Source organism: Mercurialis annua, linkage group LG1-X, assembly GCF_937616625.2.
Source record: "Mercurialis annua linkage group LG1-X, ddMerAnnu1.2, whole genome shotgun sequence".
Classification (NCBI taxonomy): domain Eukaryota; kingdom Viridiplantae; phylum Streptophyta; class Magnoliopsida; order Malpighiales; family Euphorbiaceae; genus Mercurialis; species Mercurialis annua.
This window is the reverse complement of record NC_065570.1, coordinates 62,065,862-62,180,077: the sequence shown is the minus strand read 5'-3', so window position 1 is coordinate 62,180,077 and position 114,216 is coordinate 62,065,862. Positions and strand designations below refer to the sequence as shown.

At 34.1% G+C, this 114,216-nt stretch overlaps 24 protein-coding genes across 36 annotated transcripts; 18 read left to right on the top strand and 6 right to left on the bottom strand.

The window, feature by feature from the left end:
- The first annotated feature begins 1,683 nt into the window (after positions 1 to 1,683).
- On the top strand, positions 1,684 to 5,881 carry LOC126665633 (rho GTPase-activating protein 5). The gene is made up of 5 exons (XM_050358478.2): positions 1,684 to 2,244; positions 3,112 to 3,232; positions 3,423 to 3,542; positions 4,352 to 4,582; positions 5,097 to 5,881. The coding sequence occupies exons 1-5, from the start codon at positions 1,841 to 1,843 to the stop codon at positions 5,691 to 5,693; spliced, it is 1,473 nt and encodes a 490-aa protein (XP_050214435.1). The 5' UTR covers positions 1,684 to 1,840; the 3' UTR covers positions 5,694 to 5,881.
- Positions 5,882 to 6,467: 586 nt separating this feature from the next.
- Positions 6,468 to 7,882, top strand: LOC126665635 (protein FAF-like, chloroplastic). Its single transcript, XM_050358480.2, has one exon. It carries the CDS (start codon positions 6,595 to 6,597, stop codon positions 7,381 to 7,383), a length of 789 nt encoding a protein of 262 aa, XP_050214437.1. The 5' UTR covers positions 6,468 to 6,594; the 3' UTR covers positions 7,384 to 7,882.
- Positions 7,883 to 9,111: 1,229 nt separating this feature from the next.
- LOC126665634 (N-carbamoylputrescine amidase) lies at positions 9,112 to 12,890 on the bottom strand. The gene is made up of 9 exons (XM_050358479.2): positions 12,643 to 12,890; positions 12,404 to 12,452; positions 11,773 to 11,864; positions 11,350 to 11,501; positions 11,222 to 11,268; positions 11,088 to 11,121; positions 10,699 to 10,865; positions 9,613 to 9,709; positions 9,112 to 9,504 (listed from the first exon to the last, which is right to left on the bottom strand). The coding sequence occupies exons 1-9, from the start codon at positions 12,732 to 12,734 to the stop codon at positions 9,329 to 9,331; spliced, it is 906 nt and encodes a 301-aa protein (XP_050214436.1). The 5' UTR covers positions 12,735 to 12,890; the 3' UTR covers positions 9,112 to 9,328.
- Positions 12,891 to 12,980: 90 nt separating this feature from the next.
- LOC126665637 (uncharacterized) lies at positions 12,981 to 13,693 on the bottom strand. Its single transcript, XM_050358481.1, has one exon. The coding sequence runs from the start codon at positions 13,608 to 13,610 to the stop codon at positions 13,047 to 13,049; it is 564 nt and encodes a 187-aa protein (XP_050214438.1). The 5' UTR covers positions 13,611 to 13,693; the 3' UTR covers positions 12,981 to 13,046.
- Positions 13,694 to 14,650: 957 nt separating this feature from the next.
- LOC126657350 (probable calcium-binding protein CML48) lies at positions 14,651 to 19,817 on the top strand. Of its 5 annotated transcripts, XM_050352024.2 has the most exons (6): positions 16,335 to 16,577; positions 17,289 to 18,510; positions 18,836 to 18,882; positions 19,039 to 19,214; positions 19,316 to 19,334; positions 19,543 to 19,817. In XM_050352024.2, the coding sequence occupies exons 2-6, from the start codon at positions 18,084 to 18,086 to the stop codon at positions 19,651 to 19,653; spliced, it is 780 nt and encodes a 259-aa protein (XP_050207981.1). In that variant the 5' UTR covers positions 16,335 to 16,577; positions 17,289 to 18,083; the 3' UTR covers positions 19,654 to 19,817. The 5 variants fall into 5 exon arrangements, 1 of the variants encoding a protein (XP_050207981.1); XR_008789900.1 differs by lacking the exons at positions 18,836 to 18,882; positions 19,039 to 19,214; positions 19,316 to 19,334; positions 19,543 to 19,817 and having other exon boundaries at positions 14,651 to 16,355; positions 16,461 to 16,577; positions 17,289 to 17,785; XR_008789899.1 differs by lacking the exons at positions 18,836 to 18,882; positions 19,039 to 19,214; positions 19,316 to 19,334; positions 19,543 to 19,817 and having other exon boundaries at positions 14,651 to 16,355; positions 16,451 to 16,577; positions 17,289 to 17,785.
- Positions 19,818 to 23,431: 3,614 nt separating this feature from the next.
- Positions 23,432 to 25,234, top strand: LOC126664955 (peroxidase 60). The gene is made up of 4 exons (XM_050357591.1): positions 23,432 to 23,681; positions 23,766 to 23,945; positions 24,320 to 24,479; positions 24,698 to 25,234. The coding sequence occupies exons 1-4, from the start codon at positions 23,460 to 23,462 to the stop codon at positions 25,111 to 25,113; spliced, it is 978 nt and encodes a 325-aa protein (XP_050213548.1). The 5' UTR covers positions 23,432 to 23,459; the 3' UTR covers positions 25,114 to 25,234.
- A 432-nt stretch (positions 25,235 to 25,666) lies between these two features.
- Positions 25,667 to 26,478, top strand: LOC126666093 (germin-like protein 9-3). Its single transcript, XM_050359054.2, has one exon. The coding sequence runs from the start codon at positions 25,757 to 25,759 to the stop codon at positions 26,375 to 26,377; it is 621 nt and encodes a 206-aa protein (XP_050215011.1). The 5' UTR covers positions 25,667 to 25,756; the 3' UTR covers positions 26,378 to 26,478.
- A 368-nt stretch (positions 26,479 to 26,846) lies between these two features.
- LOC126666092 (40S ribosomal protein S14-3-like) lies at positions 26,847 to 28,715 on the bottom strand. The gene is made up of 6 exons (XM_050359053.2): positions 28,550 to 28,715; positions 27,989 to 28,108; positions 27,840 to 27,885; positions 27,438 to 27,523; positions 27,192 to 27,321; positions 26,847 to 27,106 (listed from the first exon to the last, which is right to left on the bottom strand). Exons 1-6 carry the CDS (start codon positions 28,550 to 28,552, stop codon positions 27,039 to 27,041), a joined length of 453 nt encoding a protein of 150 aa, XP_050215010.1. The 5' UTR covers positions 28,553 to 28,715; the 3' UTR covers positions 26,847 to 27,038.
- Positions 28,716 to 32,466: 3,751 nt separating this feature from the next.
- On the top strand, positions 32,467 to 35,227 carry LOC126664217 (protein S40-7). Of its 6 annotated transcripts, XR_007637380.2 has the most exons (3): positions 32,467 to 33,310; positions 34,315 to 34,389; positions 34,821 to 35,227. XR_007637380.2 is itself a non-coding variant. In XM_050356497.2 (2 exons), exons 1-2 carry the CDS (start codon positions 32,600 to 32,602, stop codon positions 34,857 to 34,859), a joined length of 726 nt encoding a protein of 241 aa, XP_050212454.1. In that variant the 5' UTR covers positions 32,467 to 32,599; the 3' UTR covers positions 34,860 to 35,227. The 6 variants fall into 6 exon arrangements, 5 of the variants coding, with proteins under 5 accessions (XP_050212454.1, XP_050212453.1, XP_050212451.1 ...); XM_050356497.2 differs by lacking the exon at positions 34,315 to 34,389 and having other exon boundaries at positions 34,845 to 35,227; XM_050356496.2 differs by lacking the exon at positions 34,315 to 34,389 and having other exon boundaries at positions 34,842 to 35,227.
- Positions 35,228 to 37,550: 2,323 nt separating this feature from the next.
- On the top strand, positions 37,551 to 40,010 carry LOC126664216 (uncharacterized). The gene is made up of 4 exons (XM_050356493.2): positions 37,551 to 37,829; positions 38,533 to 38,863; positions 38,951 to 39,370; positions 39,473 to 40,010. Exons 1-4 carry the CDS (start codon positions 37,566 to 37,568, stop codon positions 39,649 to 39,651), a joined length of 1,194 nt encoding a protein of 397 aa, XP_050212450.2. The 5' UTR covers positions 37,551 to 37,565; the 3' UTR covers positions 39,652 to 40,010.
- A 4,703-nt stretch (positions 40,011 to 44,713) lies between these two features.
- LOC126664219 (uncharacterized) lies at positions 44,714 to 45,618 on the top strand. Its single transcript, XM_050356500.1, has 2 exons — positions 44,714 to 44,877; positions 45,042 to 45,618. Exons 1-2 carry the CDS (start codon positions 44,748 to 44,750, stop codon positions 45,407 to 45,409), a joined length of 498 nt encoding a protein of 165 aa, XP_050212457.1. The 5' UTR covers positions 44,714 to 44,747; the 3' UTR covers positions 45,410 to 45,618.
- A 6,700-nt stretch (positions 45,619 to 52,318) lies between these two features.
- Positions 52,319 to 53,658, top strand: LOC126677681 (NAC domain-containing protein 90). Its single transcript, XM_050372437.2, has 3 exons — positions 52,319 to 52,562; positions 52,663 to 52,955; positions 53,102 to 53,658. The coding sequence occupies exons 1-3, from the start codon at positions 52,406 to 52,408 to the stop codon at positions 53,366 to 53,368; spliced, it is 717 nt and encodes a 238-aa protein (XP_050228394.1). The 5' UTR covers positions 52,319 to 52,405; the 3' UTR covers positions 53,369 to 53,658.
- A 10,429-nt stretch (positions 53,659 to 64,087) lies between these two features.
- On the top strand, positions 64,088 to 65,160 carry LOC126676890 (transcription factor SRM1-like). Its single transcript, XM_050371216.2, has 2 exons — positions 64,088 to 64,630; positions 64,721 to 65,160. The coding sequence occupies exons 1-2, from the start codon at positions 64,284 to 64,286 to the stop codon at positions 65,010 to 65,012; spliced, it is 639 nt and encodes a 212-aa protein (XP_050227173.1). The 5' UTR covers positions 64,088 to 64,283; the 3' UTR covers positions 65,013 to 65,160.
- A 1,468-nt stretch (positions 65,161 to 66,628) lies between these two features.
- On the top strand, positions 66,629 to 69,763 carry LOC126661969 (vesicle-associated membrane protein 714). Its single transcript, XM_050355854.2, has 4 exons — positions 66,629 to 67,030; positions 67,700 to 67,890; positions 68,193 to 68,356; positions 69,253 to 69,763. The coding sequence occupies exons 1-4, from the start codon at positions 66,814 to 66,816 to the stop codon at positions 69,341 to 69,343; spliced, it is 663 nt and encodes a 220-aa protein (XP_050211811.1). The 5' UTR covers positions 66,629 to 66,813; the 3' UTR covers positions 69,344 to 69,763.
- Positions 69,764 to 69,894: 131 nt separating this feature from the next.
- LOC126661953 (capsanthin/capsorubin synthase, chromoplastic-like) lies at positions 69,895 to 71,929 on the top strand. 2 transcript variants are annotated; one of them, XM_050355844.2, is made up of 2 exons: positions 69,895 to 70,194; positions 70,586 to 71,929. In XM_050355844.2, the coding sequence occupies exon 2, from the start codon at positions 70,672 to 70,674 to the stop codon at positions 71,818 to 71,820; it is 1,149 nt and encodes a 382-aa protein (XP_050211801.1). In that variant the 5' UTR covers positions 69,895 to 70,194; positions 70,586 to 70,671; the 3' UTR covers positions 71,821 to 71,929. The 2 variants fall into 2 exon arrangements, with proteins under 2 accessions (XP_050211801.1, XP_050211795.1); XM_050355838.2 differs by having other exon boundaries at positions 69,895 to 71,929.
- A 1,342-nt stretch (positions 71,930 to 73,271) lies between these two features.
- Positions 73,272 to 77,702, top strand: LOC126672762 (mitochondrial fission protein ELM1). 2 transcript variants are annotated; one of them, XM_050366779.2, is made up of 11 exons: positions 73,272 to 73,312; positions 73,401 to 73,615; positions 73,732 to 73,955; positions 74,461 to 74,557; positions 75,575 to 75,724; positions 75,845 to 75,971; positions 76,231 to 76,343; positions 76,437 to 76,500; positions 76,604 to 76,697; positions 76,788 to 76,896; positions 77,259 to 77,702. In XM_050366779.2, the coding sequence occupies exons 2-11, from the start codon at positions 73,433 to 73,435 to the stop codon at positions 77,358 to 77,360; spliced, it is 1,263 nt and encodes a 420-aa protein (XP_050222736.1). In that variant the 5' UTR covers positions 73,272 to 73,312; positions 73,401 to 73,432; the 3' UTR covers positions 77,361 to 77,702. The 2 variants fall into 2 exon arrangements, with proteins under 2 accessions (XP_050222736.1, XP_050222693.1); XM_050366736.1 differs by having other exon boundaries at positions 73,278 to 73,615.
- A 649-nt stretch (positions 77,703 to 78,351) lies between these two features.
- On the top strand, positions 78,352 to 79,309 carry LOC126672862 (casparian strip membrane protein 3-like). The gene is made up of 3 exons (XM_050366841.2): positions 78,352 to 78,690; positions 78,767 to 78,890; positions 78,974 to 79,309. Exons 1-3 carry the CDS (start codon positions 78,401 to 78,403, stop codon positions 79,187 to 79,189), a joined length of 630 nt encoding a protein of 209 aa, XP_050222798.1. The 5' UTR covers positions 78,352 to 78,400; the 3' UTR covers positions 79,190 to 79,309.
- Positions 79,310 to 79,409: 100 nt separating this feature from the next.
- On the top strand, positions 79,410 to 84,843 carry LOC126672619 (OVARIAN TUMOR DOMAIN-containing deubiquitinating enzyme 6). The gene is made up of 10 exons (XM_050366633.2): positions 79,410 to 79,736; positions 80,365 to 80,405; positions 80,489 to 81,374; positions 81,789 to 81,950; positions 82,702 to 82,779; positions 83,402 to 83,480; positions 83,586 to 83,731; positions 83,946 to 84,011; positions 84,107 to 84,281; positions 84,468 to 84,843. Exons 3-10 carry the CDS (start codon positions 80,691 to 80,693, stop codon positions 84,686 to 84,688), a joined length of 1,611 nt encoding a protein of 536 aa, XP_050222590.1. The 5' UTR covers positions 79,410 to 79,736; positions 80,365 to 80,405; positions 80,489 to 80,690; the 3' UTR covers positions 84,689 to 84,843.
- Positions 84,844 to 86,203: 1,360 nt separating this feature from the next.
- On the top strand, positions 86,204 to 90,504 carry LOC126664699 (mRNA-decapping enzyme-like protein). The gene is made up of 8 exons (XM_050357209.2): positions 86,204 to 86,528; positions 86,601 to 86,641; positions 86,733 to 86,782; positions 87,441 to 87,585; positions 88,568 to 88,624; positions 89,133 to 89,259; positions 89,520 to 89,990; positions 90,256 to 90,504. The coding sequence occupies exons 1-8, from the start codon at positions 86,367 to 86,369 to the stop codon at positions 90,310 to 90,312; spliced, it is 1,110 nt and encodes a 369-aa protein (XP_050213166.1). The 5' UTR covers positions 86,204 to 86,366; the 3' UTR covers positions 90,313 to 90,504.
- Positions 90,505 to 92,582: 2,078 nt separating this feature from the next.
- On the bottom strand, positions 92,583 to 98,777 carry LOC126663890 (uncharacterized). Its single transcript, XM_050356456.2, has 14 exons — positions 98,399 to 98,777; positions 98,124 to 98,305; positions 97,918 to 98,021; positions 97,638 to 97,704; positions 96,374 to 96,466; positions 96,128 to 96,292; positions 95,851 to 95,991; positions 95,676 to 95,753; positions 95,068 to 95,180; positions 94,922 to 94,982; positions 94,424 to 94,591; positions 93,692 to 93,793; positions 93,095 to 93,184; positions 92,583 to 92,962 (listed from the first exon to the last, which is right to left on the bottom strand). Exons 1-14 carry the CDS (start codon positions 98,685 to 98,687, stop codon positions 92,900 to 92,902), a joined length of 1,716 nt encoding a protein of 571 aa, XP_050212413.1. The 5' UTR covers positions 98,688 to 98,777; the 3' UTR covers positions 92,583 to 92,899.
- Positions 98,778 to 99,412: 635 nt separating this feature from the next.
- Positions 99,413 to 102,901, bottom strand: LOC126653726 (uncharacterized). Of its 2 annotated transcripts, XM_050347656.2 has the most exons (9): positions 102,680 to 102,901; positions 102,420 to 102,592; positions 102,003 to 102,107; positions 101,872 to 101,928; positions 101,473 to 101,553; positions 101,012 to 101,046; positions 100,312 to 100,401; positions 100,042 to 100,201; positions 99,413 to 99,885 (listed from the first exon to the last, which is right to left on the bottom strand). In XM_050347656.2, exons 1-9 carry the CDS (start codon positions 102,798 to 102,800, stop codon positions 99,781 to 99,783), a joined length of 927 nt encoding a protein of 308 aa, XP_050203613.1. In that variant the 5' UTR covers positions 102,801 to 102,901; the 3' UTR covers positions 99,413 to 99,780. The 2 variants fall into 2 exon arrangements, with proteins under 2 accessions (XP_050203613.1, XP_050203622.1); XM_050347665.2 differs by lacking the exon at positions 99,413 to 99,885 and having other exon boundaries at positions 100,060 to 100,201; positions 100,312 to 100,406.
- Positions 102,902 to 102,985: 84 nt separating this feature from the next.
- LOC126653716 (ruvB-like protein 1) lies at positions 102,986 to 107,275 on the top strand. The gene is made up of 12 exons (XM_050347645.2): positions 102,986 to 103,149; positions 103,333 to 103,521; positions 103,679 to 103,810; positions 103,917 to 104,066; positions 104,329 to 104,484; positions 105,212 to 105,346; positions 105,701 to 105,766; positions 105,847 to 105,953; positions 106,327 to 106,426; positions 106,531 to 106,622; positions 106,762 to 106,831; positions 106,932 to 107,275. The coding sequence occupies exons 1-12, from the start codon at positions 103,060 to 103,062 to the stop codon at positions 107,019 to 107,021; spliced, it is 1,377 nt and encodes a 458-aa protein (XP_050203602.1). The 5' UTR covers positions 102,986 to 103,059; the 3' UTR covers positions 107,022 to 107,275.
- Positions 107,276 to 108,569: 1,294 nt separating this feature from the next.
- LOC126654906 (uncharacterized) lies at positions 108,570 to 111,601 on the top strand. Its single transcript, XM_050348910.2, has 10 exons — positions 108,570 to 108,803; positions 108,891 to 108,965; positions 109,051 to 109,143; positions 109,218 to 109,299; positions 109,417 to 109,473; positions 109,759 to 109,823; positions 109,909 to 110,004; positions 110,162 to 110,248; positions 110,354 to 110,434; positions 110,521 to 111,601. Exons 1-10 carry the CDS (start codon positions 108,693 to 108,695, stop codon positions 111,241 to 111,243), a joined length of 1,470 nt encoding a protein of 489 aa, XP_050204867.1. The 5' UTR covers positions 108,570 to 108,692; the 3' UTR covers positions 111,244 to 111,601.
- Positions 111,602 to 111,734: 133 nt separating this feature from the next.
- On the bottom strand, positions 111,735 to 113,132 carry LOC126654911 (putative GDP-L-fucose synthase 2). Its single transcript, XM_050348920.2, has 2 exons — positions 112,937 to 113,132; positions 111,735 to 112,851 (listed from the first exon to the last, which is right to left on the bottom strand). Exons 1-2 carry the CDS (start codon positions 112,944 to 112,946, stop codon positions 111,893 to 111,895), a joined length of 969 nt encoding a protein of 322 aa, XP_050204877.1. The 5' UTR covers positions 112,947 to 113,132; the 3' UTR covers positions 111,735 to 111,892.
- Between the last annotated feature and the right edge of the window lie 1,084 nt (positions 113,133 to 114,216).

The following is a 114,216-nucleotide window of genomic DNA, read 5'->3' as shown; positions in this document are numbered from 1 at the left end:
TCTCAGTTTTGAACCTGTTTATAAAATATAAAAAAATGATAATCAAATATGTTCATAATCGATATATAAAATATATAAATGATACATGTTTAAATATTTTTGAAATACTGACACGCGGTGACACGTGACTAACACGCTTTTCCTAACGCGAGTGTTAGACGCATTTTGACAGTTGTTTGGCACATTTATTTGAATTTTTTATTTGAATGTGCCACGTGTCTCTTATTTAGTGGTTGGGTAATAAATATAAACTTTCTACTTATTTTGTCATGATTGTTAAATTTTAACCTTTTATGTATTTGAGTAAACTCCTATTTAAATAGGAATATTTTTGTGTTTCTTCCATTAATTTTTATAACAAGCCTTTTAGACCTGTTTAGTCTCGCGAGTCTCACGAGCCTTAACAATTGATACTTGAGCTCAATTCGAAAGTTTTTTAGCCGATCTCAAGTAACTCACGAGTAGCCCAATTCGTTTACACTCCTAATTCATAACATCCACACATAGTATTTTGATCTTAATAGAAATTATCATCTTTAACAATTTAAATTAAAGGAATTATAAAATTTTATTAGAACAAAAGATCACTTTACCCCCTCAAATTGGCATAAAGTATCAAAAACGTTCAAATTGGCAAAACCGGATCATTTTTATCCCGAATTTGTCAAAACCATCTCGAAAAACCCTCTATGCTGATGTGGCACCGTAATTAGAGAGTGAGTTTTATAAATATCATAACTTATTCTAATTAATTATAATTAAACTCTAATCAATCAAAATTAAACTCTAATTAATTCAGAGACCTTATTGAACTTTTTCAAAAAAATTTATTATTTTTTGATTTCCGGCAAGGAGGAGGCTCCTTCTCACTGGAAAGAAGCGGCCATGTGGGTTCGTCTCAAGAGAAACGAGACGTGTTTGGAGTTGCCTGAGACGAACTAGTTTGCATATGGGTTCACTTCAGGTGAACCCGTTTGCATCTCAGGCGAAACCAGACGCCTAAGGCAAATCCAGATGCGTTTCTCAGGCGAGGAGGATTGAGAACGAAAAGTTTGAAAAAATAATATTTTTTTTATTAAAAATATAAAATATGGAGTTAATTTGATATATAAAATTTTAAAATTAAAAAGATTAAATTGTATTTTTTATTATTAGATATTAATTTAAAATATTAAACAAAAATTAGGACCATTTTAAATTTTTTACCATTAAAAAAACCACCCTGCAAAAGAAAACCAATATCAAAACCGGAGAGCGTATTTCATTCTCTTAGGTGGAGAGAGAGGGGGCGTACAAAATTTGGCAAATTCAGAGTAATATTATATTTTGCTAATTTGGACATTTTTGATATTTTGTGCCAAATTCAGAGGGTAAAGTGATTATTCGTTCAACTTTATTAATTCGAAATATCAAATACTTTTTTGATAAAAGATAAATGACGTACCTATGTATTTTTTTAACTAAAAATTCATAATTCAATATGTACTCAACTCCAATTACTAGAAAGATTCCATTTGTTGAAGTGGTAAAAACTAGTTATAGTATAAATATAGAATTCAGTTAGGCAGTAGCGAGTGAAATGGAGCTGTATGTGACTAATGTGTGGTAATTATGAAAGTGAAAGAAATAAAAACAGATTTGCATTAATTAATGAATTAATTAAAACATGTTTACAAACACTCTTATCATATCATTAAATTACTCTCCCAACTAATCTCCCCTTTAATCCATTTGTACCCCATTATCCCCTCCATTTATTTCCCACCAAATCACTACCTCTCTCTCTCATTTCAAGAAGAAGAATTATTAATTCTTGAATCCATCTCCACCGTTGCCAGCCATGGCCGAGGTTCTTCATTCTCCGAGCACCACTCATTCGTCTTCCAATTCTTCCTTATCCTGCGTGGCCCCTTCATCTTCTAGGCAAGAAAGCAATGTGGGGCTTCATCAGGACGACGAGGAAGATTGTGGGTTTTTGGTGGGTGACCCAGATGAGGCGGATACCGTCAAAGAAAGTGAAAATAAACGAAGGGAACAGCTCTCTTTGTTGGCTCTTCTTGTTACTATTTTTAGAAAATCTTTGGCTGCTTGTAAGACTGACCGAAGGCAGCTCTGTGCTATGGAGATCGGTTGGCCGACAAATGTCCGCCACGTTGCTCATGTTACCTTCGATAGATTTAATGGTTTCTTGGGTTTGCCGGTGGAGTTTGAGCCTGAAGTCCCTAGGCGGCCTCCTAGTGCTAGGTGCATTCTTCATTTCATTTTGCATTTCTCCGCATTCTTTATTCAATTTCTTGATTTTTTTTATGTTTGTTTGCTTTATAGAAATGCAATTCTTGATTCATTTAACCAATTATTGTGATGTTTAGATTCTATTGGCATTTTAATTCATTAGGATTGTGTATTTTGTGGGATAATCCAGTCTCTAAGGCTCTGCTTCTAGGCCTTTTCAACTGATTGATATGAATGTTCAAGGATTATAAGGTGTTATTATATCATCTTTGATGCTGTTTTTCGTTGCATATAGAGTGCCAAGAAATATTAGCATTTACAACTTCTATTTGTATCTTTGGCAATGACTTTGTTTATAAATTCAACTTCTTTTGGATGTAGTATGAATGAATAAGGCAAAAAGTTGTTGGTCATTCACAAATTAGCTCTTTGAATAAACCTTCTCTCTTTCGCTAGGTTGCATGCAGTATTTTCTTGAGTACACTGGTTTTTATCTTTCAAAATGTCATCTCATAGGTTTATTATTATATGTGTAATGAGTTTTTTGTTTATATTGGTCTCTGTTTTTCAAGAATGTTAACTGTTCTGGGAAAATTATAAATCCTGAATATGGTCTGCATGATTGCATCACTTATGAATTTGATGAGTATGTGCTACATGACAACGAATGCATATGGCCCCAGAAAGTGATTTTTATCAATATTTAAGTCTTACAGCATTAGTATTCAGATGTTGATACTTACATTTCTTTTTATTGCACTTTGCATTTTGACAATCGACAGCCAGTGCTTGTTCATAGTTACTCTAGCATTAATGTAGTCGACTTTATCTTCTTGATTGCAACTTTGGCTCTTAACACAAAGTTTTTCATAAGTGCAGTACAACAGTCTTTGGAGTATCAACAGACTCCATGCAGTTGTCATATGACTCCAGAGGGAACAGTGTGCCAACGATACTGATGCTAATGCAAAGACATCTGTATTCACAGGGAGGCTTGCAGGTAATTTATCTTGCTATTGTCTCTTTTTCCATCACTAGGCTGGCCATAAAATGTAGGGATGCAGGAAAAGAAAGGAAAAGGGTTCAGTAAAATTTGTCTATGATATAGTTATAACGATGATGAATTTAGCTATATATTGAATAGGATTGGTCACTTGGCGCACCATTGATTTGCTAATTACTGTTTTCAGGCTGAAGGGATTTTCAGAATCAATGCAGAAAATAGCCAGGAAGAGTACGTTAGGGATCAATTAAATAGAGGAGTGGTCCCAGATGGCGTTGATATACATTGCTTGGCAGGACTTATTAAGGTATACTATAGCAGCACTCCACAGTTGAATCATTTCCCTGTTAATGCATTCTGCTTGTGACATTTTCTTAGTCATTATATTTAGTTAAATAGTCATTGAACATGAGTTGAAGTGGCTTCCAAAAGACCAAAGTTCCTATAGGAGACTGTTTTTCTGCAGTTTCTTACAGGTTAAATTCTTGGTAATGGTCATTATCGACAGGAAAATACGGCTCATCATCGGAATGCTTAATAATTTAATGAAGGGTTGTGTTCGGTACACATATGTGGGTTGATATTGATTTTCCATGTGCCACATCTGTATAACTGTGTCATTACAATCAAACTGCTGAAAGTGAAAAATTGTATTAATAAATGGAAGTAAGTATATCAAAAAATCGGAATGTTAGTAGTAATGCTTAAAGATCAACCAAATTCTCGTTCTGAATTTTTTTAGCTTAGTTAAATGTAATGTGCTGGTTCCTAGTAACTTCGCAGTTCTATTTCCATGAGGAAAACGTGTGCGAGCTTGGCTCACAATATTAGTATCAACTAATGTGCGCGCTATAGAGTAAGTTGGATCATATAAGGTATTGCAAGGAAAGCAATGGGTTAAATTAAATAAGAATAGTACGAATGTTGCTCAAATTGCAACTGTAATTTTCCAAATTCATTTTTCTTGCCATCCATTTGTGATCACGGTGCCAATAAGGAGCACACTGTTTCTTAAGCACAACTTCCATTCGAAATTCATTTGTCCAAATTCATAATTCTATAATATTCTAGCGTATGAGGTTTATTTATTGACATTGAGTATGATTGCTTCTCTAGGCTTGGTTTAGAGAGCTCCCCACCGGGGTTCTGGATTCTCTATCTTCCGAGCAAGTAATGCACTGCCAAACGGAAGATGATTGTGCTGAGCTTGCGAGACACCTGCCTAATACAGAAGCTGCTTTACTGGATTGGGCCATCAACCTTATGGCTGATGTCGTACAGCTAGAACATGTGAACAAAATGAATGCACGCAACATAGCCATGGTTTTTGCGCCAAACATGACTCAGGTAAATGTAGTTAGATTACACAAATAAGACAACCCTTAAATTAAATAGTTTATAAATCTATTATAGTTCTTCAACTTTATAACATCCGAGTTATGGATGTTGCTGTTTCATTCAAATGAGTTTTCTTGCTTTCTTACGATTACTGCTGGGTTATAGACTTCTTTTCGACTGTTACAATTTATGAAGCATGGAAATGGAAATATTGAGACGATAAATGCCGAAACAGGAAACGGCGAAATAATATTTTTTACAAGAATATATTATAAATATAGAGTTCCGTAGTTTCAAAAGCGTTCTAAAAATGAAAACAAACCGCTGAAACGCGAGACTCGATAAATTTTCATGCAACATAGGTTACAATGTCATGTAAAAATAAAAAGATTAGACACACAAGAAATAACCAAATGGAAAATATAATGTATTTGCACTGCAAAACATATCCATGATCAATGAAATTTTATTGGGAACGAGGGAGTAGTATTTTGCTTATAGAAAAGTCTTTATTTTGTGGCAGATGGCAGATCCTCTGACTGCACTAATGTATGCAGTTCAAGTGATGAACTTTCTTAAGATGCTTATTTTGAGGACACTGCGAGAGAGAGAAGATACTGTATTAGATCCAGCTCCTACTTCACGTCTTGAGCCATTTGATGAGAATGATCATCAGAGCACTTCACTGTCCTGTGTGGATGACACTAAAAATGACAATGAAAAAGCAGAGCAAGCCTTCATTGCTGAAGAACCGGTTGTAGAAACTTCCTGCTCTAGCATCAAAGTTGATGGAGAAGATGGGAGTTCTCCAATTTTTGATGATGAGTTCATTGCCAAAGGATATGAGCCCTGTGAAGCTGCTGATCAAGTTGATACATCTACCAGTGAAATATATGCTGACAATGTCGATGATCTAAAGAAGGGTGTGCATGCAAGTCCGAGAAAAAGCTGTGTTGATCAATCAAGTTGTTCAAATATCCGAAAGAGTCCTGACAAGATAAGTAAGCAGCATTCACCAGTTCGGCTAGTAACACCTGTTGAGTCTGTTGAGAAGACTCGGGCAATTAGCAACTTGAGCCGTATAGATGCAAGGACAGAACTTATTGAAGCATGGCGATGAGAGGCGGGTGGACAGTCGTTGAATGATTCCGTAAGAAGGTGACCATATATATTCGATTTGGATATTGTGGGAGCATGTCTGTGAATGTTCATGTGTTTTCGAATTCTGTGTATGAAACTAACATCATTACTTGAAAACTGCAGCTAGTTTCATTAACAATGTCAATGAAATCAATTGTTCTTCAACAATATCCTTTGCTTTCTGGAAAAATTATGATCCATGAGATTCATAACATATTGTATGATTGGAAGTTGCTGAAAATCCTTGATTCATTAAACAAATGTAAGAAAAGCAGTGGACCTTCTCTCCAAATCTATCTTGGTTCTATTAATGTCATAACAACTATTCACATGCATAAAGTTAAAAGTTATACTACAACTTTTGCCACATTTCTCCATGTTCCATGATCTATGTATTAATGCATGTGTCCTTAGATATTTGTTCAGATTGAAAAAGAGTCCTATTACATAGTCTCTTGTTTAAACCTACTAAACAATTTTAGCCTGAAAATATTAGTGTCAATAGCGTATATATATATAATAAGAGGTGAAAATATTAAATATATTCTAAATTTTAACAAAATTAAATTTGTTATATAAATTATAGAAAAGATGTCCATATATTTATTTTGTCATTCATTTAAGGCCACCAATATTAAAACTTATCTATTCCACTCCAAGTGGAGAGATATCCATAGCCAACCATGAGGATAGGAAACAAAATTGTTCTCATGGAAAAAAGATAAAGATAACATTTTTGAAAAAATAAATAAAGATAAAATTATTATAACTAGCTTCCCTAATTAATAGCATCATCACCAGTTGATTGATTCAATCCATGCCAATCTCGTGCTTATTTCTCTCCTATAAACACAACACAACATAACCTCTCTATCTCAGCTATGGCTGCCTGTGGGAGCCTTCAACCTCTTTTCGACAAGCCCTTGCCGGAAACTCCTTCAACTCTTCTCGAATCCCTCTCTCCATGGAACCAAATCAATGCTATAACACCCATTCACCAATCTTCTTTTACTGAAATATTTGGCGAGCTTCATTTCAAAGAAATTTCCGACTCTTCTTCATCTTTGATTGATTTGATTCCACCAACAGAAACCCCGAATCTCGCCAGAAATGATAGTTTAGACAAAAAGGCTACGTCACTAGATTACTTATTAAGCTCGCCAAATAATTATCATCACCACCAATACTCGAGCTGTCACCGGAAAAGTGATAGCTTTTCTCCAAGAAGCTATGAGAGCTTGCAGTTATGCACAGAGGGACTTGGTTTTGAAAGTTTTGATGATGTTGAGGATTTGAAGAATGATATGGTTGAAGATCGGCAATACAATAAGGAAAAAGTAAGCATCGTAAGGCATTCATCGCCAGACGATCAAAGAGGAGAAATCAGGCGGTCCAGATTGAAGGTAGGAGCATTTCCGCCGCCAATTTCATGTATAGGGAAGAGTGGAAAACCTTGGGTTTCCTTCAAGTCTTATCGGCACGATGGCAGGTTTGTGCTTAAACAGGTAAAAGTTCCCAGTCAGGAATTTTTACATGCACATAGAGAAGATGGACGATTAAAGATGAACTTTATTCAGCCACGTGATGAAATAATCGAAGAAGGAGAAGAAGAAAACTATGCAGAAGAGGAAGAGAATGAACAAGTAAGCAAAGAAGATCAAGAGCAGTAAACATGAAGGGGTATTCTCTTAGTTAGGATTAACTTCTACTTCACCACTGTACTATGTAGCACGGAAATGGAAACATTGAAACTTGAAAATGCCAAAATAAGAATCATAGAAACTACATCAAAAAAGGCTATAGATATAAAACTTCAAAGTTTCAAAACGTGTTTTCAGAAACCGAAACATAAAAGTCGAAAAGTTTCCGTATAACCTAGCCACTGCATAAGTTTCCTCCACAATTTTCCGTAAGTCCTTATTCTTAAATAAGAAAACAATGATCCATTTATATCATCGTAGTAAGGTCTTATTTACTGCATCTCAAGTGTTCACACTTCAAGACCAATTCTGTGCGTAAACCACAGGACTGCACATTATGTAATACCAACAGTCTAACACTACACCAACAATCTAACACTACACCAACAATCTTCTAATTTTCTTTGAGCTTGCAAGCACATGTAAGTAATAAACTGTATATAAAAGCTCCATATATGTTGTACGGGAACTTGTTAGTCCTAAGCGAAACTTTCTAAAACTACAAAACTCTGGGTAATAGACACCGGGGTACACAAACTATCGGGGTACACAAACTATCACTATATTTAATTTTGGTTGCTAATTTCTTTTTTAATTTGGTTACCGAACTTTAATTTCTTTTCAATTTGGCTACCAAACTTCTTCTTTTTTCAATTTGATTACAAAGTTTGGCTGCCACGTCATCTTTTTTGGCTTAAGAAGCTGTGTTGAAATAATTTTAAAGTGTAGTAACCAAAATTTAAAAAATCAAAGTTCAGTCACCAAAATGAAATATAGCGATAATTTATGTACCCCCATTGTCTATTACCCCACAAAACTCTATACTTAGTTATAACTTTTTTGTTTCGGCATTTCTTTGTTTCAGTGTTTCCGTGTTACATATAACTCATACGACTCCGCCCAGCCCGTAACTACATATTTTTTATTAGCCTCATTAAACCGAAGCAAGCTTGGACTACCGTATAAATCTAAGTTTATATCTAAAAATCAATAATTAGAGTTCCAAGTAGTGATTCTTGGAGCAAACTTTTTCAGTATCCAAGACATGAACAGAAGAGTGTTCTAGAAAGCTATTAGACTGAAGATATTAAATGGAGAATAAATAGACTGGTGGACACATGGCAGAGCTAAGATCCCAATTCTAAAAATAGCAAAATATTTGTTTATATCCTTCTCCATACCTAAGTGGACCGTTCTTAAGCATATCTTACCGACAATTACAATCTTCTTTGCCCGAGTCCCTGACACATGGCTTTAAACTATTGGTACACAGCTATCATGCTGCATCTATGTACGTCATACTACCACAGAAAGTTGGCAAATTGAACAGCCATTAGTTAGTTGCAAAAACTATGCCACTATGCATGAACATTAATACACCCAACTCGTAAAATAAAAAAAGTTGAGAGCAAATCAGCATAACTGCCCTTTGTCTTTAACAATGGTCTGAAGAGCATAATTCTGGGATTCCAAATCAATGAAATCGTCGAGAATCAAACAGACAAGGAGGAGGACAAACTTTTGGGACCATATTATCACTTTGCAATATCATCCACACTCCACAGTTAAAATATATGTTGACAATCTTACAATTCAGAAGACCCTAATGGATAGTGGTGGACCACATGACTATAATATGTGTTAAATATGAAGCTAAATTTAAAATTGAGAAGGCCAAAAGAAAAAAAGAAGAAAAAGGAAAAAAGGCAACAAAAGATGCACAAAGTGGATTATAGACCATAAAACAGGTCTGAGGTTAAAGTTGAATACAGCCAAATGTCAGATTGACCTTCCTTCAAACATATATGAAGTTTTCTTTCCCTTGTTTTAAAGAGATAACTTATGCAGGGAAGTGGTTTAGAAAGTTCGCTATTTACCTCTAAAATAAAGTACTATTTTGATAATCAGCATAAAATCACTGGAATGGGGTACTGCCATCTAATGTCAAAAGAACCTTGTACAGATCGGGGCGTCGATCGCGGAATACCCCCCAACTGTGTCTCTTGGCTTTGATTTTATCCAGATCAAACTTAGCAATAAGAACAGCTTCCTCTTTGTCATCAGCAGCTGCAACTATTTCCCCAGTTGGTCCTGTGCATCAAATTATTCATTTTTGATGCATTCATTAGATATGTTTGTCCATTTACTCTTGAAATGCTTCATATTTGTTTCACTCAAAAAGAGGGGAAAAAGGGATACCTGCTATGAATGAGTTTCCATAAAATGTAATATTGCTATCTCCATGCTCTGTTTGGATTGTTTCTTTCCCAATGCGGTTTGAAGCAATTAGAGGCACCTGAATTTTTACAAACATACATCAATCTCCTTCCCATGTGAAATGAAAAGAAACAGAAATCCCACAAAACATATTGCAAATAGAAGATGTTTATAATCAATTGGAAGCCTCACTACCACCAGACTACTCTTCATCTAAAATATGGTGTTATGTTATGTGCCTTAGCGTATGATCTAGTCACAGGTCTAGACACGATTGAATTTGTCTTCAAATCTATTTTTAATGAATTTAATCTGACTGACTCGTCTTTGACAGAGCCCCTTTTAAAGACTTATTTTCGAGAGAATAAAAGTTATGTTTTATTATTTCATAAGGCCTATTTATAGGCTACATAAGAGAGGAAAAGATCCTAAATAAGAGACTCCTATTTAGGATAAACTACTTTAATAGAAATAATAAAATAAATAAAACACTTAACGAGGAAATATTGTTGCTGTAGAATTTTTCCTATATTGTAGCTCTAAATTTCTTCCTATAATAGTGCTGACCAATAAAAGCATCTATATCATATGGGTACTGAGTAGCTTTCTCTTTTAAAAGCTAACTTAGTTCTTCATAAGCCATAACACAAAATCCACATTTCAGTTTAAACTATGCTAAATCCTTCACTACAAGGGCTGAGATACAAATAAAAGTTAAAATTGCAAAACTTGTTAAGAAACAAAAGTTAGCATTGAGAAACTTTGAATTGTGTATTAAGCTGTAAGATCTTATGAGTTGACTTTGTATGTAGAAATGGAAAATGAAAAAGGATGCACTTGACAACAAACTTTGCCCTGAGACACAGAAAACAAAAGAAATAAAGGACCGTAGATGTATAATCATCCAAATGAGTCAAAAGGAAAGGTGCCCTAGGACTATCCAACAGTAAGCATGACTCCGTAATAGCTAGGCAAAAATAACAATCAGGATAAGAAAGCTAACCAAGACTAACATGTTGAGTACCAAAATTGAAACAGAATCACCAGTCTCCCACTATGCTTGCTTACCAGATTAGCCCCAGCATGCCCCTGCATCACTCGCGTCCAGTGATGACGAGAATCCAGCCCTGTATCTTGAGGTTCAGAACCAATAGCAGTAGGATAAAATAATAGTTCTGCACCTTGCAGAGCCATGGCTCGGGCTGTCTCCGGAAACCACTGATCCCAGCATATTGCTGACAATAGCAGAAAAAGAGAAACATTTGCTGCCTTGGTTACTAGCACATTCAAGATTACCTCGCTTTATGTAAAAATATAGAAGTACTCTAAAGTAAGTAGCTTTGCCTAAGCATAAGCATCGCCAAGAACAAAATTGAAGTGGACTAGCATATCGAACAAATATAAGGAGAAGAAAGAGAAAGCCAGGGAAATGGGGGACATAGGTACAGGCCTCTTACCAACTCCAATTTTTGCAAATTTAGTCTGGAATACCTGTATGACATTAATAAGAAACCTAGTCAATAAAAATCACTTTCAGATATCATAGGTTTGAGAAAGTACAAAATTTAGATAAAGATATACAAGAGCCAACCTTAAAGCCGGTGTCACCGGGATTAAAGTAGAACTTTTCCTGGTAACCTACAAGAAAAGGAATACTGTTATGAAGAAACTGCATATGCACAACAGGCTAAGTTCTGGAACATTCTGTTTACCGCATACCTGGACCATCTGGAATATGAGATTTCCTATAAAGCCCAAGGTCAGTCCCATCAGCATCAATTATGGCTATTGAATTGTAATGGGCATTATTTGCCTCTTCAAAGAAACTGACTGGTAAAACCACACCCAGTTCCTTGGCCAGTTTTTGCATCCTGCAACAATGTGAACTATGGATTAGAGGTGATAATTTTAACCTTTGTGCCTTTAATAGGACTTTTGCAGTTTAGCATGTTTTTTGGTGATTAATCACTGATTATAGAGATTACTCAAGCTAAAAAATGCATTCCCATCTTTAATTTTTTGTGCAGTTTTATCATCTTAGAATAAGAATTAAAGATGAGACTTTTACTCATTATTGAGGCCATTACAATTCAGATATTAGTACATTTACCAAACAAATAATAATGATACTCTGATACTTACCTCAAAACTGTGGGATGGCCCTTATAAGGCTTAGCTCGCTGAAAAAAATCCTCTCTTTGTGCTTGACAGAAGTAATATCCTTCAAAGAGTTCCTGAAAAAGAAGATCATAAAGTTTGAAAACCTAATATAACATCACAATGCACATTTCAGAACAAGATTTTCCAGAAAATTACTGTCTATGATTGCTTATAATCTACCCTTGATTTTTTTAAGACTTTACTACTATCAGCTGTATTATATGCAGCCCAATTGCAAACTTGACAGAGTAAAGAAATGTATGATTCCTCTCCCACTCAGGTTGGATACACGTCGCCAAATGTTATTGCCAATTATATCACCGAGATGGTTTTCAAAATTGTATCATTAGACAAATATTACTCATTACCAAATATGGGAAGCAGCACTATATAAACCCCTTCAGCCCTTCCTATGTAGATAAACAAAAAACAGCCGGCGGAATCCTGATATAAAATTGCGGAGGGAGGGACGAATAACAGGATTACAACACGCATACCGCATTGAGATATCCTATCAGTATTGCCTACGAACAATAAGTAACAAATGGTGCCACTAAATTCAAAAGGCAAGTGGTTTGTGTTTTAACTTTCCACCATAAACATGTATGCATACCTGAATGAGGATGATATTTGCACCTTTGGCGTGAGCATCCCTAACTAGCCTGCAAATAAAAAAAAAGGGCTGCTTGAGAGTACAAAAATCAACACTAATACCACACAAAAAACAAACAAGAACATGGACAGGTAATACAAATACCACTATTAACTTTCCCCCTTGAATTAGCAATGTCTCCAATTAATTTCAAAAACATTTATAGAGAGGAAACCTTAGAAAAGTGAAATAGGTTTTACCTTTCGGCCGTGGCTAGATTAGTAGAGACATCATCGGTGCAGGCGAATTGAAGAGCTGCGACGGTCACCTCTCTTGAATTTCCGTTCTCCATCACTCGATCGGAATCGGATTGATCACCGGTTCTGAGAGTAACGAGGTGACTGATTTAAGCAGCTGCCAAGACGAAAAGGCGTACAGAAATAGAGATTTCTGTAATTGTAATGGTCGGTGTGTAAGAAGATTGGGGACCTCTCTGCAAAAAAAAAGTTGACTGATGCTGACAATTTAAATTAATGAAAAATTATTAAATACTGTTAAAAATGTTTTACTTATTTAATTCCACAAATAAGAAGAAAAATTAGCGTCGTAATTTCCAAATTTCCATTACTGAATTTCAGAAGTACAAACAAGCACTAATCTCAACTCAACCAACAAAAAGATCAAGCTGAGAATTATTTTGTTGATCAATAACATCAAGAAAAACAGGATCAACGGTGATATGACTATCCACGTGGACCTTAAACTTATGATCCCACCACAGAACCTTAGCAGCTCCTTCAATGTCAATCTTAGCATCCAGCAACATCTCTCTCTTAGCCACATCGGCGACGAATTTAGCGGCGTGATGAGCCAGCTGGAGGCCGTCGAGGCGAGCCTGGAGGCGAAGCAACTTACAAGAGCGAGACGGCTGAGAGTCGGCGAGAACAGGAGCGGAGCCGAGGAGAGAACCGTCGTAGAAGATGGACATGGTGGTGGAGGAGTAGTGGATGGGAGTGATGTTGGGATTAGTGACGTGGACGGTTAAGAGAAGGTCGGCGTCGAGAAGAGGGAGGTTGAGCTTGAAGGAAGTGAGGTTGATTGAGATTAAATGGAAGGTTGGGTCTTTGGGCTTGGCGTTGAGGATGGCGTTTATTGCTGTGGCGGAGGCTGCTCCGATTAAAGCGGAGCTCCAGCTCCATTTTATCGCTTTCTTCTCACGATTGCTCATCGGAATATCAATTCTATAATGATAGCTTTCGCGACACTAAAAACGTTTCTTTATTTCACAATATTCAAATCTGAAAATCACATTTTGACATTTGTTTTACGTAAGATTATGATTGGATAATTGTTTCTTGGGTTATCATACTTTACACTTATTTTAAATTGGTCATCGTATTTTCATTTGTTTCAATTTATTTACTAAATTACTACTACATTTTATTTAGAGGGGTTTCAGTGGTTTTTGATCAAACTTGTACGCATGTACAATCGGTCTTTGTTTATTTATGCTGAATATAATCTTATACACACACATAATCAACTAAACACCAATTCAATATTTTGTCAACCATTTTTTTTTAATAAGATTATAACTCTGTCATTAAAATAAAACAAGTTAAAATACAATAATTAAAAAGTAAATAACACTCAATAAAGTATAGTGATGGCATAACCAATTATTGATTATGTCATGGTAAAAGAAAATTAATAAAAGTAAATTAATGATGTCTGACTTTATAAATTTTTATTTTAATGTTCACATTTTCTTTAAACTGGTATTTTAGTTTTTTAAAAAGAACTTTAAATTTATAAATGTTCAGTTGAGTTGAGTGTTTCAAAATTACTGTTTGTTTTGTTAATATTATAATGAATATAAGTAAATATGGAGCTACCTTTATCTTTTTATTATATAGTGATTGCAAACCATTAATTTATTGGCATTAAATTACAAATTTTTTGTTTGTCGTGATTTAAACTCAGTGTTTAAAATGTTGCATCGATTGTATCCTTTAAATTTTGGACATTGTGCAGTACATTTTCATTTTTTGACGACATTCCATACAAAACATCATTTCAGTACACATTTTCTAGTTTCATATTTTGTGGAAAACGACTATATGCTACACGATGCCAACAATTAAAAAATTAGAATGTACGATGCAACGTTTTAAAGGTTGTGTTTAAATCGCTATAAATGGAAAAATTCATGATTTGATATGCAAATAATTGTATCATAATACCATATTTTTGGATTTTCTTTTTTGAAAAAGTCCAGACACTTTTATGTAAATGTTTTGAAGAATTTTGTCAAGAAAGCAAGCCCTTTTCCATTCCTGTTTTCATTGCAAAGCAAATTTATCGCGCTCGATGCAGCCATCAATGGTAGCAATCAAACGCAGGCGCTGTTTGCCTTTACCAACCTCCCTTTCTCCTTTGTCTCATCGCTTCCTCAAACCCTTTTCTTCTTCAATAACCTCACAATCTGATCATCCTCGGCCAGATAACAAAAATCCCATTCCATCACCGGAAGAAACAACACTAGCAAACCAATTACACTCTCTAATCAAAGACCACCACCGTAAAAACCCTAACCTCACCATACCCAATAACACTTCTCCATCTCTTTGCCTTGACCTCACCCAGTTCTCAGCCGCCCCTTTCTCCCCTTCCACCATCCGCCTCGTCATTGAAAAATGCGCCGCAGTTCGCCACGGCATTCCTTTTCCTCAGGCCCTTTCTTTCTTCAACTGGGCCACTTCTCGGGTCGGGTTCACCCACCACCCTGACCCTTACAATGAGATGATCAATCTTGCTGGTAAAGTTAGAAATTTTGATGTCTGTTGGCAAGTTATTGATTCAATGAAAGCTAGAAATGTTGATATTAGTATCGAAACGTTTTCTATTCTTATTAGACGTTATGTTAGAGCGGGACTGAATTCCGAGGCTTTACATGCTTTTAATCGCATGGAGGATTATAATTGTTTGCCTGATAAGCTTGCTTTTTCTATTTTGATTAGCATTTTGTGTAGGAAAAGAAAAGCTAGTGAAGCTCAGTCTTTTTTTGATAGTTTAAAAGACAAGTTTGAGCCTGATGTTATTGTCTACACTAATCTGATTCGTGGGTGGTGTCGCGCTGGAAATATACCAGAGGCTGAGAGGGTCTTTAAGGAAATGAAAATGGCGGGTTGTATGCCGAATGTTTATACGTATTCTATTGTCATTGATGCTTTGTGTAGATGTGGGCAGATTAGTCGCGCGCATGATGTTTTTGCTGAGATGCTTGATGTCGGATGTGAACCAAATTCAATCACTTTTAATAATCTGATGAGGGTTCATGTTAAAGCTGGTAGAACTGAAAAGGTTTTGCAAGTCTATAATCAGATGAAGAGGATGGAATGCTCTCCTGATACCATTACTTTTAATTTTCTTATAGAGAGTCACTGCAAGGAGGGGAATCTTGAAGAAGGATTCAAGGTTCTTAACTCGATGGTTAAGAAGGGGTGTAGTCCTAATGCTGCTACTTTCAATTTATTATTTGGGTCGATTTCGAAGTTAGGAGATGTGAATGGGGCTCATAGATTGTATGCTAAGATGAAAGAGGTTAAGTGTGAGGCTAATACAGTAACATACAATATCCTAATGCGTATGTTTGTAGACAGTAAATCTGCGGATATGGTTCTGAAGTTAAAGAAGGAAATGGATGAAAATGAAGTTGAACCTAATGTGAACACTTACCGTGTTTTAATTTCAATGTATTGTGGAATGGGGCACTGGAATAATGCGCACAAGCTCTTTAAAGAGATGGTTGAAGAGAAGGGTCTAAAACCGAGTCTCCATGTTTATGAGAAAGTTCTCCAGCAGCTCAGGAATGCTGGGCAGTTAAAGAAGCATGAACAATTAGTGGCAGTTATGGTTGATAGAGGATTTGTTACTCGTCCTGTATAAGGAAAGCTACGTCTTCTGCTCCTATGTGAGTTATGTTTTAATGATACGGGATTTTAGGGCTGAAACCTTGATATATCCTCTTCATTATGTGAAAATGGTTTCTGAACTTATTTAATTTAGGGATGAATAGCTAAGTAGCTATGCAGCACATGCATTGGACTCGTAGAGATGCATTCCAGTCATTGCAATGTGTGATCACGTGTCTGATGGCCTAAACCCGGTTTGCTTAAAGTAAATTGTCAATAAGGTACACACTTCCTCTGTCTGATTTTGTAATTTTGATCAAACATGAGTTTGCATATATGTTGGATATTCTCATGCTACCTTCAGTTTCTGTATATCTGTGTTGTTATGCGAGTGAACCATCTAATTGCTTTTGAGGCATGTTAAAGTTACTTCATTTGCTTTTAGTTTTTTCAAGAATAATTGGGCAATGACATTTTTAGCATTATTTGAACTAGTTTACAATTAAAGTTCTCAATTTTTTTTGTTTACATTCCAAATTTACATGTTGTTTGGCAATCAGACATGAAATTAGGTTTGAGTCGATGATGAAATTAGTGCGCTATTTGATGTGGTCATAATACTCGTACTGGATTGAAAATTTGCTCATTTCGCTAGCAGAGAGTTCAACCCATCCTTCTATTTCCTAAACTAGGGGGAAAGCAGTAAAGCTTAGCACTTTCTTTTAGTTATGAAGAAGACCATAAAGCTGATGACGACGAGTCCCAGATGAGATGTAGGTTTTTCATCTCGTATTATGCATCGTTTTTCCGCTGGTCTTGGTTAGTTTGTTACTTGACGCTGTAATTTAGGGTGATGTTAGGTCTCCTGGCAGCTAGGGACTTGCTTCCGACTCGCCAACGTGTTGCTCTATGTAGAATTTTCTGTCTTCATAGTTATATACCATGTCTTCAGTTGCTTAATTTGCTCGATTGTATTTTATTTTGCATGCCAGGATTGATACGTTTGTGATAACTCTGGTGATATATTTCAGCTACCTGTGCCGCAAGTTTCCCGGGCTTGTGGTAGGACAGCAGTAAATAGCTCACTTTTAACACCATGGACTCGGTAGATGATTAGCTGAACAACTCGAAAGCTGTAGAGACTTCGGCTCTCTTGATGCTGGTTTTAGAGAAGGTGGAAACTGCATTAGAATTACTCAAAATTGTAAATGAATTAGGGTTTCAGTTTAGATGGTACAACTTGGATGGATTCAGAAAAACGAGTAATGTTACGTAATGAACAAGTTATCATTCTGTTTGTTAGTGTATTATCCATTATTGGCATAGACAGAGAAAGGAACCTGCAGCCCAGGCACCATAGGAAGTAACATGGCGACATCCACCGACTATATAAAACTATATCTTAAAAATATCCCATGTAATACATATCTGTTAATTAGGTAAGAATTTCCCTATATATGTTACGTACGCAAATACTTGCGTTGACCAATTCTCCATGTTTCTCACCGATATTAAAATGCTTATATCTTAACACCATTACTGCAATCAATTCATCACCGTCCATGTTATCACACCCACCAAACTATTTAATCTCAACGGTACAAAACATCTTATATTACAACAAAGTTTCAATCTTTGAAATCAAAAGAGAAAAAGCTTCAATTTTTTTACGCATATGTCCGTTTGAACCACAAAAGTAAATTCAAAAAGAGAAGCAAACTCAAGCCTTTTTAATCACTTTTTCTTGTTTTTAAAGCTTTTTTAATTTGCAGTTTTTCTTTTAAATAATGGATCCTTATACCAGAACACGGCCGTCGTCTCAACACTCATATGCTCCCTCTGCACCATCCTTACCGGAATCTTTTGACCATCAAGCCCATGTCCATAACCCTCGTCCTTCTTCTTCTTCTTCGTCTTCAAGTGAGTATAGGTGGCAACAGCATCAACAACAGCAGCAGCAATACCAGCAACAGCCGCCTCCTTCTGCATATGGGTCAGGAGGATATGGGCAGACCCATGGATACTCCGATTTCCCGGCGGGAACACACCCAGATGTTATTAGGAGCTTTCAGATGGTTGATAGAGACAGAAGTGGATTTATCGATGAGAATGAATTGCAGCAAGCTCTCTCCTCTGCTTACCACCGTTTTCATATTAGAACTATCAGGCTTCTCGTGTTTCTCTTCAAGAACCCTCGTGATTCCTTAAGAATCGGTCAGTTCTTTTTACCTGTCATTTTTTACTGCACCTCACGTTTAGTTACATAATTTCCCCTTTTACGAGTCTCAATTTTCAATTCTTGAAACTGGATTTTTAGGCTTTTAATATACAAAGAATTAAATTTGAATTAAGATTCTATATCCATGATTTTGCTATTAAGTTTGATCATTTAGCTTTGCCTAAGAGAGAGAAACAGAATAAGCTTTGAGCTTTATCTTTTAACTTAAATGGATGTGTTCAAATTGGATTTTCTACAACACTGTTGGTGTGGCATAAATGCATATAAATAATGATGTCGGCTATACTTCTTGCAATGCAGGCCCCAAAGAGTTTGCTGATTTATGGACTTGTCTTGGTCAATGGCGTGTAAGTACTCCCTTGTATTGTTTCTATTATATTGCCTTCCAGTAGAGTTTCGGAGTTTCAGAAACGACTCTACAAATGAAAACGAAATGTCGAAATCGTAAGAATTGAACAAGTTTCCGCACAACATAGGAAATTTATCTTAAATTTGTATTGCAGGGAATATTTGAGAGATATGATAAAGACAGGAGTGGCAAAATTGATTTGTTTGAACTCAGGGATGCGCTTTATGGCATCGGGTATGCAGTTCCGCCTTCTGTTCTTAAAATTCTGATATCCAAGTATGATGATGGAAGTGGAAGAAAGATTGAACTCAACTTTGACAGCTTTGTTGAGTAAGTTATCCTATCCTATAGTTTGTTTCACATGGATTTATTTTAAAGTCGTCTTAAATCTGATTATATTTCTTCTTTTTTTTCTTCTGTTGGACATGCAGATGCGGCATGATTTTGAAGGTGAGACCGTTACTTCAAACTACTCTCTTTTAGGCTTAATTCACTTGATAAAATTTGGCACTAAGGGTGCCATATGATTTTGTATGTGCATATACACTCTTACTGTCTTTGTACATAGACTCGCATACATCAAGGCGCACACGTTGCTAGTTGCTATTAGGTACTCCGATGAACGTCTTGATTAATTTCATTTTATTCATGTTTTCAGGGTTTGACTGAGAAATTTAAGCAGAAGGATTCACGTTACACTGGTACCGCAACCTTTAATTACGACGAGTTCATGTCTACTGTCATTCCATTTCTTGTATCATATGATTGATTGTGAAACTAAGCGTGCAACAATCTTTGTTTTATTGTGTTTTTGTGTTTCCTGCAAGATTTGTTGTGATTTAATTTATTTATTTTTTGGCAAGAATTTGTGTCATTTGAGCTGAATGTAAATACGAATTCAATTTTACTTTATAAGTTGGTATGTTTTTTCAATTATATAAGTTACGGAATTAAGAGCATGAATAAAGTTTGCTTCTTGAAATAATATTTTTTCATTAAAGGAATTAAACAGAGCAAACTAATTAGAATTTTGGCAGTAGAAAAATGCAACACAAGCTAAGCTGCCTATGCAAAATGTTGAAGAAAAGGAAAAAGCACAAATGGAAGTACCAAAAAGCTTGGATCGACACACTTGCGGCTGCCTCCATTAGTATTAGTACCGTTATGATTATGTTGGCGCCGATATATTGGACCACGTCCACCACCACCGGCGTAGCCTCCTCCTCCGCCGCCTCCTTTGTGACTGCGACTGCGACGCTTCCTCTTTACTGACACCAATAGCTTCGGCCCACCTGTAACTGTTAGATTCCTGGGCAACTCTGGGAAGGCTGCAATTAAACCACTAGCTTATGTTAGTTATTCCACTTTCAATTTTGCAAGTGAGCAATTAATTAATTACAGATTCCACCAATCAACCTAGCTAATTAGTTAATAAAACTTCCAGTTTTTTTAAAAGCCTTAATCATTGAAGAATGCCTCAAAGTTTCAAAATCGTCTATTTTTTAATTGTCAGTTTAAGCTGTAGCCACTTGTTTAAATCTGGGTGGAAAATTATCCAAATATTTCCTTCGTGTTTGAAATTCTCGATGGATATTTGAAGCAATATAGTATTGATTTTTTTCCGCTCTCATTTGTACAAAGTCTATAATTGAAAGTGAAAATTGAAAAATTGGGGTAATTAATTTTGACTATCACTGAACTTTCCGATTTTTTCATTTCAATAATTAAACTATTTTTTTTCTTTTCGATCATTGAACTTTCATTTTTTTTCATTTTAATATTCGAACAAAAATGTTTAGGTGGCAGCCGGAAATTGACATATGTCAACCGGCTTTTACTAGTTTTAATTTGAAAATTTATCACATATACATAATTTCACTTTGAAAATGAGTTTTTAAGTCAAATTATGCATATATGACAAGTTTTTAGGTAAAAAAAAAATTAATTCTGGTTTCTACCTAAGCATTTTTGGCCGGAAAATACTAAAATGAAAAAAATTGAAAGTTCAGTGATAAAAAAAATAGTTTAGTGATTGAAATGAAAAAAATTCGTAAGTTCAATGACCTTCATGGTCAATTACCTTGAAAAATTGACTGAAATAGACGGTTTGGACCATAAAAGAAGAGATGGAATATTTTTCGATGCTTCAGCTTTTAAAAAAACAACAATGATATTCAATTAATTAAGCTTTTGATGACGATCACTAACTTTTGCTTTGATTTTGATATGGAGATTGTAGAAGCAAAACATAATAATTAGAGTAATTTGCAAGAGTATAATGAAGGAAGGGGAGGAAAATTACGACTAGTAGTAGTAACAGAAGTAGTGGTAGAAGTTAAGGGATGACGTGCATGGAGAAGAGGGAGATGGAACAGCAATGAAAAAGCTGTGGAAGTGGAACCGCCCTACTTTCTTGAACGCCATTTTCAACTGCTTCTCTAATTTCCAAACAAGAATCTGTCTTCCCATTTATATACGGAAATTAATAAATATCGATGACTGCATTTCCTGAAAAAGGTGGCCAACACAAGAGTTCTCTCTTTAGCTGAAAAAACAAACCTTCAAATTCTAATTATAAGTTGATGGTTTATAATCTTACGTGACGAACTAAGTTCACATGAGTTTGTTTTCCGAATTTTGGAGGTTATTGTAGCTAATTAGAATGTGAATGTGAAACAATGAAAATAATTAGAAAAAGTAAGATCACAACGTAATTATATATATAGCCGTTTAAAATTTGAAACTAAAAACTTTGCCTTCCACTAAAAGTTTATCAGATTCGATTGAAAATTAATTTAAATATAGAACGCTTAAGAACTATCATCTTATGAATGAGGTCTGTAATTATATATGTAGCCATTTTAAATTTGAAGTTGACAACTTTGCCTTCCGCTAAAAATTTATCCAACTTGAATAAAGATTAATTTAAATATAAAATACTAAAAAAATATCGTCTTATAATTGAGATCCCCCATAATATTTTATCTAGTTATCTATCTGTACGCAAATAAAAAAAGGAATGGAAAACAATGAAGACTATTGTCATTTATACCTATTTGGATAGTAAATATTTGAGGGATGTGGTAATTTTAGTACTAATTGTTTTTGTTCATAGACGACTTGTGGATAGAGACTACCTAACAAATATATATTACCCGAAACATCAATATTTCTTAATTATTATCTGACTCTAAGAACGCAACTATCAGAGAGCATGTGCTTGATTTGGCCTAAGGCTATATTCAGTTCATAGAATATAGTTAATATTTACTTTGGTTTATTTCATGTTATTGTTCTTTTATAATTTTGTAGAACAAGTATTTTTTAAAAGAAATAAGAAATAGTTATTCTGTTTCTTATGAAATAGCAATTCCATCCCATAATATTATTCTAATATAGCCTAATACACAATAATTCAAAAATTCTTTTTACTTTTTTGCAAATTTAATAAATAAATAAATTTCTAATTCTTTTAGCCCAATATAAAAGTTAGTTTAAAATTTCTTTGTTTATATGTGATAACTTGCGAATCACGTGGACGGTCTTCAAATTGGAATGTCGTCGGGAGAGTACCTGAAACTCACAAACGACCGTTAGAAGCCGGAAGGAAATTCCGGCAAACCTCTCTGACGGTCAAGTTAATAACCGTTTTAGTGGGAGAAAGAAATGATAAGTGAAAAGAGTTAAGAGTTGAGAGAAAAAAAGTATTAACTTTTTTTCCTACTTTTACAAATTCTTTTATACTATGTCTTGTCCTGGGTGTGTTGCCTCTTTATCTGGACCGACAGTTCTGATGTAAATTTTTTTATCTGTGCAGGGAATGTTGGAAATGTCAGCGTACCTTCTATCAGACTCTGTCCTTATAATTAGGGCGAATCCTGCTCGGTCAGCCGAGATGATCTTCGCACTTTTGTAATTGGAGAAATCTGCTCGGTTGGCCGAGCAGGTCTTTCTTCGTTGTGCTTGTTCGGTCGGCCGAGATGATATTTTGTTCCCGGGACGTTGTCTGTTTGTTTGTTTATCGTCTTTAACAGTGTCGGTTTTGGAGGTGAGGATATCCGATTAAGTTCATTTTTGAGATTGTTCCATCTATCTTGTTATCAATGTGACATTATGCATTAAAATTAAATTTTGAAAAAGTTCTATACATGCAAAACAAAGTGAAATTTCTAAAATTATATATATTAATTTCCTTATTTCAGCAATTAAAACACTAAACATACATATTAAATTGGACGATTAGTAAAATGGTTAAAATTACAGCTAACTTTTTAAATCGGAATAAAATTTTCAAAATTAAAAGTTTGAATTATATTTTCAAAAAAGGTGAAAAGAGTTTGGATTTTTGGAAGCCTATATATATTTTTCTTTGTCAACCCAAATGAAATTTTTAATAAACATAAAATATATACTTCAATTTACAGGACATCACGTATTTTAAGCTACCAATTTATAAGAATTAAACTGGTCGTGCACACCATATCATTTCTAGCTCCTTCTTATAAATAGACATGAAAATTTCATTGTTTTCTTGCTCATCAAGTAACTACTCTCTCTAAACTAGAAGATACAATAATGATGATGAGCAGGGCAGTTCCACTAACAATAGTAGTTGCCATCTTTTTGTTGAACTTGACAGGCCAATGCCATGGTCAGCTGCAATTCGGATTCTATAAGAACAAGTGTAGCTTCGACGTTGAGTCTATTGTTCGTAACGTAGTTCAAATCAAATATTTTAACGACACAACCCTCGTCGCTGCTCTTCTTAGAATGCAGTTTCATGACTGTTTCGTTCATGTAAGTAAAGCTAATTAGCCTTTTAGCTATATTTCACTCTTGTCAATTGTGTTAATTAATGTTTGTTTTTAATGTAAATGTAAGGGATGTGATGCTTCTCTACTTCTGGATGGAGACAACAGCGAAAAAACTGCACCACCGAATCTAACTGTAAGAGGCTTTGAAGTTATTGATGCTATTAAAGCTGCTGTGGAGTTTTTCTGTCCTGGAATTGTCTCTTGTGCTGATATTATTGCTATTGCTACCAGAGAAGCTGTATTCTTGGTACGTCAACTCATTTTCCTTTTCTATCTTACCTGCAATATCGCATGGAAACAAAAATGTCGAAACAAGAAAACTGTCAAACAGAAATGACGAAATGACATATTTTAAAGAAAAAGTTATTAACTTATTAAGAGTTTTATAAGTGTTTATGAAAACAAAAACAAAACACCAAAATGCAAGAAAGGAGAAGTTTTCATGCACCATAGGTTTCATTTCCGAAAGTTTTACACTTTAAAAACTCTCATATTCGTATAAAAAGATATCGTTTTGGCTGATTTTTCGTATCAGCATTTTCCGTTTCAACGTTTTCTTTTTCGTGCTCGGTAAATTACATTATATGCCTAGTGATGAATCATGAATCATACTGTTTGTAGGCAAAAGGAGGATGGTACAATGTAGAAACAGGAAGAAGAGATGGTTTTATATCAAAAGCTGCTGACGTAGACCTGCCAGCTCCAAACATCACTGTTTCTGATTCTATTGCCGCATTTGCTAAAAGAAATCTTGATGCAACTGATATGGTTTATCTTCTAGGTACTTCAAATTCTACTCAATCATTACTTACGGAATTTTGAAAGGATTAATGACAAAATTGTGACGGGAAGTGCTGTTATAAAATTTTGTGATGGAAATTTCGTCAGGAATTTGAAAGTCATACATTGACAGTTTTTTTTTTTTTTTGGTAATATAGTTCCTCAAAAATGTCATTTTGTTCTCTGAATACTATCTTCCTGTTGCATATAATTATGTAGGTGGTCACACCGTTGGTATAGCGCACTGTTTTCTATTCCAAGATCGTCTGTACAATTACAAGAACACTAACCAACCTGATCCCAACATGGATTTAGTATTACTCAACATGTTAAGAGACAAGTGCCCACAAAATTCGGACGGATCAAACACAACGTTTCTTGATCAGAACCCTTCTAGTTCATTCATTGTAGACAGTTCTTATTACCAGCAGTTGCAGCAGAAGAAAGGGATTCTTCAAATTGATCAAGATTTGGCATCGGATCCTAACACTAAATCCACAGTGGAAAATATAGGCAATGGGAATAGTTTCTCCTTCAACTTTGGTCTAGCCATGATTAAGTTGGGAGCTGTTGATGTCCTCACGGTCGATCAAGGGGAGATCAGGAGATCATGCCGGTCTGTCAATAAACCATAGAACTAATGAATTATTACCAGTCTTTTTAGTTATGTTCATGACATTTCGTAACCTGTAATTTGTATTCCTGTATAATGTTGTACTACATTTAAGTGAATTATTTGTCTTCTTGGACCGACCAGCTGGCCGCGAACTATGTTGCACGAAAACAAATTTTTTGAAAGAGATACTCAAAACTGAAAATGGCTATAATATATGTTTTTACAAATATAAATTATAATTATAAACTTTAGAATTTTAAAGGACTTCCCAAAAATTAAAACAAAACGACAAAAATATATTACAATTCCAAAACTCTATATTTATAATTATAAAAAATATCGTGTTTCCGTATTTCATTTAAGTGCTTGTCATTTCGTCATTTTCATTTTTATAACACCTTTTTTCCTAAATTAGAATTGTAGGAACAAGAAGTTAAGGAATATTCAGACCTCACAGCTGCAACTACAACGAAGCTATACATTGTAATCGCCATCTGTAGTAATCATCCAAAGAGAACTGGCCTGCACAAAAATTGCCTTTCAATTCCTTTTCACTCTCTCTATATATTGACCTTGAGAACTAAGCATATCATCGCAAACTTACTACTGCATTGAACACTAATCATCCTGTCCTCACAACGATAAATTCTTAAGTCTTGAACATGGCCTCTACCCTTAAATTTCTGGCACTACTAGTTGTCTCATCAGCCATTGTTCAAATAGCAATGGCAGGAGATCCAGATATTCTTTCTGATTTTGTTATCCCACCAAATATGATCACACTTAATGGTACATTCTTCACGTTCAACGGTATGCGTGTCCTCAATGATGCTGCACCGCCTACAGCATTCAAGGTCTTGAAAGCAAGCATGACAGAATTCGCTGCTCTCTTTGGCCAGAGTGTTTCATATGCTGCTCTTCAGTTCCCGGCCGGTTCTCCAAACCCACCGCACACTCACCCTCGCTCTGCCGAGCTACTTTTCCTTGCCCGGGGCTCTCTCCAAGTTGGATTCGTTGACACCACCAACAAGCTTTTCACTCAAACACTTGAAGCCGGTGACTTGTTTGTATTTCCTAAGGGTCTTGTCCATTTCCAATACAATGCAGATGCACAGAACTCTGCCCTTGCAATATCTGCTTTTGGAAGCGCCAATGCTGGAACTGTTTCACTTCCTAATACCCTATTCACCACCGGCATTGATGATAACATCTTAGCTAAATCCTTCAAGACTGATGTTGCCACTATTCAGGCTCTCAAGGCAGGTCTTGCACCCAAGCCATGAAGTTAGGCTGCCTAACCTTATTACTATTTCTAATTGTTTTCAAGTATTTTGTGCCAACTGATTTTATGTCTTTGATTGAGTGTTTAATAATAATCACCCAGGAGAGCTCCTCTTGGGTAGTAATTTTTTAGTAACAACTATTTGCTCCGTTTTATGATCCTAACCACCTGACATGCATCGGAAAATGAATCTAACATAAAGCTGACAACATAATTCTATTGATTTACATTACTAACGAACGAGATTTGTCAACCAAGAAGCAATAAAATCTCCGAAAATAGATAATACCTCCAATAATTCATCAGGCTAAGAAGAAACTATAGTCCAGACATCCGCAACTTTTACACAATCAAGCTACGCCAAGTAGGGAAAAATTGGCATTCGCGATAGTATAGCATAGGACACGTCATCATAATGGATAATAAAATGTTTGAACAGTTGAAGATTCTAATATTGTGACTCAAGATAATTCAGACAAAATTCATACTAACATATCATTAGGTTTATACAAAAACTCCAGGTTGAACAAATTTAGGGCAAAACTACAAAAATATTGCAAACTTTAAAAACCATGTTCCGCCATATCTAAAAAGAGTAGTAAAGACCAGCTTATCGGTGCAACACCAGCAACAAACTGTATAGAACTTGATGAGCAAACACTTTACAGTCTTCTTCCCCTTCTACCACCCTTTCTACGAGTGCTGTCGGTCGGAATTGGTGTTACATCCTCTGACAACATACAAGAACCCATTAAACATAATTCATTAGATAAAACTTGAAATTAACAAAACTTGACTGAAAGTCGATGTCTCACCAATGCGACCAATTCTCATTCCAGAACGAGCAAGTGCCCTTAGTGCAGATTGAGCACCAGGACCAGGTGTCTTGGTTTTGTTCCCTCCTGTAGCACGAAGCTTAATATGAAGAGCAGTAATGCCAAGTTCCTGTGTATTAAAAAATTGCAACCTTATTCAATAGCGAAATATAAAACACAATAAGAAAGCACTAAAATTACATATTTCATCATAAGTTCTAAGAATCAAATAAAAAACAAACAAACCTTGCATCTCTGAGTAACATCCTGTGCAGCAAGCATGGCAGCATATGGTGAAGATTCATCCCTGTCAGCTTTAACTTTCATTCCACCTATAGTTACAAAGAACAACAATCAGGCACCTTATAATACATATGAAGGCAGCAACAAAAGGATTCATGGCGTTCAAATGAAGCAGAAGTGAGAGTTAAGTGGCATGAAATTTGATAGTGCTTTGAGTAAAGTTTACTTCAAATACTAGTTTGATCACATTACAACAAGAAACATAATCAGTTTTCCATTCAAAGAAGTTAAAGAGACTTCAAAACTATTAGTGTTGAAAACATGTGATAACAAGGCATATATGGATTCCATGAGAACAGATGATTTGTATTAAGTAGAGGAAAACGAATATGATGTGAAACATACCTGTAATGCGAACCATAGTTTCTCTTCCAGACAAATCGGTAACATGCTGCAATTACAAACAGGAAAAGCATTTATACCTAATCCATAATCGAGCATTTTATTTTAAAAGGAAAACCTTCAAATTCCGAGTAGAAAAGATGAGTAGTTACGATGAAAGTGTCATTAAAAGAAGCAAAGATGTGAGCCACCCCAAAAACGTGTTCTCCTTCTTTTATAGCAGGGCCAAGAGTGACATTTTCTTCCTTCGGCTCTCTTGTCTTCTTCTTCGACTACAACATCATCAACGGTTTAACATCTTAGTACCGGAATTCAAAAAGAAATAAAACAGAGCACAAAAAAGACATTGCAGCTGACATGAAACTGAACACCAAATAGGATCAACTTCCTAAGCGTGAGTGTGTAACTTGTAAGCATGATTTAAAACAATTCCTTTCATTATACAATATTATCAACAGATAAGTAAAGATCTCAGAAGTAATTAATCCCCTACAAATTGTTAAAAAAAAACTAGTTTAAACACTACACTAACAATCTTATAAACAGATTCCAATTCAAAATAGCAACAGATCATTAACACCAAATGAAAAGAATACGCCAATTTAACAAGTGTGAAATAATCAAATATACGAGGAGAATTTCAACAACATCGAGAATTAAATACTCTTCATCACCATTCTATTAATATTTTCAGAACAAATCAATTAGCGTACCATGGCTCAGCTGCGAGTGAAGGGATTAAAATGTACTGTGATAGAGTCGATTATTAAAACTCCAGTGGATAGCAATTGGAGAACAGCTTTACTATTTCTAACACGCGACGAATTTATATGTGAGCACTGCGGGACTAGGGTTTTACCCGAGTCGACTCGGAACAGGTGCTAAACTTGTTCAATGTAGTAGAAGGCCCTTCAATTGTGCGTGTATTTCCGGAGGGCCTTGGCTTTATGGATTTGAACCCATGATGATGCACTTTAATGGGCTTTCGCATTGTTGAGTTTGCGAATGAGTCAAAATTGGATTTGTTCATTTAACATAAATTATTGATATTCTAAAAATATTCTAAATTATAAAATATTAATATTGGACCAAGTCCTTTTTGATCTCTTCAATTTTAATCTCAAGAGCCTTAGCTTTCAATGCAATTCCTTTGATCTTCTCTTCTTGAACTTTCTTTAACTCTTTGATGCTCTTCATGTAGGTCATCTCATGGAGAAACAAATTTCCAATAAGCTCATCGGTTCTCAAAGTCCTCAAATCGTGAGACTCTTCAATAGCGGTTATTTTCAGTTGCCAATTTAGGAGAGGCAATGAACGAAGAATTTTTCCATTGATTTCACCAAGAGTATAATGCTTACCAAATTTCTTGAGATGAGTAATGACGGCAAGAAGTCTATTGTTGGTGTCGGTGACATTCTCATTTGGCTTGTTTTTGAAAGCTTCATATTCTCCAGCGAGAAGTTCAACCTTCTTGTTCTAAACTTGAACTGTTACTTCATGGCAGTTTTCAAGAATTTTCCACATGTCATGAGCGGTTAAGCAATGTTGAACCCTTCCTTACTCTTCTCTACATAAGGAGGAAAGGATTATACAAATTTCCTTCTGGTTGAGGGAATTAGCTTGAATTTGATCCCTTGTCCACTCTTTTCTTGGCCAAAGCACTACAACACCATTTTCTTACTTGGTAGGAGCAACATATCCATCAAGCACCATATTCCAAAGAAAAACACCATTCATATCAAGATAATTTTCCATCCGGAATTTCCAATTTGGATAATCCGTTCAATCAAATAAAGGACGAAGAGTATTAGTGAAATTTTTGGTAGCCATTTGAGTCGAAGAACTCGCAATTAAGTAAAAAAATGAGCAAACTAGCTCTAATACCAATTGAAATCCCAAATACTACCTTAGGGGGGTAAATAAGGTTATTTTAGAAATTAAAAATTGATTAGTGTTTGATTTAGAGTTTGAGAGGTAGAAGAAAGAGCACAAGCAATTTAGAGTGGTTCGAATCACAAATCGATTCTACTTCACTACTCAATCAAAGATTGAGATTTGTAATAAATCCACTAATGAGTGGTTTAAACTTAACACCTAACTATTAAAAAAAATGTTTTTCTAGAGCTCAACACAACTCACAAAAGTGATTTTCTAAGGCTAATCACAAACCTACTAACACTAATGATAAATCAAAATTGATTATCAACAACAAAGAAAAGCAATCGATTAATGATGCACAATTTAATAAAGAGAGAGAGAAGAGTATAATTGAATGCTTATAGTTGTTGTTAATGTAGGAGTGTCTAACCACATTAATGTAGTGGTTGTGGGGTATTTATATCTCAACAGATCTCCTCTAAGTCTTCAAGGGCAAAAATTGTCATTTTGCAAAGCTGGATCTCAAAAATCCGAAAATTTGAGTTTTCGTTAGAGACCTCCGAATTGCTCCACGATGATTTTGATAGGTGCCTATACACTAGTAAACAATATTATAACCTTTAAATTGATTGTTAAAAGTCAAAATTGAAGAGATCAAAAGGACTTGATCCAACAATTAATACTAATATAATTCTATATACTAAGAAGTTTTAAATCCAAATCTCAGAGAAAGCAAACAAAATTTCATAGAGATTTTTGAAGATTAAAAACCTAATGTAACGAGTTCAGATTGAGAACGTCATCTCTATGGCTGTAAACGAACCGTTATTTTCATAAACAATTGAACGTTCAATTTGATAAGAGTTTAATTTATATTTGAAATTATTTTTATATTTATTTATTTAACGAGCCAAACATAAGTATAATATTGTTCGAATCGTTACTTTTACGAGCAATTCGTATGTGAGCTCATTTAATTGTATCATCAATGCGCTGTGAACTTGCTCATATAAAAGCTCGATAAATTTGGTGAACTAGTTCGTATAGAAACTCAATAGAAAAATCCGCAAGCTAGCTGTTATTTGAATAAAATATAAAAATATTTATTTAATTCATTATTAGGCTAACTGATTTTAGATCAAACATTTAATGAAAATTCTTGTTATTTTTCAACTTTTGAAATATTTTATGCTATGACTCAAATTGTATTATATTGTTCAAAAAATGTTCAAAATTGAAAAAGCGTGTGAGGAGTTAATTAGTCGTTCAAATGGCTGATTATCGAAAGTCACATTATAAATCATAAATCATAAACTACTTAAGCACCACAAGGGTCTCCGAGATAAGAGAAGCCATATGAAATAGAAAACAGAGAGGTCAGATTTATGTAGTGGCTTTAATTATGGTAAATTATTAACAAAGTAAAAGAGTAATTTAGAATTTTTAACACAAATTAACTATAACTAACTAACTTCTTAAATTCTTCGTGAAAATGTAACGTTTTCTATCTTTACGGGATGGAGGGAGTAGTTATTTTGTTTTCGTGAGGCGATATGCTCGGGCTGTAAACAAACCGAGCTGCTCGCGAGCAGCTCGGCGTTCGGCTCGATAAGAACTCGGTTCGTGTTCGTTTGTATACTAAACGAACCGAGTACGAGCTTGATTTCATGTTTTTAATATAAACGAGTTGAACATGAATATAATGGTGTTCACCTCATTTACGTTCATGAACAGCTCGGTTAGTAGTTTGCGAACAAACCCGTGAACGAGCTCGAATAGGGTTCGTGAACGAGATCGTATATACTTCGCGAACAAGCTCGTTTATATACTCGATTAGGTGTTTGCGAACAAAGTCATATTTAATTTAATTTATATAATTATCTTAAATAATCTTCAAAATTACATAAAGTAAATAAAACTATGTATTTTTGACATATTCTATCAAAACTATACGTAGTTTTAATTTAAGAAAAGTTAAAAACTCATAATCCTATAAGTAAAATTTATATATTAAAATTTAAAAGTTTAAAATCAAAACCAGTAACTCTAAATTAATGTGAGCATCTCACACAAAACTCTCACTCTTTTCTTCCTTTTTAGGTATTGTTTTTAATTTATTCAACTCGTATATGTGTTCGTTAGTTTAACGGTTACACAAGTTGAGCTCGTGTTCATTAGTTTAGCCGCTAAACGAATGAGCTCACAAACGAGCTCGTTTAGTACTTGTCAAGCTCATTCGCGAACATGTCCAGGAGCTCGTTCGTTTAATGGTTAAATGAACGAACACGAGTTGAACATGAACTAAACATGAACGCTCAATTAAACATGAACCGAATATGAACACTTTGTTCGCCAAACGAGTCGAATATGAACACTCGGTTTGGCTCGATTTATTTATATCCTTACGATCCGTGAATCAGGCTATGTATGTTTTTACATAATGCATTAGTTTCAATTCAGGCCATTAGGAGTGATTTAATCACTCTTCTGAGTTTTTCATTAATGTAATTGATTTTGATTTAATTTTAATAGAATTATTTCTTTTTCAAAAGAAAAATTATCATCCCGTCATAGCTTTTCCTAAAAAGAAACCGACCAATCCCTCACTTCTCAATTTATTTTTGTTCCACGTTTATGTCATTCCCAACCAAATCCAAGCGTCAAGGTTTGCCAAATTTAAGTGGGCCTCAGTCAAACCAACGGCAGAGATCAATTTTCATATAATTCGTCTCTCTCTTAATTTTTTGGTTGGATTCTTTCACTCTCTGTCTCTCTCCAAAAAAAGTAGTAGTAGCATTCTTTTCCGTAATAGCACAAATTCCGGAAAATCATAAGAAGAACCACTACAGAAACCCACAACCCGACCCGTGCGTTTTGATTAACCAATGGATATTAACGGATCTGCTCGTTTCCGTCACCGGAAAACGCCGTCAACTGATAGATTCTTAGGCGCATATCCCCGTACGTCGCAGGAGCCGTCATCCGCTTCCGTCAACACAGCAAACGACAACTTCATTGAAGAAAACGAGCTAAACGAAGACGATATATTCTCCACCGGAGACTTCTCCGAATCATCGAATAACCACCACCACAACCAAAATCACTTCCACAACAGCCCTCCTTCCTCCACTGCATCTCCGCGGCAGCATCTCAAAACGGCGTTTTCACAGCAGGACTCGTTCGGAATCTTAGCGGCGCTACCGGAACATAAAATCAACTCTCATAGCCATCTATATCAGAAAACAGCGATTTCCTCCCCGTCTTCATCGACGTCATCGTCATCAACGACCTCCTCGTCACGTTTTATTCCTACAATTCCGAAACCTCCGCAGGAACGGTTGCCGATTTATTCGTCGTCGTTTTCCGGTAAGTTTCATACCCATCCTCAGTCGGCGCCTGTGAATGTGCCAATGATGGCGATGGCGATGAGGAGCAGGAAGCATAAGGAGTTTGATGAGATAGATGAGGACGAGGAGGAAGGTGACGGCGAGATGCTTCCGCCGCACGAGATGGTGGCTAGGCAACAGTCTCCGCTGGTAGCGTGTTCAGTGTTGGAAGGTGTTGGAAGGACGCTTAAAGGCAGGGATCTTAGACAGGTAAGGAATGCAATTTGGAGGAAAACTGGTTTTCTTGATTAACTTTGTTTTTTCAATTTTATTTATTTTCATAATCTTGAGAGCCTTTTTTTAATTTGCTCTCCCTCGTAACTACTTGTGCAAGATTGAGATAATTGAATTGGAAGTTTTGTTGGAGGGGAAAATGTGCATACATGTTTACTTCAGGCCTTCCATTCTTTCTTTAATAATCTTGTTGTGATTTGTATGCTTTTAGTCTAATTGGCCGTATTCTGAGTTTCATTTTTGTTAAAACAACTCAATAGTGACAGGAGTGATGCTATTAGATTCTAAAACTGTGAATGAGACTTTAGTCAGCTTCAACAACATGCATATGACCTACTTTGAGAATCGGTTGTGGCATTTAGGATTACGGGTTTAGTTTGGTTCTTTGTATCACCAAAATCATTGAGCAGGATGTGTTTCGTTCCTTAATCTTTATTTTAGCACATACACTTCATTCAATAAACTCAATAAATGTGTCCCTTTTCGGAAACGGAACTTTATTTTTTACATGGTAAACCTTAAAACAACACTATTTCGCCGTGCCCATGTCCAAGTGTCTCGTTTCCCTGTGTCCATTTCTGTGCCACCTAGTGTTGAAAAGTAAGCATAAAGCACAAAACTGTAATTGGTAGAAAACAATGGGAACGAGGAGGCCAGAGCAGTGGAGATGTCTTGGAAGTAGAATACTAGATAGAAATTACTATTATATTATCTGGTTTTCAAAAGAAATCGTTAAGAGTGAATCTTTAACTTATGCTCGTGTTAGTTTTGTTATATTTTTAAGTATATGAAGCAGAAAGAAAGGTGATGAATCTTCAATGGTACTTGATAGGGGTGTAATTGATTCACTGTGGAAGCACTTTCAAGCTTGATTCTGCTTTAAAGAGTGAATATTTAACTTTTGTTCCTGTTACAATTGTTTTCTTTTTAAACATATGAAGGAGAAAGAAAGTTTACGAATCTTCAGTGGTACGTGATAGGTATGTAATTGAGTCATTGTCGAAGCACTTTCAAGCTCAATTCTACTCTAAGTTCGAAACTCAACTCAAATTCGAGTAAGTCGAGTTTTATTTTAATAGTTCAAGTTCGAGCTCAATAGAACAATTAAAAATTGAGCTCGACCTGTTTATCTGTATAAAAATTTAAAAATTTAATTTTAGTAAAAAAAGTAAATGTATTCTTATAAATAAATGTATAATTTTGACGGATTTAAAATTAGTAATCAAAGTTTGATTAGGCTCACAAGCCTGCTGAATCAAGTATTTTGATATACAAATTCGAGTAGTTCAACTCCATTAACATCAAGTGGATTTTGAATATTTGTCGAGATAATTCCGAGTAGTTCGGGAGTTGGCTCGACTCGAATATATCTCTAGATATATCTAAACTTGATGCTTCTTTCTAATAGTTTTTGTATTCAGTAAGGGCTATTTCAATATTAACAACACATATTTTTCTGTTGTGTTGGCTGACCCAATTGAGCTAGCTTATTCACAAATCACGGCAGAAGATTGGAGTATGTTGATGTCATTGAATACGCTGGAAGTCCCTAGGTATGACTTCTGCTGTAACTATTTCACATAGTTATTGATTTCAAGTGGAAAACTAGCGAAATTCAAAGATAATGTTTAAGATGAGACAAGTTTGCAAAAATTTGTTGAGATGGGAAAAGATTGAAACGCCCGTCTTAGGTGTAAAAATATATACTGTAAATCATCATGATTCTTGACTATTGAATGTTTGCATTTAGTCCTCAGAAGGTGTATAGAATGTTTGTTAAGATAGGTAATTTGAAGTCTTTGACTCGGTCTTTTGGCTCCTATTGCTATGTCGTTTATTCACTGAAACTTTACCAACTGGTTGAGTACATTATGTTTCAGCGTTTCGATGGTGTCTCCAAAACTGTTTCCGAAGCCTTATATATATAGTTTATTGTTATAAAAAGTATCATTTCGTCATTTCTGTTTTAAGTATTTTAACATTTTCGTTTACGCACAACATATAGAATATGGTGTGTGATAGTCTGCTATATTGAGGCTGTATTGGAAGCATTATTTACGATCATAGGCTATATCAGTTGAACTTCCCGGGGATTGAATGCGGGAATAGCTGTTGCCTTGGAGCTGGTGACTTGTAACCGATGCAAGTCGCTGTCAGGCTACACTAAAAGGTGCACTTGTCAACTAGTATATTCTGTCAGTTTTGCTCCCTTTGTTGCACTTATCCACTTCGATAGCTATCAAGAAATGATAAATGAATGAGAGTTCCACCTCCTAATTAGGTGGCTCCTTTTGTTTTTTTATGCCAATCTCTTATCTCTTCAACTATGATACGCAAATCCAGGTTAGAGTTTGATTACGTGAGAAACAATATCATCTGCAAAGATAAAGGCAAAACAAAATATTTGCAATGTCACACTTTTATTGAACTGGTACATCCATTATGATTTCTATATTGATTTCTTATATATCTAATTTTATAGACCTTACATTTCCCGTCACTATAACTAGTAACGTTGTCAAGTCTAAGCCTAAAAAGATGGATTCAAAAATTTGTTTGGCTTAATTACTTAAAAACCACTCACCTTGAACTTTTTTTTCGTTTATACCATGACCTAGGAAAAAGTTCATTTATACCTTGACATATGTATTTATGTTTCACCTCTACCCCGAGGCACTAAATTAACCTCTTTTCATTAAGAAAAAAGTTTAAAATAGTTCTTCATTTTTAACCTAAGCTAATTAGAGATTAATTAGAAATGAATTTTTCTCTAAATGAAGGACTATTTTGAACTTTTTTTAAAATGAAAAGAGATTAATTTAGTGCCTCGGGGTAGAGGTGAAACATAAACACATACGTCAGGTAGGCCTGTGCATCGGTCGGTTTCGGTCGGTTCGGTGAACCGAACCGAAAAAACCGAAACTGAAAATAGGCTAAAATCAAAAACCGAATCGGTTCCGAAATAGACCAAAAACCGAAATTGAACCGAACCAAAAAATTCGGTTCGGTTAAAAACCGATTTTTTTAATTAATTTTTTTTTCAGTTTTTTAATATAAAAAATTAAAAAAACATTGATTAATAATGATTTTATATATGTTGTTTGTATATTTTATCTATTATAATAAATTTATTAACTTATAAATTACATATTATTAAATAATAAATACTAAAAAAGTATAAATAAACATATAAATTTTAAATTTTTCAAAAAAAAATAAAAATAATTTGTTATTCGGTTTTTCGGTCGGTTCGGTTTGTAAAAACCTAAAACCAAATTGAAAACCGAATATCAAATTTTTAGGTTGACAAAAACCAAATTAAACCGTTTAAACCAAAAAACCGAACCAATCTTGAAACTTCGGTTCGGTTCGGTTCGGTTTTTCGGTTCAATTCGGTTTTTGCACACCCCTAACGTCAGGGTATAAATGAACTTTTTCCTAGGTCATGGTATAAACGAAAAAAAAGTTCAAGGTGGGTGGTTTTTAAGTAATTAAACCAATTTGTTTTGGACAAAAATAAAAGTTCAGAGATCCAATTCAAAAACTGTTAATATACAAAAAATGAATAAAAACATTTCCAGTTGTTACACTATTCCATGCATTTTATTTTCATGACAAAAAGATTGGATTCAATCTTCACTGATAGAAGTGGATGGATCTAATTCTAGAAAAATGTGATAGTGCATGAATTTTTGTGTGTTTTGTGACTTTGTCCGAAGATAAAAGATGTATAAAATAGGCGGGTTTGCTGTTTTGTAGACTATGGAAAGACCATACTCCAAGTTTTTATGTTTATGCATTTACATTAGACAAATGCATTGATGAAGAATACTAATTCTGTTGACAAAATGGCTATATTGTGGATAATTTTTTTAACAATTAAGCGAAAATTGATTGGCATAATCCAAAAACACCAAACAAAATCATAGTTAGGGAGTAATCATCCATCAATCATTAAAAATACTCGACATATAACCATAGAAGAATATCTTTTATTAATTGCTCTCACAGTTAGGTGTATATGTTCCGCAATAGCAGATCAGATTAAGAATGTAGATATCAGATAATTGAATTAATTTGTGAATTTTATTTCAATAAATATAAAAGGGGTGTAGGGTGTGAGAGGGAAGTACCTAGAAAAGAAGCAACTGTTAAATAAGGGACAACCATATTTGGAGGTGGTGTTTGTTGCTTTAAAAGCTGCCCTACCAACACCACAACATTCAAAATAATGGCTGTAGCCTTTGCCCAACTGGATCTTGCTATTTTTAGTATAATTTACTTAGTGGACTACTATTTACCGCCCCAAATTACTACCCACCGCCCCAATTTTGACCAAACTACCCCTAATCTTTTTTCAACTCAAAAAACAAAAAAACCATCCTCTCAACTTCCTCTCAAATCAAAATTCTCTAAAATCCATTACAAAATCTCAAGCAATAATCGGAGCCGATTTATGTCGGAATTGACGAAAGATAAAAGACGGGGACCTCCGGTAAGTAATTTAATTTCGGTTTTAATTTTTTTTAATTTTTTTTTACGGGAACCGGTCATCGTCCGGCGATGGCGATGACCGGTTGCACCATCGCCGGCCGATGGCGATGGTGCAGCAGACCATCGCTGGGCGATGGCGATGGTCCAACAGACCATCGCCATCGCCCAACAATGGTCCGCCGGACCTTCGCCATCGCCAGGCGATGACGTGCACCATCGCCGGGCGATGGCCAGGACCCGCCGGATGGCCAGGCCGCAGCCGCCGTCTGAGGGCCGTAAATCGATTTAATTTTTTTTTTATATTTTTTAATTTAATAAATTAAAATTAATCGATTTAATAAATAATGAAATAACCTAATAATTAATTAAAAAAATTTAATTGAAAAATACAATTAAATTTTATTAGTTATAGGTGTAATTAAATTAAATTTTATTAGTTATAGGTGTAGTTAAATTAAATTTTAGTAGTACAATTTTAGGTTGTATAATATAATTTTTTATTTAATTAAATTTTATTATATAGATTTAATTAAATTTAATTTTGATAGTGCTATTATTTTAGATTTTAAGAAATAATCTTTAATTTTACGGACTAAATAAATTTAGGTATTTACAATTTAGAATTTTATTAATATATTTTTATTTGCTTAAGTTTAATAGTATAATTTAATGAATATTATTGTTTGTAAAATTGATAATTGCAGAAAGAAGGACCTGGTAATGGTGGCAGGGGAAAGAGTAAGCCTATTATAGCTGAAGCTGATTTTGAGGAGTCGGGACAGCGAAATGTTCGAAAGCGTGGTGTGAGTGCCTCAGTCCGACGACACAAGAAGGGGGCTCCTGCTATTGAGGGAGCTAGTGAGACGCCAGTCGATGATCAGATACAGGATGATCGGATGGAGGATGATGACATGGAAGACCACCGGATAGACGATGCTGATTTTGAGACTTCTGAGGACGAGAGTTTAGGACCAATCGTGAACATTCGACGGAGAAAGGGGAAAGATGGACGGTTTGTTGCTGAAACGTCATCAGGTAAATAAACTTTAACTATTTCATTAATTTAATAATAATAGTTAAAAGATATTAAATTTATGTTAATTGTTGTAATTGTAATTTCAGTGACGAGTAGAAGAGCCAGGACTGAAATACCTGCTTGGACTGTTAGTGATCCAGTGCCAGGTGGACCTGAGGACGGGAGTATTATTCCCAGTTTTCTTGGACATGTCGCTTATGGAATATGGACAGGGAAGGAGGAGCGAGGCACTCTGAAGTGTCAGAGTAGACATGCAGTTTGTAAGAGGCTGTCAGCATGGCATCATGACGCCTCAGACGAGGTCAAACACCTGATAGCCGAGAGTGGTTTGGGGCATCTCCCTGATATTATGTTCAGTCACTTGGATATTCCGCTCCTTTCTGCATTTGTGGAGCGATGGCAGCCTGATACTAACTCTTTTCACCTGCCATTCGGGGAGATGACCATTACACTGCATGACGTGTGGATTATTCTCCGTATTCCTGTGGATGGAAAAGTGGTTTCAGGTAAATTTTACTATATTTTTGTTTAAATTACATATTCATTTTAATAATTTATTTTGTATTCCTTAAAATAAATTAACATACATGGCTGGAATATGTTTTCAGATAAGCCCGGGAAACAGTTGTTGCTTGCCTCCTGTGTAGAGATTTTAGGGATCTCTATGGATGACTTGTTAGCTAATTCGACGAAGCATTATGAAAATGGAGGGGTTCTGATTGAGTCCATTTTTAGGAAGTGTGGACGGGGTTTGAGTGCTGAGGTTGAGGCGATAGCGTGGATGTGACTGACGCTAGGTTGCACTCTTTTTGTCGATAAGGCTGGCCACCGGGTTAAACCAGCCTGTCTTTGGGAGGTTAGGGATGGAGTCGTAGACGCGAAGGATTATTCTTGGGGTTCTGCTACACTGGCCTATTTATTTCGTCAGTTAGGAATCGCCTCCAGAGGCGACTGTCACTGTTTGTCTGGGTGTCTGACACTTCTCCAGGCTTGGATATACGAGTATTTTCCATGTTTCAGACCCAGCGAGATAGGCTGATTACAGAGATTGGCACTCCTCGAGCGTGTAGTTGGAGTGTATCCGGGACAGAGTGCACAGAGATCCGGCTTCAGTCATTGCGTGCCCGCATAGACAGTTTGACTGCCGACGAGGTACGTTGAATTTAATTGTATAGTTCAATTTTCTATATTTAGTTGAATTAAATTAACATGTTATTTTTTAATAATTTTATATATTTTGGCCATCTGTCGGCGATGGACCATTTAAAAATATTTAAAAAAAATTAAAAAAATTTAAAACGAACGTAAAATAGATAAAATACCTCGGCAAATCCGGATACGCTAGTTTCGGATGGTGGATATTCGTTTCCCGACGAATTACGAGCGTTATCCGTCATTTTAATCGAATTAGTAAATGTGGACTACTATCATTTGAGAGAACACATTTTTTTTTTGGTTCAGAATTTTTTTTTTTACAATAAGGGTAAAATGATAATTTTTGGGGCGGTGGCCAGTAATTTGGGACGGCGAATAGTAAACCCCTTTACTTATGCTCTTTTTAAGTAGGGTGGGGTGCTAAGAAAACTATTTTCTTTTTTCTTGATTACAAGCATGGACGTGAACAAGTTGGACTATTTATGAGTTACTCGAAATCAATTAATTTTCTTTTGAGATTGACTTGAAAATCTAGAGTTGAGCTCGATGAACTCGATTAATTTCAAGCCAAACTTGAAAACCAAACAAAAGAATTTTGTGAAGTTTGCATGTACGAAACAATAATTTATATTTTTTTAGTATATTAACTTTTTATATCTTTTAAATTTAGGCGGATATCATTTTAGTTGAATGAAATTTATATTTAATAATGTAGAAGACTTTAAAATGATTATAGTATATGATTAATATTTATTGTTTCTTGATTGAATTTGGGCTCACTTAAATCGAGTTCGAGTAGATTGAATGGTGTTCGAGTTTAAATTTAAGAAGTTAGTTTCATTCGAGTTCGAGTTGAGTATATAAACTTATTCAAGTTCGGTTTTTAGATTATAAAACTCGTTCGAGCTCAAAGTTGATCTTGATATAATTTGGACTAAGATGGGCTGATTTATGAATTTTTTTTCGGTGAATCTAGTTCGCCATGTCGGTTTATGAACCGTCTACTAAATCATTAGTAGATGGTGTAATCTTACGTGGTGAACTAAATTCACCAAAGATTTTTTTTCTCGTTTATGCCCCTAATCACAATTAATTGTATATTTGAGTTTCATTTATTGTAAAGAGAGAATATCATAACCTGCCAATGTACAAACATCTTAAATGTTCTCAACAAGTTTGGTCAACATCATTGCTCTAAATTCAACCAAGCGTCGAACTTTATTTATTACAAATGGTTAATTATAGTAATTGTTACTTTAAATTTGCAGTTACTTCTTACGTCCTTTGAACAACATCATTGCTATAAATGAGTATAATTGTGTTGCTATGGCAATATCTCAACCAAATTGAGGCAATACCAGTAATAATTTTATAAAGGGTATAAATTTATTCATGTCTCTTGAATTTGCATTACTTTAAAATTCTATTGATAAATTTGATGCATCATTTTTTAGTTATTATAAACCGTTGGATGTATAATACATACTTTTGATATTTTATATATGAAATCCGAGAATGACAAGTATGAGATACTATGTAAATATCACATAGGAAAATGCTGTTTAACCCACCATTTTATACTACCTTTATTGTCCCTCCTTATGTGGCAGCATTTAATTCGTCAAATCCACCTCCAAAAGTGTATATTTTAAATTCCAACTTTTAATTCATTCACTCTTTTAATGCCACATAAGGTGGGTTAAAAGGGAGAGATATATAGCATTACTCATATCATATATATGGATCACATTCCATTATGATTCAATTGATATGCATAATGAAATAAAATCATTCAATAAAAATCTATATTGATCAGTAAAATAACTAATATAGTAAAAAATAAAAGGCTTATCCCCTTAAAAACCCCTCACCTTTTATCCCCAATTCGTTTGCACCCTCACATTGCAAAACCACCAAATATACCCAAATTACGACCTTTCACTTTCAATTGCACCCTCAAACATTAAATTGATCTCTTTTCACTTGAAAAAACAGGTTTATTTTTGTTTTAAATAAAATATTAAGTCCTATTTTAATATATATGCTAAAATTTAAAGTATTGATTTGATATTTTTTAAGTGAAAAGAGGTCAATTTAATGCTTGAGGGTGCAATTGAAAGTAAAAGGTCGTAATTTGGGTATATTTGGTGGTTTTACAACGTGAGGGTGCAAACGAATTTGGGGTAAAAGGTGGGGGGATTTATGGGGATAAGCCAAAATAAAATAAAATAAACAATAAATTTATGTGATTCAATTATTGTATTTTAATTAGTAAGTTGAGATTTTAAGAGTCATACTCTATCTTTGACAAAAACAATTCATTGTATTTAAATTTATTATTGAAAAAATTTGAACCATCCATCAATTATTAAAACATAATATATATAAAGAGTACTCCAACCAGAATGTTTATCCAACACAATAGATGTATCATGTCATTTTTACGATAAATTAATGGCTTAACCCATTTAGAGGTCCTCGTACTTTACACTTTTTTTTCCATAGGTTCTTATACTTTATTTTTGTATTATTTGGTACTTCTACTTACCTATTTTCGATTTTCAGGTCCTTTTTGAGTTTTTTTCCAGTCCTTGTACCTACAATTTTGTTTTCTTCCAGTCCCTCTACTTACAATCTTTTTTTCCTCCAGTCACGCAAAAGGTCTGGAAAAAACTCAAAAAGGACCTGAAAATAAAAAATAAGTAAGTAGAGGGATCAGATAATACAAAAATGAAGTACAAGGACCTACGGAAAAAAAGTGTAAAATACAGGGACCTCTAGATGGGTTTGGTCTAAATCAATAAACATTTGCGATAGGAAATCTTTATTTATTAATTTTTTTTATCATTAAATATAAACACATGACATACGCCTCATTACTTTGTTGCACGAATGACATGGCATAACTGTTATGTTGTATAATTACTCCTCCAATATATAAATTATTTCTTGCATAAAACAAACTATGACTTTTTATATGAAATACTGTTTTTTCTCTAACATTTATTTTTTTACTACCTTTATTAAATCTTTACATTTCATATCAACTTTCTTTTGTTTTTATACTACTTCTTGAAAATTTTTACTTTCTATATTAACTCTCATTTTCCAATATATTCTTTAATCATTTTTAATTTTTTTTTCATCATTATATTGATGCACTTAATATTTATCACATATTCAATTTTTTTAATTTTTTTTAATTTTTGACTTTTTTTACTATTAATGTTTTTCATCAGTTTTAATATCAACACAAAATCAACAATATGGATTAAACTAACTAATTTAAAATTTTTAATCTTTTTTTATATTAATTTTTATTTTTTCAACATTGTTTCAATTTAAATTTTATTTTTTTTATTTTATTTCACATATAATATGATCTTTTTTGTTAATGTTAAAATCAAGTAAATATCAACACAAAATCAATACAAGACCAACATTGTAACATTATAATAATTCAACATCATTATTTTCTACTAATGCTAAAATCAATAAAATATCAACCGAAAATCAACACAATATCAACACTATAAGATTACAATAATTCAACATCATTATTTATATTCTTTCCCAATGCTAACATATCATTATCTAATATCAAGTGAATTTTATTTTTTTAAGTTTATTACGGACAATATTATTTTATTTGTCAATGTTAAAATCAAGAAAATATCAACTGATTATCAACACAATATCAACATAAAATCAAGTACGCTTTAATACTGCAACAATTCAGCAATCAACCATCATCAACAAATCGTGCCATAGAATAATAAAAACACAGAAATACAACCAAACACAGTAAAAATGCAGAAATAACAGAATTTAATTCTATTAAATCACAAAATTATTTTATGTACACGAAAAGTATTATTGCATTTTTTAAAGATAATCTTTATATATGTCTAATGGTGAAAAATCACTATTAATTAAAAGCAGTTAACAAAAAAAAAAGATCTCAAAACGAAGAAGAAAACTTCATAGGTAAGTCGTAATGATACTCCTTTCAACATAACTTTGTGTCATGGTCATGATCCAAAATGAATATCATTTTTCATTATACACAGTTTTCACCACCTTCGTGGGTGCTGCTTATGATAAGAATATGACCACTCCGTTTAGAGTAAGAACTAAGAAGATCATAAGAAATCAATTAGAATTTTAATAATAATATAGCCGTTGGACATAATGTTGTATAATACAGAAGATGAACAGAGTGTAAAAGTTTTGAAGCCCATAATACAAAATACTGTATAAATTCAAGTATAGTTCTTTAAACTTCCAATGTGGAATTTTAGCTTTTGAAATAACCCTTCAAAACAAAACAAAACACAACACATAATATTACTAATCCCATGTTGGTATTTGCCAATTTTCTCATTAGGAAAATACAGGTATTCATAAGAAATAAATGCAGTGTGTATAGTGGGTGGAGATATGATGAATACTCAATCAATCATGAAAAAGTTATCCAATAAGCATTGCTAACCTGAAAACTATTGAGTGAGTGGTTGGATAGTTCATGTGTCAGTCAGGAGAGGACTAAGAGCTACTACAATGGTAAGTTCACAGGATGTGTAAGGAAATTAATTGCAGCTTTTATTTATAAACCAACTACTGACCTTGCTATTGGGACCATTTATTTAATATGCATTACTTCTTCTTCTTTATATATCTTCCCACTCACTCTTCATTTACATACTTATCAACTTAATTTTAGCTCCCATGGCTTTCAATTCTGCTCTTCTACTCTTGCTCCTGGCTTTGTCTCTTTCAGGGCTTCACCTCTCTACTTCCCAAGTCCTCCAAGGCAAACTGTCATGCCTCGATTGCTCTGCTGATTATGATTTCTCAGGTCTGCTCTTTATTTTATTGTACGGATGTCTCAGTCCTGCGCATTTCGTTTTTAAGACCTCAATCTCTGAAACATTAAAAAAAAGTTCTGTTGTTTCTCATTTAAGTACAACATAGTTGCATGTTGATCAAGATTAAGAAGTACCTAACTACATGTTTCTGCAGGCATCAAGGTGTTGGTGAAGTGTGCTAATGTGAAGAAACTAGGCCAAGGAACAACAACAAAAGAAGGGAGTTTTGAAGTTGAGCTACCTTCAACAAGTACTCATGAAACTCCATCGAATTGCCTAGCTAAGCTTATTGGTGGTACGACCCAACTCTACTCCACAACTAAGAAGATGGTGTCAAAGATTGTGAAATCCCACGACTCAAATTCATACACAATCTCCACTCCTCTTGCTTTCTACACTGTTAGAACCAATCTGAAAGGCATTGGTGAATCCAAGACAGTTGATCTGCCTCTTCCAAAGGAGTGGGGATTGGCACCTTCCAGCTATTACGTTCCCTTTTTCCCGATAATCGGTATCCCGTGATTTCTGGCTAGTGTGAGTAGAATTATGTAAGATCATCTAGCTATATATAATTATTTTGTTTTAATGTTTCTTTCTGTCTAAACGGTACGTTGTTGCATTTAAGCTTTTCAAATACTATGTTTGTTTCTATGTGATTTGTATTAATTAAGGTTTGTAACATTTGGAAATCGCTTAATGATGCATATGTAAGAAATTACCATATTTTTCTCCGTTGGGAATTTTATTGTATAGTTTCACTACTTTTTTTTAATTAAGGTTCATTTTACTCCTCCAATTTAAAATAGGTCAAACCAAATCTTTCAAAATTAACAAATATGACCTGTTTTTGCATATAACGTTTCTTTTGTAGCCATTTTTTTTGAAACGATTCAGTTTTTTTATCATGATTAAACTTTTATGGTGACACATCATGCAAATGTTTGGTATTTTATTGAGATCAAATCTTTTTTAGTCTTATATAAATGGTTGCCATGTTGGCAAAAAAATCAATTTAATTCGAATTTGGCTCTAAAAGAAACATAATATGCAAAAATGGTTTATATCTATTAAAAGTGAAAGTTTTGGTTGTAACTGACAAAAATCGTAAATGTTTGGTATTTTTAGATAGTTTGGTTTTTAAAATAAAATATCAAAAGAGTTTAAATTTGTGATTTTAAACAAAAATACTCAGAACTATAATCAAGTTTTCATATTATGACCTCGTGTATGGAACCAAAAAATATACTGCTATCCCTTTAACTATCAAAATATCCTAACATTGTCAAGTTGTGATTTCTTTTAAGCTTAATCACAAAAAATACTAAAATTTTACGAGTTTTGTAAGTTATATTCAAATCTTTAAAAATCGGCTCATTTAATATGTTTCAGCATTATTTAAATCAAATAATTTTTTTGCCAAAAAATTTAATTATTATGTGGTTTAGCATGTGGCTTAGTTGGATGAGAAGTGTTGCCATGTCACCAATTCGGTAAATTGGTAGTGACACAGCCGGCGTATCAGGAAAAAAAATTACAGTTCGATTCAAAAAATGGTTATAACATGTATCAAATATGCTAAAAGAAGGCAAATGGGCCGATTTTTTAAGGTTTAGATATAACTGACAAAACTCTTAAAGGTTTGATATTTTTTGATAATTAAGTCTTTCTTTTAATAAATTATAAATTTAAACTCTTTTAATTTTTTATTTTACTCCCTTCGCCCCACAATGATAGGCAAATTTGCAATTTTGAGCGTCCCAAAATATAGGCAAAATTGCTACATTAATTTGAATAGTTAATTTAAAATACTTATATTATCCTTCATTAATTTCCACCACTTTGTTTATATTTTCTAAATTATCATTAATCATAACTTTATCTAATACAAATATTAATAACAAATTTGCTTTTTTAAAATTTAATTATAATCCGAATAAAATAATTAGCTTTTTCATAATATAAATTAATTAAATTTAAAACATTTAAATAACTAAATGAAGGTTATTATTGGAAGTAGGGGTGAGCATCGGTCGGTTCGGTTCGGTTAGAATTTTTTCGGTTTTTTCGGTTTTCGGTTTGGAAAATTCTCAAACCGAACCGAACCGAACTTTTAGTTTGGAGGTGAAAAAACCGAACCAAACCAAACCGAAAATTTCGGTTCGGTTAAAACCGAATTTCACTATATTTTATTTTTTAAAATTTTTTTATATTAAAATTAATTGAAATATTAAATAATTAGAGTCTAATAAACTTTCATATATGTTTAAATAACAATTATAAACTCATATATGAAACTTTTATATTAAAGTTCGGTTAATTCGTTTTTTCGGTCGGTTCGGTTTTGAAAACACTCAAACCAAACCGAACACCGAACACCAAACTTTTCCTAAAGTGGAAACCGAACCAAACCGTTTTCACCGAAAAACCGAACCAAACAACAAAGTTCGGTTCGGTTTTTCGGTTTGGTTCGGTTCTTGCTCACCCCTAATTGGAAGTTGACAAAAATTAACGAACAAAAAATCAATTCACCTCTCAACTTGGTATAAAATATCAAATAAGTCATTTTCGCGGTTCTTACAAACAGACCCAAAACTTGCAATTTCGTATCAAAACAGTCCTTCAGAGAGTGAGATTTTTAATTTTATTTAATTAAGTTGATTAATTATAATTTAATTTAATTTAACCTCCAATTATAACCTAATTAAAATCCTAATAAATTAAAAAATTTGATTTTAATTTCGACACCACCGACCTCTCATACTCTAAATAAATTTATAAATTAATAATACTGAATATCAAAAATCGTTAACAAGATAAATTCTTTTAAAATGGAACAAACAGAATTAGCGGCTTTATATGATTTTTGTCGAAAAGTGTCAAAAATAACATAAATTTGGTCATCAACAAGAGTTTTGGCCTATTTTTAATAGGACTTAGTTGTTTTAACATTTTGGTATGTTAGGGATAATGAAACTCTATTCAAAAGCATGAACAAACATGTAATTGTTTGTAGGTTAAAGTTTTTGTATATAAACACTATTAATTTTAGATTTAATATAATCGTTGATTTGATATAAGTAAAATTCTTTGCGGCTGCTCCGAAAACGTAAGCAATTTGTTAAACCTCGTTAAATTATTGTATCATTATGTGTGATTGATTTCTTATTTTCTCAATTTCGTTGATTATTTTTGTTCAAATTATATTCTACAAATCCCTTGTTTTTTGGGATTATTATTATTATCGTTTCAATCATTATGCTGCACCCGTGTGTGTAAATTTCACAACAGTTTTTGGTTCGGTTTGTACTAACATTAAACTAATTTGGTTAAATTATTTAGTTTGATTAAGTTTTTGCACATGCCTGGTGCACAAAACTAAGGAACCGCCCCGTTCTCTATAGCATGTCTTGATTAAGTATTTTATAAAACATGCATAATTTTGTGTTGTGTGGAATTTATTGGTTACAGAAGTGAATGGACTGACGGAAGTTTTGTGTTATAAAGTCAAAATTAAAGAATTTTGTAGATATGAATTAAAATTTCTGGAACCATAATAGAAAAGAGAAGAAAATTGACACCCTCCTCAACTCTCTTGTGTTTTTGATAGCAGTGAGGAAAACGTCAACGTATTTCACAATGAAACTTTCAATAATGAAGTCATTTGTGTAGGTTTAATTTCCATCTCTTTTGACACTGATGGATCTTACACTTAAAAGTCAGACCATGTGCTGTAAGTAGTCCACCATGTCTCTTCGCCATTTACATTTTCATTCCCATAGCAGATCTCCAAATCATTTTTAGTACGTGTAGATTAAATTGTGGTAGTTGCATCAATGGTGTTTCTTTTTTGTCAAAAACACACAAAGAAAAATTTGTGTTTGTTTCATATTGGAAATGAAAATGGATACCGTTTTTTTTTTCTTTGATTCAATACAATAATGTAGAAATAGAAACGAAAATCATTTCAAATTTTTAATGATTACTATCAATATGTAATATTATATGAACAACTTTAGAGTAAAAAATATAATATTAAAAAAGAATTAAAAATAATAAATGATGATTTGATTTATTAATTTTTTAATATTATTATTTAATAACAATATAAATTAAAACTATTGAGCTGTAGCTCAAATGATATAATCGCTGGACAGCAAACTGTCAAGGTCGTGAGGTCAAATCCTCTCACAAACGCTCTCTCTTCCCAATTAACAAAAAAGAAAAAAACTATATAAATATTTAATTATTAAAATATTTTATAATTAAATAGATTACTTATTCAATAAATATGTTTAATTAAAATTTAAATTAATTTGATACAAGTGCTTCCCCTCTTCAATTATTAAAAAAATAAACTATATACATTATTTATTTATTAAAATATTTTATAAGTAAACAGATTACTTATTCAATAAATATGTTTGATTAAAATTAAAATTGATTTTCATAAAGATAAAAATTTCATTCCCAAGAAAAAGGAGACTAATGGATAATTTCCTACGAAAAAGTATTTCGTAGGAATTGATAACTCTAACATCAACAGCTTATAAAAATCATAAAAAATATGATATGTTAGTTTTATCATCCAAGACTCAGTCTCGATACAATTTGTATGTATTTTGTTGGCTTAATACATCATTTGACCCTTAAACTATACACTTTTATTCTCTGAGGCTCTTAAACTAATTTGATATTTTATTGGACCTGTTAACTTTATTTTTTGTTCTATTTAACCCGTCAACTGCAACTTTTTTGCCGATCTGACCTTTTTCCTCCAACGTGGCAAAAGCGCGTGTTTTCAAACGCTTTGAAGCGCGTGAAGGATAATTAAAAAGCATAAATTGTTCTATTGAACACACGAACTACACTATTTTATTCTATTTGACTCCTGAATTTATTTTATTTTCCTATTACACCTTCAAACTTTTAATTTGTACCCATTTAACCTTCTCCAAAATATAATTATTTAATTTTTATCCATTTAATCTTCTAGAAAAATAAAATAATATTGAAATTTAGTCAAATAATTACATAATAATACTTCTTGTACATGTAAATATTTGTTTACATTTCAATAATGATAAATGAAGTTTGTCTGTTTTTAACGATATTATAAAATATATAAATTTACTATACTGTGATAATATTAAAAAAATACTAAATTTTTTGAAATAATATAATTTTTAGTGTGTTTCACGAATTTCCAATTTTAATACGCCAACTTTTAATTTTTTGCAATTTCAAACTTTCAAATCAATTCTGAATTTTTAAAATTTGTGTTAAAATTGGAAAACACGCTAAATTTCATGACTTTTAAAGCCTTAGATGATTTTTTCAAATAATATGTAAAGTATATCACTTTTTATTTTAAATTAAAAAAATATATTTAGGCTTAATATATTTTTTGACCCATAAACCTTACCCTTTTATTCCCTATAACCTCTAAACTATTTTAGTGTTCCATTGAACCTTTTAACTATTTTTTTTTATTCTATTTAACCTCATGTCAGAAAAGCCATGTCAGCAATTTTATCCACGTCATCGCGCGTGGTTTGCACATTCCGTGTGAGGGGTTAAATAGAACAAAAAAAAGAGTTAAGAGGTCCAACAGAAAACGAAATTAGTTTAGAGGTCGCAGAGAATAAAATGGTATAGTTTAGGGGTCAAATTATGTATTAAGCCTATTTTGTTTTTTTGTATTGGCAGTGCCACGTTTGTTTCATTTGATTCCCTTGGGCATCAGAAATACGTTACCCTTTTCTAATGGCCAAATTGGCCGTCATCACTAACACCATACATTACATCATAGATCAGCCACACGCACACTGTTACGTTTTATGACCATTTCAAACGATGGACATATATAATAGAACACCATCAATTTACCAATAACCAAAAAATGTTTTATATCTATGTCTTGTTGATTTATTATTCTATTTAATACGAATATAATTTATTTATTAAATATGTCAATGCAAATGCAACATGAAAACGAAACAAATTATGCAATGCCAATCTTCATAGCGCATTTAATTTAATGGGTCAATCATGAATTATATGTATAGTACCTATTTAATTTATTTAATATAAATAGATTAAATACGAATCATACCAAGACAATATACTCAACACGTTTATTAAATATAGGTCGAACATGGATAACACCACGACTATGTTTAGCATATTATTTACATAAATTTATTTAATTAAATACATGTATAACATGATTAATTAAATAAATTATATTTTTTATATAAATGATTAAATTAATTTTCAAAATCATAAAAAATGACACAAATGAAAATATATGGAATCGTATTGACAACAACACGACATGAAATTTTAAAATGGTTGAACGGTTCACATGTCAACCCGTGACACGGCACGCTTTAAGCTGTGTCATAAATGGATTGAACTATTTATAATACAAACTTATTTTATCTCAATTCGAATTCATTATTTTTTCTATTTTAGACGAATCATGCTCAAGTATCATGACCTATTTCGACTCTCCAATTAAACATATATTATAGATGTATCAAGCACTTGAAGACGGTTTATTGAACAATTAATGATTTGTATTGATAATTAACCGAAAGAGGACACCTAACAAGTTCCGGACAAGAGAAATTCTTAGATAGACTCGGTCCACCACGTCATCTATAGACTAAACCAATCACATTATGACACGTCATTAAAATAATGGTACTATCGTAATATTACTATTCAAAGTGTAAATAAGTAATAAACAAAATTACGATAGTGCCACTAATTTAATGACATGTCATAATATGATAGGTTAGTTCACAGATGACATGGTGAATTGAGTCTATCTAAAAATCTCTCTCCGGACAGGGGAGGCTATACATACAGATAAAAAATAGGCTTAATTACTTAAAAACCACCCACCTTGAACTTTTTTTTCGTTTATACCCTGACCTAGGAAAAAATTCATTTATACCCTGACGTATGTATTTATGTTTCATCTCTACCCCGAGGAACTAAATTAACCTCTTTTCATTAAGAAAAAAGTTTAAAATAGTTCTTCATTTCTAACCTAAACTAATTAGAGATTAATTAGAAATGGATTTTTCTCCAAATGAAGGACTATTTTAAACTTTTTTTTAAATAAAAAGAGGTTAATTTAGTGCCTCGGGGTAGAGGTGAAACATAAACACATACGTCAGGGTATAAATGAACTTTTTCCTAGGTCAGGGTATAAACGAAAAAAAAGTTCAAGGTGGGTGGTTTTTAAGTAATTAAGCCTAAAAAAAATAGGGGGACTGACTTGTTCAAGAGGAGTTTTGATTGGATTAAATAAAAGGACAATAAGCATTTTTCACTTTAGCACAACCGCGTGGAAGTTTCCACTTAAAGCTTAATGCTTCCCATTTTTTCTCATTTCACTCGGCTAATGTATCCCCCATTATTTTTCCCAAATAAAACGCCATACACATATAAATATATACTTCATGCAAGTGGAAATTAATAAAACACATTAACATATTAAAAACAAGAATGGGCGAGCTCCACCCTGGTTTTCGCTTCTACCCTACTGAAGAGGAGCTTGTTTCCTTCTACCTACTTAACAAGCTTGAAGGGAAGAGACCAGAACGACTACAGCAAGTTATCCCAGAAATAAACATTTGCAGCACTGAGCCATGGGATCTCCCAAGTACTACCTAAATTTTCTTTTATTTTTCTATTTCATCAAGTTTAATTATATAGTTGAAGTTGAAGTTGAATTCTACCGCTAAACAGTTAATGTGTTGCAGAGTTTGCAGGAGAACTGTGTCAAGGAGACACTGAGCAATGGTTCTTCTTTACTCCGAGACAGGAAAGAGAGGCCAGAGGAGGGAGACCCAGTCGCACTACAGCATCTGGGTACTGGAAGGCCACTGGTTCTCCTGGTTACGTATACTCATCTGACAACCGAGTGATTGGAGTTAAGAAAACCATGGTCTTCTACAAGGGTAAAGCTCCCACGGGAAGAAAAACCAAATGGAAGATGAACGAGTATAGAGCCATTGAAGGAGGAGCTGACTCATCTACTACTTCTGTTCCTAAGGTGTGTATGATTAAACCTTCTAACTTACCAGCTATATATGTTGGATTCCTGGTGGTTTTTTTCGACTGTTAAACATATACTACCACTATATTCTACTTTTAATATTTCTAACAATTATTTGTTTGTCCACCATTGCTTATGTGTAGTTGAGGCATGAATTCAGTTTGTGCCGATTCTACGTAATATCAGGGAGTTTTCGAGCATTTGATAGACGTCCGCTAGAAACTGGGGCAAAGGAGACAAAAGTGGTTGGTGATGGAGCAACAACAATATCTGCTCATGACCCTAAAATGGCGGACAACACAAGTTCATCTGAGACTTCAAACTCGGGAGGAGATCATACAGGAACTGCCAACTGGGAGATGGTTGATGGTTTTATAGACACACTGTGGGAGTTGGAGCAATTGAACTGACCTTGATTTTAAGTAAAACATGTAGATCTGCAGCCCTGCTGCACAATTCTGTATAGCTTTCTAATGTTAGGGATAGACAAGCATAAGTCTAGCTTGACTTCTCAAGTAGAGAATTCTTTTTCCTTTAATGTCAACTGGAGGAAAGGTGGGAGTAATAAGGATTATTCTATCCGATTCATAATATTTGTCGCATTTGGCCATTTTACATAGTTTAAAAAATTAATAAATATGTTTTGATTTGTATACAATTTTATTAAATTGTCCATATTAAGTACCAATAGTTTTATATTTGACTAGTTTTTTTAACTTTACTAAGTTATTTATTGTTAGGGATAAATTTAAAAAAATAGCAATAAATGTTTTCTTAAAACTTTAATCTATACTATATATAAAAGCACGGATGGGGGGGGGCAGACAAATTTACTGAATAATCCTTTTCAGTTTACTACTAAATAAATGTTTTATAGTCATTAACTAATTAGTTATTTAATTAATCACTATTATAATTAAAATCCTAACTAGAATAGGTGGTTAAATTATCTCCAATTTAATTTTTAGTATGTAAAAAATAACTAAATTGTCTCCAAATTAGTAGGAATACCTATCTTTTAGTTTGATTGAATTACAAAATTAAAATAATGTATTTGATCAATATATTAAATAAAAATTGATATAATTATACTAAACTTACTAATATATTCATTGACGAGTTACGTTACGAGTCACGTGCATAGCACGTAATACGAAATTAGTATGATAAATATTATGAACCAAAAGAAATTTTTAAATACAATAAATATTATAAAACGAAAGCAGTAATATTTAATTTAGCACAAAGTGGAATAGAATATTTGTTTAATCAGAAACAGAAGTTGAGAGATATAAATGGGAAAAGTAAGAAAGAGAGAGACACCTCCAGCCATAGAGTAATAACAGAGGGCAAGTTGTAGAAGCCACATATCAGTTTCAGCAAAGGTTGTTGACAGCTCTTGTTTGTGGTCAATTCGAAAATGTTTTACTTCAGTCCAAATCAACCTGTATTGGAAAATTCAGAAACTCAACTAATGATATACTTAGAAATGAACAAAGGATAACTTTACCTATGGACTTGGCATAAAGTAGTAAAAACGTCTAAATTAGCAAAACGATATCACTTTTATCTTGAATTTGTCAAATTTGATACAAAAACCCAGTTCGTCTCTCGCAGAGACGAACTCTCGAACCCAGATCTGGGTTCGCTGGAGGAACTGCGAACTGAGAGACGAACTCAGTTCGTCTGAGATGGATGGCGGGTGGGTTTCGGGCGGTTGTTGTTGGGTTTGGGCAGTGGTTGATGAATTTTGGGTGGTGGTTGGTAGAGGTGGAGGAAGAGCGATAGCGGCGGTGGTAGTGTAAAAAAAACCCGATAAATTTATCGTTTTTAAAATTTAAATTAAAGATTTAATCAAATTAGATTAATTAGGGTTAATTAGGATTAATTGGAGTTAATTTGGGTTAATTAGAGTAAAATTAGAATCTCACTCTCCAATTAGGGTGCCACATCAGTATAGGGGTGTTTTTGAAACGGTTTTGCCAAGTTCAGGGTAAAAGTGATCCGGTTTTGCTAATTTGAACGTTTTTTATACTTTGTGCCAAGTTCGGGGGTAAAGTGATCCTTTGTTCACTTAGAAATAAATGATAAAAGAAAATTAAAACACAAGATAGCAGCCGTTTATATGTCAAATTTAGAAAAACAAAAAGGAAATAATAGTATATCATTGTGAACAAAGTTTAATAATGCTCTTGGACTATCCTAAGACATTGTAAGGCTTGACTTGAACAAGCTTGCATTTGAAACTGGAGAAATTTTTATATAGACTCGGTCTACCATTTCATCCGTAGACCAAATCTATCATATTATGACACGTCATTGAGAATTTCTCTTGAAACTGATGCCTTTTAAAGACATTTCAAACCGACACTAGAAAATTAGAAATAAGTTATTACTTATTCCTCACATTCATATTTCAAATCCCTGTATCCAAAAGGAAGGGTGCCTGAGAGAAAGAAAAAAAAGTCATCTACCTTCATGCTTCGTGTCATATGGCTGGCTTGGAAAATTTTAGCTAAGCATGTCAACCCTTCCAGCAAATATTGCATTTCCGCAGCATAAATGGAAGGATGACTTGCTGTTCCTGCTACTGTCCATTCAATTCCGGCCCAAAATAGGCAAGAGCACCTTAAAATGATAGATGCCGAATAAAACTCAATATGTCTTAAATGAACTAAATGTGAGGGAGAGGGTGGAGTTCTAGACAAATTAAGGACATGAGAGATGCTTCAGTTTTTATGAGGATACAGCATAAGTATGCATGACTACTAATTTTAGGCTGCATTCTAACTCATGCACAATGTAACAATTAGAACTATTATTTCAAGAGGCTCCAAATATGTAGCTGCAAAATCACACAAATTCTACTTGAAACGAGGTTGAAGTAATCAAATTAGTGATGTTAATCAATTAACATTACTACCAATTTCAAGTGCTTGTCGATACCAATTCCGTTTCCCTACTAAAACCAATTTCGAGTGCAGCCACCAGTGTTTCATGCAGATCATAATTAAGCATGGGAATTCCTTATGCAAACTTAACACTGAAATTTACTTCAATGTGAAATTATCATTAATCAAGTGTTAGAATATTGTTTAACTGTTTACACCAAATAACCATGTAACCATTTCACCTGACTGTTTGACAAATGAGCCGCATGCATACATCAGATTACCATATCATTTATGGAAAAATTTCAAGTTCAACTAATACCATCACGTAATAGTGAGTCTGACCTCAGCCAATTCTCAGTATTCAATTTCAATTGCTAATAAACTTTAATCAAGTTATCGGATCATTTTATATCAACTAAGAGCTTTAATAACAAATGAAATTGAAGTTTAAGCTAAAAACTAGGGTAATTGATTTTGGAGGTCACTGTACTTTTCAAAAATTGCAAAATGGTGACCGAACTTCAAAACGTAACATTTTAGTTATACTATTTGGTTATGTTAAGATAGAAGAATTTTTGGTCACCGAAGAAAAATATTTCGAGTCGATTTTTTGTTGATTGTGTGTATATATAAAATATAAGGTATTATTTGTCATAAATAATCAAAATTACATATGTATAATTTGACCTTAAAACACTTAAAAACCTCCCAAAATCACATATTTAAAAGTTTAATAACCATTTTGTTACATTTTGAAGTTTGGTCACCATTTTGCAATTCTTGAAAAGTACAGTTACCCCTAAAATCAATTACCCCTAAAAACTAATTACATTGTTCATTTAAAGGTAATTTGAGAAAGAAATAGACATTACAACTTATCGGAGAGTTTGTCTTTTCAGGCTGCCGAGACGCCATTGGCTGGCTTCAACTTAGGCGGCTTACTCACATTGCATTTCTTTTCTCCTTTTGTTAGTACTATTTTGGTATCCAATCTAAAAGACGAACGCACATGCTCAAAGTGATAATCGCATTATTGGTGCCTGAACTTTTTGAGTTTTATTGTTCTAATATTTTAATTTTATTTGTTTTCAATGAAGCCAAGAAAGTAACCAATATTTCGTATCTGTACTGTTACAGTTATTTTTAATTAAGTTTTACATATTTTTACAGGGTGTAGTTGGTAGTTTTTCTTGAGAGATTCTTTGAATTGCTTCAGAATATATACCATGTTAATAGTTCTAAATAAAATCGGCCAAAAGAGTCATCTGATTCTTTAAATTTGTAAGCTATAAAAGGCTTATATAAATTAATTCTACAAGTTCAATGACCATAATTACTCTTTGCTATATAAGCATTTTGTTTTGATAGATTGCCTGCCGAAAAACTTTTCTTTGTCTTATTAAAAAGTGATTTGCTATACAGGAGTCGGCTAATAAATTCGGAAGGTATTTAAGTTATTGTTATTTTTATTATTTTATTTTTAAACTTTATTTTCTTAAATGACTTTTTTTTTATTAAAAGTGCTTAGGTGGTAGCCGAATTTTGCTATCTTATTTTGAAAACGTATCACATATACATAATTTCATTTTTTTAAATCCAATTATGCATAAGGCCATACATGACAAATTTTCAGATAAAAAAAAAATCGGCTGTCCCTTAAGTTTTTTTTTACTGGAAAAATCAAAATATAAAAAAAAATTGAGTTCATTAATTAAAGTTAAAATAAAATAAAATTTAATTACAGAAATAAAAATATGCAAACAATCAATGATTTGCAGGATCAATTACTCCATATACATCTGTTTTTTTTTAATTAATTGACAAGTTTTACACATTTCAACTTTAATTTTCTAATCATGTGATTGTTAAGTTATTAAGATAAGGCTAAAGGATATCGGTCCTCATCTATTTCTACAGTTTGCCATGAACTATGAGTAAAACTTATCTAAAGGTTTAAATTTTGTGAATTAATTAATCACAATGACAGCAGATCAGTAACACCATTCACCTTTTTTTTTTTTATGAAAAACACAATTCATCCTTGATAATAACACTAAAACTATTCTACCAATAAACTACAGTTCAAATGGTGTAAATGTTGCAGCAATTTATTAAGTTATTTTTTTTTTATCATAAACACTTTTCTTTCCAATGGTTAGAAAACAACCACAAATAGTATAAATGTTGCAGTAATTTGTTAGGTTGTTTTTTTTATCATAAACACTTTTCTTTCCAATGGTTAGAAAAAAAACCAAGTTAATAATCACTTCTAAATACTAATCATAAAAATATAATGTGAAAATGATGCATATTTATAACTATGATGTGACTTTACAGACAAAAAATGGAAGTTAAAAACTAATCAGAAAATTAATGTTTCCAATTTATGTGTTTTTTTCTCTCTCAAATGATTCGTGTATTAGCATCAAAAACAAACCGAGCCCAAAGAGAAATTGCAACATTGAATTACTAATTTGGAAAAATATTTTTTAAATTTAAATTTGCGTGACTTTTATTAATTCGATCAAATATTTTAATCTTTACAATTTAAATTTCAATTTGAAAGATTTTTATAATTGTTGATAGAGTGTTTTCTGATCAACGATTTAACCTGCAAAACAGGGTAGAAGCTGATCGGACGGTTGTGATCCGATTAAATCTTCGATGCTAAAGTCAGTTTAGACTTTGAGTAGCATTTCGAATATATAAATGTAGTTATGTATTTAGGCATATCTCAAACTCTTTTATGTAGTAGTTGAATGAATACTTTGTGAACCTTAAATATGAAAGTGATTTCTAATTAATAGGGTTTAACCTTAAATAGAAAAGAGGTTTCCTATTCAGGTGGAAGTTGTTCAGGAATATCTTTTTAAATAAGTTTATCTTTCTAAACTGGAGTTTGTGCCCTAATAGAAAAGATACTTCGTAGATTTGACTTTAGGGCGAATCCCTTGGTTGACGCGTGTTATCCGAGTCTTCAGGGGATTCTGCCTTATCTTCATGGTTCGGGTTTACTACTTTGTTTAAGGCGAATCTCATGGATTCAGTTACCAATTTCATTTGGCTATTAATGCTTTGGGCGAAACCTCAATACTTCTTTGGGGTGAAGCTAGTGCGACTCAACTCCACTATACTTATGTTAGGATTCGGTATTCATCATTAGCCCCCCCCCCCAAGTGAGTTAAAGTCATGGTATTTATGTCTTGATCAATTTTAGCTCCGTTTGGGCGAGTCGATTAATATTTCGGCGTGTCGTTTCGTTTGCTTGTTAAGGTTTCCATGTTCTTTCTTTTCGCCATGTTTCAATCACCACCTATCAACTTTGATAGGTTCTAGACAAGTGTCTTATATTTGTGACATGTGTCAATCCTCCATTATGCTGTTTAGGGTTTCCGTCTCCTTGCATTCTTAAGCCCCATCATTGCAATTTCTGGGAATTTGAGTATATATGGTCATTTTGTTACTTCATTGTTTTCATTTTTTTATCTCAAATTTTCTGCATTCAAAATTCTCATCTCTTCTCTTTGTTCTGCTTCGTTATTCAATATTGCTTGATTCAAGGTTGCTCCATATCTTTCATTTAATCCTGCTTATTTGATTTCCAGATACTTTTGGCATTTTAGTTGATTGCATTTTGCATCTTCTTGTATTTTTCTAGTTTTCTATTTTTCCTTTTACTGTTCTCCGTGTTTTTCATCTTTTATGAGTGTTGATTCCTACTTTTTTCCTGCTTTGATCTTTTTAAATTTAAATTTCTTTCTTCCCAGCTGTTTCCCCCCATTTATTTTAAAATGTAAGAAGAAGGTGAAAGGTCTCGAGGTGCTCGCGATGATTTGGAGCATACTCGCGGCTCTCTGTCTGCTGGGCAAATAAATGAGTTTGCTCAAAATTTTGATTTTCCTGAGTCGTTTTTAATCGTGAAACCTGCGTCTAGATTTAGGGTAAATCAAAATACCGATTCGGCTGATATAATTGTTATTTTCCATGAACACTTGCTAGCTGGTTTGCGCTTTTCTTTAGAACCCTTGTTACGTGATTTTGCAAAAATTTAGGTACCCAGTCGGATAGCTTCATCCCAATGTTGTTCGCATCATTTGCTCTTTTGTTGAGTCTTGTAGGCCTCATGGCCAAGAGCCCTCTTTGAGTATATTTCATTATTTTTATTTTTTTTCTCGACGAAAGGGCGAAGAATTTATTTTTGATGGCGGTAGACCGAATCGATCCCTTTTCTCTTCCTTCTTCACTTAAGGGTTGGACCCCTAAGTTTTTCTTGGTTCAAGATTCATGTTTTTCTTCTTTGTCCAGGAGCTTTACCCCAGGGTACATTTTTCCCTTCTTCTATTCCGGTACTGTCTGACGAAGAGAAAGATTTCGCCCAATCTCTTTTGTCAGATTGCAGAGCTGATAAGCCCAAGTATAGCGTCCTTTTAGAGCAATACTTGAATCGCCGTGATTTTTTGGCGGATCTTTCTGCTGGAGGTACTTTCTAACCTTTTCATTTTATAATTTTGTAGGATGTCTACTTCTCTCGATCATCTTTTTAAAATCTTTGCAGTTGACATGTCTGTCGATATGGGCGAGGTGACCATTGGGGTGATTACTCCTTCAACTATTGTTCCAAGCCCAAGCTCAACTGCTATTCTGAGCCTGAGTGCAGGAGGTGTCCCGGCTGGGGATTCGAAGGCTTTACTGCCTCAACGAAGGTTCCTAAGATCATTTAGGAAGAGTCGTTGGCTTCTGGCCAGAAGAAGCGTTCCTCTGAGGATCTGTCAGGTCCCTCGGCGAAGAGGTTGAAGAAAATGAAGACTTCGAAAGAAGTTGCCGCTGGCGAGGCGCCGAAATTTGTTGAGTGGACGGAGAGGCAGGATCCTCCTAGGCTTTCTAATACCAAGGTCCTTCGTGCTTGCATGGAGAATGTCTTGGTGAAGAAGGATATTGAGTCCATAGATCGTGAACATGGCGTCGATCTTGCCGAGTTCGCTTGTTTTTGCGGTTTTTCAGTTAGTTTTTCTTTGTATATTTTTACTTCCTCTTTTTTTTTTGTATATCAATTTTGACCTTTTTTTTATTATTATTTTTACAGATAGTCCAGGCAATCACTGTCCTAAAAAAGACGTCGCGGGGATACGGTAGATATATAAGCTGAAACAGTTGAGGAAGGATTGCGTAATTGATAAAATGTATAAAAATTTAAATTTTGGAAGTAAATAATGTCTATTATTATTTTTATTTTTTATTTTTTATTTTTTTAAGTATTAGAGAAAGAATCAAAAGATAAGGTAAATTAATGTGATATGGATAGAAAGTATCTTATCCAAAACAAAAATTAATAAAGTTGAGATTTATATTCTAAAGGCTTAGTTATAGCCGACTATGAATGGGTCAACCAAGTCTTCAAAAGAGAATTTTTGGACTGGAATATTTATATAAAAAATTCAAATTTTACAAACAAAATATGTAAAATGATATGTACACTGCATAATTTCATTAAAATTATGATATTAGTTTCTCAAACGCCGTAAACCCTCATGTTTTAAAGAAATTATAATTGTAGTTGAAATTTCATTATTATTCATTTGGCTAAATTTAATTTAAATTAAAAAAATAAAACAATTTTTCAAATAATTATATAGTTGCTCTTTGATTAATAAATAAAAAATTAAAAGGACAATTCAAAAACAAATTAGCAGTTCTTTGATTAATTTAACTTTACCAAACTTTAGGCTTTACCAGGGCATATGAGTAGTTTGATTTGGTCACGTTTAATAAAAAAATTCATATTGTTGTCGAACATTGCCAAATTTATCAAATTATAAACATACATGGTTGATATAAACAAAGAAATGCATGCATTAGGGGAAAAAACAGTATGAAACACATTAAGATTAGATCATCACTTTTTTTGAAAAAGATCTAATTATGCCTGACTAGCTCAAATTGCAATGCTACCAAAAAGCTAAGAAACTATTGAAACAATGAATAATTATACAACACAACCGTTCCGTCATATTATTCGTGCAACAAAACAATTACGCGTTAGTTATGTGGAAAATTAAATAATAATAAAAATAAGTAATAATTAAAAAATTTCCTATCGCAAATGCTCATCGACTTAATATAAAAATGACGTGGCGCAATAATTACATGGGATAAACACTCTGAAACAATAAAGAAAAAAACTTGGAGACCATTGTTTGCTATATATGTATAGGTCATAAGCTTGCATAGTTGGATTAATACTAAAAGATCAAATAGGGAATTTAACTTTTTTTTTTTATCTTCTATTATAATTGAGACGGAATATTATAATGCTGTTAAAATAATTTAATCTCAAAAGCTTGAGAGAATTTTGATCAACACATGTGCCACTTGAGCAAATTTTTAAAGTGAAGATGAATTCACATTATCATCACATAACACTGATAGTGACTGAGGATTTATTTAATACCATGACTGTACTAAAAAAAATTACGCATTCGTCTTTTATTAAATATTATACATAATCTCCTAAAAAAAAAATATTCTACATAGTCTAGTTTGATTAATTAAACATAAAAATGATAAATTTTAAAGAAACAGTTATAAATAAGGCCAAAAAATAGTCAATATTTTCAATACTAGTTTCGCATTACGTGCTATGCACGTGGCTCGTAACGTAACTCGTCACTGAACATATTAATAAATTTATTATAATTATATCAATGTTTTATTTATAATTGATATTAAATTAGTTAAGAATTTTTATAAAAATAAATATAATACATTCGGCTATTAAATTTTTTTCCATACTGAATTTATTGTTGTTTTGGTTTTATAATAACCATAATTAAATAATTAACTTGATTTTAGTAATAATATCTTTAAAAATAGTAAGATAAAAATTTAAATAATAATATATTGACCAAATAGGTATTTCTACTAAATTTGAGACAATTTAGTTGTCTTTTACATATTAAAAACTAAATTCGAGATAATTTAGCTATCTATTCTAATTAGGACTTTAATTACAATAGTGATCAATTAAATATCTAATTAGTTAATGACTATAAAACTTTATTTAGTAGTAAACTGAAAAGGATTGTTCAGTATATTTGCCTGTCCCCCCCCATCCGTGCTTTTATATATAGTATAGATATAGATATGTATAATTTTACCCGGAACCTAATTCTCATATAGCATCCAAATATTTTTAATTTATTCGCTCCATTATCAAAAATGTATCAGAGGTCTCATATAACGGTTGTGTCATGTTATATTTACAATAAAACAATGAGCATTTGCCATATATAAAAAATCTTTAATTATCACATATATACTTTTTATCATTAAATATTTCAACATGGCAAACATCTCATTGGTTTGTTACACGAATAACATGTAAACCGTTGTGTTTTATAATTTTTCAATAGAGATAAAACGGTGTACTTTTTATAGGTAAAAATAAAAGCATAAGAAATATTTCGCTTTGTTTGTTCTGTTTCAGAGATGTCAAAAATATATTTACGACAGGTAAAATAACAATATAAAAAGTGACTATATTTTATATTTTTAGTTGAAAATATTTCTTTTGGAATTTAAAACGTATTTTTAAAAATTAAGTGATCTTTTGAATAGTTTTATGTTTACTTAATTTTAAATGAATAAAATCATAAATTTTGCAAAATTGCTTGTTTGATAACATAAAAGAATTACAAGAATCTATAATTTTTTTTCTCAAAATAAAAAAAGAATCTATAAATTTTAATAAATTTATTATTTTTAAGACTCATCATTTAAAATTGTAATAAGTATATACAAATACTTGAAATTCATAAAATTCGTTAATTTGTCATGTATATTTTAACATTTAATTTTATTTTTATAAAATAAATTCAATGTTTAATTAGATGATGTAATTTTTAAATCTTAAATTTTATCATGAATTTAAAATTTAAAAATTCAATAAATATCATAAATTAGAAAATGGAAGTAGATTTTTGAAAACTCATAATTTTCTTCTTCTTTTTAAGTTGATTTAGATGAATGATATTTTGAATAAAATAATATTTAATTAATAAATTTTTTTTCATTTTATTTAGGTGTGATTCAGGTGAACTTGAAAAAATTTGTGAGAATTTGTATTTGAGGGTTTTTAATTTAAAAATTGTGTAAAAAGAAATAGAAATAGTTAGAGAACTTAAGTTTTGTTTTAAAAAGAAGGTAAATGTTGAAAGAGCCGACATTTGGGTGGGAAGACACGTGTAAGACACTCATCTGAAAGAAGAAGCTTCTCTCAAGAATATACTGTTACAGTAATCGTCTTTGAATTTCAGAACGTGTTCATTTCAACCCAAAGTTTCATTCATCCTCTCATATCTTCATATAAATACCTCAGCTCAACCTTATCAATAACCAAATTGATTGCTAAGTCGGTCTCTTTATCCAATTCAAAATGATAAGAAATTCTTCGTCATCCTGGTCTCGCGGAGAAGACAAGCTCTTCGAGCGAGCACTCGTCTTATTTCCCGATGAAACTCCGCGCAGATGGGAAAAGATTGCCACCCAACTCCCCGGCAAGACATGGTTTGATGTCAAGAAACACTACGATGACTTGGTTTACGATGTTGAGGAGATTGACTCAGGCCGAGTCGAGCCGCCGAGTTACGGAGATGATCAGTTTAATTCGAGTTGGGGGTCTGAGTCAGGAACGAGTCAGGTCTGGTTTGGGTCAAATAAAGGGAAAGAAAAGGAATCGTCGGAGAGAAAGAAAGGAGTTCCTTGGACTGAAGAAGAGCACAGGTAATTAATTAATTTCTTGACCTCAATTTTAATTCTTTTTTTTAAGAATTGAATCGGTCGAGTTCAATGAGTGATGATGAGTTTTTGTAGGCTGTTTCTAATTGGATTGCAAAGATATGGTAAGGGAGATTGGCGGAGTATATCAAGAAACGCAGTAGTGTCAAGAACACCAACTCAGGTGGCGAGTCACGCGCAGAAATATTTTCTTCGGTTGAACTCGGTCAAGAAGGATAAGAAGAGGCCCAGCATTCATGACATTACCAGTTCAGCTAAATCTTCAATGGGTAATTGGACCAATGAGTTTATGGACCCAACAGCAACTTATGATGATCCAGAAAGCCCACCATCTTCTGATTTTCATGCTTTTGGATTCCAAATGTAAAAATTTAGAGATTGTATAATGTGATGCCAAGTGTAATTGTCTCACTTCAGGTGAGTCATGATATAAGATACAAACAAGTGTATGATATGAGGTGTCATGCAATAGCGTATTAAAAAAGTGTAGATAGTAAAACAAGATTATCAAGTTATCTCATGTATATCATTTTTTTAATTATCTAAAGATAATATGAAATCATCATGAAAAGAAAACAATAACAATGAAAAAATCAAATGTAGCCATTTTACATTGGTTAGTGAAGACAGTTGATTCATTCTATAGTTTAAATTTTGTTACAATAATTTTTTTATTTTTTAAATTATTAGCCTTTAATTAAAGTTGTTCTTTAAATTCCATTAAATTTCAGCCATTCTAAAGCTCTTTTTGATGGCAAAAATTTATTTTCAGCCACCATCCGGAAGCTCTTTAATCTATTCATTTCTTCTTCTTTTTGTTAAAAAAGGTAATGATATTGTATAACTGGCTTTTAAAAAAGAATAATTATACAACGCAACGGTTGCGTCACGTCATTTGTGCAACAAACCAATGAGGCGTTAGCCATGTGCAAATGTTTAATGATAAAAAAATAAATAATAAATAAAGATTCCCTATCGCAAATGATTATTGGCTTGTTGTAAAAATGACGTGGCACATCTGTTGTGTGGGATAAACACTCTTTAAAAAAAATGTTGTGATTTGATATTAAGGCAATTTTCATTTTGAGTCCTTAAACTTTTTTTATATATATATAATTGGAGATATGTGGGAGAAATAGAACACACGACCTAGCAAATTGTTGTTTAACGCTTATTAATTTGAGTTATAATTCGTTGATGAGTTCTTAAATTTTTAAACAATATAACGAAAAAATTATCATTGTTCATTTTACATCTTTTTTTTAAAAAATATTGATCTAGACTCCGACAATGTACATAATTATCACAAAATGCCGCAAATATAAAAATAAAGCACATCAACGACATGTCAAACACGCTCATAGTATTTGTACATGATTTTCTCAAATTATTTGCATTGTAGGTGTGTATGTCAATGTATTTTGATGAATGTTTTGTACAATTAACCATAGTGATTTGTTTTATACCATTAAATAAAAAAAACTATAATTATAAATTAAAATAAAAGGATTTAGATGAAAAATAGATGAAGTTTAAGGATTGGATGCGACAATTATCCAAAATATTTATAATAGATAAAATTCCAAAGAATAAAAGGTCAACGCGCCCCTAAAATTATAATACAAGACCATTTAATCCAATTTTAACTTGTTTGAGCAACTAACACCAATTTTTTTTTATTTTTGGATCAAATTGTCTGATAATTGTATTTTTAATACACGTAAAATATAAATTGAAGGTGAGGGATGCGGAAAAAAATTAAAAAGTTCACTAATTATTGCGATAAAATTATCGTAAACTTATTTTTTATAATAAAAATATAAATTATGAGATAATTTGACCCAAAAATAAAGAATTTTAAGGTTAGTTGTTCAAACAAGTTTAAATCGGGCTAAATGACCCGTGTTAAAAGTTTAGTCGGCACGTTGACTCTTTGTTCAAATTCCAAATCCTATGTAGGTAGGGCGAATAATACATACACTCATCGGTCAGAATACAAAACCCCAAGAGATTAAAAAACGGCCGTGCGTGGACTCGCCGGTGGATGGTTTTCCGGCTCCACCTTCCTCTCTTAAAATAATACAAGAAAGCAACTCTCTTCTATTCCGTCTCACCTCCAAAGTAAAGCTTTCTCCCTTCCACATAGAGAGAGCCTGTTTTAAATAGGGATGGCGATCTTGTACGCGCTGGTGGCGCGAGGAACCGTAGTACTTGCGGAGTTCAGCGCCGTGACAGGTAACACAGGGGCAGTTGCTCGGCGGATCATTGAGAAGCTCCCGGCGGAAGAAGAATCTAGGCTCTGCTTTGCTCAAGATCGATTCATATTTCACATACTTAAATCCGATGGCCTCATCTTTCTGTGCATGGCCAATGACACCTTTGGCAGTAAGTATTCTCTTTCCTTGATTTTTAAATTTCTTTGAAGCCAATTGTATGCTGTGTGGCTTCCAATATAATTGATTGTTTACGATTTAGCATTTAAACTTTAATTTCAGTAAATTGAAGCTCATTTAACAAACAGTGACAGCCTTTATCTGAAATTTATCGATAACTCGAAGGTAGGATATAGCATAAGCTGATAAACCCTATGTCAAATTATTTATGATGCTGGATGACCTAAAAGTCTCATCTGTTTTAGTTGCTAGTTAGTTTAGTTTTTCGCCCAATGGAATGTGAACTCTATACCTTAGTGATAGAATCCTATTGCCCTTAATTTGCTCAAGGGCTTAATTGTGACTGATTTTCACTGGATGCGAAAGTAAATTGGGGGTATTGGCCGTGTGGCTGTGCAGTGGCAGTTGGTTATTTCCGTATTTGTATGTGTTAAAGTTGAAGTTGTAGATGTACAACTTCGTTGGTAAGCTATAAGATGTTCAGGAAAGAATGTTAACTTTGTATTCAAATGTCGAAAGCAGGATATTCAATGTGGATTACTTTGTAGACTTGATAATCACTGTTCTATTTACGGTGATTTCCAGAAGTCCGGTTCAATGAGTTCCTCATTTATTTAGCTGGCCTGTGATATGTAATGTGTCGGTTTTTACTTGTGTCCAGGGAGAATTCCATTTTCCTACTTGGAGGACATTCACATGAGGTTTATGAAAAACTATGGTAAAGTGGCCCATTATGCACCTGCTTATGCGATGAATGATGAATTTTCGAGGGCCTTGCATCAGCAGATGGAGTTTTTCTCCAGTAACCCTAGTGCTGATACTCTTAATCGTGTGAGGGGTGAAGTTGGTGAGGCAAGTGCTATAATTCTCACTGGAAATTTGCTCTATAGTTATGTTACTTAAATAACTCTATACTTTTAACATCAGTCCCGTATGATTGATGCTTAGGCTGTGTCTTTTTATCCTTTTATGGAATACTGGCTCTAAAACGTGAAAAAAGGAATACAAAATCATGGAAAAAGATGGTTTTAACAGTGTTTCCTCTAATTTTCTTATTCCTTTCCTCTCTTTTCTGTGGCGGGGAAGTGTTGTAGTTGGTAGTTCATAGTAATTTGTTTAGTTCTTGCTGTGCTTACATGCAAAGGTTTATGCAGATTCGCACAATCATGGTTGAGAACATTGAGAAAATACTTGAGAGAGGTGACCGGATTGAGCTCCTTGTTGACAAAACTGCAACAATGCAAGATAGTGCTTTTCACTTCAGGAAGCAGTCCAAGCGCCTGCGAAGAGCGCTTTGGATGAAAAACGCCAAGCTCTTGTAAGTGTTTGTGCTTTCGTAACTCTCCGTATGTCTTTTAATTTTAATTTTTCCTATGCATAAAGGGATTTTTCTTTCCCGGCTTCTGATCTAAAATGGGTGGGAAGTATTTTAGACTGTAAAACTATGTTGCAGGCCTGATATTTTATGGTAAAATGAATAGTCAAAACAACAAAGTCCCTGACTCCCTAGTATATTGGGCGTTTTAGGAGATGTGAAAATTACAAAAATAAAGATAAGTAGTCAGTCATCCAAGGCAGATAAAGCAAAATGATAGGATTTTTGGAAAGGAAAGAGATCTTTCATGGTGAAACTTGATTCAAAATTTTTAAAGGCTTACATGCAAACTTGTCCTTTATCTGAGCATATGCCAGAAACGGGCTTTTAAGAGTGGTGATTACTAAATAATTATTCTTAGCCAAGCGAAGCGAGGAAGCAAGAAATCTGTAATAAGTTTCCTTGTATAAATAATTGTTTTCTCCTTTTCTAATCCATACCTTTGAATATTTCGGAGAATTGAGATGTTAGTTAATTCAAAAGGAGATTGCTATAATGCTATTTTCTGTTGGAGCACTAGAAGTCAAACCTTCTCGATTAGCCACTAAAAATGATACTGGAGCATACAAAGGAGATCTAGTTTGCAAAATAGTTGCTTACATAAAAATTGAAAAAGCAAAGGTCTCTTACAAAATGTATCCAAGGGTTATCCAGGGTCCCACAAACCACTTCCATTTCATTGATTTGAATTTGGTACCTAAAATCAGCTTGAAAACATTAAATTTTGCGGTATCCTGGAGCACCAGTCAGGAAGCTATTATAAACTGGAAAAACTGTTAGATTGAAATTGTAATTATAATGGCTTTTTAAGCAAGCAAAAATTTGTCTTTGCATGACAGGGCCCTGTTGACATGCGTCATTGTTCTGGTTCTGTACATAATCATTGCCCTTTGTTGCGGAGGCGTCACCCTTCCTTCTTGCAGATCTTGATTGTCAGTTTAAATGGTGTTTGATTTATTCTTTTTCTGAGGAATGCTGTCACGAACGATGAATTATGCGATCCACTTGTGTGAATTATGTTAAAAGGTGAGGTATGATGAAGTCTGAAAGTTTGAGGATGACATGCGAGCTATTCCTCTCTAATGTGCCATAAACTATTCCATCCATTTCCGCACTGCTGTTGCCTGCTGATGTTTACTACTTTGAGAAGCCTGGTGCATCTCTGGTATTGTAGATCATGAAATCATACTGTAAAAAAGTACTGAATTTTCAGCGTTTTGTTATCTAGTTCTGAGGAACATTCAGCTTTTAGTTCCTTAACAAGATCATCTTGTTCAACAAATAATTTATGTCTCTTTCCATGTATACTATGATTCATTTTATAGATTTCAACGTTGTGATGTGATTTAATATTGCGGCAGTCGAATGTGTGTTTCTTGAGTTATTCTTCACTAGGGAAGCAACTTTCTTCTTGCTTTTTTTATTCTTAATCTCTCAGACACAAACACAGACACTCCAGTTTTATTACTTAAGTGCGGCTATGAGATTTTTGTTCTGGTTTATGTCATTCATTGCTAATCTTGGTGGAGGCAATAAGCTAGTTTTCTGAAAATGGTGGGGGACACAGCACAGACTCAACCACTTAAGCCAGCCCAAGATAATGAAATGGTAGTATTAAGCTAGTGCCGCCTAATTTCTGTATGACACGTTTCACTTCCTTTTGCTTTTTTTATTGGAGAAAGTTTTCTGCTACAGCATACACTGAACTATTTTTCCCATTTTAGTACAAATGCAATAATGGATACTTGTCTCTGTTTTGTCAATTAAATCTGCCAAAACAGGTAGGGATTAAGAATCTTTTTCTATGTGAGACCTCAGATTCCTTTCTGTCCATATTCACCTCCTTCGGCTATTTCTTTCTTTATAGTTGACAATCTGAATTGTCCTCTTACAGTTCTCTGCCTTCTGTTCTGTCTTTAATGGCGACAATTTTCAAGTTATTTTCGCCACCTCCTGTACCTAAAATCTCTCAGATAAATCATTTTAATAACCCTGTTTTTTCTTCTTCTAAACCCAGTTTCACATCTTCAAGAAAATTCAACCATAGAATCAAAAGCAGCAACTTTGAAAGCTTTCTTGATTTGCGACCCGAATCAAAACCTGAGTTTTTAGATTTTGATCTCTCATGGTTTAATCCGTCTGATAAATCCCGCTTTGATGTGATCATTATAGGTACTGGACCAGCCGGCCTACGCCTGGCTGAGCGAGTTTCTGGCTATGGAATTAAGGTATGTTGTGTCGATCCTTCACCGCTTTCTATGTGGCCTAATAATTATGGTGTTTGGGTTGATGAGTTTGAGAGCTTAGGATTTGACGATTGTTTGGACAAGACATGGCCTATGACTTGTGTCTTTATTGATGATCATAACGTTAAGTATTTAGACCGTCCATATGGTCGTGTTAGTAGGAAGACATTGAAGACTAAGCTGATGGAGAACTGTGTCTCTAATGGTGTTAAATTTCACAAGGCTAAAGTTTGGAAAGTGAATCATGAAGAATTCGAGTCCTCCATCGGCTGTGACGATGGTAGCGAGATTAAAGCAAGTTTAATCGTTGATGCAGGTGGTTTTGCGAGTAATTTTATTGAGTATGATAAACGACGAAACCATGGCTATCAGCTAGCTCATGGGATTCTAGCTGAAGTGGATCAGCACCCGTTCGACCTCGACAAGATGGTTCTCATGGACTGGAGAGACACCCATATGGGAAACGAGCCTTATTTGCGAGGTAACAATGCAAAGTTTCCAACTTTTTTGTATGCAATGCCATTTGATTCAAATTTGATATTCTTAGAGGAGACTTCATTGGTTAGTAGGCCTGTGTTATCTTACATGGAGGTTAAGAAAAGAATGGTAGCAAGATTAAGACATCTAGGAATAAGAGTTAAGAGAATTATAGAAGAAGAGAAATGCTTAATTCCTATGGGCGGACCTCTTCCTCGAATCCCTCAAAATGTGATGGCGATTGGTGGTAATTCCGGGGTAGTCCACCCATCAACAGGGTACATGGTGGCTCGGACAATGGCATTAGCCCCGGTTGTTGGTGATGCAATCGCTGAATGTCTCGGCTCGACGAGGATGATACGAGGCAGAGCATTATATGATAGAGCATGGAAGGGACTGTGGCCATTAGAGGAGAAGTGTAGGAGAGAATTCTATTGTTTTGGGATGGAAACTTTGTTGAAACTTGATTTGCAAGGGAGTAGGAATTTCTTTGATGCTTTTTTTGATCTGGATCCTTATTATTGGCAAGGATTTCTTTCGTCGAGATTGTCTTTAAAGGAACTCGGGTGGTTGAGCTTATCTTTGTTTGGGAATGCTTCGAATTCGTCGAGGTTTGATATTGTTACAAAATGTCCTCTGCCTTTAGCAAGGATGATGGGCAATTTAGCTGTGGAAACTATCTAATGGAAACAATATGTATTGTGTTGCAGTGTTTGGTAAAATAAAAAAAAAACAATATTGATTTATATTCATAAATGTAGACCAAGAAATCGTTATGCATTTCTTTCATTAATCATTTTCAATGCTTGGCGACGATCGAAGTATTTTCTCATGCGCCTATATTCAGGTGTATGCATTCGATATTTTGGTTCAATTCAATAGTGTAGCTTTTAAATGACATGGAAACCAGACTGAATTAGTGATGCAAAATTGATTGATTTGGTTCAGTGTTATTTATTAGGACTCTAAACGAATAGGATCATAAACTGTTATAATTAACAAATTAACTTTTGTCAAAACACTATGAAGTGGTAATAATGGAAGTGGATCTCCTTACATTTAATTTTTTTTTCTCTTCTTCTAATTATATTATTTTATTTAGATGTCATCCATCCAAGTGTATTTGAAAAAAATGAAGGAAATTTAAATTTATGGAGAGTCATTATTCCTTATTATAACTATTTTAACTCATGATGTTGACGCTAATCAAACTTTGATATTTCAAAAATATACAAAGGATCAAATTGCTTCCTCAACTTGGCACGATTCTCGCCATTTTTGGTACAAACAGATGTAAAATTTGCGTTTTGTATAAAAAAACCTCTCCCCCACTCTCACCCAAGTAAATGTGCTACACTTTTTGTAAAAAATTTAAAAAAACCCACAATATTTTATTAATCTCTTAAATTAATTCTCATAATTTTAATATTCAATTACATTTTTCTTAATTTTTAAAAATCCAACAATTAATTTATTTTTTAATAAAAAATAAAGGACCTTTTCAAACTCCTCTTTCTTCTTCTCTTCCCCTTCTTTCTCTTTTTTTTTTGCGACCATCGTCCGCCACCGTACCCCCACCACCGACTTCATCCCCGCCATCTCCTCAGACGAGGAGCTACTGCTCCTCGTTTTAGAGGAGCAGCAGATCTGCTCCTCCAACGTGGAGGAGATGATCTACTCCTCACGAGGAGCAGCGGCTCCTCATTTGAGGGTTTGCGATGGAATGAGGGCCGGACTACACAATTTTACTTATATAGCACTGATGTGTGGCAATGCCACATCAGCGCCACGCAGGCGCCACATAAGTAAAATTACATAATTGAAAAAAATTGAAACGAAATCATGCGTTTCAGGACAAATTGAATAAAATTGAAAGGTTTGGACTTTTATAAAATTTTCATGAAAGGTTTGGTCTTTTTTGATTATTTGGCCTTTTTAAAAATAACTTTGTAAAAATTAGCTTCTATATAATATTAGATGTAAAGAAAAGTTGAAAAAATAGTATATTATGTGTAATCTCCTCATAAGTTAATGGGTAGCGGGCGCAATTGGGCTTGGCATTTGAACTTTGATCCAATAAAATAATTACATAATGCAAATTAATTTTATTTTTTAATTATTAATTACTGTTTTCAGTTTTAAGAAACTAAAAAGCAGCAGTAAGCAGAAGAGAAAAGTAAAACTCTGCTGCACATCTTTTGTTTCCATCCAATCCGTTTCTCTCATTCATATATGTTTCTAATCCATATCTAGTTTTTATTTAGGTTTTCTGAATCCTGATCGGAGAATTCGTCTAATGAGGCCAATTAGACTCCCGGAACCTCCGAGTCCGACCATGGGAGTACCGGAAATCTTCGAAACTGGCCCTAGTAGCATTGTTAGACGCGCCGTCGTTATTGGTAACGGTTTTTCCGGTTCTGAGAATCAAAGCCTCGGTTTAGTTCGCGCTTTAGGCCTCTCCGATAACCATGTCTTATATGTAAGTTTTTTTTTTTTTTTATATATATTCGAATCATTTATATGTTTAACTTTTTTAATGCCTACTTGAATTGAATCGTGATTTTCAGTTATTTATTTATTCTGATTTAATAATAGAGAGTTAGTAGACCTAGAGGAGGACTGAATGAATGGCTACACTGGCTTCCAGTTTGGCTTCACAAGAGGTTATATTATATTGTGAGGCAACTTTACTATTACTGGAGACGCAACAAATTGGCAGATTCTCATTCCGAAAATGGCGGCAGTAGTGTGGGTTTATCTACGGTTTTAGAAGCTGATTTGAAGCATATTGTCAATATGGCCCGTGAGTCTTATGAAAAGTAATTCAATTATGTCCTATATTCTTTTATTTTTTGCTTATTTGATGTAAGTTAAACGTTTTCATGCTTAATAAATTCACATGTTTGAAACTTCACACGCTTCCTTGTTCGGACCAAATCATGTTATGAGAACTGAGTTTCATTGAACTTTTGGAATCTGGTCGATTTTTGATATGATTTCATTTCTCTCAAAATTCCTTCAAATTTTCTTCTCTGAAGTTGAAAAATTGGATTCTAGCAATGCTTAACTTTTCACTTATAGGATTTGAATTCTGGCATAGGATTTTGGTTCTCTATTAATTGTTTAGACGTGAAAAATAGGTCTCATGCACACCCAATTGATCACCTTGCTTCTGAAGGGATAAGATTTTCAACTGATATACATTCATCTAAACCAAAACTATCACTTTCCGTTACCTTTGACTAGATCACTGCAAAGTCTCTTATCTATTGCTTTTACAGAGATGCTAATCTAATTTTACGTTTTCTATGCTGTACTTCTCAGGGATGGTCCTCTATTGGTGGTTGCATCCGGTAGAGATACTATTTCTATGGCAAGCTCTATAAAACGTTTGGCTTCTGAAAATGTTTTTGTTGTTCAGGTATGCTTCAGAATATTTGATTGTAGTTGATTGATTCATAGTCTTTCCACACATCTGGAAACTGGGTTAGGTAATGCTTTTCTAAGAAAAATATTGGTCAATTTGTGATCTCTCTTCATAGTGCTCATTTAGTCATATGTCCTATCAATAGTTGATTTCTACACTGAATTTCTCATATCACATGCTTGTCCGTTTGATTGTAGTCGTTCTATGTCGAAGATCGTGTCTCAGTTTTCATTTACATGCAGCATGAGCTACCTTTGGAACCAATCCGGCTGACACCATTGTGATGTATATTCTGTGAAATTGTACTTGAGCTAATTCAGCTGATATGTTACCTCTTTGGACTGTTTATGACTAATTGTGATAGAAACTATTGATTATTTCTATTTTCGCATCTTGTTTGCTATTCAAGGGAGCCTTGTTGTTGGTTCCAAGTCATTGTTTCTAGAGACCGATGCTCACATTGATTTAACAAACTGCAAATTATATCTTACGATGATTCAATGATATTAATGCTACTTGTATATGTGATCCTGCTCATGTTGATTTTTATATGCTGACAATTTCTAAGACGTTTGCAAGGAATTGTTGGGAAGTAGCATTTCGTAACGTCCACACATTCACATTGAATTGTGCAATAGGTTCCCTTGATTTACTTTGTGTTACCACATCAGAATATGATAATTTATGGGTTGTCGACTTGTATCCATGTTTGTAACTATATGCAAAGGCAATTTTCATGCTCTTTACATCCTTGCTGATAAAGATTTGAAACCTGCTATTGGTAAATTTGAGTACTGGTCTTTCACATACATAACTAGGAGTTTTTAACATACGAGACTTTGCATGAACATCCATTCATGCTATAAGCAAGGAAGCCTGCAGTGTTCATAGTGGCGGCAGTGTAGTTTTACATCCATAGGCCAGACACATCACTACTAGACCATTTCTTTATCATGCTGCATTTTAACCCTTGTAATTTTTTTTATAATCTTTTTGTTTTTTATATTGCAGATTCAACATCCAAGGACACATTTGAATAGGTTTGACCTGATAATCACTCCACGCCATGATTATTATCCTTTAAGTCCTCAAGCACAGGAGAAGATTCCTCGGTTTCTTCAGAAGTGGGTAACTCCATGTGAACCCCCTGATGCACATGTGGTATGCGGCACTAGTTATATTGTTTTCGCTGTTTGATGTAGTGTGATTCTTACCTTATCGTGTTTTATTTTCCGGCAACAGTTGGAATTTATATTAAATGCTACGGTCTCCAAAATGCAGGTACTGACTTTAGGAGCCTTGCATCAAATTGATTTTGCTGCACTTCGTTCTGCAGCTAGTGCATGGCATCATGAGTTTGCACCACTGCCAAAGCCCTTACTGGTGGTTAACATTGGAGGACCTACAAGTTAGTACTCATCACGCTTTTAATCAGTTGTACTATCTACATTTAGCTTGATGGTTTTGTTTATACTGTCAATATAAATGGTCAATATGCTTCCTTCCAACTCAAAAACTGGAAGCACTTGTTCTTTTTTATTTCCAAATATTGCAACTTTTTTTAATTTTTTTTGTCGTATATAGCCAGAGGTGTTTGTTCACTGTCTTTTTCTGAATGGATCTTGTGCACGAGTTTTGTAAGACGATGTTTCCTGTAATTTTCACAGGTTGCTGTCGCTATGGGACTGACCTTGCAAAGCAGTTAAGTGCCAGTCTGCTTAGTGTGCTTGCTAGTTGCGGGAGTGTCAGAATATCTTTCTCAAATAGGACACCTGGAAAGGTATTACCTCTTTTTTTTATGGTTCTTTAGTCTCTAGACTTATATTGTAGTTTTATTAACATGCTTGATTTTTTCTTGTTATCCTGCCTACAGGTTTCCAACATAATAATCAAAGAACTCGGAAATGATCCAAAAATATACATTTGGGACGGTGAAGGTGTGATTTGTCAATTTTAAAGGCCTGTGTTTATTCTCTCACACACATAAATTGAGACCAGGATTTATTTAATATTATAAATTTGAATGTTCATCATCCACAGAGCCAAATCCACACATGGGACATTTAGCTTGGGCAGACGCATTCATCATTACAGCAGATTCAGTTAGTATGATAAGTGAGGCATGCAGCACAGGGTATGCATGAGAATGTTTTATCAATCATTTGAAGAAGAAGTGTATATATGTAGTGCATACTGACTCATATTTTTATGTATCTTTATGCAGGAAACCTGTGTATGTCATGGGATCTGAACGTTGTACATGGAAATTGTCTGACTTCCATAAATCTTTGAGAGAGCGGGGAGTGGTTCGGCCATTTACAGGTTTAGAGGATGTAAGTACCTGGTTTTTTTTTGGAGAACAGAAGAGTCTTAGAGTAGAAGAATACTAGTCCCATAATTCTTCTAACCCATATATTTTCATTTTTTAAAAAATTTAAACTTCTTCTTTTGCATGAGCTCACAATGTTCCGATTTAATTATCCGAGTGCATAAATACCTCTGCGGTCAATAATATTTTGTACTGTCTGTCTTGGTATGTTTGTCTGGCATTGATATTGTTTCCTTTAATTTATATTAGTTCATGCAACGGAAAGTTCATCTTTTCTTCATCATTTTTCTACAGCTTTGCGAATAGATTTATGGGAATCTCTTATCTCCTTAATTATTTATTTAATGGTTAATCTGTGTTATACAGATTGCTGAGAGCTGGAGCTACCCTCCCCTCAATGACACTGCAGAAGCAGCTCGTCGGGTACATGAAGTTCTTGCAGAACGTGGATTGAGACTGCGGCCATAGGATCTGTTTATAGTTTGTTGTTGTAAACATATTCTTGTATTTTGTTTCAAAAGCAACTCAACGAATTAGGTTTATTCAATAGCACATATAGATAGGGACCAACAGCAAGCTTTATTGACTACAGAGTGATTCTTTTTCCACACATGTTAGGCGATTAAACACGCAAAATAAAGGCTAGCTCGAAATACTCTACAGTGTACCTAAAACAAACAGCTAGATCTTGAAGTGCGGCTTGTAATATAGGAAGAGTTGCAGGATTTTTGTTTTGGCTTCACTCGAAGACCTTTCTGATTGGCATTTTTGCATACAAATTCCTTCTTTAATTATATTTTTGTTTTGTAATTAGAGTTGCATATATCTGAATGCTTTTGTAACTAAACTGGTTCACATTATGATTGATTTGTTGAATTGTATCTCCTTAATGTCAAGTTCCATTCCTTGCTTGCAATCTAGATAGTATGGACATTTCATGAATTTCAGATAGGAAATTTCATTTTTAACATAATCTTTTTAAAAGAACAACGTTTTGCTGTTTTGCCGTGTCCAAGTGTTATGTTTTTCCGCGTCCCTATCATTTTACCTAGCTTGCAATGTTACTAGATTTGGTGTTAGATACTAAAGGATGCAGCATTGTCTATACAGCAAAAATAGTCATTAAATCAGATAGAACAGGATTCTCAAAAAAAAAATCGGATAGAACAGGTGGTGGAACTGTAAAAGCATGAATAGAGAGCAAATGATCCGACCAACCACATATTATTGCCATGTACTCGGATGGTTGAAGAAGTGCTTTGTTGTGTCATACGCATTACATAATCTCTTAGCTAAATTAGGACTTGAAATTGGTTCAACATTCGTTTGCACAAAGTGGAGCAAGTTAGCTGCTTTCAGTTTACAACCACTCCTCTCCTGAGCACCTGAACTAAACCATTAACTGTATCTCTAGCTCTTCTTCTCCCCACTGCCTATATAACTAACTCACACCTCTTCATCCAATTTCATATCAACACCTCAATTGATCTCTCTCAACTACCGCACTAATGGATTCGGAGAAAAAAGATACAGCAACAATTACTATTGAAGAGCCCAAGAGTGAAACTAAAGGGAAGGGTATTGCTGCCCCTATTCTACTCACTGCTAAAACTGCCCTAAAGAAGCCTAAAGGAGGGTGGAAAAAGGGTGTAGCCATTTTTGACTTTGTTGTCAGGCTATGTGCCATAGCCACTGGTTTAGCTGCCACCGCCATTATGGGGACTACTGAGCAAACTCTTCCTTTTTTCACTCAATTCTTTCAGTTCCACGCTGAATATAACGATCTCCCTACTTTCATGTATACTCATTATTCATCTAATTACCCGGATTCTTGAATATGACAGTATATATTGATCAAATTTACGTACATGCAGGTTTTTTGTTTTTGCAAATGGCATAGCAAGCGGCTACCTTATACTCTCTTTACCTTTCTCAATAGTCTGCATTGTCCGCCCTCTCGCAACAGTAGCCAGGCTTCTCCTCATCATCTTTGACACAGTATGCATTTATTAACCCAGTCTTACTTAAGAAAGTCACAGTTAAATTAAAGTTGAGTAGTAACTGATGATGTCAATGTGCAGGTGGTGATGGCTCTGACAGTTTCGGCTGCTTCTTCTGCGGCTGCCATAGTGTACTTAGCACACAATGGAAACGCAGAGTCCAACTGGAATGCAATATGTCAACAGTTTACCGACTTCTGCCAGCAGACAAGCACCGCCGTGGTGGCTTCTTTCCTAACCGCAGCTATGTTGGCGTTGCTCATTCTGCTGTCTGCATTTGCTCTCAAAAGGAACTGATTTTGTTTTTTGTTTTTACTGTGTTGTTAAGTAATAGAAATTACTAAAAGAAACAAAAAACTGTGTGCCTTGTAAGTGTTTTCCGTTGCATTTATATGAAATTGGTTTAAGTTGGTGTAATTAGTTACAATCTGCTTTGGCTTAATTAAATTTAAGGATACAATATACTACTTCGAATGAAGAGGGAGGCACGTGTAAAACTGTGGTGTACAGGTAGTGTGGTAAGTAGGTAATGGTAGAGTCCACGTCACCTAACCCACCGTTAAATACCAGCCTTCCATTTCATTTATTTTCTCTCTAACCAAACAAGACCCTCTCTCTCTCTAAAAAATACTCTCCTTCTATACAAAGTTATCAGCTTTTTTCTTTATCTTTTCCTATTATTATTATTATTATCGTTTTTGTTTTTCTAAAAAATTAAATACATTAATTAATAAAACCCTAAGAAAGAACCACCCTATTCTTTTTAATTACCTTTCCCCTTTTGCAGATCTAACCCAACAAAACTCAGGTTTTCAACAACTTTCCTAATTCATCAATCTTTAAGGTGAGTCCTCCATTTTTTCCTTTCAACTCTACTCGTTCTGAGTCAACTCTAGGGTTTTTTTGTTTCATCTCACAGCTATCATGGGGCCTTTATCTTTCTGACTTTTTGTTTATTTGTTGTTATTACCGTTTGATTGATGGATGATATTTTTTTGTTGTTAAAGATTTAAAAGAAGTGATAATCTCCCAATTTATGTGAATCAGTTTAATTCGAGATATCAAGTACTGTATTTTTTCTTGTTAATGATACACTTTGGCTTTGCTTCACTCATATTATTTCCTAATTATCTCATTTTCTTGAGGATTATGTATCATAACATTGATGCTAATAGCTTTTTTATGCCATAGTTACTCTCTTTTGCTTTGCCGCATAATTAGAAGATTATTCTATCTCATTTCTCTCTATATTCAAGTGATTATATTGATTTGTTTATTAATAGAAGCCATGTACGTTGTGAGAATGGGTTATTTTAATTCCGATGACAAGATCATGGGGATTGATCTAAATCTTTTCACCAGTGTTAAGCTTCAATTCTTATCAAAATGATTTGAATTGTTTCACTATTTTTTGTGAAGAGGGTGGAATTTTAATGTTGATTCTTGTGGAAATTGATTTTTGATCATTGCAGCTTGAGTTTGTGAACGTGAATTGCGAGATCCCTTATTTCGGGTAAAATTCATCAACTTAGAGAAGGTTTATATTGTTTAAAAGTTGGAGATCTGGGTCTCATGAGAATTGTTAGGGGAATGCAGAAATCGTATCACTGCGAAGGGGAGCTGAACACGCTGGGCTGGAAGAATTCCTATAGCGAAGGAATTGGCGTCACTGTGCCGAAGGCAAGAACACGCGATAAACCATTCATTGCTAGGGTCTTTTGCTGTCTCTAATTTTGGTCATTCAGCGTTGAGAATTTGTGTGTGGGTTCCAGTGATTGAGAGCAATAACCTGTGATCAATGACTCGTATTCTGGTCCAACGGGGCAGTGGTTCTTCTTCTTCTTCAAACCAAAGTCGAGCAGGGTCCTCTTCAGCTGCTCGGCCAGAGACTCAGGTCACAGTCACCCCTCAGGTCCTTTCAACTTTAAAAGATGAGGAAATTGGCAGTGACTCACAAGAGCTTCACGTTGCGGATGAGCTCTTTGAGTATTGTGGGAGTGCTGACGCAAAGGCAGTAAAAAATGATGAACTAGTGGTAGAAGGCATTAGCGTCGATAGAAATGAGATTTTTAGTGGTGAAATTGTTGTTAATGAGAAATTGGTTGATGCCGAGGGTGCCAAATCAGGGGACTTGGTAAAAGGATTTGGTGAGTTGACAATAATGGAGAGCTCCACAGCTGATAGTGAAGGTTCAAGCAGTGCTTCTCCAAATGCTGCTAGTGAGAGTCCACAACCACCACCACCTCCTGTGCCACCTCCAAAGCCTATAGCAACAAATTCTAACTCAAGGAAGTCTGCGTCGGGGAGCTCAAATTCTGTTCGGAGTGGATCATCTAGAAGAGCAGTTGCTTGGCCTGTTGTTTCTACAAGAACTTCTCCTACTGGATCACGGCCTTCCTCTCCTATGTCTCATGGCGATTGTGAGGGGTATAATAGTGCTGATGAGCAGAACCCTTGCTTTGTTTCCTCATATGATGATTTGGTAGGTTCCTACTGTTAACCTAGACTATTGTTGTTACTTACACCATATGGAATAAAGGGTTACATCTTTGATAGAAATTACGTGCTTGTGTTGTGGCTAACAATAGTGCTGTTGATGGTCATAAAATGCCATTTTTCTTGTTCCAGTACCTTCCAATTACTCTTTTAGATGTTTATTTTTTTATTAGGTATTCATCTGGTTGCTTTATTAGCATTGTGCATTTTGACAAATCTTGATAATTATCTCCATCTCTAGACTCTAATGGTTTTAACTAAAATTCTTCTAGTCTGGTAGTTATCTTGATGTCTAATTATTGTTAGCATTACTTTATACAGTATGCTTAAGAGTTGATCAACTTATGTCAATTATTTTGTTTAAAAGTGGACTGTTGCATGAGTGCATCAATTTTTGCAGGAAAGAGAACGCCAATTTGAGATTGACTTGAGGCGGGCTAAAGGATTAGAAGTCAAAAGAATGTTAGAGGATGGGAATTGTCTATTCCGTGCTGTGGCTGATCAAGTGTATGGAGATTCTGAAGCATATGAGTTGACTAGACAAATGTGCTTGGACTATATGGTAACTAATCTAATTTTGTTATTTTATGTTTTTACTAGTTCATTGCTTAAGTTCAACCTTCTTGGTGGTGTGGGTTATTAAATCTCTGGAAAATAAAACATACTAAAAAATACATGTATAGTTTTAAAAAGAGTGCAGTGAAAAGCATTCGTCCTTTATGGGACAAACAGTTTATTAGGCTGTTATAATAATAGACTTGGAATGTGGTCCATGCATTTGATTGGTCAGTTATCTCTTGCAAGTGGTGATTACTTAAGAGCTCTCTCATTATGATGTACTTTTCCAGAAGTTCCCAAACATATGAAAATAATAATAGTCAGTTTAACAGAAAAGATGGGGGCGAGTGAAGCTTATTATTTTGAGAGGATATTTTAACCGAAGGTCTTGTCGTCCTTAGGTTGAATTGTTCTTCATTAGTTGTCAAGTGGAGAACTTTGGTATCGGGAGAAGGTCTGCTCATTGAACTTTTTTTCCTCTTCTATTTGGGCTTGGGGTGTTGTGGTGATTTAATTAGTTGGATGGCTGTTGATAGCTGTCTGCTAGATACATTTTTCTTGTTTTTCCCCTGTGCTCAAGTAAGTAGCTGCTGTAGATCAAAGATATAACGGTTTTCATGCTATCCCATAAGTTTATACTTTATATCATCTCCATAGTAATACATTGCTCTACTGGCCTAAATAGTATCTCTTTATGCTTTTGTTGGCATGACTTAGTGAGGTAATGGGCTATCCTGATTTTTTTTCTCATTCAGGAACGAGAGAGGGACCACTTTTCTCAATTTATTACAGAAGGTTTTACATCTTATTGTAAGAGGAAGAGAAGGGATAAGGTATGAATGTAATTTTGAGGGTGACTGTTTAGTCCTTCATTATGTTCTGCTGCTTATATTTTGGTAATTACAGATTACTTTCTGAATGTTCTTATATGATTCAATTCTTGTGAAATTCTGAATTTTTGCATTTGGATAAAGATAATAAATTGCATTTTTTCTCGCTAAATTCCTAATTGGTGTCTCTTAAGTTGTGCTTGGTTCAAATGAATTCCAAAAAGTTTTGTGGAATTCATATGTGAATGAATATGGTTGTGTTTGGTTTACTTAAAAATTCATTTAGTAAAACTATTTTTAAAATTCTGTAAAATTGATCATGCCTATATCCAGTGAATTACTAAATGAATTCATATGTAAATGAAATGAATTTTAGAGTATAATTGACCCAAACAAAGGGTAAGTGAATTGTAATCTTCTAGGCAATAAGCCTACTCTTATATCACTTACACATTAAGGCCCCGAACTGATACTTGTTTCTCCGTGCTGTCCTTTATTTGCTTGAATCTTTTCATGTTTTATTTTGGATAAGGTAGTTGGTTAGTACATCGGCTTGCATGTCTTAGGGTGGTTGTCGTTATAATTCGGTTTGTGGGAGATCAATTTCTTTCATTTTAACTGGCAGGTTTATGGGAACAATGCGGAGATCCAAGCTTTATCAGAGATGTATAACCGACCTATCCACATTTATTCCTACAGCACAGGTACTGTTTTTATCTTTATCGTTATTACATTAATACTTCTTTTATCCAATGTGCATTGTTGATTGCTACATTTTTCATGCTCACCAACCAAAACCATTGATGCAGAACCTATCAACACATTCCATGGAAATTACCATACCGATTCACCACCCATTAGGCTAAGCTATCATCATGGTAATCATTACAACTCTCTTGTTGATCCACGTCGACTAACAATCGGTGCGGGGCTTGGTTTCAGCTGTCTTCAAGGGGTGCGTCTCTGCCCTGTTTTCAGTTCCTGCCTTTGTTTAATGAGAATGCTTGCCTTTTTGTTTTTGGTTTGAAAGGATAGGGTAACTGGGAAATGGGATTAATTGATTTTCAGGCTTGGAGAGTTGACCTCTTTTTTTTTTGTTGATACGTTACTTGTATGGTAAAAAAAGGATTGATATGTTGGCAATCAAAACAATTTTATGTTATTTGCAGACAAATGTGGACAAGGATAAGGTTAAAGCTGCAATTAAAGCACAACAAGACCAGCAGATTGATAATGTAAGTTTCTTGATCTGAAAAATTAATTATGTAATATATTCTTTTGGGTTGATTACATGATTCTTTTTTTTTTTCCTGATACTTGGTAACAACAGGCACTTTTAGCTGAGGGACGGTTTTACTCAGATCTTGAGCTTACTGAGAAAGAGATTGAACGCATGGTGATGGAAGCTTCTCGAGCAGAGTATCTGGCCGATGACAAGTTTAAGCAGCAACTTAGTCGCAAAGAATCTTCTACCTCTGCTGCTGAACCATCGTCTTCAGGAGCAAGTAAGTGGATAGATTTTTGTATTGTGAGGTTTGCTATTGCTTGTGAATAACTGTTGATGTGGAATCCAAATTGGTGTTTTTCACCTTAATCTCTTGCTGTTACAGTCAGCAGTGTGTTTAATTGTTCCTCTTTGTTTAGCTATAGAGACGAGAACAAAGCTTTTATTTGTCAACTTGATGTAACAGGATCATCAGGCAGTGAGACAAAGAAGGAAGGGGCAGGGGCAAGGGAAAGCAATTTGCAGGACACAGTCCTGAGCAGTAGTATGCAGATGGTTTTGTCAATGGGATTCAGCTATCTGCAAGTGATCGAGGCATACAGCATATTTGGCGATGATGTGGATTCGATGGTTTGCTATCTGTTGGAAACAGACAGTAGCAGACGGAAAGGAAAAGCAGCAGAATAAGCAGCTCAGAGCATCTGTAACTTGAATGAAAAATGAGAGAATTGTTGAAATTTAAATGCAGCTCTTGCTGGAAGGATATAACTTGTAATTGACGTTCAATCAATGAGAATGGGCAACTAGTAGTTCCTATTAAATTAAAATTTGAAGTTCTGTTTCGGAAGCAGGTCAATGAATATCTTCACATGGTGGCGCTTGAAGTGTTGTGTTTTATGATGCACGGAATTTTATAATCGACCGGATGTGACTTGAAAACAAAATTTTCATTTTGAAACATGCTTGCAAGGACTATAATTGTTAATAGAATTAACTAGTAATATGTCTCATCAATTTGTAAGCAATGAGCGAATTAGTACACGTGCTTGGTGATTATGGGTAATTAGCTTCATTTTGATAATTTGCTTCCTTAATTTGTAAGCTAATTGTCCCGTCAATAGGCAATTTGCTCCTTTTAACTTATAAGTTAATTTGTTAAAATGTGACTCATTGCCAAACCAAAAGGAGTTTTGTCAAAAAATTGATTAGGCTTGGGTTAAGTTGTTCGAGTTTGAATTTACTAATCTATTTAAAAATAATTTAGAAATATAAAAGCTTCTATTCCATACATATGGTTAATTTTTTAATTGGAACATATGGTTAATGATTATGATGAATAATGAAAAGGCAATTATTAGTTGCAGTGTTTTAAGAATTGAATTGAAATGACCGGTTGAATTTGATTTGGTTCTTTTAAAATACCGGAATGTGATTTAATCGGTTTGAAAAAGAAAAAGAATCATATTAATTGAAACATTGAAATATAAATACTGATTGATTTTTAAAGTTTTATTATAGTTTATTTATTTTCTTTTATAAAATTATAAAAATTTACCTTTAAAGTGTATATATATTGGGGTATTGTTCAAAATTATAAAAATTTACTTTTAAAATTTAGTGATTTAATTCTATGGTTTAAAATGTTATAAATCAAATTTTAATGTTTCCTGTTTTTGCATTTTATAGCTCAATCCATTTTCCGGCAATTATGTATCATTTTTAGACTACTAAGTGCAAAAACACGGAAAATTAAGATTTATCTAGATTTTTTAAAAGGTGGAACTTAATATGTTAATGCATGTATTTATGATTGTCACGTATGCACAAAGTTGCCGGTAAACAGTTTGGGCGATAAAATGCAAAAAGTGGAAAGGTTGAAATTTATTTTCTAACGTTTTGAACAATAAAATTGAATAACTTTAAAATTAAAATATTATTATATATTAATTTTAATTCAAACAGTTTGATCACAATGATTATATGGGTTAAAATAAGAAGATGGTCATGACTCGGCCACCAGTTCGATGTTTAAAACACTAATTAAATTGTACTAATTTGTCAAAAGCCTATGATTAAAAAAAATTACAAGAAAAATACCATTCAATCTTCACAAATAGGTTTGGTCCGTTGGAAAAGTTAATTAAAATCGAGTAAAAGTAATGAATTTGTTGATGGAGTAAGAAGTAAGAAATGAGGAAAATAGTAAAAGAAAAACAAAAATAAAGAAGCTGAGAGAGCGTGTGTATTCAGTATTGACAGACGCACCAAACTCTGGGTACACTCGCCTTTATCATCATCATCCTCAATTTTATGTAATTTTATTTCTAGGGTTTGTTATCGTCAGATTCACCTAATTGGGGAAAATATGACTCAAAACAACGGCAAATTGATGCCCAATCTGGACCAAAACAGCACGAAGATGCTGAATTTAACAGTTCTTCAACGAATGGACCCCTTCGTAGAGGAAATTCTGATAACAGCAGCTCATGTCACCTTCTACGAATTTAACATCGACCTCAGCCAATGGGTACGCTTCCCTTCCCTCCTCACATTTTCAACTTCTCCATCTCTCTCATTGTGTTTAACTTTCTATGGGCAGAGTCGCAAGGACGTTGAAGGATCTCTTTTTGTTGTTAAGAGGTTAGTTCTTATGCTGTTTGTTTATTTGGCATTCTGTTGTTCAATTATGTGCAATTGTTGATTATGGTTTATTTGTTTTACTATATTTCAGGAATACACAGCCTCGTTTTCAGTTTATTGTTATGAATCGCCGTAATACAGGTTTGTTTTAATGCTTTTATTTTCTCAGTTTGTTCATCCTTCTTGTTGGTTTAATTGTTTGACAGCTGAGTTGCTTACTCTTAATGACATAAATGAATGCGCTTTCACTGAGACGAGTTATTTGCAAAATGTTTTAACCTTTCTCATGGAAGCCGTCTTTTTTCACTTGATTTTAATTATTTTTCTTTTGATGTCCATCAAGGTCTTTATCTTTATGTATTGAACAAAAAAAAAATCAAAATCATAGCTGGAAGTGTAATATTGTTTACAGTTTAGCAGTTTCTTTTATAGGTTAGCCAATCTATCAATAGGTTAGAGAACTCTACTGCCCTTGTTGCTTGTGACAAGATTAAAAAACATAACCTTGAGTTGTATTAGCTTTGTGACGACTTCTGTACTTTAATGCTTCAAACAAATGGCAGCAAGCAGACAAACTCCTTTATGTTTGAAGAAATAATATGTCATTAAGGGTTTGTTTAATTTAATAATTTGGTACCATAATCAACCCTTTTTTATTTAGTTTTAACTTAAAGACCTTTAGCATGTACCTATTTGTAATTCTTTGCTAAATTTGGGTGATGGTAAGTTTTTCATACAACAGCATGAATGAATATAAATTTCTTTGTACGCCTAAGCTCTATTATTTTGGTGTAAGCAGATAATTTGGTTGAAAATCTGTTGGGGGATTTTGAATATGAGGTCCAACTTCCGTATCTTTTATATCGAAATGGTGCTCAAGAAGTGAATGGTATTTGGTTCTATAATCCACGTGAATGTGAAGAGGTTGCGAATCTTTTTAGCAGGTAAACTGTCAACTTTTAGGAAACTGTTTATAGAAACTTACAATGCTTTTTAACTGGAATTGTTTGTTGAAATGCTAGTTTTTTGTGGATTTTTTTAATTGTTTTCTGTCATAGTTTGTACATATTGATTTTTACCACTTTTCTCAGTCAACATATTGAAAAATATGTACTTTTGCGATCTTTCACCCCCAACTTGGAGATGTTTATCTTATAAGATGATTAGTGGCAAAGTTGAATAATTCAGGCAGCTAAATGCAATTGCATGCTTCAGATCTTGAGAGCTATCTCTTCTCGCAAAGTTGCTTAAGTTAAATTTGCATCCAAGTCATCCATTATCATCATAGAGTGATATCGAGACGAGGTGCATTTGATAGATGTGAAGAATGATTGAATGACCTTCGAAGAAGGTGTAGGCTTGTAGCATAAGTCTGATACATTTTGCTTACTGAAATGATGATTAACTTCTAATGAATTTGATTGGAATTGCCAAACATATATGATTCAGTGATGATCAGACTCGTGGCATTGGTATGTTTGTTTGACATATCTTCTAGAAATAAGTATGTTGAGGGGTCAAATAAGGTAGACCTCAGTTAAGAAATCATGGCATCTTTTGTAATTTGATTGGAGCAATGAATTTGATATCAGTGCACGCTGCACTCTTTTTATTAGTACACATATGATTTAATCTCATGACGAACAATAGCTATGGCCTGTAGCCTTATATTATATATTCGTAAAAGTAATTTATTTCTTATGGTTGCATATTCATGTCATTTTGGTTGGGTTCATCCATTCTTTGATACTGGTAGATAAAGATAAAAATGGAAAATCTTTGTCATTTAGTTCTGGCAATATCCTATGTTTTTAGACCCTCTAGTTTAATGATTGGTTATCCTTCCTTAATTTGTATGTGAATTTGTCGACCTTAATTCTTTTTTACATGCATGTATTCTATTGTCTATTTTGTTCACATGTTCAGGATAATCAATGCCTATTCCAAGATACCTCAGAAGTCAAAGGTAGCACCAACTAAAAGGTAATCATATCCTCTTATCTTGAAAGAAATGTTTTGTAGTCTGGGAACTAAAGAATTATCTCTAATTGAGCTGTTTTTATTTTAAAAAGCGGAAAAACTCACTTTTTATTTGAAGGTGAAGAGCTGTTTCTATCCATAACCTGTCCCATTTATCACAAACTTCAGTGTACAAGAGAATAAAAAAATGTAGTATCTCGAATTGAGCTGTGTGATAAGCCCACTTACTCTCCTGGATGCCTGTATCTAGAATGCATTGGAAAAGAAGAGCTCATAATCATATTACCTCTATCACACTTTCTCCGCTTCGATTGGTGCAATTAAAGTTTTTGTTTAAAGTTAACAAAATGTGTAAATTGGGCTATGTCAATCATTTAACATAAACAGGTGATCTAGTTGGACAGTGTTATCAGCCTGCTCATTCCCCTGGCAACATTTATGTTATCCCTTCCTGTATCATTTTCCCGGTGGAAGTTAAATTTCTATCTAAAATCAATATGTCTAATTGCAGTGAATATGAGGAATTGGAAGCTGTACCAACTATGGCAGTTATTGATGGTCCTCTGGAGCCACCAGCATCAACTACCTCTAGTATCTCTGATGTGCCTGATGATCCCGCCTTTGTAAACTTCTTTAGTGTAAGACATCCCTTGTTATGTACTCTTGTTATATAATCGATGAAAAGATCTGCTCTTGTTAAATACTAGTCATTATCAAGAAAGGATATAACTCGCATCCTGTTTATCTGTTTTCGTAGTATAGCAGTAGTTATCTGCACACTACTGCATACCTCTGAGTTAGTAAATTGCAAAATTGCGATTTTGAAAGTCCGCATCCTATAAGTTCATCTTACGTGGCTAGGAGCTGAGGTCTTAATCTCTGCCTTTTATGATTGCAGACAGCCATTAATATTGGTAATGCTTCAAATCAAACAGCTATCGGACAACCTTACCAATCTTCAAATCCAGTTCCCTTACCTTCCCTTCCAACTAGTGTTGCTGTACCTTCAGTGCCAACCTTGCAAATACCATCTCCTCCCCTGTCAACATCTACTTCATTGATGCCAATTCTTGATGCCCTGGAGGCAAACAGCAACAGCAACCGGACCACAAATCTTGTAAAGCCTTCGTTTTTTGTTCCTCCACCATCATCTTCTGCAGGTGTGGTGCCACCTGTCTCATCATCCATTCCCACTGCTCCTCCACTCAATCCTCCTGTGAGCCTACAGCGTTCATATGGAGCTCCATTCCTTCAACCGTTTCCACCACCGAACCCTCCACCATCTCTGACTCCTGCGTCTGCTACTCTAAATTATGGCCCAGTTATAAGCAAAGAAAAAGTTCGGGATGCTCTTCTAGTGCTTGTTCAGGTTAGTTTTATTTGATATAATTGTGGAAACGATGTAGTGTTGAAATAAGAGTTAATTATTTTGATCAAATGTGGAATTAAAAAATGTTGAAATAACAGTTGAACTGAATCATGATTTCCTTGACCCAAGTTTTATAAGAAATAAGAAATAGGAAAAATGACATTACCAATGCGGTACCTTTTCTGTTATGAACTTGTGATCTTAGTATTTATTTGTAACTGCTGCATTTATCTACTTACCTGACAAGCTTTGTTGTGAATGGTAGGACAATCAATTTATTGACATGGTATATCGAGCGCTGCTGAATGCACACCATTCTTGACCAATTGGGGATGGAAGTTGCCTATCTGCTCGCTGGAGTTTTTGTTCATTGGTGTAGTTCTTTCCCCAGGTAGGGTGAAAGAACAAATCTGTATAGCATTTTGCCTAGTTTGGAAACAGTAATCTCACAGAAAAATGTCATTGTGTTTATTTGTTGCCGATGCTGATTAATATATTCCAAAATTTGAATGTCCATGGAGAATGATGAAGCTGTCATATTTATCCAATTTCTGTTGGTTGTATTTTGAACTGCACATGGCGTTGTGCATTACCAACATGAGTGTGAAGATAATTTATTGCCGGTAGTTTAGTGCTCGAGTAGCTTATTAAGCAAAGATGTTTATTTGAGTGGTTTGCATCAGATATTCTCATTACTGGAATCAGTTTGGAAATTTTTTGTTTAAAAAAAATTGTTTCCCCGAGCTCCCAATTTATAACGAAATTCTATAATATAAGATCATCTCATGCTCAAGTCAGTAACTACAGTTCAAAAAGGAAACACAAAATCAATTAAACTAAAATATGAAGAGCATCATTACCAATACCATTTAGCCCATGATCCTGATATTTGTTTATTGACCTCGGTTTGGATGTGGTTTGAGGTGGAATCTGAGAATTGAAGTCCATCAGCTTGTATAACACATTTGAGGTCAAGCTCAGCCAGTCTGCTCTTCTCTTTTCGCTGTTACTGTCCTGAAATAAAGATAAAAATGGTGCCTATAAAAAGCTTTGTGGAAAGTTTTTCACGCTCAAATCCTAATAATCCAGGCTCTTCGTCAAAGGTCTGTGCTTCTATTTATTAATCAATTTTGGTAGTTGAAAAATAGTGGGTTAAATCGATTCATTTTTTAGTTTTACTACAGCTGAACAGAATCACTGCTATTGTTTAGTTTTTGTACTTTGTAGATTCCAAGTTGTTAGGTTCGTCATGTTCAAGTAGGTTTGTTGAGCTTTTTATATCACATATCAATTGAATTTGCTGTAGAATTTCTTTCTCCAGCACAGAGCAAAATTTGGTAAAATTGTACAAGGTACGCCTTGTTTTCTTTTCATTTATTTAAATTTTAAACCTGAAAATGGATTCTTTTAATGTATGGTATCATCTTAGGCTGAGTTTACTCTTGCAGTTCACATAGTAAGAGATAAAGACAGCAATAAATCAAAGAGGCTTTGATCCACATGAATGGCAAGCTAAACTATTTGCATTTTTAACTTAATCCAATTCTCTGAGTCATCAATAGTAATGTTCAGTTGCAGGTGATCCATGGACGTTCTGTTTTTGTCGATACTCTTTCGCCAAAATCAGCCACCCATAGCTGATGCTTGCTTCTATGAATCGTCAAACATAATAGAGATAATGTTATAAAAATTCACCAATTTTACATGTTTTCTCAATTTAATCACATTCTTTAAAACTTCTCATAGACATACACCAACTTTTGTTTTTTCCCAAATTCATACACGGTGCTGACGCGGCACTCATTCTGTTTTTGTCGATACTCTTTCGCCAAAATCAGCCACCCATAGCTGATGCTTGTTTCTTCGAATCATCAAACATAATATGATGCACGTAAGACTGAATCATCAATTCTCTAGCTTGTGATATTGTACTTAGTTTGATGGCTTAGTTCTTTTTTTGTGGTTTTACATAAACAATTACCGACTTCTGTATTCTTACATTTTAATAATAAAACTGCAATTTTACCAACTACTTTGGGCCATTTAATGATTTTCAGTGATTTTTTACTTATGTCGATAATTATAGAATGTTCGCCACATTTTATTTACTTTGAAATTATCAAATTACATATTTTCTTTTAAAATATACTACCTCTTAGGTGACATGAAAAAATGAAAAAGATATGTGCTTCTCATTTTATTTTTTCTAAATTCATTTAATGATCTTTATTGGTGGTAAAATTAAAATTTAGTTACTAAAATGTAGTAATTTGAACATCGATAACTTGTAAGAGTGTCATATTTTGGTAACCGCCAAAATATTAAACCCTCACCAAAAGAAATTGGAGCCTTTGTTTCAATCTCCAGCTACATGACAGAACATCAAATAAGCACATTGATTATGCCGTTTCCATTTCCATTAAAACTAGCTCGAAGAATGAGTAAACTTTCTCTAGGAAACACGAAATGGCAAATATACTAAGCAATAATGAGTGCTTCATCTTGCAAAGAAGAAGTGCTGTTCCTAAACAAATTCTTTCTATTAGCTTGACTAACTAGACTCAGCTGTCTAATATAATGCAACTCCGTGAATAGTAATTGAAAAATGGAGCAACTCATTACCATGGTCTTAAAAATACACCTTTATCCTTACAAAGAAATGCTAACAACAGTTTTTCACTTAAAATATGTAAATTAATCAAAATTTGCTCGCGGTTATCTAAATTATTGTTCTCATTCGGGCAACTAGAGTTGTAATATATCTTCCTAGAACCAAAATTTAAATAATTCCTAGCCATTCTGAACTAATCAACAATACAGTCCAAGTTATCCCCAACAAACTTCTTCGTGGCAGGGACAAACTTCAAGCTACTGATGCATCTTCAGTACATAATACATCTCTTCATTTATCAAGCCATTTTCACCTTGCGAGAGGCAGGTCGTCGAAATAAGCTTATAAGATCATCAAGACCCTGTTCAACAACACAATTGACAATCGGTACTTCAGAATTTTTTATCCAACTTCAGGCTACTTAATCAAGAAATGAAACTATCTAAAGTACGATTAGCATCTCCAGTATGATGTTAGGAAGAAAAGTGAATACCCTCGTTGTGATGACGAGAAAGCTGAAAAGCACTACCAAATATGATCCCAGCACCAGAAGCAACAACAAGTCAAATGTTACACTAGCAACCTGTCACAGCACATTTTAGCTGATCATCAAACAACCAACGGAAAATGAAAAAATAAATGTGACCAATTTTTGCATAAGATGAGTCACTCTAGCAATCATACATGTCTCAAATTCTTATCGTGCCTGTGTTTCATGCACATTCAGCTGATAGGAAAAAGAGTTAACTGACACAATAATGGAAGTTTATCGTACAAAATGGTCTAAAAAGGTTAAAAAGCCCATTTTGGCATTCAAAGCAAAGGGGAATTGAACCTTATCCCTAAACCTAAAGAGAAGGTCTTGTTCAACAGGAAGTTCTATTTCACAACATTCCAGTATCAACCATGAACCATCATATTACATAAGGTCAAAAGGACCAATGCCAAAAGATAAAAGATTTCTTCTGCTACTAGGCATTGATAATTGTATACAACAAGTCCACGATAAAGAGAATGTTAAATCAAGAGAGATCGGAAAAACATATAACACAACTGCCAACCAGAGAAATGATAGGAAAAACAGTAGAACCTGATATATGTTTAGCTTAGCACTAGTCGAGCCATAGAATGTGAATATTCCATCGAGCACTTCATGCTGTACATTTACTTCTTGAGCATGATTCTCTAGTTCCTGACAAAGTATTAAGAAATTGATTGATAAAAAGGAAATTATTAAAAAAAGCTTCCTCTTTTCCGATGCTTTTAACAATATTCCCAGCCTAACATGCACTCAAACACAAAGACATGAAATTCCACTGCTCATACAATTTAGCTAAACCGCCTCTAGAATTGAAGGCATGATAACTTCAGAAAGATTGGGATCCAAATTAATAAATACACGAAAACCCTCATGACCTCACTCCCCATCCCTCCTTCCCAAATGAAAATGACAAGGTTAAACAACTCAGCATGCATAAATATAATCTGCGTTTCTCAAATTACTAGGAAATCAAATAAAATCTTTGTTATTTAAAGAACACATGGTTATCCTATGTTCTGCTGGCATGCATAGCGACTTAGAGCAACAAATGCATGTGCAATGAAATTCAGTTTCCATGAGGCATAACAAATTAGCTACGAACAAAGGATAGTCCACTCACCCACCATTCCAAAGCGGAGAATCTTAGGAAACCTAACATACTATAGTATCTATTTAAAGAATCTCAGCACAACCTTCAAGTTAGAACCAGAGAATGTAAATTACCAAAACCAAAAGGCAAAGCAGGAGAAGAACATATGCAGGATAATTAAAAATAATTACCTTTTTCAATGCCATCACCAATGCATCATTCTTTGATAAAAATGGTGCTACTCGTGGTGTTTGTGACAAAAGATCCAACCATGAACGTATGTAAGATGGATTGACAGCCAAACTACTGTCATCTGCAAAGATATTTATGTTCTTCCCTTGATGATCATAGACATGCCTCTGTTGATAATTAGAAGGGTATTAGGAACAAAAAAACTATGATTTATTTGATGTTAAATAGCTCAGAAATTTCATGGAATTTAAGCTTACTACTCAAAAAATCTTGAACAAAAATTAAAGGACTATAGCTTTAGAAACATGTCCACACTCAGATGCGTGTGCCCAGACAAAACAAAATAATAATACAAACTAGGCACATGGGAACTTACTAGCAGCAAAGCAGTGTCTAATGAGGTTGGCTATCAGACAAAATTGTCTATATTAAGTCCAAACATCGGACTCATTGTCTATCCTACTGTGTTAACCTTAGGCCAAATTTATCAAACTTACCGCAATACTCTCAGCAACTAACTTGATACTTCTGACAATCGCAGTTTCATTTACTAAATACCTATCAGCAAACCACAATGTCAGAAAAAAATGGGAAGAAGTACAGCATGAATTTTCCAATAAAAAGATTCAAGTTGACTCACAACCTTAAATCTGATAGACCTCCAAAGCTTTCCAACATTTCAGGTGCAACAGAGAGTTCAGAAAGGGTGGCAGCAGTGACCCTCAGCCTTGAAAACTGTTCGTGCTCCCAAGCTACCTACAGCAAGTCAAAGCTATATCACCTGGTCTGGGAGATGATAGTAGATGCACAGCTCGTACATGTCAGCTAGATATACTTGAACACAGTTTTCAGACATTATGTATAGTTAATGCCTCTGGATCTAATAAGTTAAAGTAAACCATAATCTCTGTTAGTTATTTCAAATTAATAAAGGGTCTCGTTATAATTATTGGCAATATAAGTCATAAGTGTACAAAATATCTGCACCAAGATGACTGATATCAGTAATCATGATAACAGGATGAGTGCATCTTGTTTCCAGAATAAATTATCAGGCATTTTGACAAAAGTTTAACTCATGCGAGCTTAGGTAACATAGGGCTGAAAATGTACGGATATCCCCTAATGCACTAATCGTGTAATTTTAGGAAACCCAAATTCCTTCATAAGATTTCACACATGCATGAGATACTTAGATTATTCTTGTGTGATGAGGGGATTGTTATTTCTCGTAAGGTTAGAACAACTTACTCTTGGATTTGAAATATTGATTTTCTTGTGCTTCAAACCAACTTCAATGCCTAGCTCCTTCGCAACACTTGAGAGGCCCTTCAGAAAAAATCCACGTCAAACAATAAAACATGGAAACAATGCTAATTGAAACTGGAAAACAGCTCTATCCTGCTGAGGATTTCAAACGGCTTACTTCAAAAATTTGCTTGATATAGGCATTTTCAGGAGGCTTAGACACATGAATCCACAGTTCATTATCCCATGCACCAATACTATTCAAGCAAATAGCATAGTCGATGCTCTCACGCATGCGTTGATCAAAGCTCCGAAGCCACTGTAGAAGATGAAACACCAATATAAATGCACTGTAATAAATAGAGCAGGCAAGGCATCTAAGTTCCAAGGAAAGATAGGAATGCAGAGATCTAGCTGAAGGTTATTTAGATATAACCGAGGGTGGATGTAAGCACCTTTTGAGTTCCGTTGTAGTTATAAGGTCCACCTGATGTTAGCCCAAAAAGTAAATTGTATCTTCCTCTTGTCTTTGGATTTGAATAAAGAAGAGAAAATAACCTAGCAACTTCAAGAAGAGCCACAACGCCACTTCCATTGCTATCACTTCCTACCGATAATGCCTACAATAGTAACTATTTTATATCATCATACAACCGACCAAAAGTATATAAAATATAAATAAGTAAATAATAATCACATACAGGAGCAGTTCCAAATGTATCATATGAAGCTACAATAGCAATGGTTGGAAGTTGGTTTGACTCTCCATCCACTTTTAAACCTGGCAACCATCCCTGGAAGAATTAAAATTAAAAAATGTTCAGTTCAGATTCAACCATTACCCTGATTTATAAGCTAATAAAAATCTTAAAAAAGTCAGCATGATTGGCTCAGATTAGGTGCCAAATGAACAACAAAACACAAGCTAACTTAAGTTTGTATGCCAACAAGAACCATTAGTTAGCAGTCACTGGTCAGCTTATATGTCCAATCAAATGTAGCAAGCATTTCGTGAAACCTCTAAAGTGCATCTTGATTATTAAGAATGAAAAATCTATTTGCAACGACTTTTATTCCTTCATCAATTTTAGTGATAGGTCCTAATTTATTATTTACACAATTGTTCAGCGATTTTTTCATTTCATTGCTTGATAAAGGAATGTAGGTTTAAGGAGTATTTGGGTCTTTCAATAGAATTTGTTGTTTTAAGGGGGTAAATGATGAGTTATTTTCTAGCAAACATAAATTTCTATCACGCAGAAACCATTAGCTAAAGTCTACTTGTTTTTTCTCTGAAATATGAGTAGATTAGGTCTTAATATCCGTACTAATATTTTGCCGATATTTCCACGAGAAAGAAGTATAAAATCCAAAAGGAAATTATAAATATTTTTCTAGGCTTGCTATCTAACTCATGTACCTATAGATACATTGCTGCACAAGGTGAGTGAATAATAGAAGAGACACAGGTAAGGTAGACCTAAATTGGTGTGAATGAAGTGGCAAAAACATGTATAATTTCAAAAAAGACAGGAATTTTTCCCCCGAACAGAACTAACTAGAGAATAAAGTATCCCATTGATCAGTAAAAACTGTTAAATGATCGAGAAAAAAAGTAGCAGATTGAAACAAAGGCATGATAACGGGACATGCAAAAACAAAATATATGGGACTCCAACAAATTCTTTTGAATGAAATAAATTTATAAGCAAAAAATACAAAAAAAAAAGCAATCAATATCATTTATTTAGATAAGCTTGACAATTTACTCTAGAGGTAAATAAAATCTGAGAATTATGAATTTTTCTTTAGAAAAAAATATTGATTGTTCATCTATCAAGTTATTGATTGGTAGTGATGACATAGTATTACAATTACTATGTGCAACATAATCTATTTGAAATTGAATACAATAGACTAAACAATTCCAGTAGCCAGTAGGAATAAAAACAGTTAAGGGTGAACCTGAATATTTGTAATGGTGGGAGATGCAATTTTCTTGGGCTCTGATGCTGAGACAACAAGCTTATACCTGCAATATATTTATATTCAAACAGAATATGGGAGCCAAAATGTGAACAAGAAGAAGATAAAAAAAGACAAAAGCTTCACATAGAAGAAGGTTCCAAAATATATTACATCACAGAAGAATACACCATAGCCTAGATTTAAGATACACAAACAACACTAACTTGAACTCTGACAAGGAACTATCTGAGTAAAAAAAAGTTAAAAGAAAACTAACCCGCCAGTAGTAGCAGTAGCAGGTTGACCGGAAATATCATTCCTCTTGACATCCGCCAATACCATATCAATGTCATCATTCTCGAATGCGAAATACGTCGGAAACTGGAAAACCAGATTAAAATTAACACCCACACCACATATAAAATAAAGTTATACAATAATTTAATAAATAGTTCAGGAAACCATATTGAAGAGATGACTTACAGGTATGTTGGAATGTTTAAGTAAGCGATCAAGTGAAGTTAATACAGCTGTAACCATCTCCATGTCATGTGATTGAGACTGAGAATCAGCAGACACAGCTTCTCCTCTGACATTTTGGAAGTTAAGGCTTTCAGGAAGCAAAATCAACAATCCTCCTAACGGAATTCTTTTAGTAATATACTCTGCCGTCATTAAACCAATCAGTCAGCAACTAACATTATGTTTAATTGCAATTATTAATTGAAAACTATAAAGTAACGAATGAACCAAAGTACCGGTAAGGGAAGTGAAATTGATTTCAAGAATAGGCATGATGACCACGGAACGAGAAAGATCAGAACCGGGAGCGAAGTGTAAGGAGCTGGCGTGGTGGTTGAGAGAGGCGAGGCGAGATCCAAAGGGCACGCCGGAGATGTCGTATTGAATGAGACGGTATACGTCGACGACGGTGGCGGCGTCGCAGAGGTCGACGCAGGCGACGAGTATGAATAGAAGCGGGACGAGTGAGTAGACGGATTCTACTACTGCTACCATTTCTCGATCTCTTGGTTTCTTTGAAGCCATGAGATTGATGTATGGATCGGATTTGGATCTACTGAACTAAACTAAGGGTTTTAATTTATAAATAAGACTTCTTTTCTTAAAAAGACTTGAGTTTTGATAATTATTATAAAAAAGTAGCGGCAGTAGGAGGAGTATGGAGCATGGAGTTTATTTACTGCGTTGACACATTTTTATTTTACCATCGTATTACTGCTCTGAAATTACTTTATTTTAAACAAAAAACCCTTTAAATTATTTAAAAAGAACACATAAACCTCTTAAGTTTTTTCTGGGCCATTTAAGCCTTTACTATTTCCAAATTGGGTAGAATTTTTTTTTTTTGAAAAAAAAACATTTAAATCCTTTTAATTTATTTTTTGGACACTTAACCCCTCAAATTTTTAATAAATATCTTAAACATTAAGATTATTTTTGAATATTTTTCCTGTATGACATATCAACAATTATCATGTGTTTCTAGTGGTGTTGACGAAAAAAGTTATTTGTTTTATTTTGAAAATAAAGAGGGCCTAATTATTTCCAAAAATAGTTTAAGAGCTAATCTGAGAGTTTTTTTTATACCTTTTACCTTTATTTAACTATTTATTCATTTATAAGCTTAAATCTGTTGGAACTTTAATCATTTCCACTAATATTTATTTGTCTTTGCTTACCATATTTGTTTTAACCGTTGTAGTTTCTACAACTATGATAATGATATGCCGTGCAGAGCCGGCCAGCCTGAGTCTTCAACCATGAATCTCAGATAATAAAGATTTGATGCTATGATCATTACATCACACAACCAACAACCAGATGATGTTCTATACAAGAAAACTGTGGCAGCATCACACAATTCAATTGAATATATTACGGCCAAAACCACCGAGTTACACTGCCACCTAAACACTATGAGACCATGCCTCATCGAAGGTAGTCTCCAGGCCGGATTTCCACCTGATGATACTACCAAATGACTCTGCCATCTACTTGATTTCAGCATAAAGGTGGAAAACTGCGAGAATGTATGTAAATCCTTCTGCAAAATGATTAATGATGAACCCAGAGTTTGTTTCAACACCTCAGCTGAGCATTTAAATGGATATCTCTATTGTTATAAACCTTCTGGGAAAATGATTTGCAGATCTTCATTATCCCTATATACTTGAACAAGAGCTGCAGCTTTGTATACAAACATTCCAAACATAGCTGGGACAATCTGTGAACGAAAAAGGCTCTGTGTCACTTGTGACTTGCCCATAAACAAATTTACATTTTGCTCCCACTAATCTTAAACAACGCACATTTGAACCATAGCATTTTTATTGACAATATTCTAACTATAACACACGGGATATTTGTTTCAAAAAGTTACCTGGAAATCAAAAATATCACTGGAAATGTAGTGATGGGACAGGACCCACAATCCATAGATTGCCGCTGGTATCACAAGCCTCGGAGATGAAAGAGAAACGCCACTCCCTCTGATTGATCTCTCTAATGAGTCACTCAGATCCTCACTTCTTATCCCAATCCTGAAACATGAAAAAAATAATGCTTGAGCTATTAAAAAGAAGAGTCTATTGTTAATCTTGGGAAATGATGACAAAGAGAGAAATAAAATTAAGCAGGAGCTTTGCTGTACTTCTTGGACTTCTTTTTCATGAAAATCGGAGGAATCATTTCTTTAGATAGGTTGTCTGCATAGCTGCACAAGAGTTGAAGGTACAAGCAACTGCACTGAAAGTGAAATTGATCATGATACAAGCAATCAACAACAACAGGCAAAAGCAAAATAGTTTTTTCTTTCTTTGTTTTTAACAAGGTAAGAAAAGACTAGGGCAAGTTATAGCCATATGTTGAAGCTTGACCGAATACGGCTTTATCCATAAATAACTTACAAGTTTCGACCAAGCAGCTAGTTGAACTATCCAAGTCAAGGAGTTATAGGCTTCACTTATGTGCAATTGACAGTACATCTAATCCAGTTACTTCCATTATTAACACCCACATTTGAGTTTCATTTCTTCCACAGAAAAAACTCCGAGTATATTTCAAGTTGAAGCAAAGATAACTGGATTTGCCATCTTTGTCAAATTTTGTGTATTTTAAGTTGAAATAAAGATGAACTGGACTTGCCAAATTTGTAGAATATAGAGCTTTAATAAATGTTCAAATGTACAAACAAGGGCATGTATTTCTGTGTATTTATTAAACATTCCCTTTCCTTATTAACAAAGCTCTGAATCAGTACAAGAATTTGGTGGCAAAACAAGCTTATAAATGTTCTCCTCTAGCCTAATCATAATGGCACATTAGGAAGTCTTTGAGAAGAATCAACTAACCTGAAAACCACTCCAACTGCATAACTAACAGCGGCCTGTAAAATTAATAAGTAGTTCAGTTTTCAAAAGCTGATTATCAGCGGAGTTACTTAAATATCTACTTTAGCGGTGAAAAGAAGATGATGTTACGTTCCAATTTATGAAATATAAGAATTAGAAATAAACTATCCAGTTCAAATGGGTTAAAGAGATATGCACAAGGAACTTAAGTATCTAGCAACTATAGGAAGAAGATTACTCGGCTGTGATAATTCAAGAAACTCTCCACTATCACCACCCCCTCACCAGCAATCAGACAGACCCTATTTTAATTTGTTTAAGCGTTCATAACTCGTTATCAAAAGGACTCAAGTTTTGAAGCTTGGCCGTCAATATTAGCAAATAAAACCCAAACCCAGATAATCTATCTTATAATAATTTTGGTCCTAGAGATTCCTTTCTCAAGGAGGACTCAACTTTACCTGGACTGACAAAGCAATCAAACAATACCCACTGCACGCAACTCCAATGCCAACTGATAAAAGCATCAGTTCCCTTTTAAGCTGCAAGGTCAAAAAACCAAAGTATCAGCATAATATTTCTAGTATACGCAGAGATATATAGTATAAATTATCAATCTGATCATAAACTCAAAAACTAAAACATGGTGTAATTGTGTTGCTCTTAGGCAGAGGATAAGGACGCCTTCTGTTGTTTTTAGGCATAATCTCACAGCAAAGGCAACAAGTCATGTAATGTATAAACTTGAGCCATCTTGCATTATCAATTCCATGGATGTAGCTGTTTATTGTGGCCCCTTGACTCAAGGTCTCGACATAAGTGACTAAATACATACGCCAAGTTCAAAGAAAATAGCATACAGCTTCATATTCGAGAAAGTTGAGTTTCTTTCTTCTGTCTCTATCATCTTGTATAGCCTGCATGGCGCACATTGGTAAGTCTAACTGGAAGAAATAGGCGGTATAAAAGAAGAAGAAGAAGAAAAGAAAACCTTAGCAATAGCTTTCTTATTGATTGGTGCGGAGTCAGCACCAGATATCCACTCATTGGTTGTCGTGAGTTTGAGAAACCCCCCAACCTCTTGATCTTCCATAACCTGCAGAGAGAGCCATAAAAGTAAAACATTCAGTCTGAGTTGGCTTTTCCACCAAATAAAAGATAAAGAAACAAGCTTCACTATGATGGAACGGGACGATAGAGTTTTCAGAAAGAATGATTCAATTTCAGCACATTTACTGCATATAAGAACTTGCCAGCTGAATGACATTTAATTCTCCTAGAAAGCAGCCTAGCAATGGAATAAAGAGAATTGTTGTGAAGTAGAAACTAGAAAGGAAGCTACTTGGACAAGAAAACTTGGTAGCTTCCTTTTGTTGTGCTTGTGCGTTGTTATAACAGTTGACTATACCTCCTCCTGTTGTTGTTGTTGAGGATTATGAGGAAGTTGAGCAGCATCAAGATCAACCAAGTCAATGACCTCTCTCAACCAAAACATATCAGAAGCTTTAGAAATCAAGTCTCCATTTACTACTCTATCTCTAAGGAACATTCTCAAGACCTCATCTTCTGCAACTTCCCTCACTGCAAAACCAACAATTAACCCATCAACAATAAAAAGGAGAATAGCCCACATGATAATTTGTCAATATATAATGGAAATTTAGAAACCTGGATTAGCAGATGCTCTACAGAAAGCGAGTTTTGGTGAGATTCTTCTTAAAAGTGGTTTTGGAGAACACCTGTGGAATGGGTTTTTGGAGAAACAAGAAATGCTGGAGAGTGTGTCCATTGAACAATTTCTGCCAATTTGCTATTTGTGGAAGAAATATCCGGTTCATACTCCACACAGTGCAGACCCAATTGCTATCCTGCTTAAATACTTAACAGAGAAACACAAAGCACACGTGGCAGAAAAAGAGAAGGGGTGCAGAGGATCTAAGGTGAGGAAATAATAGAGGATTCCAACTTAAACCCTTCTCTTCCCCTTTCACTTGGCTTGGCCTGTGAGAAGTAAAGAGTTAAAAGCTTGAGCTGAGTCTAAGAGGGAGATGGAGAAGATGAAGATAGAAGAGGTACAATCCACGGCCAAGAAACAGAGAGTCGCTACTCACACTCATATCAAAGGCCTTGGCCTCCAGGTACCCATTATTATCTTTTCTCTCTCGCTTTTCCTAATTAGGGTTTAGGGTTCCCACCAGTTTTTTTTGTTATTAGCCGCAAAAATCCAGCTTCTTGTTTCGTTTATTACACAATACGTGCTGCATATGCGTTGCTGTTTGTTAGGTAACTTTTTGTGAGTTTTTGCTTTTGTTCCTTTGCAGCCCAATGGAAAAGCAATTCCCTTGTCTGCTGGCTTTGTGGGTCAGATCGAAGCAAGAGAAGCGTCTGGTCTTGTAGTTGATATGATCAGGCAGAAGAAGATGGCTGGTCGTGCTCTATTACTCGCTGGCCCTCCTGGTACTGGCAAGACTGCTCTGGCGCTTGGAATATCCCAGGAACTTGGCAGCAAGGTTCTACCTACCTTCTTGTAGTTTCTTATGTGTCTGATGGAACTACTATACATTTCTGTCTCGCATCTTTGGATATGTTTTCATTATCTTTTTTATTTTGATTTCACTGCTCACTTTTCTTCCATCCGCATAGATGCTTATGCTTGTTTATTTGCAGGTTCCATTTTGCCCCATGGTTGGATCAGAAGTATACTCTTCAGAAGTGAAGAAAACTGAAGTTTTAATGGAAAACTTCCGTAGGGCAATTGGTCTACGTATCAAGGAAAATAAAGAGGTCTATGAAGGAGAGGCAAGTCCAATTTCTATTTCTTTGTCAAGAGTCATAAATATTACTTTTCATCTTAAGAAAATTTTAGTTTGCCCTCGTTTATCATATTTTGTTAGTGTTGTTTCAGGTCACCGAACTTTCTCCAGAAGAAACTGAAAGTATTACAGGCGGCTATGGTAAAAGCATTAGTCATGTAATTATTGGACTAAAAACAGTCAAAGGAACCAAGCAACTAAAGTTGGACCCAACTATTTATGATGCCTTAATCAAGGAGAAGGTAATTTCCTCTCATTATTATTTTTTAGTATACTGATCTGATATGCTTCTTAGTTTACGTGTACTTAATAGAAACTAGTGAGCTAATGCGTAAATTGTTATATTTTTAGTCGTGCAGTGGCTTTAAGGGTACATAAGTTTTATTGCCCACCTATGCCCTACCCCTAACCCAACCCCCTTGGGTTCTTGTGTTCTATAATTTTGATGTTAATTACCAGTTTTTTCTTAGTTCAACTTGAGTTACCTTTATAAGCAATGTGCAGGTAGCTGTTGGAGATGTTATATACATTGAAGCAAATAGTGGAGCTGTCAAAAGGGTTGGCAGAAGCGACGCATTTGCTACAGAATTTGATCTTGAAGCTGAAGAATATGTCCCTCTTCCTAAGGGAGAAGTTCACAAAAAGAAAGAGATAGTTCAGGTATATCATTCTCTATGAACTATGGATCCTTTATGCCACTTGTGTTTAATGTATTCAAGGCATAGGATTTGATCTGTTTTTCTCCATTTTTATCAGACCTGATAAACAAACTTCCTAAGAATTATGTTGTTCTAATCACCGTAGTTGTGATATAATCACTAACTTGGAGAAGAGTAGTTTCAGAAGATTTAGTAGCTCTAAATCTTTGATCATTTGGAGCAGAAATAGAGAATCTTATAGCTGGCCCAATGAAATTGGTTGAATTGAGCTTAGTTTATGTGATCTGATAATATCTGTTTTTCAAGTTGATGGGTACTTGGTTTTGCTGCATGTGAGATGCTCTTGTTTCTTTACTAGGTCAAGCTTCTTTGCAAAGCATATGCCTTCTAAATTATTGGAAATTAGCTGGCAGGCATCTATATTTTAGTAACTACCTAGGCATGTGTTTAAGTTTAAGTATTTTCGAGGAACATAACTGTAAGCGGTTCCTGCTCAGCATGTGCAAATCTACTTGCTTCATAAACCATTTTGATGTTTAAATCCGGTAGTTGAAAGTATCTGAGGGATTTGATGCCGTTTATTAATAAGTTATAAACGTAATAAATTTTCCCCTTTGCAAGTTCAAACCTATTTCCTCTCATTGTTAGCTATTATCGTAGGTCTAATTGTTCATACGAAACATGCAATTAAATTTATTTCTCTAACCTCTTAAACTTCTTATGATCAGGATGTAACACTACATGATCTAGATGCTGCAAATGCAAGACCTCAAGGTGGGCAAGATATTTTGTCGTTAATGGGTCAAATGATGAAGCCCAGAAAAACAGAAATTACTGACAAGCTGCGCCAGGAAATAAATAAGGTGCCACTCTCTTGATTGTAGCAGAGATTCTCATATATATGGATTTTTTAGAGATAAAGCATAACAAAATGTTTGCCACTAAATTGATCGTCCGACTTTTTCTTCAAATTTCATAAGACTCCATAGGGTTTCATTGGCATATTGTTCACATGCCCTATCTCTAAAGTTTTGGATTTTGACTTCCATCAAATTTTATCTCACTTTTTAATCAATTATAGATGAGCCTACCATATTTAGTTTGCAAGATCGAGTACAGTTATGTAGGACAACTTTTGTTGTGTTCTCAATATTTTGCTTCTGAAGTCTACTTTTCCTTCAAAAAGAGGTGTCTCTGACAAGTTCTACTAATGGCAGGTTGTTAATCGGTATATAGATGAAGGTGTTGCGGAACTTGTTCCTGGTGTTCTATTCATTGATGAGGTTCATTTTGTTATCAAACCAGTTCCGCCATCTTTGTAATTCCCATATCTGTCCATTGTTTTCTAAATTGCATTTTGCAGGTACATATGTTGGACATGGAGTGCTTCTCATATTTGAATCGTGCTTTGGAGAGCTCGCTATCTCCAATAGTAATATTTGCTACAAATAGGGGAATATGTAATGTAAGGTATGAAGAATGTGCACAATATGATGGTTTCTTATGCACATGTTGGAAACTCTGATTGCAAACCCGGGTCTGTTTACGTTTGAAATATAAATATTAATTCCAAATGAATAAAATTCATCAAATTTAAGGTTGTGATTTCTTTTTTTAATCAGTACATTGACATGCTTTTTCTCCCTCTTCTTCATAATGCTCTTTAATAGCCTTTGTATTTTCTTGCAAGCATGAAAAGTCTAAAATTTGGAATGGGTTGATATAGAATTCTGATTTAGCTTTCATTCATTTTAGTAAACTGAGTCGCATTACATGTTGTCATTTTCTTGAACATCTCTCTGCTAAGACTTAAGCTCTGACATGGATGTTTTGGTGGTTGTAGAGGGACGGATATGAACAGCCCCCATGGCATACCTGTTGACTTATTAGATCGATTGGTGATAATACGAACACAAATATATGGTACAGCTGAAATGATACAGGTACAATCCTTCTGTCTTGCATGTATTGCTTATTGAACTTGTTCACGATACCCACACATCTTATGAAATGCCACCAAATGACGGATGTGTTGCTGTTTGGTCAGATTTTAGCAATCCGCGCACAGGTAGAGGAACTTATTGTAGATGAAGAAAGTTTAGCACATCTTGGAGAGATTGGTCAACAGTCATCTTTAAGGTTTGAAATATATATTTAGGTGTCATCTTGAGCTGTAAATAAGTTCTATTTACTTGTTTTAAGAAGAATAGTATGAATCTAATTATCAAAAAAAAAAGCATGAATCTAGTTTATTTTAATTTGTGCTTTACTACTTCAGGCATGCAGTTCAGTTGTTATCACCTGCCAGCATCGTGGCAAAAATGAATGGCCGAGACAACATTTGCAAGGTAATTTGTGTATCAGTAAATAAAACCTTCAATAAATGCTAGGGTTTGGCATAATATATGTAAAGAGTTTTGTGTTATGTGGTGATGGTATGATGTGTAGGCGGATCTTGAGGAAGTCGGTGCATTGTATTTGGATGCCAAGTCATCGGCAAAGGTTCTTCAAGAACAGCAGGAAAAGTTCATTTCATGATAGATTCTGGAGGTTGATGCAGCAGTCACATTGGAAGTAGAATGTTTTGGTTTGCGGCATTTCTGTTGCTATTTCGGTTGGTTGAAGGAGGTAGATGTTAAGACAACATATGCAGATGACAAGGCTATTTGTGCCTTTGTATTTTTCAACTCAAATATGAACCTTAGCTTTAAAGATTATGAAAAGCTCTCTACAATGAGCTTAGTATGGGTATTAGTTTGGGCAAATGAAAATATGATCCCTTACACATACAACCTCTCCATCTCATCTTCTCTTATTTCATTATAAAATAATAAAAACCAAAACCTATAAAGAGAAATATAATTAAGTGATATTTTTATCTATTTTTAAAATTTTGAAATTAGTGACATTTTTAATAATATTTTTAAAATATTAGAAATTAATAAGTTTAGTATATTAAAATAGGGATATAAAATAATTATCTCTAAATTGTTCAAAATTGCACTAATTTTACTGAATAAATTATAAACTTTAGCGTATTTTATAAATTTAATATGAATTTTAATGTTGGCAATTTTGAAATTTAAAATTATTATTTTTAATTCCAAATATTGATGAATTTTCACTAAAAAATGACGATAGGGATGCTAAAATTGCATATTAGTCAAAATAAATTATGATGCGCGAACACAATTTGTCTAATAAAAAAAATAGATTTAGGTAGAGATATGTTGTACGATTTAAAACAGTTTGTGTTTAAATTGACACTTAAAATCAGTTCAACCCGTTTATGACACGACTTAAAACATTTTATATCATATCATGTAAATCTGATCCAACACGTTATCAATAAATATTATTTGACGTGTTTATTCAATTCATTAAAATAAATGAATTAAAACACCGTTTGGATTGAAGGATTTTGAAATAGATGGATTTAACAAAATCAATGGATTTAAAATTCGAGAAATATGAAATTGGTGGATTTACAAATTCCATCGTTTGGATAGAACCTAAAATCAATGGATTTATAGGGATAATTTTGGAATAATAAAATATTCTAACAATCCATGATGGATTGTGACAATTCATGGATTCTAATCACTTTTTATTGTACCAAACAGTGAATTTTACTCAAATCCATGGATTGAATAAAATCTATGGATTTTGATCATCCGAATTCCCTCTGTCCAAACGGTGTCTAAACTTATTATGTTGATATTGAATCTGTTTATAATAAATGAATGAAATGAATGGTGTTGATTACGATCCATAGTCAATTCATTTGTAATAAACGAATTAAATAAGTTGCGATGTCCATAATCGACATATAATTTATTCGATTTTCGTATCGTGTTCATATGGACATGATTACTAAATGAGTCGTATTTATATGGAACCTAATTATGGGAATAAAGTGGGTCGATAAGGTACGAACAAGATCCGCTAATTTGTTTTTATAACCTTAATTATAAAAAATAGTTGGTATTAAAATTGTAAAATACTTATTTGCCAAAGAAGGGGGTTGTATTCTAGTAAACGACATTTCGTTTTGGTACAGAGATTATCAAACTGCAAGATTAGTACCTACTGGTTTGAAGTTAAAACACAGCTTCTAGCTCCTCTTCACCCTAAATACATGTTTAAAAGAAGAGCAAAGCTTCCTCACTCCCGGCGGCGTAATGTAACCACGAACATTACTTCACTATAATGGGTTCGTCGTTGAGAATGGAAGAAATTTTGAAGGATAAACAGAGTCGCGACCCCAACTCCATTACTTCACTATCTCTCACTCACAAAGCTCTCACCTCCTCCGACAATGTAAGATACGACTCAGTTCCCGTTTTTCCCTTCCAGTTCAATCATCTGTTTTGTTTCGGTTTAATTATAAGTGATGATTTGCTGTAGGTATTTTCTTGTCTGTCCCAATTCTCCAGTTTGGAGAAACTCGACCTCGCCTTTAACAGTCTCACGTCTCTTGAGGTATTACTTATTTGAAAAGAATTTTGATCATTATTCATTAGCTTGCTGATTAACTTATTTATTTATTTTAATTGGATAAACAAAGGGTTTGAGCTCATGTGTTAACTTGAAGTGGTTATCAATTGTTGAAAACAAATTGCATAGCTTGAATGGAATCCAATCCCTCTCTAAGCTTACTGTAAGTCCTCCCTAAAAGCTTTTGTTTTTGTTTGTTACTATTACTCTTTAACTTGTAAACTTTTTGTTTTGTAGGTGTTGAATGCTGGCAAAAATAAGCTTAAATCTATGGACGAAGTTGCATCTCTTATCACTTTACGGGCTTTAATTTTAAATGGTTACCTCTTTTTTCTTCTTTTGTTCATTTTTTACTGTTTTTGTTCTCAAAGGTTGATTATTCTTTTTGCTCAACCTGTGATTGTGTTCTGAAAAGAACTTTCGTCTCTTTTTGCAGACAATGAGATCGTTTCCATATCCGTGTTGAATCAACTCAAAGAACTAAACACTCTAGGTATCATCTCACTTCATAACACTGTGTCCATGTTTTTGAGTGTTTACTTTATGATTTCCTATGCTTGTTTGTATTATTATGAATATGCATATCTTTTAGTTTTATATTCCGTAGAGAAATAACTTAAGAGATACAAGACCATCCTTCTTAAATAGAATGAAAATGTGACCTTTAACTCCTGAATACGCTTGATACACATTTGTTGAACAATCATCAAATTTGGGTTGGAACCTAAGTTGGATGGTATATTGACCTAGGCTTTTTGGCTTTGCAATTTTTTTTAAGTTCTCTCAAGAAATCCCATCCGCAAAATTGGTGAATCACTGGTCAAGATGAAGTCTCTCACAAAGGTAAGGGGTTTGTTGCAATGTATTTTCTTTTGCTCCAAGTTCTTTTGATATCATTTGAAAGTTGAAACCCATTATATTGTTGCAGCTTTCTCTCTCAAATTGCCAGCTTGAGACCATTGGCTCATCTCTTAAGTCCTGCACCAACTTGAAAGAACTCAGACTTGCTCATAATGATATTAAGGTAGATCTTCTACTTGCCAGTGTACTTTTTATGAAATTTTTCAAGTAAGACTGTATGTTAGAACTTAGAAGTTCTAACTTGTATCATCTCTCTTTCTCAGTTCTTCATCAAATTGATTCTGATTGTTTAATTACATTAATTCTTTTGGATTTCTCAGATACTCCCGGCTGAGTTGGCCTTTAATAAGAAACTCCAGAATTTGGACTTGGGAAATAATACAATTACAAGATGGTCAGATATGAAGGTAAGGAATGTGTAAATCTTTATGCTGCTTCTGCTTCTTTTCTAATTTAATTTAAAAAAATTACTGGTACTATAACTGCAAGTATTGGTGCATCATGAATTGCAGGTGCTGAGCTCCATAGTCGATCTGAAAAATCTCAATCTACAAGGCAACCCCATCACTGATATGGAAAAAGTGTCTAAGAAGGTGATGCTGTTTTTGTTTCTTTTTTTCTTTCTGCATCTATCTGGCTTTGCGCTGTTACATCATTGTTTTAATTGTTTATATTGCAGATTCTAAAATTATTGCCACACTTGCATATCTTCAATGCTAGACCAATAGATAAAAGCAACAAGGTATCCAGTGGCAGATTTAATGATTCTTCACTTATTCCTACTCATGAGCTTTCAGTTTCTAAGGAAATGCAAAAAAGTTCTGTGAGAAAAAATGGTCCTCATGATAGTGCAAGTGATGTTAAAGTAGAGAAAGACCTGAAGAAGAAAAACAAGAAAGTAGATAACAAGTTCTTAGGGAAGGAAGATGTTCCAGTATATGATAGGGATAATGTTATTGTTGACCAGAAGCCAAAGAGGAAGAAGTCACAGGAGCAAGATGAAAGTAATGATTTTGAAATGGAGGGCTTGAAGCAGAAAAAGAAGAAAACACATGAGAAATTCTCGAAGAAGGATGTTCAAGTCCCTGAGGATGACAATAATGTGGTCAAAATGAAATCCAAAAGTAAAAAATCTGGGGAACAGAGTGAACTAGACCTTATTGATGATGCAGATGCCTCATTTGCCGACTTCTTTGCCAATAGTACTGCGAAAAGTCCAGAAGTTGGTGGTCAGAAGGAAAAGGTAGATAAAGCTGGTAAAGACAAATATTTGATGGGTGGAGTAGTAGTTATTTCTGCAGATAAAAAGAAAAAGAAAATCCATGCTGTGGATTCTACAATTCAGTTGCCAGCAGAGGTTGAAGTTGGGATGGGTGGATCATCAACATGGGATGATGAGTAACGAGTTATACAAGAGGCACTTAAGGATTCAGTCTAGTCAAACCAGCCAAAAGGCTCCTGCCTGCTTCTCAAATCTTTACAATCTCAATAGATGGCATGAAAAAGCTTATCGGAAAGATGCAAATCATTACCATCTCAATTGATGGCATGAAAAAGCTTATCGGGAAGAAGAGATGATGTGCCAATTTTGAATCGCGACTTGTCCTTTAATTTCTATTTATATTCAAACTATTGGTGAACTTTTACGTTGCATCAACAGAGTTTTCTTTTTTTGGCTCTGAAATTGTATGGTTTTATCCTGAAGTGTTTTAGACTGTTTGTATTATGGTAACAATTTGATAATAGACTAGATTCATACATATTATTGTTGAATTGAGCTAAAATTTGTTTGTTAAGAGAACTGGCAGCTGAAATCGCAAAGCCAGCTTGGAGTAGACTCTGCATCAAAAAAACCTCAGTTACAAAGGATCATTTCCTTTCGGACATAATACAGAATCAAAGTGTTCACCAATTTACTATAACCATAATATATCTTGCACTGACTGAACTTATCATAAAAACATACAAATTTTGAAAGATGTCTGATATAATTTATTAATACAAAAGCAATTGGCAATATGAGTGAAGTGAATAGCATGTATAAGCATAAATCATTGGTTGATGACATTCTCCAAGTACCACTTGTATGTATCAACAAGACCATCCTTAAGAGAAACCTTGGGACTCCAACCCAACCCCAAAAGCTTAGAGCTATCCATGAGCTTTCTAGGAGTCCCATCAGGCTTCGAGCTGTCCCAAACAAGCTCACCTTCAAAACCCACCACCTCCTTCATCTGCTCCGCCAGTTCCTTAATCGTCACCTCCTTCCCACTGCCGATGTTCACATGCTCAGTCCCGCTGTACTTCTCCATCAAAAACACAACACCATCAGCCAAATCATCCACATGCAGGAATTCTCTCAATGGACTCCCCGTCCCCCACACCACCACCTCCTTGGCTCGCTCCGCTTTGGCCGAGTGAAACCTCCTCATCAATGCCGGAAGAACATGAGAATTCTCCGGATGGAAATTATCATTTGGGCCGTATAAATTAGTGGGCATCCCAGAAATAGCGTCCCAATTGTACTGAATCCTGTAAGCTTGGCACATTTTGATACCGGCAATCTTGGCGATAGCGTACCATTCATTAGTGGGCTCTAAAGGAGCAGTGAGCAAAGCACTCTCAGGGATAGGCTGAGGTGCTAACTTAGGGTAAATGCAAGAAGAGCCCAGAAACAGTAGTTTCTGAACGCCGTGGCGGTAAGAGGAGTCGATTACATTGGTCTGGATCTGGAGATTGATGGCGATGAAATCAGCTGGGTAGGTGTTGTTAGCATGGATGCCGCCAACTTTTGCAGCTGCGAGGATTACAAACTGCGGTTTGTGGGTGGCAAAGAAAGATTCGACGTCGGATTGGCGAGTGAGGTCGAGCTCGGAGTGGGTACGGAGGATGAGGTTAGTGAAGCCAACAGATTTCAATTTGCGGACGATTGCTGAGCCCACCAGTCCACGGTGGCCTGCTACGAAGATCTTGGCCGATTTGTCGGACAAGAAGGATGACTTCGATGAATCTACATATAGAAGCAGAGAGTTAGAGAGATCTGCAAGTAAGTGTTGATGTGCTAAAATAAAAAAGAATGTGAAGAGAAGGAATACCGTCGGCCATTTGAATCAGCGGTGGGTGAAGACGCAGCAACTTGAAGTTGAAACGAGTTAGATGGATTTAGTACAAATAGTAGGCCTTGGTTTGAGATTGGAGATGAGAGTGCTAATTTTAAATTAATTTTACTTAACTTAGCCCAACACTTTAGGCTTTACATTCTTGGGCTGCTCTCACTGACGAAACTTCTTATGTTATTTTCAAGTAATTTAATTGTATTAAATAATATGGTCAAAAAGCAATCGAAAACTTCATTAATCAGTTTCCAACTTTTATATTAGAGAATATGATCAAAAACTAGAGGAAACTTCATCAATCCGTTTACAGCCTGTATCCTTGGATATTAGTAGTAAACAATTTGAAATAAATAAAATTAAAACAGTACTGGTGAACTCTAAGATAAAAAAAAAACTGATTCTCTTTTTTTAAACTGTTGCTCTTCTCTTTTCATCTTCATCTTTTGGAGAATGAAAAAGACGGCTTTTCGATTTTAATCGAAAAATCATCTCTTATCTATCCATACTAAGAGCATCCATAATGAGGAATGTTTAAAACTTAATAGCCGGTTGATATTAAACACTTTCTATTATGAGTGCTCTATATTTATTGAATGGTTGGTATACACCAAACACTCAATAAGGGACTCACTCCTCTCTTTTACTTTTTGTTTTACTCTTTTAAATTGTAATTGATGTAATAAATAAAAATGTGGGATTTTTATTAGTTTATTTTTTTTTAAATCTAACTAGTGTGGGGATTGTATAATAAATATGGATTTAATGAAAAGCTGACGTGGCATGACTATCAGACTCAAAAACAGTCTAGTGACTGTGGATGCTCTAACATTGACTCTTATAGATTTTATCCTTTATTCAATAATTTTTTTTAATATAGAATTTATCTTGTATTTGAATAAATTTTTTGTGATTTCAATTTCTATTTTACCTGTGGGTTTTATTGGATTATTCAAAGATCATTAGTGATTCTTCAAACTTTACGTCGACGTATATCTTTTAAAATCTTATTAAAGAAGAAGTTTCTAAAAGTATGAAGTTTTAATGGATAGAGCAGCTTAGTAGTCTAATCGAAAGCAATCAAAATCAACACACTCGCATCAATAGAACTTTATTCATCGTTGTGGCTAAGATGACACCTTTAGCGAGATCACCGACTTGATTCTGCGTATCTCAATTGTTATCTACTTGTATTCGTTGTCTCATAATTATTTACAAAATTAGAGTTGAAAAAGAATATATTTAATTATGTTATATGATTT

Coding starts and splice junctions, on each gene's coding strand:
- LOC126666092 (XM_050359053.2), bottom strand. Junction 27,524..27,839: donor AACTATGGTTCGCATTACAG/GTATGTTTCACA, acceptor TTGTAACTATAG/GTGGAATGAAAGTTAAAGCT. Junction 27,107..27,191: donor AATGAGAATTGGTCGCATTG/GTGAGACATCGA, acceptor GTATGTTGTCAG/AGGATGTAACACCAATTCCG.
- LOC126653716 (XM_050347645.2), top strand. CDS start 103,060: ATGGAGAAGATGAAGATAGAAGAGGTACAATCCACGGCCAAGAAACAG. Junction 103,522..103,678: donor CCCAGGAACTTGGCAGCAAG/GTTCTACCTACC, acceptor GTTTATTTGCAG/GTTCCATTTTGCCCCATGGT. Junction 106,623..106,761: donor GGTCAACAGTCATCTTTAAG/GTTTGAAATATA, acceptor TTACTACTTCAG/GCATGCAGTTCAGTTGTTAT.
- LOC126666093 (XM_050359054.2), top strand. CDS start 25,757: ATGGCCTCTACCCTTAAATTTCTGGCACTACTAGTTGTCTCATCAGCC.
- LOC126661969 (XM_050355854.2), top strand. CDS start 66,814: ATGGCGATCTTGTACGCGCTGGTGGCGCGAGGAACCGTAGTACTTGCG. Junction 67,031..67,699: donor GGCCAATGACACCTTTGGCA/GTAAGTATTCTC, acceptor ACTTGTGTCCAG/GGAGAATTCCATTTTCCTAC. Junction 68,357..69,252: donor ATGAAAAACGCCAAGCTCTT/GTAAGTGTTTGT, acceptor TTTGCATGACAG/GGCCCTGTTGACATGCGTCA.
- LOC126654906 (XM_050348910.2), top strand. CDS start 108,693: ATGGGTTCGTCGTTGAGAATGGAAGAAATTTTGAAGGATAAACAGAGT. Junction 108,804..108,890: donor CTCTCACCTCCTCCGACAAT/GTAAGATACGAC, acceptor GATTTGCTGTAG/GTATTTTCTTGTCTGTCCCA. Junction 109,824..109,908: donor AGATGAAGTCTCTCACAAAG/GTAAGGGGTTTG, acceptor ATATTGTTGCAG/CTTTCTCTCTCAAATTGCCA.
- LOC126664699 (XM_050357209.2), top strand. CDS start 86,367: ATGACTCAAAACAACGGCAAATTGATGCCCAATCTGGACCAAAACAGC. Junction 86,529..86,600: donor ACATCGACCTCAGCCAATGG/GTACGCTTCCCT, acceptor TTCTATGGGCAG/AGTCGCAAGGACGTTGAAGG. Junction 89,260..89,519: donor CCTTTGTAAACTTCTTTAGT/GTAAGACATCCC, acceptor TTATGATTGCAG/ACAGCCATTAATATTGGTAA.
- LOC126661953 (XM_050355838.2), top strand. CDS start 70,333: ATGGCGACAATTTTCAAGTTATTTTCGCCACCTCCTGTACCTAAAATC.
- LOC126665633 (XM_050358478.2), top strand. CDS start 1,841: ATGGCCGAGGTTCTTCATTCTCCGAGCACCACTCATTCGTCTTCCAAT. Junction 3,233..3,422: donor ATTCACAGGGAGGCTTGCAG/GTAATTTATCTT, acceptor TACTGTTTTCAG/GCTGAAGGGATTTTCAGAAT. Junction 4,583..5,096: donor TTGCGCCAAACATGACTCAG/GTAAATGTAGTT, acceptor ATTTTGTGGCAG/ATGGCAGATCCTCTGACTGC.
- LOC126676890 (XM_050371216.2), top strand. CDS start 64,284: ATGATAAGAAATTCTTCGTCATCCTGGTCTCGCGGAGAAGACAAGCTC. Junction 64,631..64,720: donor TGGACTGAAGAAGAGCACAG/GTAATTAATTAA, acceptor GAGTTTTTGTAG/GCTGTTTCTAATTGGATTGC.
- LOC126665635 (XM_050358480.2), top strand. CDS start 6,595: ATGGCTGCCTGTGGGAGCCTTCAACCTCTTTTCGACAAGCCCTTGCCG.
- LOC126672762 (XM_050366779.2), top strand. CDS start 73,433: ATGAGGCCAATTAGACTCCCGGAACCTCCGAGTCCGACCATGGGAGTA. Junction 76,344..76,436: donor CAAATAGGACACCTGGAAAG/GTATTACCTCTT, acceptor TCCTGCCTACAG/GTTTCCAACATAATAATCAA. Junction 76,897..77,258: donor CATTTACAGGTTTAGAGGAT/GTAAGTACCTGG, acceptor TGTGTTATACAG/ATTGCTGAGAGCTGGAGCTA.
- LOC126653726 (XM_050347656.2), bottom strand. CDS start 102,800: ATGGACACACTCTCCAGCATTTCTTGTTTCTCCAAAAACCCATTCCAC. Junction 100,202..100,311: donor ATGAAAAAGAAGTCCAAGAA/GTACAGCAAAGC, acceptor TTCATGTTTCAG/GATTGGGATAAGAAGTGAGG. Junction 99,886..100,041: donor GTGATATTTTTGATTTCCAG/GTAACTTTTTGA, acceptor TTTCGTTCACAG/ATTGTCCCAGCTATGTTTGG.
- LOC126663890 (XM_050356456.2), bottom strand. CDS start 98,687: ATGGCTTCAAAGAAACCAAGAGATCGAGAAATGGTAGCAGTAGTAGAA. Junction 98,306..98,398: donor CAATTTCACTTCCCTTACCG/GTACTTTGGTTC, acceptor TAATGACGGCAG/AGTATATTACTAAAAGAATT. Junction 93,185..93,691: donor CTAAGCTAAACATATATCAG/GTTCTACTGTTT, acceptor GTGCTGTGACAG/GTTGCTAGTGTAACATTTGA.
- LOC126672619 (XM_050366633.2), top strand. CDS start 80,691: ATGACTCGTATTCTGGTCCAACGGGGCAGTGGTTCTTCTTCTTCTTCA. Junction 81,951..82,701: donor AAATGTGCTTGGACTATATG/GTAACTAATCTA, acceptor TTTCTCATTCAG/GAACGAGAGAGGGACCACTT. Junction 83,481..83,585: donor CATTTATTCCTACAGCACAG/GTACTGTTTTTA, acceptor CCATTGATGCAG/AACCTATCAACACATTCCAT.
- LOC126664216 (XM_050356493.2), top strand. CDS start 37,566: ATGGCTGTAGCCTTTGCCCAACTGGATCTTGCTATTTTTAGTATAATT. Junction 37,830..38,532: donor ATAAAAGACGGGGACCTCCG/GTAAGTAATTTA, acceptor TGATAATTGCAG/AAAGAAGGACCTGGTAATGG. Junction 39,371..39,472: donor GGATGGAAAAGTGGTTTCAG/GTAAATTTTACT, acceptor ATATGTTTTCAG/ATAAGCCCGGGAAACAGTTG.
- LOC126664219 (XM_050356500.1), top strand. CDS start 44,748: ATGGCTTTCAATTCTGCTCTTCTACTCTTGCTCCTGGCTTTGTCTCTT. Junction 44,878..45,041: donor TGCTGATTATGATTTCTCAG/GTCTGCTCTTTA, acceptor ATGTTTCTGCAG/GCATCAAGGTGTTGGTGAAG.
- LOC126677681 (XM_050372437.2), top strand. CDS start 52,406: ATGGGCGAGCTCCACCCTGGTTTTCGCTTCTACCCTACTGAAGAGGAG. Junction 52,563..52,662: donor TGAGCCATGGGATCTCCCAA/GTACTACCTAAA, acceptor AATGTGTTGCAG/AGTTTGCAGGAGAACTGTGT. Junction 52,956..53,101: donor CTACTACTTCTGTTCCTAAG/GTGTGTATGATT, acceptor GCTTATGTGTAG/TTGAGGCATGAATTCAGTTT.
- LOC126665634 (XM_050358479.2), bottom strand. CDS start 12,734: ATGGAGAACGGAAATTCAAGAGAGGTGACCGTCGCAGCTCTTCAATTC. Junction 11,502..11,772: donor GGCCATCCCACAGTTTTGAG/GTAAGTATCAGA, acceptor ACATTGTTGCAG/GATGCAAAAACTGGCCAAGG. Junction 10,866..11,087: donor ATTTGCAAAAATTGGAGTTG/GTAAGAGGCCTG, acceptor TGCTATTGTCAG/CAATATGCTGGGATCAGTGG.
- LOC126664955 (XM_050357591.1), top strand. CDS start 23,460: ATGATGATGAGCAGGGCAGTTCCACTAACAATAGTAGTTGCCATCTTT. Junction 23,946..24,319: donor CCAGAGAAGCTGTATTCTTG/GTACGTCAACTC, acceptor TACTGTTTGTAG/GCAAAAGGAGGATGGTACAA. Junction 24,480..24,697: donor TGATATGGTTTATCTTCTAG/GTACTTCAAATT, acceptor ATAATTATGTAG/GTGGTCACACCGTTGGTATA.
- LOC126657350 (XM_050352024.2), top strand. CDS start 18,084: ATGGATCCTTATACCAGAACACGGCCGTCGTCTCAACACTCATATGCT. Junction 18,511..18,835: donor TCGTGATTCCTTAAGAATCG/GTCAGTTCTTTT, acceptor CTTGCAATGCAG/GCCCCAAAGAGTTTGCTGAT. Junction 18,883..19,038: donor CTTGTCTTGGTCAATGGCGT/GTAAGTACTCCC, acceptor TTTGTATTGCAG/GGAATATTTGAGAGATATGA.
- LOC126665637 (XM_050358481.1), bottom strand. CDS start 13,610: ATGAGCAATCGTGAGAAGAAAGCGATAAAATGGAGCTGGAGCTCCGCT.
- LOC126672862 (XM_050366841.2), top strand. CDS start 78,401: ATGGATTCGGAGAAAAAAGATACAGCAACAATTACTATTGAAGAGCCC. Junction 78,691..78,766: donor AACGATCTCCCTACTTTCAT/GTATACTCATTA, acceptor ACGTACATGCAG/GTTTTTTGTTTTTGCAAATG. Junction 78,891..78,973: donor TCCTCATCATCTTTGACACA/GTATGCATTTAT, acceptor GTCAATGTGCAG/GTGGTGATGGCTCTGACAGT.
- LOC126664217 (XM_050356494.2), top strand. CDS start 32,600: ATGGATATTAACGGATCTGCTCGTTTCCGTCACCGGAAAACGCCGTCA. Junction 33,311..34,820: donor AAGGCAGGGATCTTAGACAG/GTAAGGAATGCA, acceptor CAATTGAGCTAG/CTTATTCACAAATCACGGCA.